Below are 119509 nucleotides of genomic sequence, written 5' to 3' on the forward strand. Positions count from 1 at the left end.
TCTTAAAATAATTGATATGCAAATCACAATGCATTGGGGCGTTTGTTGAGTAAGAACCAAACATTCGCATGGTACCTTTAACGACAGCTACTTTCAAACAATTTTTATTCTGAAAAAGTGAGAGAGTGTTCGACACACTATTCATTTAAATTTATTATAGATTTTATAGATATTATCGGGTAAAATTGAGGTACCACGCATTGAAAGTCCATCTGACCATGCAGGCTGGGTAAATAACCTTTAGAGACCGAGCGTATTGGGTCCAATCTCAAGCGCATTAACTATAGGATGGATTGTACCTGAACATGCGATACGTCTCAAAGGATCACCCAAGGCGTCGCCATGCCTCTCCACTTGCGGCACAGAGGGAAAAGAGGATGTTGATGGTCCTCATGTACCTCAAGCACGGCGTACCGACTCCTTGTATCTGCCTCACAATGGAAAACCTCTTTTCTTTCATTAGATAAGGGAGCGAGCAACCTTAAAAGGAAGGTAGTCGTATTTCCTTACCCAACTTCTTTTGAAGATTTGACACACACTCTCAAACAAACTCTCACCCGCAAAACTACTATCTTCCTAATCTTTTTTCTCCATATACCACCAGTTTTCTCCTACTTTGAGTTCTAACTTAGCATCAGTGCTAGATTTATGTGTTCTAGCAACAAAAATTTGGAGACGAACACATATCTGGTTTACATTAAAAAATCAGTATCAACAATAGATAAGATAGGAAAATCCGGAAAGGTGAAAGTTTCATCTTCTCATAATCAAATATCTTTGGGTACACTCGGTAATCAAAATTTGAGAAAAAAATCAATTTTTACCATAAATTTTCAATTCCATCAAATTTGACAAAAAAAACAAGACAGACAGAGAATGAAATGGTGTGGGTTCATCATGTTCCTCTGATAATTGGAATTACACCACACAACAGAAATGTGCCAAATATAAAGACTGCAGTGTATGGTGGAAAAATAACATTGAATAATTCTTTATTCCAAAATCCAAATGTGAGGTTCACGTCTGCCAGTTGTCATTCAACTCGCTCCACACAATCCATACCTTCACCAAATTTTTCCAAGTACGTAAATTTAAAATATCTTAACTTTATTAGACATTTGTTTCCGTTGGATTTGTAAGGTAATTGCAAATAAAGTCTCATATTGGCTAGGGAAGGGAATGATCATAGTTAGTTATATAAGAGAGGACAATTATCTCCATTGCTGTGAGACCCTTTTGAGTGATACCAAAAGCAAAGTCGTGAGGGTTATGTCCAAAGCGGACAATATCATACCATTATAGGGATATTCGGGATATCGTTGTCCTTAACAGTTTCTAATTCAGAGGTCTGCGAGTGCAAAATTGAGAGTTAGGTGTTTAATTTGAAAACAATGATTTGATGATACAAGACAATCAACAATGTTTGATTTCATTTTCAATTAATATCTTTATCAGACTAAACATTTTATGGGTATATCAAAAGAAAAAAAAAAAAAAACTCGAATGTTAAGATATCTACAAAATATTAAATTTACCGAAAGCTATCAAAATTTAAGTTTTTTAGTTGATCAAATAATTTAACATGATATATTGAAGCACGAGGTCTAGTTTTTTTTTTTTTTTTTTGTCATAACTTTTCTTTTTGTCCTTAGTTTCTATTATTATGTCGAAGGATGTCAATTATTTAACAAAGGAATCACTTGGCTTTGAATATATCAGTTAATCCACATATATCATTATGTATTGAAGTTATACAAGCTTGTTGAGATGTGTAATGTGGTGGAGCAAAATTGATGCTATATACTAGCCAGGACTAAAATGAAATTTTTTTTTTAAGTTTTTCATACAGATTAGAAATGGTTCTTTTTAAGAAATTCAAAGATTTAAGATAAATATTTTTAAAGTTAAAAAATAATAAGTTTGAATGGATAGAAAATTAAAATGAGATTTAAATTTTTTTTCTTTGCAAAAGCAATTGCAGATGGATCAATTCAAACTTAAAATTAATTCCTTAAACCAACTGATATATTTTTATTCATATTTCATAGGGTAAATTGTACAACCACCTTAAAATAGAGTAGGATGATTGTTGCAATTACACCCCTAAACTTTTAAGGGTTTAAATTTTACAATTAAAAATTTAAGGATATAATTACAACAATCATCGTCCTTTTTTTTGTGCAATTTTTCCTATTTCGTACCTACCAAAAATATAGTGTTTACATTTTGGTTCGGCCGGTCAAGGTTTCTGAATAGTCCATGAAAACATGTTTTGTTCGCACATAACTATTTCTGTTTTAATTCCTATTTTAGAAAATTTGCTTATAATTTCTTTAATATAATTTCAACTTTTTTTAAAAACAAATTTAATTTCTTTGTCAAATTTTAAAATTAAAATTTAATTTTTAGAAATTATTTTTTAAATTTTAAACTTTAAATTTTTAAGAAGTTTTAAAAAAGTGGACGTAAAATAACAAAATATGTACATGAGTGAAAGAATTGTTTACCCACTTAATTTTTAAAAATAAAATAATAAAATAGTTATCAAACATATTATAAGTCTCAAATTTAATATGGATATGGATAGTAATTTCTCAACCCAACCTTCTCTTTGTTTTTCTTTTTATTAAAAAAATTTCAATATTAATGAATAGTTAAAAAAGCACTTTATTTATCCTTATTTTTTTTTTCCTTGAGAATGGAAGTTAGAAACATAGTCTTTCTTGGTGATAACCTTCCTTCGACCAATATCATCAAAGTTATATAATTAAAGTTAAAATTATATTTTTTATCGTTAAGGTTTGGATTTGGTTTTTATTTAGTCTCTGAATTTAAAAATCATTATTTTTTATTTAGTCTCTGAATTTAAAAATCATTATTTTTTGTCACTAATTAGATTTAAATTTAATTTATATTCGGTCCTTTAAGTTAAAAAAACGACATATTTAGTCTCTGAAGTTTGAATTTAGTTTTTAAATGGTTTATGAGATTTGAGTTTAGTTTCTAATTTATCTGAAAGTTAAGTCAACCATTAGTTGACCTGACAAAATAATGATATGGCAGTTAATATACGTTAACTAGATTTTGCTACTTAGACAAAGGATAATGAAAAATGTTCTTAGATAAACTAATGGTCAACTTAACTCTGGGACCAATTAGCAACCAAATTAAAACTTCAAAAACCAACTAAAAACTAAATTCAAACTTCAATGACCAAACATGTCGCTTTTGAAATTTTAAACACTGAACTGAAACTAAATTTAAATTTCAAGAACAAAAGACATGGTTTTTTTCAAGAACAAACATGTCGTTGTTGATGAGAGGTGTATGCCAAATAACGTTGAGTTACGCTCACTTTAACAATCAATATCAATAAATTTAAAGAAAGGTAATCTAAACTCTACATAAATTCACCTATCAAATATATCTTAACATCACATGTTTGCCTTACAAAACTATTATATTTATAAATATTTATTGTACTATGTATTAATATAATAAAACTATTTGCCATTTATTACAATTCTCCGTTACTTTTCGTGGTTAATAAATTATAAGGGAAAAGAACCTATCATCTAATTAGAAAACTATTCATTTAATCAAACAAATTTTGAATATGGATGGAAAAGTAACGTTTGAATCTCTCTGTTAAAAAAAAAAAAAAACTCTGTGAAAAAAGAAAATTAAAATTTTAATATGCAAGAGAAAATAAAACATAAAAAAAAAATGGAAAGAAAGAATTTTTATCTTATCTGCATCAGATGATTTGAAGCCACTCAATTTCCCACGTGCCAAAACTCAACAGTGGCTTCCAGAAAAGAATTTATGGTACTAACGTATATACTTTAAACCAAACTTATTCCAAATATATATCCACCTTCAAATTATTTCCAAGAATAATGTTTGAAAAATTATTGAAGAGATGACCTAGGTCACCTTCTAGTTTCCGAGTTTTGTTTGTTTTGTTTTTTTTAAATTCTGGCAAGAGACGACGTGTGGCTTAATGGTACAAAGTTACCACTTTGGTACAATGGTGGTTACCCTACTTTTTAATCTAGAAGTCATTGAGTTCAGGTTTCCATTATATCACTTTTTCTTTTTTTTAGTGCAAATATTGTATTGAAATTATCTTTTCTTTTAAATAAATTTAAATAAATATTAACTATTAAAATTTATTTCATCTTCTAAAATAAAATAATAGCTACTTAAAAAAATATATTATTGAAACAAGTGCTAATTCTAAAAGAAAAAATAATTACGATTAAAGATATATTATTTAAAAAATATTTTAGAATAAAAGATAGATTTTATTTTAACATTAAACTAAATAATTGAATTATATTAATGTATTAATTATAGTACTTAGTTGAAACACCTAATTATATCTTTCTTAATAATATGTTGTTTTAGTAATTATTCTATTTTTTAGAATGAGCAGTTATTTTATGTTAGAAGAGAATATAAATTTTAATAGGTAACATTTGTACTTAAAAAAGAAAAGACAATTTGATATAATGGAAATTTTAACCCAGAACCTCCAAATTAAAAAGTATACTAACCACCACGGTACCAAGGTGATACTTTTATTACATTTAGGCATATCTCGTTTCTTAAAGGGACAACATGCCAAAATTAAAAAAAAAAACACACATGGCACTAGCAAGGCACCATGCAACTCGAAAACTGTAAAGTAGCATAGGTCGTCTATCTTCCAAGCATTATTTTTTAAAATGGTTTGGAGGTTGATATATTTTTGGAATCAGTTTGAATTAAAGCATTATTAAAAAAAATTCCCTAACGCATAGACTCGCAACTTTTTCATTGGAGATATATGTTAATTATAACTAAGTTATGTTCGTTTTGGTGATAGAGTCCATTCTATTTATTTATAGTATAAACAGATGAGAATACGATACTTACGTAGGGTATAAATAACCATCAACATGTCGACATTTTTCTTTAATTTAAATATTTTTTTTTGACTTTTTATTTATATAACATTTCTAAAAATATTTGTCGATATTTAATCCGTATTTAGTTCCATAGAGAATTTCATAGAATTGAGACCACATTTAAAACACTGTAGGGGAGAAATAGAATTGCGGAAAAGTGGACTCACACCGGAGACCAATATTTGATCAATATTTTAAACGTTAAATCTTTTTTTATTTCCTTTCTTCTTTATTTTCTTATTATTTTTCTAATTAGTTCAACGTTAGAAAAAAAGTACTAAATTGCGAAACTCTTTTTTTTTTTCATTTCAAACTTTCAGCTCCGTTATTTTGAACACTCAATCGCAGCAAACTATCTTTGACCATAGTCACCACTTACGTGTTACCCACGACCTTTTTTTCTTCCAAAAAATAAATAAACATATAGCTTTAAAAATTGAGTCATTCTGCTATTTTTTTTAAGTTTTCTGTCACATCAAATGGGAGGCAAAATTTTCTCTCTTAAACCACTCAAATCAAAATTACCCCCGATTTTATAATTATTTTATTTTTTCCTTTTAATTTGGAAAACTGCTAAAATCTGATTTGATGATTATTTTTGGTTTTTATTTTTTATTTTTAAAAATTATATATATATATTTTTTGGTATATGTGAAGGTAGGAATTCGAACTCATGACCTTTTGATTAGAGTTAGATGTCTTAACTATTTGAGTTAGGCTGGATTGACTGTTTGTTTGCATATAATTCTCTTAGTATATTTTCACATTTCTAAAAATAATCACATTTTCATTTTTTACCAAATCCTGAAAACAAAAACAAGTTTTTTGAAAACTTTTTTTTTCTTGCCTTTGTCCCAAAAATTCCTAAAAGAAAATTTAAAATTAAAAACAAAATCTCTTAGAAAAGGCTATTTCTGATCTCTACCTTAACATCTGTTAAGGAACTCAAATAAAAATAATAAAAGCTCTACCACATGATCTTTATGCGTAAAAGTATCTCTGTTTCAACACTCATCTCTCTAATTAAAATATGTACTCCTTTTTTCGATACACTTCATTTTCTAAACCCTTTCAGAAATTGAAATGACAATCATTAGTATAAAAATTAATCGAAATGACATAAATCGAAATGGAAATGTTATTTCTTTAATGTTTTTATCAAAAATTTTCTAGAATTAGAATTTGAATTCATTGAATGTTATTTACTAAAACTGTATCATATTAGAATTGGAATCAGAAATATAACAATTACTAATATACTCATTTCTTCTTCCTAACTCATTACAAATACATCATTACAAATACATTACTGTGCCAATATATTTTTTAATTACAATAATAATAAAAATTATTTTATTTTATTACTATATTATTGGTAGTAAATATTTTTTATTATAATAATTTATTTAATATTAATAAATAATGAATTACTAAAATACTTTTTTTTATTAGAATACCATCATTTAATATAAAATTTTATTATTATAATATTTAATAATAATGAATTCTATTTTTAAAAATCTACTATGTTAATTAATATAACAAAAAAGTAAATAATTAAAAGTTAGATATAAATTTAAACTACTAAAAAGGGTATACATTTGTATTAGAAAAAAAATATTCGACGTATGAATAAAAAAAAAGAAATAATATAAAAGTGTAAAAAGATTAATTCAAAAAAGTTATGGATCTCATTGATAGATGAAAAAGGATAATTATAATAAAAATGTGGGACTAAAGAATAAAGAATGAGAATGGAATTGATGAGACAATAACGAGGTTACCCTTTTAAAAGAATAAGATTACCAAATTTGAGATGGGTCTTATCATTTGATTTTATTCTAACAAATTTGCTAAAACATGGAATGAAAAAGTTGATTCACACTCCTTGATTCCCGTCTCCTAAGTAAACATGACCTAAAAAAATTCTCTCTATCACAACTCTCTCTCAATTAAACTTTATATTAAAATTAATTTAAATGATAAAATTTATTATAATTAATTACATTTCGCACAAACATTTTAAAATTAGGTTATTTAAATTATGAAAACGTGTGCGATACAAGATTAAAAAAATCTTTAGAAAATAAAATTATATTCACAAATAAATAATCATGTTAAACTTTTTATTTGGTATTCAAGCTTTAATTAAAACAAATATTGCATACGTACACAAATATGTATTATTATTAAAATATTAATCTATTTTATGAAACTAATTAATAACTCATTTGAAAAGTAAAATGTACCATTAAGATATCAACTTCCTTTGTTTGAAAAAAAAACATCAACTTTATCGGGAGTTGATGTCTCAAATCTCACTCTTTTAATTATAATGCTATATTCCAAACAAATTTATGATTTGAAAACAACAATTAAAAAAAGATGTTAGGATTGAATGTAAAAATAAAAAAATATTAAAAAATCAAAAAAAAATCCATGAAAATTATAATAGGTAAAGTAAGATATGTGATTTGTTAACTGCTATGTCATGTAAATTTTTTATTAGCTAATTTTAACATTTACCAACACAATGACATCTTAGAGTGTTGACACCGTGGCAAGAGGTTTGAGAATCGTCGCCCAGGGGTTCCATGTTCAACCCTCCTATATCGAGTAAAAAAAAATCACCAAACACAAGGGTTAATATGTTGTATAAAAAAAAGGGTTAATAAAAGCTCTGACTTCTTAAAAAACCAAGCCAGGAGAAAATGAGGACTGATGTCAGGTCCAAAGAAAAGGGACCATCCTCCTCTAGTAGCAGAACAGAGTATCGTAGGACGGAGAGCGGCCCTACCCGGAGCCGACCTTATGAATGGTACACTCCAACCACCATCCCCATCTCCGAGATACTCACGAACATCGAGGAAAGCGGGATGGAAAAACTCCTCAAGCGACCTGAGAAGCTCTGAGGAGACCCAGAAAAGCGCAACAAAGATAAGTATTGTCGTTTTCATCGCGATCACGGCCACAATACGACAAGTTGCTGGGAGTTGAAGCGCCAGATTGAAGACCTCATTCAAGACGGCTACTTCAAAAATTTCGTGGGCAAACCGAGGTCTAACTCGGTCGAAAAGAAGGAGGAAAGGAAGCGTTCAAGAACATCGCCTCGACGAGAGGACCGACCTGCGGTCATCAATACTATCTTCGGAGGTCCAAGCGGGGGCCAGTCTGGAAACAAGAGAAAGGAGCTAGCTCGCGGGGCCAGACGCGAGGTATGCATTATCAGGGAGCAGAAGCCCACTTGCTCCATCACTTTTGGCTACGCCGACCTGGAGGGGGTCCACTTGCCTCACAACGATGCACTGGTGATCGCCCCTCTGATTGATCACGTCCTGGTCCGAAGCGTGTTGATCGATGGAGGCGCGTCTGCCAACATCCTGTCCCTCCCAACATATCTAGCATTGGGATGGACCAGGTCACAATTGAAGAGGAGTCCAACACCTTTGGTTGGATTCTCTGGAGAATCAGTCTCCCCAGAAGGGTGCATTGACCTACCGGTAACTATCGGACAAGATGCTACCCAAGTAACACATATGGCCGAGTTCGTGGTAATCGACGGCAAGTCGGCCTACAATGCTATCTTCGGGAGACCCATCATTCATTCATTCCGGGCCGTCCCGTCCACATTGCATCAAGTATTGAAGTACTCAACCTCGAATGGGGTGGGCATGGTCCGAAGTGAGCAAAAAACCTCACGGGAGTGTTATGCATCCGCGCTCAAGGGGTCGACGGTATGCGCCCTGGAAGAACAAACCAATCGTGGAAAGTTGCAGGAGTCAGAGGCCGACCTGCCAAAGGAAGGCAAAAAGCAGTTCTCCCCGCCAACAGAAGAGCTCGAGCTTGTTCCTTTACTTAGCCTCGAAAAAAAAAGTAAGCATAGAAACCAAGCTGGGGGCCACTGAAAGGGAAGAACTGATCAACTTCCTCAGGTCTAACTCGGACGTCTTCGCGTGGTCTCACGAGGATATGCCTGGTATCGACCCGAAGATCATGGTACATCGCCTCAACATAGACCCATCATTCCGACCTGTAAAGCAAAAAAGAAGACCTGTAAATAAAGAGATGAGCGATGTAATTGTTGAGAAAGTAAACAAACTCTTAAAAGCTGAATATATACGAGAAATTCTGTAGCCTGAGTGGCTCTCTAACGTTGTATTAGTTAAAAAATCCAACGGAAAGTGGAGGATGTGCGTGGACTTTACAAATTTAAATAAGGCATGCCCAAAAGACTGTTTCCCCCTTCCAAGGATCGACCAGCTCGTGGATGCAACAGCCGGGCACGCGGATACAACCAAATTAAAATGCATTTGTCAGACTAAGATCACAACGCGTTCATAACAGACCAAGGTCTGTACTGCTACAAGGTGATGCCTTTTGGACTAAAGAATGCAGGTGCGACCTACCAAAGGATGGTGAACAAAATGTTCGCCAAGCAGATCGGTCGGAATATGGAAGTGTATGTGGACAACATGCTTGTCAAGAGCAAGCAGTCAAAGTCGCATCTTTCCGATCTGACCGAAGCCATTAGAGTGCTACGCAAGTACCAAATGAAGCTCAATCCGACCAAGTGCGCCTTCGGAGTCTCCTCGGGAAAATTCCTTGGTTTTATGGTAAATAACCGTGGGATTGAGGCTAACCCAGAGAAGATAAAGGTCGTGCTCGAGATGGAGGCACCCAAGACTCTAAAACAGCTTCAGTGCCTCAATGGCAGGATCGCAGCCTTGAATAGGTTCGTGTCAAGATCGACGGACAAGTGTCTTTCGTTCTTCAAAGTTCTTAGGAAGAAGGGACCGTTTGAATGGACGGAAGAGTGTGAGCAAGCGCTAGGGCAGTTAAAAGACTATCTCTACTCGGCACCTCTACTCGCAAAGCCATTACCAGGGGAAAAACTCCATTTGTACCTAGCGGTATCTGCTAGCGCCGTCAGCTCGGCACTGATCAAGCAGGAGGGTGCGAGTCAAAACCCCGTTTATTACACCAGTAAGGCCATGACCGAGGCTGAGACCAGATATCCCCAAATGGAGAAGCTGGCCCTCGCTTTAGTCACCTCAGCCCGAAGACTTAGGTCGTACTTTCAGGCGCACACTGTTAGTGTACTTACAAATTTACCCCTCAAGAACATCTTCCTTAAGCCTGAAACTTCAGGACGTCTGATGAAGTGGGCATTGGAATTAAGCGAGTACGACATCCAATTCGAGCCCAGAACTGCATTAAAAGGGCAAGCAGTGGCCGATTTTATCGCAGAGCTCACTCCACCACCTCCTTCAGCCAAGTCCGACCTCCCGTGGACGATCTACGTTGATGGATCTTCCAACGAGAGGGGGTGCGGGGCAGGAATCCTCTTGCTCGCACCAGGAGGTGAGCGATTCGAGTATGCTCTTCGATTCAACTTTCGGACGTCAAATAATGAGGCCGAGTATGAAGCACTCCTAGCAGGCCTGCGCGTTGCCAAATGACTGGGGGCCAATCACATTAAAATTTTTAGTGACTCCCAGCTGGTTGTAAATCATGTCAAAGATGAGTACCATGCGAAGGACCCCCGAATGGAAAAATATCTAAGCAAGGTCAAATCGCACCTCGCCCAGTTCGGGACTTACGAGGTGAGTCAAGTTCCAAGATCTGAGAACTCTAATGCAGACGCCTTAGCCAAGTTGGCATCAGCATACGAGACCGACCTGGCTAGATCGGTCCCGGTCGAAATCCTGGACACTCCTTCAATCTTGGAGCCAGATGTAATGGAGGTTGATTCCCCATCACTCACTTGGATGGACCCAATCGTGGAGTTCATCAAAGGAAACTCACCGCAAGATCCGAAGGAGCAAAAGAAGATGGTGCGAAGAGCAGCTCGGTTCACACTCCGAGAAGGAATGTTGTATCGACGCGGCTTCTCCCTGCCTCTCCTCAAATGTGTGAGTCCCGAAGAAGGCCTTTACATTCTTAGGGAGGTTCATGAAGGGGTGTGTGGAAACCACTTTGGCGCCAGGTCGTTGTCGGCCAAGGTGGTTCGACAAGGGTACTATTGGCCCAGTGTCGAGCAGGATGTAAAGCAGTTTGTGAGAGCTTGCGACAACTGCCAGCGTTTCGCAAACATTATCCATCAACCTCCCGAACTGCTCACCCCCATCTCGGCCCCATGACCATTTGCGCAATGGGGGGTGGACATCATAGGCCCTTTTCCTCTGGGCAAAGGACAAACAAAGTTCGTCGTTGTCGCTGTGGACTACTTCACTAAGTGGGCTGAAGCCGAGGCACTATCCCACATGACAGAGTCCAGAATCACGTCGTTCGTATGGACAAACGTTGTGTGCCGCTTTGGCATACCCAATGCTATTGTGACGGACAACGAAAAACAGTTTAACAATGCAAAGTTCAAGGATTTTTGCAGAAAACTTGGTATAAGCCACCTCAGTTCGTCCCCTGCGCATCCAAAAGCGAATGGACAAGTTGAAGCAGTAAACAAGATCATAAAGCGATGGCTTAAGCTAAGGTTGGACTCCAGAAAGGGAAGATGGGCCGAGGAGCTACCTGAGGTTCTGTGGTCATATCGAACCACCCCAAGGGAGTCAACTGGCGAAACTCCGTTCTCGCTAGCCTTTGGTTCCGAAGTTGTTGTACCAGTCGAGATCGGCATACCAACAGACAGGGTAGAGCAGTACGAGCCAACGAGGAACGAGGAAGAGCTACTCCTTAACCTGGACTTATTGGAAGGGAAAAGGGAAATGGCTCAGCTGCGCTTAGCAGAGTATCAGAACAGAATGTCATGACATTACAATGCCCGAGTGCGACCTCGAAGATTCCAAGTCGGACATTTGGTCTTGAGGAAAATTCAAAGTCATGTCGGCACCCTTGACCCAAGTTGGGAGGGACCATTCGAAGTAAAAGGTATAGTCCGACCTGGAGGGAAAAGTGCTTGCGCATCCATGGAACGCAGAGCACCTGAAGCGCTATTACCCCTGAAATGTCAAAATAGTCCCAAAAGGGGCTTGTAAAAATTTTCAAGGGGGCGGAACTCTCAATAAATGGGGTTATTTAATTTCATAACTCCGAATTCGATTAGAAATTAAATGGGGGTCACGAACTCTCGCAAGGCTTAAAATCGGCAACCTCAGAACCCACGGGTTCGAGATGCGATGTCAAAATCATTTACAATCCAAAATTCAATCCTTTGAACGCTTAAGTTAAAGGTGCGATGTCAAAGGTTCAAAAAATTCAATCCTCTAAACCTACGGGTTCGAGGTGCGATGTGAAAAGAGTTATCTCACAAGCCTTTAAACTTACAAAAGTTATGGGTTAGAAATGCGAGATGAATTTATTCATTTGTAAATTTCAAGTTGCAAAATTAAAAAAACCTAAAAGAAATAACAGAAGAACAGACAGAATTGGAGCAATGGAAGTTTCATTGATTAAAAAGGACAGAGCCAAGGCTTATATACCTTGCAGCTCTGCCCAAAAACTTGCAAGAAAAAATATATATAAACATAGAAGGAAAGAGAGCATCAGCTACTTCCGAGGTGGGAGGACAGCTCTCCCTAGGAGCCTAGAAGATTAACCTCCTGGGATCCGTTCTGCTGGGAAGGAACCTCCTCTTGCGTCGTGCCGATCTCATTGGGCTCTTGGCTAGGAGCATCCTCTTCTTCTACGTCGGAGTAGTCAGAGTTCAGCTCCCTGACGTACTTGTCCACCAGCGATTGGGGGCCAGGAGTCCCATTAGGCCCAGAAGCCCACTTCTCAGAATATTTCTTCTTGAGATCGCTGAGGTCGATCTGAAGGTGGGACATGTCGGCAGCAATGCCCTTCATCAGGAACTTGAAGCCGGCGTCACTGAAATCCTTGGCAAACCCATCAAAGTCTGGGTGTTGCCTGAACGCCTCCTCCAGCAGAGATCCATTGGTTAGGCGCTCCTTCAGGTCCTTAAGCTCGGTCGTGAGGCGCCCTATTGAGGCATTCTTCTCCTCAAGGACCTGAGCGAGATCGTCCTTCTCCTTCAAGAGTTGGAATTTCTCCTTCTCCAGCCCCTTGGTAATCGCATGGGCTGCTCGGAGGTGGGCCTTGTGCTTTTCACCCTCCTTCTTCAAAAACTCGGCCTTGGCATCCACCTCGGCCCTTAAGATACCCACCTCGCCTTGGGCCTTTAGCAGTTCGCCCTTAAGCATGGTGGCAGCCTCTAAGGCAGCAGAGGAGTTCTCCCTCTCCTTTGCTGCCAAAGCCTCCCTTCCATCCAGCTTAGCCTTGACCATAAGAGCTGAGTGAATGGAAGCGACAAACGCCTGCGAAAGTCAAGGAACGCAATGGTTAGATCAAGCTGTGAATCGAGAAAAGAAAAGATAATAGTAAAAAGCGATGCAAAGCAGATTTTACCTCGGCAGCGTTGTCAATGGTCTTCTGCAGTACGGACCCAGGATCACTCACGAACTTGGATGCTCTCCTCAGGCAGCGGTCCAAGCACGTGGCCGAGATGCGGGACACCTGGTCCTTCACTCCGGAGCTTGACGGTTCCATCCTGAACCGCATTCGCACGTCGGATGTTCCCCCCATCCTAGTTGTGGGGTCATCCACCAGATCGGCATGGCTCGCGGGCAGAGTCCCACGAGTCCCAGCCTCCGAGAGGGAGGAGGTCTTCTTCTTCTTTCTTCTTCTCCTCAAAGGAGACTCTCCCCTCACCTCGTTCAGGGGAGATACATCAAGCGCCTCGGACTCCTCCCTTCGACGCTTCTCTTCAGATCGACCCCCAAACAAGTCCAGTTCGATCACAGGGGTAGGAACTGCAGAGGGAGGCCCAGAGTTGCCCTGAGCCTCAGTCCGTGGCACCGTAGGCGTCATTGGTTCAGTGCTCGCCACGGTCCTGAGGGCGTGAGCACGGCCCTTGGACTTGCGCTTCACACTTCCGGCGAATCTGCACACCATTTATTGGCAAAATTGAGATCGAGATCGAACGCGACTTACCAAGCTCGGAGTTTGGCCTTGAAGCTTCGATTGGTCGAACTAGAGGGTTGTAGTCAAGAAGCCCCGATTCCAGGAGAAGCTTGTCGGTGACCAGGGTTCCGATCTTCCTTCCCTTAGGAAAGTTCTCCTTGTAAAACTTGAGGGTGTCGAAGGTGGCTTGATCGAGCTCGGGAATCGGCTTGATCGACACTGCACAAAGTAAACAAAGAAGTTCGAGTTAGATGCGAATATTAAAAAGCTGAAAGAAAAAAGAAAAACAAGAAAGACTTCATACCTAGGTTCCCAAACCTAGCAGGCACATCAAAGAAGGTACGACCTGACTCGTCCTTTGCCAGCCACTCACCCGAGGCAAAGAACCACTTTCCTACCCATCCCTTGATGGAGGTCGGCCCTCTGACTATACTGCCCGCGCTTTTCCTCGCGCACATATAGTACCGACCAGGTTTTTTGGCTATCCTCTTAGCCTCAAAACACCCAAGGAGCTGATCAACACTTAGCAGCTCGGCCTCGTCTTCATCCCGAGCTCGCATCCAAAAAAGAATGGCTAAAGCAAAAATGACACCCCACCCATTGGTGGCCACTTGAGCAGGGGCCAGTCCAGTTCGGTTTAAGAACTCCTGGGCAAAGGGGTGAAAAGGAAGTCTGAGGCCGTACTCAAACATTTTCAAATTAAGAGTGACCCATCCCTCTGGGGGATTGTCAGCTCTTTCCCCTTCCTCCGGAATCCTAAGGAGGATGTCGGTCGAAATGTTAAACCCCCTACGAAGGGGTCCAAGATAATACTCGGGCATCCTAGAAGGGTACTCCAGACACTAGCCCGAGGTAGAGGTGTCACTATCCTCTCCATCATCTGAGAACCTAAAGTTCTCTATTTCTTCAAGCTCGGACTCTAACCTACGAGCTAAGACCTCCTCAGAGTCACTTGGTTTGGGGGGCGAGCTACTTATCGTCCGACCTACACTACCCAGGCTATCGCTACTAGAGGGGGAAGACAAGAAAACTACCATGTTTGAAAGAAGAGTAAAGAGAAGGGAGAAACGACTGACCTAGAGAAAGGGTTCGAGCTGGTTTCAGATCGAACTCCAGAAATTCAGGGAACGTAGGGTTTGACCTGAAGCTTCGGGACTATTTATAGTTGATCGAAAAAACCTCCGCGTCGTACACGTGTAATTAACGAGCGGCTGGGATCTTCTCGGGATGCGCAACGGCGAAACGCTTGAGTGCTCCGACAACCTGGCAGGTCGAAACATATTCCGCAACGGTCATATTCCCTCTGCACATGGAAAGTCGCCACGTGTCCGAAATAGATTTGAATGAACTTCTCTGCCAGGTCGAGATCGAACCTGACAGAGAGGGGGCCACTGTTTGGGGGTAAACACACCCGGGACACGTGGAGGACCTTTATTTGTGTTTAAAGAAACCGAATGAAAAAAGATTGCCTAGGTCCACCTCGGCCCTACCGAGGAGACCAAGTTTGCCCACTGTAAAAGACTAAGTGTGGGCACCAAAGTTTGACCTGACTAGGGTCCGAACTGCTCGGAACCCGACAGGCCCGATATGAGAAAAAGACATGTAACCGCCGGTCGTGTGTATTGTCGGATCCACTACCTATAAATAGAGGAGTTCATTTCACGCTCAGGTATCGAATCTCACCTCGAACTAAATAAGGAGTCCGATCTATACTGACTTGAGCGTCGGAGTGCTTACCCTCTTGTGCAGGTCCATTCTAGTGTTCAGATCGGAACCGGAGACCGGGTTCGAGCTCGATTCGTGAAGAACCGTTGTGCAGATTCCTGCATAAACAATGACAATAAGAAATAAATTTATAATTGTGGTTATTCAACCAAATAATTATTGCTGCAAAGTAATTAACTTGTAAGATACAAATAATTTATTAATAATTATGACAATAAGAAATAAATTTATATTTCTGATTATTCAACCAAAAAATTATTGCTATGCAAAATAATTAACTCGTAAGTTAAAAATAAGTTTATTTCTTAATTAAATTTAATGAATTTTATGGAAAATTATGATTTGTTCAAATGTCACGTTTGTAATTAATGCCAAACACAAGGGTTAATATGGTTTTAAAATATTTTTAAATAAGAAGCAAATTTATAATTAAATATGTTATAGTATATGTTTTTAATAATCTAACATTTGGTTTTTTTTTTTTATTTAGTTACATTGTCTTAACCTTTTTAATTTGGTCTCTTATATTTCAACATTTTTTAAGCTGGGTTCTCCGACTGGGAATGTTAAAATTCACTACATTGGATAATATACTTTGGTAGAATTTTAGAGAATGCAAATATTACAATACTTACTATTTGGTGTTCAAAATATTACAATTTTAACATTTGGTGTTTTTTTTTTTCAATTTAATTATATTATTTTAAAATTTTCAATTTGATCTCTTATATTTTTAATATTTTAGTTAGTCTCTCACGATTCGGGAAATATTAAAATTGACCACCTGAGATAATATACCTAATGAATTGGTAGAACTTCAGATAATAAAAATATTACAATACTTACTAAATTGGAAGAAATTTAGAGTATACAAATATTATAATACTTTAAGTGAATTGGCGGAAATTTAGAGAAGAAAAAATATCACTTAGTAGAAAATTTGAAATTTCTACTCACTTCTTAGGATTTTGGAGGAGGAAAAAGAAACTTTCCTCTCTAAATTTCTATCGTTTTTTTCAGTACAACATGTGGGGGTAGATGATCGAAGTCACAACCTCTTGATTGAAGATATATATCAATTACTACTGAGTTATATTCACTTTGACTTAAATTTCTACCGATTGGTGAAATTTGTTGACTACTAACGTCTAGTAAATTAGCGATTAGCCTATTTTAACATCCACCAAACAACAAGAGACTAAATTTAAAAACCGTAAAACATAAAATACTAAATTGAGACTTTTTAAACCATAGAGATTAGATTTAAAAAACACTCAAACATGTTGAACTAAAACCTAATTAGTCATAAAAGTATATTTGTGTTTTTTTAGAAGACGTATATTTGTGTTTTTAAAAATTAAATTAAATTATAACAATATATAAAACTAATATTAATTAATTTTTTAAAAAATAATTCAGTTGAATAATATTTCACCCAAATTTATTCACCATAAAAATATTTTAAACGTTAAAAGAAACACCCGTATATTTGCACAAGGTAAAATACTAATTTCTATTAAGGGTTTTTATGAGACCCCCTCACCTAAAATATGAAGTTTTCTTTCATTAGAACCAATATTTTGTATAATATATTAAAGTCAACTCAAACCTAATTTGGTAGATAAAGTACTTAATCTCATCTCAAATATGGATAATTAAATTCTCATCTTGCAATTACTGAACCAAGAGAAAAAAGAGTAGGGTTCTCTTGGGGAGGATGCATTACAGAGAGAAGATATTTTTAGTAACTTTTAAGCATTAAGTTAATTGCAATTCAAATGCAGGTTTATTTTTGTAGATGTTAATGAGTAGAATTGTAACAATCACGAGAAGATATTTATAATTGGCATAACTCGATAGTAATTAATATGCACTCTTTATTTTAAAAAATAAAGGTGGAGGTTCGATTTTTCTCAGATTGTTGTAAAAAAAAAAAGAAAAAAGGATACTAATAATAATTAGAAAAAGATACTTATAATAATTAATGATCCCACTAAATGCTAACACAATTTGACCAACCTTTATTAATTATATAGGATATTTTTCTTTCTCCTCAATCGCTTTAATTAAAACAAGACCAAATAATAAGTTACTCCAGCATATCCCTCTTGTATATTTCCCATGTGGTTAATTGACAACCGTACCTAATTCTTATGACTTTGATTTAATTGCTAAAACCATTTGATACTATTAAATATTAAATATAAATAGGAAGAAAATATTCGAACACAAAACTTTGTGTTCTAATATTATATTAAACAACAGGAACAAAATTACCTGTAAATTCAAAAACTTAAAATTAATAAATTTGATAAATTTAATTTATTTATTGGATATTTTACCACATAGCAATAGAGAGATTTATTTTCATCCAATGATATTCCTTAAGTGTCAAAGTTTGTCGGGACACTTTTGCAACTCCAACACACATCCTACCTCCACTCCACTATATAAGATGGCGGTAAGCTGGACGCCCCATCTCATCTCATAACCAAATTTAGCAGAGAACAAAATAATCTTTGCCTTATTTCTTTCATAGTTTTCTTCAAAATTTCTTCTCTATCAGCCATTAATGTCGGAAACAAGGTCTCCAGCGCTTCACTTTGCCGCCTTGGTTTCTTCTTCCTTCAGCCTCTCCAAAAATTCCGCTGTATTTTTATTGAACCTTTGCCTGTCGTTTTTCGTTTTTCTCTTCTGGTGATTAATTATTAAATGTCATCAAAATGTGACCTTGGTTTTTGCAGGACGATTTAATGGGCAGTGCTCTGAATTCTTGTGACGTGAGGGCTGATCTGGAGCATCTACTACCCATCACTGAAATTGGAGAAGATCCCAGCTTGGAAACTTTGGACTTGGTTGACGCTGCCCAGCGCCTAGGCGTCGACTACCGTTTTCAAACGGAGATAGACCTGATTTTGGAAAGCCACTATGCAATCGCCAATTCTCCTGGTGACGACCTTCACCAAGTTGCTCTTCGCTTTCGACTTCTGCGACAACGTGGTTACTTCGTGTCATCAGGTGTTGCCCCCTCTCATTCGCCTTTATTTTTTTACGGAATTTTATGTTGTCGTGTTTTGTGTGTTTGTTCATTCCTCATGCTTTTCAAGTCTTAAAACTTATTTATTTCATCGTTATATTTTAAAACATTTATAATAAATTATCGTATTTTCAATTTTATATTATAATCTATCTAAATTTAATTCAATTTGTTAAATTCAATGAAAAGAACTAAAAGGTTGGATTTAATGACCGAACCTAACGAGACAACGTTTTAAAAGTTTAAAGCAAATAACTACCGCTGTAGGCAGTTAAAAAAATTACCTTCAAAAGTACCATTTAAAATTTTCTCCCTAATTAATTATTCTTTCTTTTATAAGTGGAAAGAAAACAATAATGTAGAAGTTCGAACACATGACCTCCTACTCTGATATCATGTTGAAGATAAATAAACCATCACTCAACTCAAAAATTTAAATTTGATGAGTTAGATAAATTTAATTAAAAATTCTAATTTCAAGAAAATGAGTAAATCCCTGAGTCAAGTTAATATTATATACAAAAAGTAGTTATTTCTATAATTGTAATATTTAGATGCTTATTGATAAATAGTCGTGATGTTTATAGTTTGATTCGATTCGATTCAATGAACCGCAAAAAATAGCAACCGTGCCAAACCGAACCGTAAATAGAAGGTTCGGTCGGTGCAGTTTGACGGTTTGTGAGGCGGGCAGTAGGGAGAAGGTGCTAACGAACGGTTGTGGCCACGCAATGAAGACTACCAAAGAACAGACGGCGGCTGCTGTGGTGGAGTCGAACTCAGAGGGATGAAACTCATAAACCTTAAAACTAAAAAGAAGACGTAAAAGCCTAAAAAAGGAATGAGAAAATGTTTCAATCTGAAACACAAAGTTTTTAAATAAAAATTAAAAATTAAAAGAAAAAGACGTCAATTAAAACTTAAAATGAAAGTTTTAAAATAAAAGAAAAAAAGTTATCACATCAGTCAATAAAACGAATAATTGAAAACAAGTGGGTGTCACATAAAACACTGCAAAAACCATGCAAAATATGATCCGGTTCGATTTTAAATCTCCAACCCAAATCGAACCGAATATATTCGATTTTAGAACTAAAACAGTCCGAACCGAAAGCCTTTACCGACTAAAGCAAAAAATCTGTTTAGTTCCAATTAACTTCATTGGTTTGATTATAGATGCCTAAGGAGTAGTATCTCCTAGTTGCTTACCATGGTAGATAAGAATTAGAAAAGAATTAGAAGGACACTAATTATAAATAAATATCTAAATATTATTCTTTTTAAATTAGATGCATAAGGTTGATAACTCTATAACTCATCCTACGATAATTTTATTTATTTATTTATTATTATTATTTTTTTTTTTTTGGTACAATTAGATGTGTTCAAAATTTTTATGGACGAGGAGGGAAATTTCAAGCAGGGGCTGGAGCAAGACATCAAGGGGCTAATGAGTTTGTACGAAGCTTCACAATTGTGCATACTCGGAGAAGATATACTCGAGCAAGCTGCAAATTTTAGCGCCCAAATCCTTGAACAATACGTCAAAAACAATCTCAACACTAACCAAGCTCGTGACGTAGCCAAAACTTTGGCAAATCCATTTCACACCAGCTTCTCAAAGTTCATGGTAAAAGATTATTTGGGAACAGAACATCATTCCCAAGCCACAAACAGATGGGCCCACGCTTTTCAACAAGTCGCCAAAATGGATTTCAACGCCGCCCAAAATATGCACCGTCAAGAACTTCTCCAATTTACTCGGTATATAAGTCAATTTCGACGAGAAACATTAATTATGTTTAACGTTGCCAACACTAACAAGAAATTGGTTATGTGCTCGTATTTAGATGGTGGAGAGAGACAGGTCTTGGCAAGGTGATGAAGTTTGCTAGAGACCAACCACTCAAATGGTACGTTTGTTCGTTGGTTTGTCTCATGGGTCCACGTTTCTCGGAGGAAAGAGTTGAACTTTCGAAACCCATTTCTTTCGTTTATCTTATCGATGACATGTTCGACTTATACGGCTCGCTCCATCAACTAACGGTGTTCACAGAGGCAGTTAAAAGGCATGGCCACCCAAAAACTTAAACCAATCTGATTAATTAAGGATAATAATGAGGACTAGTTTATTGAAGAAAGTTTTTTTTTTTTGTTGATGCAGATGGGATGTAGCCACAGCCGAAACATTACCGGAATGTATGAAGATCTGTTTCAAATCACTTTATGAGATGACAAACCAATTGAGTTGTAAGATCCATCAGAAGCATGGTTGGGACCCAATCGACTCCTTGCGAAAATCGGTAATAATCCTATGTTTATGTTTGAAAGATGAAAAATATATATATAAAAAAATCAACTGGACTTTATTGCAAAGCTTATACCCAACATCAATATGTTAAGCTAGCTAGAATGTAGGCAATAGGGGCGGAGTCAGAAGAAGAATTGGCCAATAAATAGAGAAGTGTATATATTATTTCTTCCTCCACACTCTCCCTCCTCTCCTCTTCTACCCTCTCTTCTTGTCTTGGCGAACCACTGCCACCGCCCACAGCCAAAGCCGTCATCGCCATCACTGCCTGCCCCCGAAGCCTCATCCCCATTCTAGATCTCAAAACGTTTAGATTTGGTACTCTTCTCCTTCCTTCCCTTATGCACTCTCTCTCCTTCTCCCTCGTCACATATCGCCATCGTGGCGTTGGAGAAGGGGTCGTGGTGCCAGTTTGTCGGAGAAGGAGAGAGAAAGTATAAGAGAAGGAGGGAGAGTGTTTGAGGAAGAAGAAAGTCACTCCCATTGCCATCTCACAATATTAATAATAAAATATAATATAAAAAATCACAACTCATTCAACAAATAATGGCCACATATCTTTCCGTAGACTAAAAGATAACAATTAGCTTCAACTACCATCATCGACAAAATAGACAAATTAAGAGGTATCAATTATTGGATCTGCTGGACACACAATCACGAAAGTTTTAGAAATTTATTGCACTTTATGAACAAGCTGATGGACTGAAAGATTAAATTTATAATTCATCCTAAAATTCTTAGTTTTCGTTTAATTTCTCCATTTTCTCTAACATTCTTGGAGGGCTTACTGTTTTCTGTAGTGGGCAAAACTTTGCGACGCGTTCCTGTTGGAAGCTGGATGGTTTACCTCTGGAAAATCACCGAGTGCAGAAGAATACTTGAGAAATGGGGTCATCAGTAGTGGAGTTCACGTGGTTTTAGTCCATGTCTTCTTCTTGCTTGGACAAGGAATCAACAAACGAACTGTGCAGCTTTTAGACAGCAACCCAGAAATTATTTCTTCTGCTGCAACAATTTTACGGCTTCAAGATGACTTTGGAAGCGCAAAGGTTTGTACTGAAGTTATATTTGTATGACATATCTCTAGTTCTTTTTAGTTCATCAATTTTGGTCGGATCCTATTTTTAAATTGGAGGTTCATTTTCTATCTTAAACTCTGACAATGAGATGAATAGTCAGGTCTATAAAATTATTAGTATTCTTCATTCAAATTCTCACCATTCAAGCTTTTTTTTTTTTTTTTTAACTCAAAAACAGGATGAGAATCAAGATGGATATGATGGATCATATGTGAATTATTACATGACAGACAATCAAGAGGTTTCTATTGAGAGTACTCGAAAACACATTACCAATTTGATTTCATGTGCGTGGAAGACGCTCAACAGAGAGAGTCTATTGCCCAATAATCCATTTCCTCTCGCGTTTGTTGAGGCTTCTCTGAACATTGCCAGATTTGTCCCGGTTTTATATGGTTATGATGAAAATCAAAACCTTCCCACGCTTGAGAAGCTCGTAAAATCCATGTTATATGAGACTGTGCAGATGTAATTTTTAATAAACTGCAAACGTGATATTTAATGTATTTTAGCAGATGTGATGTAGGTTAATCATCAACATAATAATATTCTTTGTTGATGTATTAGTTGTTTGTGTATGCACTATGATTTGCATGACAAATCCTAAGAATGAAGTAGATTCAAGTTCTACTCTGCTTTCAATTTCTGCAGAACTTGTGTTGAGAATTCATAAATATAAATTAAATTTACCCTACCTTTCAACTTAAATTTTTGGGTGAAATGAGTTTATTCTCCCTTAACAACCGCCAATATTAACCTTCACTGTCAAATTAATTCAAACCATAATCTTAGATAAAACCAATTATCCAATTGATTAACTCAATCTCTTTCCTTCGTTAAAAACTCACTCTTTCTCTTTCGAATTAGTGGGTGCCTCAATTTACCAATTTATTCTCTTTCTTCTCATTTTCCCACGTGACTACTTCTCTTTTTCTTTAAACCAATTCCTCTTTCTTTTCTTATTTAATTTTTGTCCACAAGCTTTCTATCTCCTCACTCCAACAACCTCATCAACTATTATCTTCTTCTTTTGTCAAAAAAAAACTATTATCTTCTCCTTCATTCAACCTATCCAAAAAACTTCTCGTGTGATACTCAAAACATTTCCATTTTCCAGCCACTAAATCCTTTCTAAGAAATCTCCAGAAAATTCACAATCCCAAAAAGTTCCTTAATTAATAAAACCCACAAATTAAAATTACTTGGGATTCTATATTTTAAGAATTCTTGGCTTAAATTTCCATAAACGTCTTACCAAATTCCAACTTCTAAATCTTAGCATGGTTTCAAAATTGCACCCCTTCTCCTTTGCTCAACTCAGCTTCTTCTCTTCCCCTCTGTTTTGCTCAACTCATAATCATTTTCACTGATAGATTATCTTACTAACTCATTACGAATTGACCCAAAAATCAAACTGATTCGGATTGAGTAAAAGTGTCAACTGAACCAAACCGAATTTCAGTTTGAATTTTAACCGGAACTAATAGGGTTTCAGTATTTTTCTCTGTGAACGACCAGTATGTGGTTTGGAACTTGGAAGGAAGTGTACTGGATCTAACTCAAAGCATAGTTAATGGATCCGAGAGGAAGAAAATTTAAACTCCCATTTTAGTTTTTTGTTGATAAAATGGGTTAAAGTTGTAGGATATCCAGTTTGAATATTTTTTATTTTCTTCTTTCGCAGACTATGAGTTGGCTATTTTGACATCAAACAAAACTGACCTGGCTTACATTTTGTCATGTAACGCAAGCTCTTGGAGTGCATTGACAACACAAAATAATGATAATCTAGTGGAAAACAAATTAACTGATAACCACACATCACTTCTTTTTTTCTTTTTGATTTAAAAAAAATGCACCAACATTCCTTTTAATTTTGTTTTGTTTTTTTTAACCAGTACGGAAATGTCACTTATCCGTCACTTTAGACATAACCTCTCATAACTTTTATTGGATTTGTAAGAAAGGGCAAAAAAAAAATCTCACATTGACAAGGGAAGAAAGTGGTCTATATGTTACATAGATAAGGACACATCGGCACGAAACTTTTCGAATGAAACCAAACGCAAAGTTATGAGAGCTATTAAGACAGACAATATCATACCATTATAAAGATACTTGAGATACAAGCCCTTACCATCTCTTAAATTTGTACGCTTTCATAGAGCACATATTTCATAAGCTCCTCGAGAGTTGGAAGATTTTGATTCTCATCGTACCCATATAAAAGAGGAACAAATCTGGCAATATTTTGAGAAGCTTGAATAAATGTCCTTGGAAATTGGTTTGGAGAGAGGCTTTCATGGTTCAGTCTCTTCCATGCATCTGAGATCATGTGCTTAACGCGCTGCCGTGTGCTATCCAGACAAATCTCTGGATTTTCTTTCATGTAACATTCTATGTAGGATCCATCATACCCTTCTTGATTCTCATCCTATATCATAAAAGACATCAAACATTTTACTTTCGTGAAACAAGTACTTAACTTGTGAGTAAGTAAAGTGCATCTGGCTCTGGCCAATGATCTAGCCACTGATAGATTATATGTTGCTCTATCTCTGCTAGCTCTAACTAATCTATTTTCTCTCTATTATTTCAAAGGGGAAATGATGTTTTTGGGTTACCTTTGCACTTCCCAAGTCATCACAAAGTCGTAGAATTGTTGCCGTAGAAGATACGATCCCTGGGTTCGAATCCAAAAGAAGCTCAGTTTGCTTGTTTATTCCTTGGCCTAAAAGAAAGAAAATGTGAGCTAAAACTACGTGTACTCCACAACTGAGTGCTCCATTCCTTAAATATTCTTTGGCACTTGGCAAATTCCCAGAAGCAAACCATTCTGCTTCCACTAGAAATGCATCACAAAGGGTAGCCCACTGCAAAAAATTAATCATCAACCCTTTTAATTAATTTTAATTTAAGCACTTCAACATGGCGATCCTTTAAAGTTTGCACTTTAATTAGATGTGGAAATTAACTGATTTAATTACCGATTTCTGTAAGGAATTAATTGGATTCCAACCATGCTTTTGAAAAAACTTGTTGCTTATTTCATTTGTCGTCTCGTAAAGTTTAATGTAGCAAATCTTCATTGAGTGTGGTAAGTTGTCGATGGCAGCCAAGTCCCATCTGCGTCAGTTATTTATGAGACGAATCAAGAGATGTGGTAGTACGAGAAAATTAAACCAAAATATGTAAAGTACTTTTTGTTTCATACCTTTGGATTGCTTTTGTGAATAGTCTAAGTTGTTCAAGTGATCCGTATAGATCATAAATGTCATCAACTAGGTAGATAAAAGAGAGAGATTTTGCAAGATCAACTCTTTCTTCTGAAAAGATGGGATCTGTTAAGAAGGCTAATGAACAGATATACCATTTAAGTGGTTGATCTCGAGCAAATTCTAATTCTTTTGATAAACCCGTCTGCCCCCACCACCTATAATATGCAAATTATCAAAAATTAGAGTGCATTTTTGTAGAGATTGGTAGAGATTGGTGAACCCAAAAGAGCACATCTTGCAAGGTATGTTAAGAATCCGACATTGTAAAGATAAGAGATTTAGATCGTGGCTCTTTTGACTCATCCATCTTGATCAGATTCTATTTTTTGATCGGATGCTCGGACGTTTTGGACTCTAATACCATATTAATAATCATGTGATTTCATCTCAAAATCAATTGACAATAAGAAGAATAACTCATATCTATTATAAATCTTGTTTAGTCTTTTATCTTTTCAAGGTGGAATCCTTAATAAGATCTAAAAATGAGATTTGAAAACACTAAAGTGCCTTAAGTAGTCCTCTAAGAGTTCATAATTTGTAGTTTTTTAAAATTTTTATTTTTAGGAAATAGAATTAAATTCTAATTTTTAGAATTTACCAAACAGAAATTGACTTATATATTTTTTAAATAAGTGAATCCTTAAAACAAGAGACTAAATATGGATAAGATATCAAAAAATACTTACCGAGAGAGTTGAGATATCTCTTGTTGGTGGATGCTTTGGACTCTGTTGAACTCCAACTTTGCCATTTTTTGGAAGACATAAATCCACTTATTTGTGGCTCGGAGGTGATAATCTTCGAATCCAAAGTAGTTTTTGACCAAAAAATTTGCCAAACTTTTATGGAAGGGGTTGGCCAAGGTATTGCTGATCACATGGTTGGCCCAATGATCATCAAGATTCCCAATACTTATCTTCAACATATGGCCACTAAGATTTCCAATTTTCTCTAGTTTGTCTTCTTGAGGCAGGCATAATTGGGAAGCTTCATATAAGGCCGTGAGGCCCTCGATATCTTCCCTAACCTCTTTGCCTAAATGACCCTCTTTATCCATGAAACTTTCAAACACGTCTGCCAAAAAAAAAGAAAAAGAAAATAAAAAAAGGTTTTGTAATTATATGATAAGACTGAGAATGGACACATGATCATTATTGGGGGAGACTATGATGAGTGATTGATCAAGAATTTTATGTCCACAAATACACGTAAATATAATGGAAAAACATCCATTTTTAGCCTAAACTTTGTTACATGTATCAATTTCCAATTATCATGTGGTGGGCTAAATCCGTTCAAAGGAACTACAGTAAACGTATTTGGCAACCAAATGTATAGGAGGGTTGGACATTAGTTTGCTTTTTAATCTATATACTATATATAATTTAACCAAAGTTCAAAGAGGACACGTGTCTTTAGTCACTCTTAAGAATGAATAAACAATCACTTAATCCAAAAGTTTAAGCTAATAGGTTGAGTAAATTTAATTCATAGTACAGGATCTCCCGCTCTAATACCATCTTAGGATGAATAAACCAACCCTAAACCCAAAATCTTAAACTAATGGGTTGGATAAATTTAATTGATATATATGGATTCTCAACGGTTCCTTTCGTGAATCTACCCCAAATCTGAGATATTTTGCTCAAAAGAATAATTGTTGGAAGTGTACAAGCGTAGCTATCTAGATGGTAACATCTCTCTTGGTATAAAAATTTTTCGGTAAAACAAAAAAAACTATGTGTAGACTCAAAATATACATATTCATACTATTATAAAAAAAAAAAATTAAAGGCATGTTAAGAAGTGACTCATCACTTTTGGCATTTTCTAAAATTACTTATATATCTTTATAAAATATTATTATTTCAATGGGAAGTGATTTTGATAATATAACGAAAGATCACTTGCTAAAATAACTTTCTAAATATGGGATGATATTTGACAACAAATAATATATAGGATAATACATGGCTCTTTAACTGTGTCCTTATTATACAATTCATTCTATTTATAAAAAAAAGAATTATTTATTTTTGTATTTATCTCTCTTAATTGTCAAATATTTAAGGATGGTGAAGATACGATTACGATTCCTCCCGACGTATAAACAGCAAAGTATTTTTATAATGTATATATATATGTCGAAATCACTCTCAAACACATCGTAAAATTAAAGTTGAATCACCTGCGGATACGAAGTGACCGTGCTGTCTCAAGAGGCGAAAGCAAAGAGCGACCTCATGAAGACCGCTTCTAGGAGCAAGAGGATGATTTACGATTGTGTATTGGGTTTGTAGAATTGCTTCAATCTCCTCTCGGAAGCAGTGGTCAATCCCAAGGCGCTGTATTGCATCAATCATGTTCAATCTCTCCAAGGGATCAATTTCTGCTGTTTCACTTATCAAATGCCTGAGAGTCTTCATTTCACGTCCATATTCAATGCTCATTTTGTCCTACCAACAAGTCATACAAAAAACACATAAAATAATTAGCACAATTGCAATACGTTTTATTTCGAAAGAGATGAATGTTCAAATCAATTCACAAGGAGAAGAATAGTTCAGATCTATTATAAACTTTTGTTAGTCTTTTGAAAAATGGGGAACAAACAATAATGCAGGGGTACCTTCTGCTCTAATATCAGGTTAATATTCATGAGAATTCATCTCAAGACCAATTGATAATGAGAGAAGTAACGTATGTCTATTATAAACCTAAAGATTCTTTTTCTTTTCAATGTAGACACATCCAGGCATTTTCTTTAAATATTTTTGTTTGTTTCTGGTTGTGTTATTATTGCAAAAATAGCAAATTTCGCTTAAATAATTATAAATCTGCCGCAATAGTAAAATATAAAAGAGGTAAATATAAAAACTAGTTCATTAGCTACTGACCTACTTCTATCAAACATAAAACTATTATTTATGAGCGCACTGCCTGTCCGATAGAGTTAACCATATATCACATTTTGACTACATTTTTACAGCCTCACTATTATATTAGGAACATGATTTTAATACCACTCGTTAAACAGTACAACTGACCTCTTCACATTTCAATAATCTTAAAATATTGTCCATTTTGAATGTAAATTCTAGTCATTTTACTTTTGGTTTTAAAAAAAATCTCCTAATAATCAAAATGTTTAGGATTTTGTGGAACTTTGGATGGTATTCCCAACCCATTCTAAATTCTAAAGACACCCGCAACAAAAACAAAGAAATGAAAGAGACAAAATAAAAAGAGAGGAGAAAGCAAAGTGATAACTGAGGCATACAGTTAAATGGGTGGATTCTGAATCTGCAGGTATAGAAGTTGGAAGGAGGGAATGATTTAGAGGAATGGTCCATTTCTGAAACGGAGGATTGTGATGTGGGCTCGAGACTTTAGCCACTTGAGGGCTAAGTGGTGAACCCTTCTGCATGGAAGCCATTGGAGATGGGTGGAAAGAGGAAGAAGACGAAGAAGAAAATTGAGGTCGAATTTGAACAATCAGCTGTGCTGCTGCTGCCATGGTGGATGAAGAAACACAACTTGAATGGCTCAGATAATTTTAGTACGAAGCAACAGAGGAAAATTGCTGGTTATCGGATGATTGGTCCCAATAAAGCGCTCCAATTTATAATAGTTTTTCGTGATGTGACGTGAGCTATCGTTTTTCCTAGAGTGACCCTCACCATGTGGTTACGTTCAATTCTAGAATATGTTATGAGTTACTGCCGACCAAAGTTTAAAATGTGATGAACAATTATTTAAGTTACTAAATAAAACTTTAATTGTAGTGTCAAACTGAACATAGTTTAATAATTGATATATACTTCCGATTAAAAAATTATGAGTTTAATTTCCATCTCCTCATGTTGTGTTGGAAACATTGATAAGCTCTCACTAAAATTCACTCTAAATCTCACCGACTTTGAAGAGAAAAAATTTGTTCTCTTATGAAACTCAAGAACACACTAGAGAAAATATTATTCTCTTTTCTTTCTTGATTGGAATATTTCAATTTGCTTCTTCTTTCTTTCTTGGTTGCAAATGAGAAAAGTGATGCCTTCATATAACATCTAAGAGACACCTCTAAAAAGATACAAATATATGGACACATGTATACATACTATTTATGTACCTCAATACATTAACTTATCTGAACCTAACAATTTATGTATCTATAAATTCAGGTATGTGTCTAGAAATTGAATTAGCTTAAATTATAACATCCCCTTGAGTTAGACTTCCATATAACTCCAAGCTTCTCCTTCATTTTCAAGAACAAGTATGTCTTCAAAATACTTTTTGTAAATATATCTGCAACTTGATCTTGTGTCTTGCAATGTTTGATGCATACTTTTCCATCTTTGATCAATTCTCTAATGAAATGGTATTTGAAATATGGATTTCCATGATTCCCATGTCGAGGACATCCTACGTTGACATTTTTACCTCTTCATTATTTTTCATATATTTTCTTAATCTTATCAAATTTCTTTAGTTCTATTTGTAATTTAATAGTTTAAATAAATTAACATATTCATTGACTAATAAGCAATTAATTATATTTATGTATGTACATGTAAAGTAAACTTCAATTAAATTATATAATATCTTCATTTACTTTTAATAGTCGGAATGAATTATTATGAATAATATCAATTGTCTTAAACACATAATTTTAAAGCAACATTTTTTTAACCATCAACTTACTTTTGATATTTTTCTTTTTTAACCCTCAACTCACCTTTTGATATTTTTTCTTCTTAAAAGAATATGATTTGATAATATAATAAATGAATTTTACCCCATATAACATTAATTATATAATTGTAACTTTTAAAAATATCAAAGTTGAAAATGAAATTTATATTCAATATTAATTACTTTTTAAAAAGTTTTATATTAATATGAATTGTACCTAATAACATACAAAAATTAATATATATACAAAATTAATATAAAAAAAAACTTAAAATATTAAATTACTTGTAAGAACATCTATCATATAAATGCAAATTATATTAGATTAATGATAAATTATATGAATATTCGGAAGGATATTTTTGGAACATGATATAAATTTAGACATTCCAATAAATCCTGCAAAACAAATGTGACTATTCAAATATTCATATATTTCCTACGAAAGAAACATGGTCATTTGAAGATGTCGGACTTCGTTAAAACTCAATAGTTTTCGTACTTGATTTCCATTTTTCTAATAGTCATCATGTCAAATTCAGGACAGAGTGCAAAAAGGAACATAATTGTGAGAATGAGAATACGATATGGATGAACATGATGAGATGCCTTCAACACAAGGTTGAAAAAAGAGGACGAAATCACTTTACTAGTTTGTCTAATTGCAGTGAAGACAACCCCACTAAGCCAAATGTACGTAATTATTTGTGGTACTATACATATGTCATATAAAAAAAATGGGACAATTTTGAGAGTTATTGTAAAGAAAAAAACAGAAAAAAAACATGAAAAGACAGAATTGGTGGTTTTTGTAGGGGAAATGGAAAAGAACGTGGAAGACAAATTAATCTCATTGTTGCAAAGAAAATGGGGAATAAAGTGGAAGATGCTTTGACAATGAATACTATTTGTCTATTCCTAAGAAGAGTTAATTTACTACTAGTTCCACCGGTCATACTACTATAAATCATTTTTTGCTTTCAAGTCACTAATATGACAGATTATAAAGATCATGTGAATGTGATTTAAAGAGGTGGAAAGTTACTTGTCACAACGTCATACAAAAGATTATGAGAATTTTAATATATCTTAGATCGGTGGAAAATAAATTCTTCTAAATACAAGATTCTTAGCAAGGTTTTGCACAATATTTTTTAGCAATTTCAGTGTCTACTGTAGCTTTTGAGTCTACATTTAATACTAGTGGAAAATTTACTAAACATTCTAATGCTCTTAGTGTTGATCTTCGATCAGGATTTAATTTCTCTCATTGATGAATGTTTGGAACTTCTTGCAAAATTACATATATTTTTTATTTTCTAATTTCTAATTTCTATTTCTAATGTTTATAAATTAACTCTAACAACTTCTTTTTCATTTGTTTAGGTTTCAGAAAATGTATAGAGGAAGCAGCCTACCTCATGGACAAGAATGATTCTACTATATAGTTGACTTAATACTTATAGATTTTATTGAAACTTTATAGTATATTGTGTTGTAACTTGTGAGCCGTGACTTTGCTGATTTTATTGTTGACTTTTAGTCTTTGACTTTCATTTTGTTGCTGATACTTGATAATTGACTTTAATTTATGATTTTTTTAACAATATGTTATTATATCATCATCTATATTTTGTTGTTATTTATTTGATGTGTTGAGTATTTACTGAATTGACTGATGTCAATTTAATTATAGTTCTAAAATATTATTGGAAAAACATTATTATTAGTGTCTCCTAATAGTTTTAAGAAAATCAACCATTGGCTACGGTTAAATTTCATTAGATTTCATTTAATATTAATGTTGAATGTTTTATTTTCACTTTTAAAATACTAAACGAATAAGATAAGGTAGAGAAAAATAAAAACAAAACGGAAAGGATAAAAAAAAAAAAAAAAGCATCTAGACCCGCAACCCGACCTGAACAATCGCTCCAAAGTATCTGCGCACGCACACGGTTTAACAGCCACGCTGAATCGATGAAACCGGTTTAATATAGTTTGTAGCGGTCGGCTCAATTTCCTTAATTCCTTCGTTATTTTTCTTGTTCGATTTGAGTTTGGCCATTGAATCGAGCCGAACGTTTACAACCCTGAATAAAATAATATTTTTATTTATGTTTTGGAAAAAATTGGAAACAGAAAAAAAAAATATTATTTCGTTGTTTTTAAAATTTCTAAACAATTTTGAAAATATTTCTTAAAATTGAGAAATAATAAAAAAAATTAGTTGACAAATATTTATATTTTGCAAAAAGATTAAAATAAAAAACAATAAACAAGAATGTATCAACTTGCCTAAATTTTCGATCAAATACTTTGAGTCTATGTATATCAAATTTCAATTTATTCACTCTTCGGTCCTAAAATTTAGAAGTAATGATATTTTCTTACCTAGAGTTTTGAGATTTTAACTTCCGCTATATACATGTATAATCTTTGAGGTATAATTTGATTTCTATTAGTCTCTCACTTTGAGTTGATTATTAGTTAATTTAAAGGAAAAATAGTAGTTACCATACTTACCTGAATTATTAATTTTATATCAGAGACTAAATAAAAACAAAATCCAAACTTAAGAACTTGGTCGGTTTCAAAACTTCAAAAACTAAATAGAAATCAATTTGGACCAAAACTGTGATTTTCTAGGAAAAAAGAAAATAAAACATGCAGAAATGCTCGTGTGAATCACATTCCAGCACTGCCGACCAACATCTATACCTCAAAATTGGAGTTTCCGCCGACTTTAGGACCATACTCACATGTAATAATACGATGATAGATACTTGTCTATTTTAGATTTTAAGGTTACATAATTTTGTTTTTTAATTGGGTCCACGAAATACTTCATCTCCTTTATGTACTCAAAATTTTTCCAATTTTTACTCTATTCACACTGTCAACCTTTTTTCTTTCCTCTAAATTATTTATCAATATTTACTGGATACCATCTAAACTAAAAGAGTAGCTCACTTATATTATAAACCATTACTTGGTTTCTTATCTTTTCAATGTAAAATCTTTAATATGCTCTCTTAGGATGGTACCTCTTTTTAGGTTTACTAATCTTTGGGTCGATCTCATCTTTTGATCGGATACTCGTTTGAGCTTTGGAACTTTGATACCATACTAATATACATGATTTTCATCTCAAAATCAATTGACTATGAAAGAAGTATCTCATGTCTATTATAAACTTTTGTTAGGTTCCTTATCTTGTGAGATTTAAAAAAATAATAATAATAATTTATTTTAGCACGTTTTTACTTTATCCGACATTGTTTCTTTCGTTTTTTTTTTCCGTCTGATATATTGTTTCCTACCTGTTGTTTTGATCCACCATTAAAATCAAATTTGTAGTAGTACACTTATGGTCGACATCAGGATGATATAACAATACAAACGCACTTATAGTTATAGTAGTGACTATTTTCCTTTCGTTTTCCCTTTTTCTTGTATAGAGCAGTACTTGAAACTTTATTGAAAGTTTTCTTGGATTTCAAAAGACCTCCCTTCTACTTTTTCCTTCTGCTGTTTTATACCATAGCTTATTTTGAATTTAGCATGTATTATTTTTATTATGAGGTAGAAAGGACATGTCACGCATCATAAGATCAACTAATTGGGTCAGGAAACTAACTCTCGGCACCGCCAAGTGCATCGACAATAGGGTCAATCACTCCTAAAGATGATCTCATACAAGATGGACAGCCAGTGGATAGGCCACTGACACCCTATACACAAACTACTAGGTACCACCATGGACCACGACAAGAAAATTGAGTATTTTCAAAGGTCACAACCTTTGAAAACGTATAAAATAAACCTTCGATAAATCATTTTGTGAAGGTTTACTCAACTTTTAAAAAGTGCTAAAATAGGTCACGTCGAAAAAGTTTGTTCAAAGATTTTGTTAACCTTCAAAAATTCATATTTTTCAAAAATTATAAGTCTTAGATAATTGTTAAATTAGTTGTCAATAATAAGTTGGTTTTAGTTACCCTTTCCAAAGGTTTTTATTATTTTTCAAATAATCTTATTTTCGTCCCTTTTTAAACCTTTAAAAAAAATTTATTCACATGTGTAAATCCTTAAAAAAAAAAATCAAGTATAATAATAGCATTTGAAATTAATATTAACTTGAAAAAAAAACTAAATTACTTTTTTTTGGTCGACCACATAGGACGTCGCCAACAGTGGAAGACAGAGGATGTTGGTGGTCCTTGCAAACCCTCGACACGATAGACCTCCCCATGAACGCCCAATGGAGACCTCCTCCTCACACCATCTCCATCTCTATGAAAAGTAATTTAATTTTTCTAAAAAGAATGATTAATATTGATTTCAAATGCTATTGATTTCTACTTGATTTTTTCAAAGAATTTACAAATAACCTTAAAAGAACTTTTTTTAAAGTTTAAAAATGGTTGAAAATAAGATTATGATCTTTAAAAATAATAAACACCTCCGAGAAAGTAATTGAAACCACCCGATTATATAGCTAATCTAAAAATTATCAAAAGACTTGAAGGTTAACTAAACCTTTAAAAAAACTTTTTCGACGGGACCTATTTCGACACTTATTGAACAAAATTCAATCATCTAGACAGGTCGTAGATATTCTTCCTTAAACTACAAATTTCTGTCTGATCCTTCAACTTTAAGATTGGTAAATGAGATCCACTTATATCTCATCAACTTTCAGAATTGATTAGGACCCTAAAACAATAGTTTAATGATTATTGAAATGTTTACCTTTAACCATTCTTTACAAAAATGATTTGATTGAGAATATTTAATAAATTAAAAATAAAATTGATTCTTTGAAAAAAAAAAATAAGGACCAAAGTTAGTGTATTTTGCTCATGAAAATATTTGCAAGCATGGAACTCGTTTCTTGTATCACATTTTTTTGAATTGATCAATTCAAAAAATGCAGATGGAACTTGGATGCTATTGAGACCTTACCTCATAATTCTTACTGGTTTTTTAAAGAGATGTATTAAGAATATATGTGGACCTCATTCAATTTTTGAACTAATAAAAAAATATGTAATATAAATCAATATTTTATTTTCCCTGATGTTAATTTATCAAGAACTTAACTTTTATGGGTTTTCCTTGGAGGGCCAAAAAAATATTCAGAAAATGTGGAGGGGAGGAGTTCAAATCCCATGGTGACCACCTTACTTAGAATTTAATGGATTGACCCGAGCACTCACGTAATAATTCTTGAGCTATACTCGAATTTGCATGTAGAAAAAATCTACTCACTAATGAATGCTTTAAATTATTCTTTAAATTATTGACGATGAAAAGTGTGAATCAATAAAATTATAGGGGAAAAAATCCAAAATACTTACTTTAACTTTCATTTATTTACCGCATGTTAAATGCACATGATGAATGATTAAATAAATTTTTCCAAAATTTGTATGATCAATGATTAAATAAAGTTTTCAAAAATTCACAAATTTTTAACAAAGATTAAATTTGACTATCGTCTTTCCTTTAAATTGTCTTCAATGTCATACTAGACGTTTCTTTAATAATTCATTGACATACATGATTTTGTTTTTCATTTTTACTATTTTTAAACAAAATTCTTGACATATTATATGCAACACATTCAATTTTAAGGTAAAAGTTGCAACATTATTTATCAATACTAAAATCATAAATTTAAAACAAAGTAAAAATCTATAAATCTAAACTTTAATTGTGATTAAGTTGGAAGTTGGGGTTGGATGCTATTCATTCAGTAAGTGCACACTCCCTCCAAAACATTGGAAGTTGGAAACACATTTAATTATTTCCAGTGTCACCCAAAATGTTTGTATAAATGTCTCCAAAAGAATGCAATGGAAAGTGGTCATTTCGAGGATGTTGGATACATAATATTAATTCACTTACACTAATCGCATACTTAAATGGTTAATCTCATATTACTTGGTCCTATGCCTTGTTTTGTGCTGCAATGGCACGAGCTTCTACAATTGTTGAAAATCAAGGCAACCCTTTATTTCCAAAACATAATAAAATCCTTACATATTTCTCCTGGCTATAATAAATTAATGAGAATAATTTGAATTCTTCTATCTCCCTCATATGTCACAACTTACAAATTAATTGATCTAAGGGATGCTTTGTATCAGAACACACATTTTGATCCTTCTCTTCCACTATTATGGCCTTTGGATTGATGGCTTTCAGATCTTCTCTTGCCTGCATTTCCATTAGCGGAGCAGGCAGAAGGAGAGTCTCTTAGAACTTTATTGATCATTGAGTGACAGAACAAGTCTATGGATGTGGAGCTGTATTGCTTGGAAAACAGAGATTTGGCTGCTCTTCTACAATGAAATTTTGGGTTTTGTGCCAAATGCTTCAAAGCTTCAGCTGATAGCTTACTGTAGTTCAGTGCAGAACAGATTCTGATCTTTTCAACTTCACATAATTCTTCATGAACCTGTCAAAAAATTTGGAAGGGGGCTTAGATTGCCTGTGAAATTTTGAACATTTCGTTCAAGTTAATGGAAATTAAATTACCTGGAAGTACATATCAATTGCTAGATAAAGTTTGTCGTGAGATTCTCTTCTTGAATGTGGCAATGCCATGGCTAATGCACAAAACTTGGAGGGCTTAAGATGTGAATCTGGTGCCACTTCCATTAAATAAGAATCCATTAATCTAGCAACTTTCTCAAATTTACAAAGCTGGGAAAGGCAAATTTTAGATTCAGCCTGGAAGAAGAACTTTAAAAGCCTAAGAACCAAATTCACATCATACACATAATCCTTTCCACATGGAGCAGGAACAAGCAAATGGCTCACTGTCAATTGATCCAACTGTGAACCCATCAAAATCTCTAGTTTTAGTTTAGATTTTCTTCTGACCTTCAAGCTCAGAGCTGCATGATATATGCCAAACAAGCCCTCTCCAGAAAACAAGCTCCGGTGATCATGAAAACAGAGCAAATCAATAACACGTTCTGTGATTCTCTTCTGCTCAGCTGGTTCAGAATGGCAAGATCTTGATCTTCTATAGTAGAAAAGAAACCTGCAGATTATCTTGTGGTCAAGATTCCGAGAAACCATCATTTTGGTTAGTTTCTGGATCATGTCAATGTTGAAGAAAACCAAATCTTGAAACCACCAAGTTGTTCGACTGAAACTGTCATGGCTTCTTGTATCATAGGAATAATGAAAACTAGAGCTTGTAGAAGAAGATGTACATGTACTCTCATAGCTAGTAAAACCAAGCCTGCCTATGATGGAATCCAAGAGTTTTTTAACCAAAAATGAATCCTTTCTGATTGGAAGACAAATTTGGCATTGTTTCAAGGCTAGCAGGAGCTCAGACCAGCTCCAAAAGTTCAGTCCTTGGATGGATTTTTTGGTTTCAGCTATTAATTGGGTCTGTGCAGAGTCACCAGGACCTTCCAGCTCCAAGAAAATGGCTGCAGAGTGGAGAAGGACTACATTGGATGGGGTGATTTCAACTCTTCCTCCATTGTAGCAAAACCTTGCAATTTGTTCAAAGCCTTCCGAACCTCCGGGAAAGCCATGTAATACAACTTTCAGACCCCTTGTTACACCTGCAGTTGCTCTTATTAACTTCCTTAGCCTGCCTGAGCAAGAAAGAATGACTCTCTGCAAATTTTAATTGCAAGAGACTGTTGTTAGAAATTATCAGTAAATGTTTGTTGGGTGAAAACAGACCAACGTAAGACAGTGGTAAACGGATGACAGAGGAATAAGAAGAGAACAGATACTTCAACATAGATAAGTACTATAGCTTCAGAGTAATCATGGAGAACTTTTGAGGAAGAAGTTCTTTTACTTTTTTACTTTATTGGAAACAGAAATGGAGGGGAATCACAAAAAACTATTATAATTTATGTACCTTGTCCACCATAAAAGTTGCTTCACCAATGACATCTACTTCAAGATCACAACACACTCCCATTGTTCAAAAGAACATGAAACATAAAAACCCATATGAGCTCATCCAACTTCAGAAGAGTCTGTATTCCGAAAGAGAGAAACGATGGGAATCTTCAAGAGTTGGCATGCAGGACAAGGAAAGTGGAAAGTGGAAAGTGGATAGAAAAATGGTGGGAAGGGTTCTCTTTGAATCTCCTGCTACTACTTACAGAAAAAGTTCAGGGCAGATCAACTTTAAAGTTCTTTTTGGTGCTTCTTACAACATAAACCAAATTTAAATGACCGATTTAAGACAGCCGAGCTTGAACTGAGTGACTAAGATTGGTTCTATAACTTCCATGAAGGTTCTGAGAGAAATGTTGGGTGTGTCAAACACTAGTACCAAAGACAGAGCTTAAAAGTTGGAAGTTCAGAACCCAAGAAGCTGAGGAGAACTGGTAGAAAAGAGCCAATGAGACGTTTCTTAGCAAATGTACATTGACCTAATTAGTTAGTGCGGCCTTTTTCCGGTACTCAAGCCACCAATTTGTGCATGAGTGGTTAGGCCCTTTGAGTGGGTGATGGATCCCACAAGCTTGAAAGTTGAAATTGCCAAGTCCTTTTAGTGGAAGCCAGAATAAAGATGCTGCAAAAGGATGCTTTCAGTTTCTCGGTTGCCATTTTGATAACTACAATATAATGATTGCACTACCATTCGTGCTCATGAGAGCTTGAATACAGAGTCGAAAAGAGTTGGTATTTTTTGGTAGAATTTATGAATTCAAGTATAATAATGATAGTTATTTAACGTAAATGAGAAATTCACCTTTACTTGTTGTTAATAAGAACCGTTGGCTATGACATGGATACGATTATAACAGAGGAAGAAAACTTGTTTTTACGCAAAGTAAATTCATTGTTAACAATCATTTTACAGTAGTGTGAAATAAACATTCTTCAAAAGGGAGAGAGAGAGACGACTAAACTTGGAATGTCTTTGCCATGAAACTCAATGTCAATACAATCATTTTCACCATATAGCAATGCCAAACAACAAACTAAAAGTTTCAACTTCTTTTCGCTTATTGTTTTTGTTCCTTCCCATTTCTCCTTTCTTTTTTCTTTTTCTATTACCCGACTCAGAACGGTTGCTAACTTAATAACCATTAATTTGAGGCCTAGAGGACGGACCCATTAGCCGTGAAAAAGGCATCTGAGGCCGGCCAGGAAGGTTTCTTTGACTGGGAACCCTATCGGCTACGTTCGAATCTGAAACTGATCTAGAGAAGGCTTGAGCCAGCTCAAGTGCTGAAGCAACTTTCCCATATCGCATGCCACCACCATTTGAGGAGGCAGCTTTCGGCTGCTCGGCAGGCTTGCGCCAAGTCTCTGGTGAAGGTGGCCGCTCGACCTGCTGTTGTCTTTCAGTTTCTCCTCTGTTCTTCCTTCGGTTTTCACGTAAATTCCTCCTTTGCATCTCTGGATCTGCCCTGGTATCCTTCCTCTCACCTTCCTTACTAATCCTTCGATCAAAAGGTGGATTCTCCGTTTTCCCAGTCTGATGCACAGGAACAGGGGGTCCTTGAACCCTTTCGGTCCTTGAAAAATTTTCGTCAATCCTTCCAACAACAAAAAATAAAGCAAAAACAGTTATTTTTCATATACGATAACAATGAAGAGCTTTCACTCCTTTTTTTTTTTCCTTTTTTTTTTTTGGTGGAAGGGGGTGGGGTTGCGTGGGAGAGAGAGGGGGCAAAGGGAAGGACAGAGGGGAGAGAAATGAATAATAAATTCAAAGACAGGTTCAATACCTTTCGGAATTTTGGACAAGGTCGTGGTTGTTAATTGTGGTATTTTCAAGCCCTCGTTCCTTCAGAACCTGAGGAAAGGGTAAATCTTATCATTTAACAGGAAGATATGGCAATTAGAATTGGCAAATAAAGAGGGGGGCGTCGGTAAAACTATTTATTTGAAGGCCTACAAAGAACGGGACACTAGACTAGTTTAGTAATTAATTGGACTGCTGTAGTTGAGAAACAAAAGAAGGAAAAATTTAAATCAATAACAGCACCGAACCGTCAGAATGACAAGTAGTTGACACACAAAAACTAGAGTTTTAACTCACCTGTTCCCGAGGGCGAGCACCACCAAACACAGCAATCCTGCATAAGGTACACACATACCTTCTATAAGCAACGTAAGTACCACCAAAAGAATCCCCCAATATTTATTTTAACACAAAACCCAATTTACACCAAAAGTTTGGAAAAGGGGAAGCAGACAATGAACACATAAAAAAGATAAACTATTCCCCTCTAGGCAAGTGCAGGAACATTAAGTGTTCTGGTCCATACCAACAGTTGGATATTACGCGAGCTAGTTTTTCTGGATTGGATAGTTTACATATTTAATATTCAAATGTACCATTCAGAAGTGAAGCCACTGGCTAAGCAAAAAAAAAAAAAAAGTGTTCACAACTTGTTTACTACTTCAGTTTTACAGGAAGTCCACAGAAACATATAACGGGCGTTTGGCTCGCAGATTATGTTTATTCTCTATCAGGGAAATCCCAGGTCAGGATCAATTAAGAATTGAGTGAAGAAAGGAGATCCTAAATGAAAGTTCTATGACCTCAAGAATATAACAAGAGGTCGAATTTCAAACATTTTATTCAAGTATACTCATTTCATTTAGTAGGTGCCAATCTTCTCCAACTTGATAGCCCCATTATGCTTTGTTGCCCAAACTAGAAATATCACAGATAAATAAACCAGGTAAGGGGCCCACAGAATTTGAAAATTTTACCTTCTGTTTTATACTATGAAGGTAGTATTACCATCACGTTCAACAATTAAAATGGGGTTAAAAGATTTCAATGATAACAAAACAGAAGATGACTCACAGATCCACTGTATAGCACCGAGGAATACACTTAATATGACCTTTTTTATCCAAATCCTTGATTCATAAAGTTGTAAACCATTATCCAAACATGAGAAAATTAAAATTGTATATTCTCACTTGTGCCAATATGCATAAACTAGCAAGCTAATTGATATATTTAAGTTTTCCAGATAAGATGTGTCTTCACACATCAATGAAATTGGGAAATGCATATATAAAAATGAAAAGCCAAATTGGGAAATGGGGTTTTTCAGCATAAAGATTCCACAAAAACTCATGAAACAAACAATAACAATTATTATGAAAGAAAAAAGATAACTTTTGCATTTCATATATTTGGCTTGTTTGTATTATTTACCGGGGTGTCCAGACAGCAGCAAAAGACTATGAGATGTACGCAAAAATAAAACTGAACTAATAATTTCCTGTTATTTCATCAATATTCATCTTTAAAATGAATAGGATGTAGAAGTCGCAAATAAAGTAGAACATCGTAAAAAATTGCAGTTCGTGTTACCAACCTGTCTCTCCGAGTATTTCCTTCTGAATGTTCGACGGGTTGTGACCGGGGCTTCAAATTCAATTTTGGACGCTCAATTCCATCCTTCCCGCTCTCAGAGCCAGCTGAACTAGGTTTCACAGAATTTGAATTTCCATACATTTCATTCACATTTTCAGCAGAAACAGCATCGGGAATCATCTGGTATTCCAATATTCAACCGTATAACAAGGATCAGACAATGAACTGTAAAATCTGAAGGAAACTGAATGGAATCATAAATGAATTGTTAGTACCTGCGTATGATCCACAATGTTGGGCTCCGAACCTGCCAATGGCTTTGTTCTTGGAAGTAATTTCAACTTTGGTCGTTCTGATACTAATGAACTCACGGGATGATGCAAATCAGATCCACGTCCACCAGCCATTTGATTAGGACCAGAATTCTGAATTGTAGCAGCATCCACTTTTAAAGATCTCTCTTTTACGTGATATTTCGGGATTACAACCCTATCGTGCTCAGATAAATCTTGTCTATGTACCTCAGTTCCATCATCTATGCCAAGTTCTCTATCTGCAAGCTTAGCTAATGAAGCGTCGCGATAATCCCTACCATACGATGCATCCACCCTGTCAAAGGAACCACCATAACCCTTTGACTGCATTCTAACATCTGGTTCAGAAGATGCGACAGCGATCACATCAGTTTGATAATGGACGGACTGTTTTGACTGCCACCTCCCTGAAGATACCTTTTCAAGCGCACTAGCATGAGCAAGTTTTGAGACAGCACTCGGTCCATCCCACGTAGAATGTGAATGTTCGTTAACCCCGGAAACCACCTCCTTCCTTGCTTGCCACGCATTTGGATGAACCCCAGAATAAACCATCCCGCTGCCTCCACCTGAATTCTGAGAAGTAACCCCTGAGTGGAGCCCCTCACCGACTCTCCCTGCGTATGAATTTACCGCAGCAGGAGTTGGAAACTGCGACATCGGAGCCAACCTCTGCCTCCCACTTGGTTCATATTCAGGCTTCAGCTCTGTACGGCTCGGCAGGACCCTAATGCTTTCATCACTGATGGTTCGACGTGGGGGAGTTATACCGCCAAGGGGTTTCCTTTCATCCTCGTCGAAATTCCGGCCAATGTGTGCAGCAGGAGCGAGAAATGGAGTTTTGTCATCAAAATGCCTGGTTGCCGGAGATGAATGCGGCCTGGACCGGTGGTCCGACCTGTTCATGGGGTTCCCCCACGATGTAGGGCGATCGAAACTAGTCCGATCTGAAGGTCTAACCGTTCTTCAAAAAAGAGAAGAAAATAAATAAATTAGCCAATTGCACATGCAGATCTAGTTTCGCATCAATAAATCGAAAAAAACGTGGTAAATTATTGCATGAACAGGGGGATCAAGGAGGTTATATAACTCGGATCTAGCTCTTCAAATCAAATTCGCATAGAAAAGTAAAAACACAGTCTATACCACAAAATCGAATGATTACCAGCTCTGCATAAAAAATAAAATAAAAAATAAAAAGTAATAACGGGTTGAAAACCGATGAAACAAAAATAAATTTGGAGGTTGATGGAGACATACACCCCAGGAGCAGATGGAAGAGGAAGATCAGTGGGGATAGAGCCGCCGTGGAAGTCCTTGAGCGTCATAGTATTGCCACTCACTTTCTTCTTCGACATGGTTCCGAATCGAACCCTAATTTCTTCTCGTTTTCTTCCTGTTGTCCTCAGAGATTTAAGTAGCAGAAATAACGGAGAAGAAAGAAAAGAGGAGAAGAGAAACCCCGCAAATCGCTAGAGATGAATGGGTGTTATTGCACTAATTTTGCGTATCCCTCTGGTGATTGAACTGCAGGCAGGGCTTCCTTCTTCTCTTCTGACTGCTCGCTCGCGGACCAGAGAGGATCGCCTTCTTCTCTCTCTTGTCGTACGATTGGTCAAGTTCTTGTGACTCGCCGCCTCATACTCACTTTTGGACCGCCCGATGTTACAATCGGCCCATCACTTATCTTATATACCCACCCCACGGCCCAACTTTCTGTGGCTCAGATTCTTGCCCAAGGCCCAAACATTCGAACAAAAATTGCCCCATCAAAATAAATCATTTCAGAATTCTCCATTTCGTTATATTCAAATTCAAATTCAAGGGTATAAATGTAATTACAATAAAGCCTATCAAGTTAGTTTATGAAAATTCATTCTCGTTACCAACTATGAGTTAAATTATTGAGTTAGACGTCTCGAATTGGCAATAAAGATATATTATAACTCCTATCAAGATCGAAAGTTTAAATCTCTATACCCATATCTGTTGCATTAGAAAAAACTATTGAGTTCTATTTCTTTTTTGAATGGGTATTAAGTTATTGATATACTTTTAAAAAATGAGTATACGTGTCGGGGTAATTAACTTAGCTTTCTTTTTAAGTCAAATTATAGTATTAGTCTTGGAGTAGGGTTGAGTTCTTATAATATTAAAATTATCATTATGTTATCTTCCATTTTAATAAAGCTTACCAGACATCTATGATAATAGTTATAAATAACAGAAATGGTTGTAGCGGTTTAATGGGTTAAATAGTTGAAAAAATGTGAATATATATCATAACATTGCTTATATTGAAAGGTAAAAAGATAATAATAACAATAAGAATAATAATACAGCTAAACTTGGAGGGTTTGAGCCAACCAAAAACGAATGTTAATAGTTATGAACCTATTTGATAACGTTACTGTTTTTTTTTCTCGTTCAATTTTATTAAGAAATCTAAGCATTGGACAATTATATATATATATTTCTTGGAGGTATAGAAATTTTGGAAACAACTTGTTTTTGCTTTTTACTCCCGTTTCGAATTTATGCCAAAACATAAATAAAAATATAATTCTATCCTTATTAAATCTATAAATGTTAGGGTCATGTAATTCTATTTTTCTTTATTAAAAATGAAAAAATATAAACGATAAACTGGAACATTTATGAAACGAGTCCTATGTTCCCCATCTATGAACAAATATAAACTATATGGGGATTGCGAAGAAATACCTCCAAGCGCACTTATTTAAAAATATTTTCTTATTATCCCAGCTTCTTTTTCCAAGAATATCCACACACAATTTCAATCAAATGGTGATCTATAATTTTATTGAAATTAAGTATTAAAATGGTAACATCATTCCAATATGTCATTTTATACAACCAGTGGAGCCCTTTCATTTATTAAAGAAAAGCGAAGTACAGTTTAGAGTTCTGAATCCAAAAATAAAATAAAATAAAAAGATGCATTGCAGTCAAGAGCATCAAAACACACTGCAACAGTGTTGAAGTTGACATACAGAACCCAACACAAATCTGTGGAGTTGAAACAGCAGCTTTAAATCTGAAAGTAGGAGGAACCAAGAATAGAAGAGTGATTTTTACCCAGGTTGCGGCCCCGGAGGCACTCCAGATCCATGACTTGAGAGTGATCCACAAAGAGATTCACCTAAATACAGAGCATACAAGAATCCGTTGTCACTCATTGATTAAAGGATACCAAATGCAACGGTAGGAAGATAATTTTTTTGTACCTTCGGGCCGTATTGTTTGATAAACCACTCCGAGGTTCTGGGATTCGATGCTTCAAACATTGTTTTCTCTAGACCAAGACGTCCGATGATCTTGGCAATGATGTCTGCTCGGAGAGTCTCGGCGTGTTTACTGACATCATCTGCATCAATCATTATCATGTCCGCCCCAGCTTCTAGGCATCTCTCAGCCTTTCTGATCAAAAGATCAACATCTTCTACAAGTTCTGCAAGTTATAGTGATAAAGAGCTCAATGTTTACAAGTAATAACCATAGAGATCATTCGTTTTCAGTGAAAGTTAAACTAGTTGAACTACCTTTTGAGGTTCAGAGAGTCTATCAACATCAACAAAGAGACTATGTTTTAAGCAAGTGATCTTCATTGCATCTATGGCACCGTGTTCACCTCTATTTTCAATTTCAGTAATCAAAACAAGACCATGGATTTGACATTCTTCGTATTCATTATCAATATATTTAAGGTTATGATCCGGAGTCAATTTTATGATTGAATGTAAAAGAACAATACAACTAGAGCAATAGTTTTGAACCTCAGTTCCATCCGTAATAAATTGAAAGCATAGATAGAATCACCATATCAGTAGTAATGCAGTAGGATCAGAGACAACTTGATGAAAACCATGAAAAACAATTGGAAGCCCTTCTTTGTAAGTCATCATTATCAAACTCACCTAATGAAACTAGAAGTGCAGATTGCACAACAGGGCAGGCCACAAAAGAAAGACAAGATGGCTAATCATTTTTTCATGCCATTAGGTGATTAAACTTACTTTTACAGCCAAAATTTTGAAGATTGAATAGGTGAATGTGTAGGTCTCGTTGTGTTCAATGTATTTTCTTTTTTAAGTATGTTTTGCATTGGAGTGATCATCTTGCAAATGACAAATTTAGAAAAATCAAGATGTTTACCCGACCGGTTTTTTGAAATCCAACAATTAGTCCTAGAGCATACCAGAAGATCGAGGTCTTGGAACAATATAAGCTCCAAATGCTGGATTGCCACTGATGGGGATGTCAGACTTATTGAACTTCACTGCAAATTGAGGCTTAGCCCTAAGGCCACCGTTCTTTATCAAACGCACGTATCGCAGAATAGTTTCTTCAGGAACTTCAAGCGATCCCACATTGAGCTCGACAGTGTCAAATCCCAAGAGCTTACATTCCTAGAGACATCATACTCCTACTTATCACTCCAGCTTCTATCATAGAATAAAAACGACATGATTATGGCATTCCTCTTATTCTCACCTCCACATACTCATTGAAACCCGATGGACCTTTGCGAAGCAAGTGCTCCGCCCAGTCACCTGTACTGACATAGATGTCGTGTTTATGAGCCATTTCAGTCACCTTTTTAACAAAATCCCTCGACAACAGGCTGTGGGAACCGCCGGAGAACTTTATCCCATCGACGAATTGACCCATGGACTCAAAAATGTCCTGCAGAACACCAATTGCCGCAATCATATTACAAAACACGTCGATCAATATGTCGAAATCATTTCAGAACCGCCTATCGAAAACCCATAACACAAATTGACATATCGATGCTAAAATCTTTGTTCGTTCGAGTTTAAGTCCAACCCTAAAGCGTGGAATGATAGGAAATGAAAAAGAAGGTACCAACCTGAATAACATTTTGGCTGGAGAGAGTGTAATGGGGGCCTCTCATCTCGGTTACTCCAAATCGCCGAGGCTTCTCTGGTCGATCTTCGTCCTCGTCGAAGCTTTTCCACCAATAAGCTGACATGTTCTCCAATGCAGTGATCAATGGAGGCTGAATCAGAATCAAAGACTCGGAGAATTCCACCCTTCGAGTACTGATTGCCGCTTCGCAGCTTCCCTCTGAAAAATTCGGACATTTTTAGACTTTTTCCATCTGGCTCCCGACTGGAATGTTTCAGGAACTTTGAGTTCTTTCTAGAAATATTTTCTTCTTTTCCTTTACTGCCCCTCCATCGTCCAACTTCACACGTGTCTTGAGTTATCGTTAAATAATTATTCCCTAACCAATTTTATAATAGAAATATAAGATAAAAATAAAATTTTCAATATATAATATATAAAAATAAATATAACAAAAACACCAAACAATAATTAAAATTTTCAAATTTTGTTTGAATAATAAAAAAAAGCATCCTTATGTTAAATATTATGAATGGGAGATTTGAACCTCTAAATTGAATATATATATTAAGTCTTGCTCGATTTAGCCTCTACTTTTTTAAAGTAGTATTAATTTGCTAGATATTTGAATTTTATAATAATTTGGAATTTTACAAAATTTAATAAATAATACACTCATTATTTTATTTAACAAAAATATACGAAATCATTTCTTGAAGATGGGATCCTTCACTATTATTTATTGAATTGAAAAAAACGTTCATAATTTAAATCCACTTATTCAAATTCTTTTTTTTTTTTAAGGAAAACTTATTCAAATTCTTAAACTTCAAATAATTATTTGTACTAAGAAAATTTTAAAATAATTATATCAATTATTTAATTGAATTAATCTAATCACGTAAAGTATAATTAATTCTTAACTTATTTAAATGAAGTCAGTCATAAATTTTACATTTTCTGATTTCTGATTTCTCTCGGATTTCTTTTCGGAGCTCTGGTTTTTCAGGACATGAAAAGAAGAAGATGCTTACGGTTACAATCTGGCGCCGCCGATTTAAAAGAATCCGGAAACGTTTGAAAATTTCCTCGGATTCTCTGCGTTTCTTGACGACCATGAAAAGCATCTGCATCAAAATAAAAAGAACGAATAAGGAGAACTGTAGAAAGGAAAGAAGCTTTCCTGTAAAATTCGTCATGGTAGATGATTCCTTTCATATATGTATGTAATGTTGCAAGCCTGGTTTTCCTTTATCCCATCTTCCCTCCCTCCAATTCAGAGCTCCCAAACCTTTTTCTCTCAATTCCAAATCTTGGGGAGAGCTCTGAATCTGCAGCAGAAATGGCGCAAAACTATGGCTTTCTGGTCTGTATCTTGGTCATGGTAATGGACGCTGTTGCTGGGATACTTGGAATTCGAGCGGAAAAGGCTCAGAATCGGGTATTGCTGAAGTAAAGTGTAAAGAAATCGTCATCTATGGCTTGCTGAATACGCTTATCTTAATATGCATATTAACTGTTCGACAGATTTCCTCTTCCAGGTGGTACTACAATCGGTGAGCGTATGGGTGTATGAATGCAGCAGAAAGCCGAGAGATGATGCTTTTAGCCAGGGACTGGCCGGTACAATTCTGCTTGGCCTTGCTCATGCCATTGCTAAAGTACTTGGTAGGTGCATTTGCATTCGGTCTAAGCAACATTTTCAAGAATCATCTGCTAACAAGCGATTGGGATTGCACTTCATGATTCTCTCATGGTAAGTTTCTGCAACACTCAACTCAATCAATCCTCTCGTAGCCTTTCGAGCATTGTCATTTCAGATTTAGCGAAAAATAGTTTTTTTCTAGTTTAAGCCTGCTGAGTAATTCAATTCAGTTTTAAGTAATCTTGAGTGATCTTTGAAATAAAACCCAAAATTGATGGAGGTGATTTTGGGTGAAAAATTAGGATTACATTGGCTATTGGGTTCTCAATGTTGATGGCGGGGACGGTGGACAATTCCAACTGGAAGAACTCTTGCGAGATATCAAGCCGTGGCCTATTCTTGGCAGGTGGGATTGTGTGTTTCTTTCATGGGCTCTGTACTGTCGCTTATTATGTTTCTGCAACAGCAGCTAAGAGAGAAGAACAGAGGAAACGCAATGAAAATGTTTCTTCTCCACATGTTTAACCCAGCTGACAGCCGCTGCCTGTAATGACAATATTAGTCTCTAATTTATTAGTTATTTAAAGAAATTTTGAGTCCACAGCTTAGTTCACATTGAAAACATCTCTATTGTTTTCTTCTCTCACACCAACGTAGTAACACTAAGTACGCCTTTTCCATTATTCTTTTTGGGTTTGGAACTTCTGTTTAGTACAGAATCCGTAGAGAATGCATTGGTTAAATGTGCACCGAATCACGTTCAAACCCAATTGGTAGAGAACATAAAACATATGAAGTCTTAAAATGCTTGCGGCAAGAACTTTTTGTTCTGTATCTGATTATGCATTGGAGAGTGCTTAAAGAAGACTGAAATAGTATAAGATAATCTCACAATTCCACCCACAGGAAGATTGGGCGAGACTAGTAAACCCAGTTAACGATTGAGAAATCATTACACAATTGGTAATGGACTAGAGACAATTTCACCATGATCTATAGATCCAAGTGAATTTCTTCTTAGTTTGATTGTTATGATCATGCTTTGGGTTTATTTCTTAGACTAAGCATCTAATTGTGGCTTCAACTTAGGAAAATATATTTTCTAACTATCACTGCATTGGTATTAATGTATTCCAAATGTAACTAGTCCATATGGTAGGGCAACTGACCAAAATAAGCAATGCAATAAGAAGTTGAAAAGAGATGAGTTGAGGGTTGAAACCAAATTTCCGTTGATTATAACATTGGTTCAAACTGGAGGGTCTCGCATATGATCTTCACAAATAATCTTACATCACAGTAACAGAAAACGCTCCTCCTTCTAACCGAGCTTGGCCAGGACATCGTTGAGGGTAGACACGGTCTGAGCATAATACTTCTCTGCTTCTGAGCTGCTCTTAATCTTTGCTGCATAGTCCAACTGCAAGTTTCCAATTGACCACAGAAAAAGCAAACGTCAGGAACAAGAACAGTAGATAACACTCACCTTGTTGATGAAATAACACTCACCTTGTTGATGTCTTGGAAGAGCTTTCCCGTGAGGCTCTTAAGTTCTTCCTTCTCTCCCTTGGGCTTGGCAGAAATGATTGTCTTGAGATCATACCGGAGATACCCCGCCCTGAGACGGAGGTCGTCTCGAACGAACGGCCAAGCCTTCTTGTCTATCGACCCCTTTACATTAATGATGTCCTTGGCTGACTCCTTCGCCCTTGCCACCGCCAACTCTGGACTTTGTGGCTGCAGAAAGAACCTGTCTTTCAGTGGCAGGTCCAGGTCTCTTGGCTCATCCGAGTTAAGAGTCCCAGCTGCCAAATTCATCATTCCAATCATCAAATCAAGAACAGAAATAAGATAGATAGATATAAGTATTTGAATTGAATTCAATATATAATATGGTCACTTACGGAGTCCGCCGGAAGGAGGGGGCGGGGGGCCGACCTTGATGGGCTTAGCTTCAGCAAGAACGGCTTGAACAAAAGAGCCGGAGGCGAGACCGGCGGCGACCAGGCAGAGAACGGCCCTACGGCTGGTCTCTGGCTCTGCAGCCACTTGCTGGGCCCTGATACTCAACCCAGAGCGGGGGACGGAGGCCCTGCTGCTGCCGGCTACACTCAAGCGGCTACAGCCACTGATTTGAAGGCTACCCTCCAACACAGCCTGAGAGCAACCACACAGCCCTGCCATTGATGCCATAGCTACGATTTTTGCAATCGGTTTTCCAAGTTAAAGGCTTTTTCTAGTGGGAAATCGAGAATTATATTATTGCTGCAGAGTTTATGCTGAGATCTCTATTTGTTTATGTGACGCAGAGGGACGGGGGCGCCCACCTTATCTCCCCATTTTCTACTTGGATAACTTGGATATGGTTTCAACCAATTGCATTTCAACACGTGTTAAGTGATTCTTCTTCATTGGACAAGTTGGATAGGTTCCAGCGTGGGCTACTAGAAGTTCGCCACGTGGAGACGTTGCGAGATCATGATATTTCTAACCTCCCGTAGTTGTCTCCGGTTTCATCTCCTCGGTGTGTTACTATGGCCACCCATACATGATTGATTTCCAAACTAATCTTATTGTTTTTTAGATACATTTCTGAATTAGTCCCAACAAAGTAGTAATTAATTTAAACTTTTTCAATTTTAATCACTAATTGTAATAAAGTGTCGCTCTCTATAATTGGACAATAGATCTTCTTTTATTTAGAATATTACATCATACATGCATGGTAGAAATTTGAAAAGTACTTTATAGTGTAGGGAGAAATGATTTAACCAATTAATTACTTTGGTTGATAATTTAAAGAGACACTATTGCTATCATAGATTGATATTTTTTTAATCAAACTTATTGTGCTAAATTACAAAATTGTTACTTGCAATTTGATCATAATTTTAATTTGGTTTTTATAATTTTAAGTGGCAATTTAGTCTTTATGAACTCGGTTTAGCTTTAATTTAGTCCAAATGATTTTAAAAGTTTCAATTTAATTCTTATGACTTAGCAAGACTTCATAAATCATGGACTAAATTAACAAAAAATATATATATTGGCTAAGCAAAAAAACGGGAGGAGATATATAAAAATTTAAAGTGAGTAAATTACAATTTTGAACAACGCGTTGGATTTTTAATCAAACCATAAAGATTAAAATTGAAACTTTTAATATCACTGGTATTTTAGTACGTGCTTACATTCAATTTTCATTCCAAATTATATAGATGTGGGAGTATGTAGGAATGTAAAAACTTACTTTCATGTAACTCAAAAACTATATATAAATTAAATAAGATTTTTGTAGTTTTAATCTAAAATTTCCCCTTTAATTCTTATAATTAAAAGATTATACCTAAAAAGTTACCATTCAAAAATTTTCTCCTCCTGTGAAAATTTATGATTCCATCTTTGCGGACAATAAAAGAGTAAAGGCCTTGGTTATTTTTCATTTAACATTTACGGAGGAAAGGACCAATTTTCTCCTCCTGTGAAAATTTATGATTCCATCTTTGCGGACAATAAAAGAGTAAAGGCCTTGGTTATTTTTCATTTAACATTTACGGAGGAAAGGACCTCAGACCTTAAAATAAAGAAAATATAAGAAAGTTGCAGCACGAAAAGAAAGTAGTAGGATCACTCGTCTAGGAGGTCGGATTAAGCCACTTTGGCCAAGAGATCATCATCCACGGGGGCCACAAGGACGAGCTCGTCCAACTTCTTCACCCCGGCATAGACGACTTCTTCAAAGGCTACAGTGCCATCAGGGGAGATCGTCCACGACTTAACATAGGCGTGCTTGAGCTGGAATGACAACGGGGCGGGGCGGGACCGGCAGGGCCATCCCCATCCTCGCCCCCGAAAATTTGGGGGCGAGGACTCCCCGATCAAGAACCGCCCCCATTATAAATTATTTTTTTTATTTTTTTAATTAATTTTTGTTATTACTAGGATTAAAAGTGAACAAAAATGCTAAATGAGATATAATCTAGAGTTTTTTAAATAAAAATTTATAAAATTAATATATATTAATATTATTATATAAAAAATAGAAAAAATAATAAAATATTAAACGGGGAGGGGTCGGAGATGAGGACGGGACGATGAATCTTCCCCCGTTAGGGACCCTGATTGGGATCCCCTGTCAAACCGGGATTCCACGATTCGATCGGGTTGGATACCTGCGGGGATGGGATCCCGCGGGTATTTTTACCATACCTGTGCTTGAGGGAGATAATGAAGTAATAGATATGCACCTAATTAAAAAATATATAGATACCTCTCACCAATGCTTAAATGGGATGATATTCAACTACATCAAATTTATAAATAAAAAAATAAAAAATCTAGAGAGAAAGAAGGGTAAAGAAAAAAAAAAGGAAGTAAAAAATATTCGTTTTATAGTGGTAGGAAATGAAAGAATTATAAATTTTATTAGGTTCTAAAACCTCTTGTATTAACAAAATAAATATAATTAAGAGTAATAATTATTGAGTTAATTTTGGTAAGTTAAAACAAAAACTTCCATATTACATTTTATTATTAATACAATTTAATAGTTATTGAAAATTGATTGCGACTCACATGCTCTATAAATTTAACAAAATTTAAAATTTGTTAGAGAAACAAAATTGTCTAAAAATAATTTTCAAAATAAAATTTTGATTAAAATTATAATTTAAAAAGTCATGTATTTAAAAACTAAATTTTTATATATTTAAAAGATTGAGAAGGTATCTAAAAAGTTTTTTGTTTTGACTTTAATACGTCATTAATTATTTAATATAGCCAAAGCGAGCACAACTAAACAGTAATTGACATATATTTCTAATCACGAAGTTGTGAGTTTGATCCCAACACCTATATGTTGTATAAAAAAAGTTATTTAATAAAGTTTTAGTTTTTTTTAACAAGTCAATAAATGATGTTATTTGTGAGGGTGTTCACGGAGGAAGTAGAAAGCATTTTTTTTAAAGATAAAATACTTCATTAAAGAGAGGAAAGGTCCTTACTGGCAATACAAGCCAGCCAAGTAGGGATAGAAAGATCCCAACTCCGCTCTCTTGAGACATAGAAGCTTGACACGCAAGGAAATGAGCGCAGAAATTGGCCTCCTTATCTACCTTTACAAAATCGATTACACCACAAGAGACTTTTAAAGATTGTATTTCATCAACAACCCACTCGATTTTAGATGGATCGGTATCTTCTCCTCTCAAAAGCTTCACAACTTCCATCGAATTTGATTCCACTCTAATAAGAAAGGTTACAAGGGAATCGAATCCGATTACATTGGTTGGTGAGTTAGCTTTTATGAGTCGCTTTCATATAAATGAAATATAAAGTTTAGGTATTATACAGAAAATAAAAGTTAAAATTATCTAAAAAATATTTATTCCACCTGTATACTTTTATATAAAAATATATATAAAAGGCTAAATTAAAATTCTTAAAACTACACCAACCAAATTCAAACTATAGCCCAATTTTGTATTTAACCAAATTATTATAATGCTGTAACATTTCCATGTTGGATTTGACTATCTCAATGTAATGAAATAAACCACAGAGAATATGACAGTGACAACCATTTCTGGACTCCAACGGTATATATATTATATATCTATTTTAGGAAACGGTATATTATATTATATTATTTAATGAAACAACTTTACAATTAATTTAAATGGAAAGTATATTATATCACACTTATTAAAGGTAGAGAATGATTGTATTTGTTGGGCTGATGAAGCAGAATGGCCCAATATGAAAGAGCCCGGCCCAAAGTAACGTATCTATTGTGGAGCGCGTGTTCCCATGCCGCCAATTCAAATTTCAAAATCTTTTATGCCCTTTTTCCCCTCTTCGACCCGGCCACCCGAGAGAGACAAGAAACAGATCTCAACGTTCCATTTTCTCTTCATCCCAAACTCCAGAGCTACTCAACTGTTCATCTTTGGAATTTCCGGCGTCAATCGATATCTTCCGCCATCGGCCGGGAACAACCATTCAGGACTTTATCGGAGTTTGATCCATTCTGGATTTGAAGAAATATGGCATCTCGAAACCAGAATAGGCCCCCTCGCAGTCCAGCTGTAAGTCGACTCTACTCTATGTTCTTGTTCTATTTTTTTAGGATTGCAAGAAAATGAGTAAATCGAACTTCATTTCTGCACCAGTGTCTTGTAATCAAGGGTTTGTTAATTATTTGTATCATTTTTATCGCTGAACTAAGAACTAAGAGCAAGTTGGAATCAGTGGTTCCAAGGGAAACGTTCTGAATTTTTTCCTTCATGCGGTGTTTAGGTTTAAAGCTATTTCTTCTTTGGAGTTCAAAATGGTTGAGTTTTAAAGCCCTAGAATTTGATTTTGTACTGTATTACTCACGTCATGACCACTTTTTGAAACAAACATCTAGAAAAAGGATGTTCCAGACGATATTCCCTTTGACAAACGGAGGAAGATTGGAGCTGGAAGAACATTAGGGCCTGCAGCTGGTGCCCGCGGAAGACAGCCGTTTTTAGATGTTAACAGTAGGCAGGGGGTTTCTGCTAGTGATGCGTGTAGCATCGATGACTCTGAATGCGGCCCCATTGAGTTCACAAAAGAAGAGATTGATGCGTTGTTAAACGAGAAGTTAAAAGGGAAGAAATTTGATTTGAAGGTTGGATGACTAAATTATCTATGAGCAGTTTTTTTAATAATTAAACTTTCTTTTTGCGTCTTCTTGTCTTGAGTTGCTTTGTTTATGCTGTAATAAGACTTTTCCTGGCATCCATTTGTTAGGGGAAAGTTGATCAAATAACTGATCATAATAAGAGGCTCAAGCTTTGCATCAAATGGTTCCAACAAGTCGAGGAAAGTCATCTTCTTGATGAGGAAAGACTTCGAACTGCTCTAGAATCTGCTGAGAAAAAATGCTCTGACATAGGTAATTCTTCCGTGTTGATTTTCACAGGTTTCTGCTGCTGCCAAGTTTGATATACATTTTGTAAGATATTTACAAAGAGGAATGCTATATCATATTGTTCCATCTGTGTTTTCCAGAGTTGGAAATGAAAGAAAGAGTGGACGAGTTCTCTTCCACTATTTCAGTGCTAAGGAATAATGTCGCGTCTTTGGAAGAGAAATGTGCAAAAGAAGAATCTGATAAGTTGGTAGGTTTATAGATTGTTCATGCTTATTGGTTTTTTGTGTGCCGATAGATCCTTAATTTTTCCCTTCTATCTTTTTTCTCTCTTTGTTGTGTTGCCGTACATTTAGGATGCAATTGAGTGCCACAGAAGAGAGAAAGATGCCCGACTTGCAGCCGAGACTTCACAAGTTTCTCTTTCAGGCGACCTCGAGAAAGCTCTCCAAGAGAAATTAGCTGCTGAGAAGAGGGTATTATAGCTTGTATTGGAATTTAAGTGTCTTTTCATTAGTATATGTTTACAAGAATGGATATTTGCTTAGTTGATTTTTGTTGTAGTTTGATTTATGCTAATTCCGATCCTCACTCTTTGAAAATGTCAAAATATACAGCTTGCTTCTAATGAAGATTTATATAAAAGAGCTCAGGAGTACAATATTAGTCTTCAACAGTATAATAGTAAACTCCAAGCTGATCTTGATACGACTAGTGAGTCACTCAAACGAGTAGGGATGGAGAAAATGACAGTTGTGGAGAATTTAAGCACGTTAAGGGGCCACAACAAGACACTGCAGGAACAACTAAGATCTTTGAAAGTAAGATGATTCATAATCTTTGAGCAGGATAACTGTTTATTTTTTCCATGTCTTCTCCTTTTACTCTTCGAATCGGCTTGACAAGAAATTGAAGAACTTCAACGTTTGCAGGAATGGGATTTTCTTTGTCACATTGAAATTACTTGGTTGTTTCTTTTATCTGCTTACTCGTTCAGAATGTTATATGTATATGTATTCACTGATTTTTATTGGTGATAAAGCAAGTTATAAAGTTTTTTTTGTCCTTTTTCCCATAACACGGCACAAGTAATGTGGGTGCAACCTATATCCTAGTGAAGAAATTCATGCCTGTGTGCAGCTCTTTAAATTGTCTAATTTTGTATTTTGCTGCAACAATTTACACTGTCAAGAAAACAAGTGGCAGTTGCTATATATTACATGGCTGATAGAATCATGTTTTTGGTTATCTCATATAGGCTTCATTAGAGGAGGCAGTGAAACAAAAAGATACATTGACAAATGACATTAAGTGTCTTCGTGAAGAGCTACAACAAGTGAGAAATGATCGTGACCGTCTAACCAATCAGGTGCTGGCCTTGACCGCCGAAGTGGAGAAACTTAAAGAGGTCAGCGGTAAATCGTGTATTGAGTTGGATAGCCTGACAGTAAAATCAAATGCCTTAGAGGTAAATGCCATGCTTATGTTTACTCATTGAAGTTCCTGGCATCTAAAACTTTTTAGTCAATGAACTCTTTTCTTTTCCTTTCAGGAGACATGCTCTTCACAAAGGGAGCAAATACGCACGCTTGATCACCAACTAACAGCTGCAAATGAAAAATTGAAAGTAGGTGATATTTGTTCATGAATTGCTTGTTATACTGTTTTTATGGAGCAGACGTTGCCAGTCTGAATAAAATGTTTTCTTCTAATCCATAAACAATATCTTTTCTTCCACATAGATGGCAGATTTATCTGCTTTCCAAACTAGGTCAGAATATGAAGAACAGAAAAGGTATATTAGTGACTTACAAAGCCGCCTGGCAGATGCAGAGCTGCAAATTACAGAGGGAGAGAAGTTAAGAAAAAAACTTCACAACACAATACTGGTAACGTTCATGTGCTCGGTTCTTTTGGCTTTAGGTTATTAGGTGGTTGGCTTTAAATTTATTTTATTGTCTCAATGATTAGGAATTAAAAGGGAATATTCGTGTATTCTGCCGAGTACGTCCCTTGCTACCAGATGATGGTGTGGGAGCAGAAACCACGGTTATCTCCTATCCAACATCAACAGAAGCTCTTGGCCGTGGTATTGATTTGTCACAGAGTGGTATGAAGAAATTCGTGTTGTTTTGTCAATTAATTAGAATTGAACTTTTGTATATTTGAAATCAACGCATGATGTATTTCCCTTTAATCCGAGTTAACTAGAGGCTAATCATTTATTCAATGCAATTATGTTGTCAACAGGGCAGAAATATCCCTTCACGTTTGACAAAGTGTTTAATCATGAGGCTTCTCAACAGGATGTTTTTGTTGAAATATCCCAGCTGGTGCAGAGTGCCCTTGATGGCTACAAGGTAACGTTGCTTCTCTTGTTTTTGCGATTCCTTGTGAGTAGAGTGCTTCAGACTACAATGATGCATGGGTTGTTCCACCACTCGTTCCATTTTAGTTCTTCCCCCCCATATTTTTTCTAACACAAATTGCTAAGTTCATTAAAATTTAAACAAGTTAATTGAGATTCAGTCTTTTCTTTTCCTTGGGCATCTGGTTTTCCTCCGTATTTCCTGTTAGATGATGTACCACTTTTGGTGCCTTGTTTGAAATTTACCGACCCGATATTTGTCAGGTATGTATATTTGCCTATGGTCAAACCGGATCTGGCAAAACCTATACAATGATGGGAAGACCCGAAGCTTCAGAGCAAAAAGGGTTGATACCACGTTCTCTTGAACAGATATTTCAAGTTAGTCAGTCCCTTCAAGCTCAGGGTTGGAAATACAAAATGCAGGTAAACCAAAACAACTTATTTTAATCATCAGTGTTTACTTTTAATTCTAGAACCTTTATGTAATCCATTCTAAATGCTTGTTGTAGGTTTCCATGTTAGAAATATACAACGAAACCATCCGTGATTTGCTGTCAACACATCGATCAATTGGTTCTGACACAACAAGGACAGAAAATGGTGTTCTTGGTAAACAGTACACCATCAAACATGATGCAAACGGGAACACGCATGTTTCAGATCTCACCATCGTCGATGTCTGCAGTATTAGAGAGATCTCTTCACTCCTACAGCAGGCTGCCCATAGCAGGTGCATCGCTTTGAAAATGACATCTTAGAACACTGAATTTCTTTACCCTTGTAGTTTATGCGCCAAGTTGACGATAGGGTGGACAACAAAACTAAATTTGAATTGTGTTTGATTCTCAGGTCCGTAGGCAGGACCCAAATGAACGAGCAGTCATCAAGAAGTCATTTTGTATTTACACTGCGTATATCAGGCGTAAATGAGGCAGGTTTCCTTGCACAATCATGCATGCATAGTTTATTTGTAACGTTTTTATAGTATGTATATCAGCTGAAATTTTCTTTCACTTTCCCAGAGCACTGAACAACAAGTTCAGGGGGTTTTAAATCTCATCGATCTTGCTGGAAGTGAACGGCTTTCCAGGAGTGGGGCAACTGGGGATCGGTTGAAGGAAACACAGGTTCTCTTTCTCTTCCCTAGGCTCACATTCTCACACACAAATTCATGCTAACTTGCATTTTGATGCGTTTTCTCTGCGATAATTCTGCTAACTTGCATTTTTCGTGACTATCATCAGGCTATAAACAAAAGTTTGTCCTGTTTGAGTGATGTTATATTTGCCTTGGGTAAGAAGGAAGACCACGTCCCGTTTAGGAACTCCAAGCTTACGTATCTTCTCCAGGCATGTGATTTCTCTAATTCTATTTTAGCTTTTGTTACCTCTAACTTTGCATCTGTGTCTCCATCTGTGTCTCCATAATTTTCCATCTCCATTTACCATGTGACTAACGGGGTTTGTTTTCAAATGCATAATACAGCCATGTTTAGGCGGAGACTCAAAAACTTTGATGTTTGTCAATATCTCCCCTGATTCAACATCTGTGAATGAGTCGCTTTGCTCCCTTCGGTTTGCCGCCAGAGTCAATGCCTGTGAAATTGGCATCCCGAGGCGACAAACAACCATGCGACCTGCAGATTCTCGCTTGAGTTATGGCTAAAATTGGGCTGTGTACACTCGCACACAATAAATCTTATTTGTTTCACAGGGGGTTGTAGTAGTATTACTGAGTGTTGTAGATGTTTTGTTGGGATCAACTTTACTAATCTGTATTAATATCAGAGTTAGAAGTCAGGCTGTGCCCTTTTTAACATGATTTTTCATTTCTCTGTACAACAGTTTATGATTTTATGAACCTCAACATAAATATTTCTCATATTTCTAATTTCAATCCATGAAGTTGAGGCTGGAATTTTGTTGCCTCTCCAACACTATCTCACCATTCCTCGTCAGTCAATTACTGCTGCACTATTAAAGAGCAGTTTATTGAGCTACATGTTTTTAGTAAAATTTTTTGGATGAATTTCAGTCGCTTCTAAATATAACTTCGACTCTGTGTAGCTTATATGATGATGAGTCCTTTCTAAATCTTTTGGCTGAAAAAATGCTAATAAAGTTAAAAAAAGAAAAAGAAAATTTTGAATTTTCAATATCATAGTTTGAATTTACAACAACTAGAATTGAAAGAGAATAACACAAAATTGGTTATGAAACTTATTCTCAATAAAAAGATAATTCGAATTCACACCTAAATTCACAATGGACAGGTAAAAATTACATAAAAAAGAGTTTATTTTTGTATTAAAAAAACATAAAAAAGACCTTTCCTATTTTCTAATTAATTTCATTTCTATTGTATTTTATAAATGTATTTCGAAAACTACGTTGTCTTGAAAAGTAGAACAAGGAAAAAAAAACCTCGATTCACTCAAGTTAGAGTCATAGTATAACCTTGGGGGAAGCCACAGGCGACGTGAATACAAAATTTGTTCTTATATATAATTCTGCAATAATGCGATGAAACGGAGGGAAAAAAAAACTGTTAAAACTGTACAGAAAAGGACAAGCTTTTTGTCGAAAGAACGAAAAAGAAATTCAGATGAGATCAGAAGACGATGCAAATTGCAAGGGCAAGCATGCCTTCTGATACTATTTCGAAGATTGTATGTGAAGCCAGCGAAGAATCAAATCAAACAATTGGATAAGAAGAAATTAAGAGGTGGGGTCCGATTCTGAGCCAGAAAATATCTGTAGTCTTTATCTCTTCTAATCAAGCATGGAATTATTGCGATTTCATCGAAAAACCCGTTATCGATCGCTGAAGGAGTCGAAAATATTCGAGTAGGAGATGGAGCGACGACAGATGAGGGTTGTGAATATTGAATCCTTGGAATCGTGGAACTCCTACTTGACCCAACCCACTCATCAGGATTCTCTCGTATGTTTCCTTCTTCAAGCTCATTTCCGTGCTAAAATTTGCTTTCCATCGATGTTTGCTCTAGAGATTTTTTTCAATATTCTTCGAATGTGTTGTTCATTTGCGAATATATTTGATGGATGCTTTTCTGGTTTCCGTTTGCGCTCTCAATTCAAATTCATCAAACTAAAAAATGTTTGATATGAATGATTACGATATTCCAGATGGGTTGCCTGTATGTGCAGCCCCCATTGAAGTTTTCTCCTGCAAAAGTAATTTTACCCTCTTGTTCGTATTGAAATTGAGGAATAGTTCAGATTGGGTGAAATTGGTTATAAGGTATAATGAAAGATTTGCTTTATTTTGATGGGAAATTTGGTTTCTAGTTCGTTCTCATCAACAAATATAAGTTCCAAGTTTTCATTTGTCTGTTTGATTTTTTGTAGATTGTCGTGCACTTCACTGCTTCTTGGTGCATGCCTTCAGTAGCTATGAATCCATTCTTTGAAGAACTGGCTTTTAACTACCCAGATGTTCTGTTTCTCACAGTCGATGTTGATGAAGTTAAGGTAACAAGACTAATTCCAATCTCCAAAACCACGATAAGTGTGTATTGCAACTTTTGAAGAATTTGGCACATTATGCTGAAAAACAGATGCTGTTGTTACCCATGTCTAGGAACTTATCCGCTTTACAGACTCCTCATGCTTTCAATTTACTTCTCTAAGTGACGCAAACTACAAATCGTTGTCATCATAAGATCATTGTGTTAAGCAACCAACGAGGTAGGAGGTCATTTGTGGTTGCAAATGTTTATGGTAAAATTTCTGAGTTCTTAAGAACGGAGATGGGTTGTCATCAAACTGGATGAAATTATTTCTGAAATTTTTCTGAACCGTGGATTTGAGGAGAAACAGTTGCACATGTTAGCAAACCAAGAGATGAGGCATTAGTCAGACTAGACCAGAAAGTTCTCTGTTTTTTAGTTTCCAGTCCCTAGATTCTGAGTGTTTAATAGCACCTTTATAACATAGGGTTTATAAGGTAGATAAGCAAGCAGTTGGGCTTGTTAGCCTTTGATGTAAACCAAATGAGAGAGACTTTTATGGATTGAAAAAACTACCCAACAAATGAAGACCGCAGCCCCTTTTATAGAAGAGGGCTAAAGATATTTAACAAGAATTAACTAATAACAGCCAACCAACTAACTAAAAACAGTCAACCAACTAACTAATAACAACTAACCAACTAACTTCAACCTTTAACTAATAACTAGTAAAACTAATGGGTTGGTAATTACATCAACCATACCCATTTCAACAACATCTACTCTGAATACTGTTGATAATCATCAAAGTCTTAAAAAAGAGAATCATATTATATAAGTAATGGATGGTACGACAAATTATCGTCCCTGACCGACAGCAGAGAGATTATTTTTGGCTTGAATTTTTTATGCTAGGACGTGGCTGCTAAACTGGAGATAAAGGCAATGCCAACTTTCTTGCTGATGAAGAATGGGATTCAGATTGACAAGCTTGTGGGTGCAAATCCTGAAGAGACAAGGAAACGGATAGATGCATATGTTGAGACCATACATGCTGCTTAATGTAATAACATCTTTATGGTGTTGTCTGTAATATATATATATATATATATATATATATATATGGCTGTGGTTTTGGCATCTACTGAAAGACAAGTTGCAAGACTGGCTCTTGTTTATGTGGTTTCAGTCTCTCAGATCATGTAAATTCAAGTTTTAAAACTGTTCTTCATTCTCTGTTTAATTTTGTTTCATTTTCTATGCAAATGGATTCTGGTTTTTGGTGTCAGGTTATTTGAGAATCTTAAAAATACATTACAGATTTAACCATAGTTAAGTTATTGAAGTCCGTGAAAGACTCAGAGAGAATAGGTTGGCCCGACGCTCACAGATGTAAACAAATATATATAGATTTCTGTATGGGTTGTTGAGTACACACGAGAAGAGTGTTTGATGTAATTTTTTTAGTACATTAAATGTGGAGATGGAGAATTAAACCTCGGTTTGAATGCCTTAACCGTATGCTCATGTTGGCGTGTTAGTTGTGAATTTGGTGTGGGAGTTGGAATCTATTCGAACGGTTTAAAATCCAAAGTTAGAAAGCGAATAGGGGAGGGTGGGCCTTAACATGGGATGCATCACAAATATTGCAAATCGCAGTCTTTACTTTTTCTTGTGGTGGTAGCGGTAGTGGACCAGTTGCAGTATTTGATTCGTCTCCGATTTTCCCTTCCCATTCTTTTCCCTTATTCCCCTTTTCATCTCTACAGATTTGCCATCGCTTCCTTTCACCATCTCCGCCATTCAACCAAACCAATTCCAATTCCTTCTTCCGCAATGCATATATTCTAGCATTCGCCACGGAACACGGCGCTTCGTCGCGCCCTGTAATCTAAAATACTTGTACCCGGATTTCGAATTCCGGAAATTCATCAGAGATGGGCTCGCCTGAAGATACGGATTGGGTTTTCGATTACGGTGTTATAGAGGACATTCCTGTCCCCGGCGGTGACCTCCCCTCGCTTGATCCTCCTGCTTTCACTTTGCCTTCTCGTGATTTTACTCCCTCCTTCAGGTTCTTGTTCTTTGCCCCTTGTTAGTTTTCTAATAGTTAACGAATCAAGCTGCATTTATCTTTTTTTGAATTTCTTTTTGGTTGTGTATCTGGGGACTGTAAGTTGTTGAAATGAACGGGTTGAGTTGTGCTTGTGTTTTGGCCAGGCAATTCAAACCGTGTAGTTGTTTCATCGAGCAAAATACTTGATTTTCTTTATCAGGATGTCATATTTGACATTTTCACCTGTAAGACGACAGTGGTCTCTGCTGAGGTTCATAATGTTTAATAGAGTTTGAACTTTGAGGCATCACCGTATAGGTTTTTCTCATGTGGGAACTCTGTGTTCTAATTACTATTGTGAGAGTGTATTAAATAAGTTATTTTAAACATAGCCATCAGTTTAAGTTTTTAGATCTATTAACAAGTGAACATGGCATCAAGAGTAAGAAACTCTTGAATTCTTACTTCTTCAACGTCTCTTTCTTCTCTGTTTTATGTTAATAGTTTGTGCTCGTGGATTATATCAATATAATTTTTTAGATTTACTAGCAATTTAGCATATGCTATAAGAGTTGGAGGTTTTGATTCAAATTTCTGCCAAATTATTTTCTCTCAATTTCATATTGACAATAATCCATGTGTTAGACTTTATGCTAATATTAGAGCCTATCCATGAGGAGAATCTTGGAACGTATTAATGATTTTATATATCGCAACCAATGACTTAAAGCTTTACTCTGTTTCTCTGTTCTTTTATGTGACAGAGATGATACATTTTATTCAGGAACTCATTCTTCTTTTGTTAGAGTTTCAGGACAGACTTTGAGGAACCACATAGAAAGCCAGATGATATAAATGAAACGGGGTCCAGGAAAAGGTAAGCAGTTGTTGAGTTACACCTTGAATTATTTTAAGTTACAATATCTGCAGTATGAGGAGGATTAGCATCGTTCATTATGTTAAACTTCTAAAGATTTAGAACTCAAATTTAGCGTATTAGATATGCCCTTAACAGAGCATGGAAATTTTCTTACTGTTGACAGGATGAGCTCTGGAGGGTCCAAAGCACATAAAGAGAAACTGCGGAGGGATAGGCTAAATGACAGGCATTAAATAATGCTCTAAATTTTGTTACATTCATCATTTTCTCGTTCCCGTCTCCGCTCCTCCCCCCACCTCATATTTTCTCTTTGCTCATTAAAGGTTTCTGGAACTGAATTCCATCGTCAATCATGGAAGGCCTCCCAAAATTGACAAGTCTACTCTTTTGGGTGATGCAGTTCGGATGATCATACAGTTACGGGACGAGGCTCAGAAGCTGAAGGAGTCTAATGAAACTTTTTTGGTGAAGATTAATGAAATCAAGGTGCATCTGGCTTGTCTATCATTATTAAGTTTCTAATTCCTACATTGGTTTTTTAAATAATGTGGTTTGCATTGTACTTGTGATGTTTGGTTCGATCTTCCATTGATATTTGAGTTATTTTCTGAGTAAAGCTTTCTTTGTGTAGGCTGAAAAGAATGAACTTCGAGATGAGAAACTGAGGCTGAAAGAAGCAAAAGACAACCTCGAACAAAAAATGAAGGCGTTCAATCCTCAACCAGCTTTCCTGCCTCACCCTCCTGCAATTCCCGCTGCATTTTCTGCCACAAACCAGGCCGTTGGGGGCAAGTTGGTACCTGTGATTGGATATCCTGGAGTATCCATGTGGCAGTTTATGCCTCCGGGTGCCATCGATACCTCGCAAGACCACATTCTCCGGCCGCCAGTCGCCTAAGTTGGCCAATTTCTTCCATTCACCGGCTTTGCTTGAGACATGAGGCTTCCTACGTTGATTTTGCTGAAGACTGATCCAGTTTTGTTGTCTGTTAAGTTTTCAAGATTGGATTGGTTGAGTATCTGTTTTGTGGGAGAAGTTCCTGCTGGTCAAAATCAATGATGGTCTAGTGAGAAAACAGTATTCACCAATTCTGGTAATCTTACCTCATTCTTCTTCTTCAGTGAAAGGGATCTCGTTATTGTCTTTTTATGAAGGAAATCTCTCTTTTATAAAAGAACAAATATACTCTCCAGTGGTCAAATCTGGCGGGCATGCCATGCATGAGATGAACTTCTTCTATGTCCTTCATGACGAACAATGGAAGAAGTTTGGTTTTTGCCTTTCAGAACGAACTGAGAAATGAAAAAGAGAAGGGAGAGAGATAGTAGATAAAGAAAAGAGAAGGGAGAGAGATAGTAGATAAAGAAAAGAGATGGATAAAAAAGAGCCACTTGGTTGAATGTTGAAATTCCTATTGACCTATTTCTGTTGTGTGTTAAGTTTCCAGATTGAATTGACTGAGTGTCGAAATTGCTATTGACATGCCCATAAACTGATATTTAAGTTCGAATTATGCCTAAGCAATTTTAAAGATGAGGAAAGATTCAAATTTTTGTGTAAAAGCATTCTCCTTTACTTTCATAGTAATTCTCTGTAATCACAAGAACTTACAAAGCCCGCATCATAAAGAAAAATTGTTTCAACAAGGTGATTTAAATCCCATAGGATTTCCAGCAGTGTAGTCCCTTAAAACATTAAGGGCACCGAATGTGGTCATCAAAACAGTACTCAAAGCCATCACTATACTAACTGAGAAGATGATGAGAGACGCCCTTCCATAGTCGCGAATTGCCTTCTGCACCACCACCAACCCGAGCATAGAGGCGACGAAGCAGATGAGGGCGAATCCGACTGCAACTTCAGCATGCTCCATCCCCAGCAGCAAATACTGGCAAGCTGACATAGTAGCCGAGAAGAATACCATGAAAGAGCAAGTTGCAGCAGTTACCTGTGTTCAGATTCTGTACATATGAGCAGAATGGGCAGATGGTAATAAAAGCAGTGATGAGTTGAAAAGATAAAAGGACTTGCCTCAGGAACTATTCCAACTTGAAGAAGGAAAGGGCTTATAAGCATCCCACCACCAATTCCAAACATGCCACCCAAAATCCCAGCTAAAAGTGCCATTAATGGGAATATCAGTTTCTTTGATGGTTCAACTGCCGGCCGTTCTTCTTCCAATTCCTTTACAATAAACAGAAGACAACATTAGTTTTTTCCTTTTGGAACATCTGACAACATTAAATATGCTGTGGCAACCAAATATGAGAGAACTAGTAGTTTCTTTCTTTGTACCTTCTGGGGGGAGTTTTCGGGTTGAGGGCTATTCTGTTTGTGAAGGATCCAGAGAGTGAAACCAATGGCCACAGGAACTTGGAGCGAAGAGAGAATCCAGTAAGCCGTTCCACATGTTTCTATTGGTATAAGACTCTGCACAAACAAGAAGTTACATACGCCAGTTCTGTTTTTTTACACACAGACTTGACTTTGCAAGAACAAAAACAAAATCGGTGTACTGAATTCTAGAGTTATTTCTTAAGTATTTTTTTTTTTTTTTTTTTTGACAATTGGGAGTTGGAGCTTTGCTCCCCGTACCCAAGAGCACCCAACCCGCCTCAAAGCTCATACTCGGGAGACATCCAGTAATTTTAGTATTAAGCTCACTAGAAATTCGAACTTGAGACCTCTAAACCAATATAACTAAGAGATCCTGAGCCTTTAGAAATACTTTTCTTAAATATTCTAAGAAATCACTTAAAGAATCTATAGAAAAGTCATCTCAAATTCACTTTAAATATTAGTAGGACAACTAAAGGTATGTGGTAGCGGTTTTTCTTAAAGCCAATGTATCAAATAAGATCCGAGAATATGAAGTTTGTGGATGGAATCAAAAGCTACCAAGAGGAGTCCATGGGACCAAGGGAGTGGCAGAGGTATAATATGCCCCAGGAAAAAATTGGTCCCATGACTAAGTCAAAATAGCAAATTATTAATTCACAGCTTGGCATTATGAAGTCAAGAATCATGTCACCATAAAAGAATCATATTTAATTTCACCATGTCAGACAAATTTGGAAGTCCATTTTCTATAGTGAAAAAGGGGAGGGTTTTCTTATCTCTTTCAAGAGTCATTGAAAAGTCATCTAATATTTTGCTTTATGAAGATATGCTATAAACAATTAAATTATTATGATTATATCCGCACAGATCAACATCAATATGACACTTTATCATTAACATACTATTAAATGAATATACAACTATTTTGTATCAAATTGTCACATCCACATTTCACAGTACATGGAGGCTTAGTTTAAAGTTAATGGTGTTATTCAATATATACTCTTAACAACAATCAAGAACATATCAAGATAACTTCTATATATATACTTTTTATAAACATCAAACACTCTGATATAGAAATTCCCTAATGATGAACAGTTATGATCTAATAAGACACAGAATCAAATGATAAGTAATGTCAAATAGCTTGAATCCTTACCCGTCCATAGCGGTTGCCACGAAGAAGATAGATAAGATAGAAAGAAAACCAGACAAGAATCAAGACCCCCAATTTCATCAAAGGAAGTCTCAATTTTCGATTCTCTTGTGTGTCGATCAGAGGATCATCTAAAGCCTTTGCTCCATGTTCGTCCCCTGTTCCATCTTCCAACTTCTCACACCCATTACTCCTCAGCACTTGTGTTTCCAGTTTCCAATACAGCATCCCACTTTTGCAAGTTTTCAAGGTCGACCAAGCTAGAAAAATGGCAAACAGAATAGTAATCACCCATTCAGGAAACGCAAGGTTGCAGATAACTCCAATACTAACTCCTAACAACATGCAGGGTTGAGTCAGAAGCGCAATATCGAAATTAATCAAATTCTTGCCCCCGGACTTGGATTTTTTGGAGCAGAAACTGCTAAACACATTCGCAACCGACCCTCCGGTGACCATAAAAGCCGAGAGGCTAGAGGCTGTTTTGAGGTCCGCGCCGGCCACAATGGTCAAAATAGGTATATAAAGCCCCCCGCCGCCAATCCCGCCTGCGCTGGATAGAGAGGCGGCGATGAAGGACAGAACTCCGGCAACTAAAACGGGAGGCGAAATCAGAAGGTGGGTCTGATCATGGTGGAATCGAGCTTGGTGGGTGGTTAGCCATTGTTGGGTTGTGTTGAGAAATCGGTCGATCGCTGTGAAATCCGAGAAGGGTTTGGTTTGAAAAGCTTGAGAAACATTAATGGCGAGCGATAGGACCAAAAAGGCAATGGCAAGTTGTTGCGTATTGTTCTTCATTGTGTTGCAGCCAATTGTGAGAAGATCAGTATATTAAGGGCGCTTTATATATAAAGACAAAGACGGGCGGAACTCCAGAGTGTTCCTCGCAATTTCCTGCACAGAGACGAAAGAACAAAGAAGAAAGATTGAATGGAATATTGGAAGTTGGAGGATTAGAGAAGCAGTGTGTAGCCCATTTTAAAGGTAGCTTTCGGGCTTTATATATAAGAGAAAAAAAATAAAAAATCTTCTCATCCTTCTAAGAAACGGATTAGGAAATCTTTCTCGAGCATATGAGGGTTCCCTGATTAGATTAGATAATTAACTGTTTGTCAGTTTGAAAGAGATTTTGAACAATTTGAACATGTTTTTGTCTAGATTTATATTTGCAAGTTTATATTTTATTATTATTATTATTATTTACTTCATATTTGCAAGTTTATATTAAGTTTAGAGAAAAGTTGAGAATATCAATATATTTTATAACAACTAATATTTAAAAGGAAAATGATAGTGGACAAAAAAAAAATCTTTTATGTATTTCAAAATATTTCATTTATTTTTAAATTTTGTAAAATATAGTTCAAATTTTAACTTATATCAGATGTATATCACATATATATCATTTAGGTAAAGTTGTTATTTGTTTAAAATAAAAATACTATATTTGAAAAAAATAAAAGTAATAATAGATCTTAGAAACTTAAATCAATTAGATTTTATAATTGATTTAATTCAAAAAAATAATAAATTAATTATATAAACATAAAATAATAATCATTTGAATTTAAATTTAAAATAAATATAAATAATAATTAAATTTTTGACAAACTCAGCTTTCTTAAATCCAAGCTAACTTTTCCGAAATTGAAACTATACACCCTAATTAGGCAATGAGAGTTTATGCGTATGATAAATGGAATCTTGTGTGCATCTCGAAGGATTAATATTTTTTTTATTAAATCTTATCTGACACGTTTAAAGTCCTTTAATTGATCTTGTTTTAGAGTATATTTTATGGAAAAAAGTAATGATTGTTTTTACGTAATTAAAAACAAAGCAATGATTGATGTGAATTATTTGAATAATTCATTTACATTTTTTTTAATAAAAGGAGGTGATTAAATTTTTAAAAGAATTATATTTAATGAATAGATCATTTAATTTATGTCTAGGATATAAATTACATCAAATTAGAAAAGAAAAATAAAAAAAATGCATTCCCTGCAGTCCATGATAAACTGATTTTTTCTTTTTTGATAAAAGAAAACACAGAAAAGAAATACAAATTAAACATTAGGGAGTTGTAAAAGAAGAAGGTTGAACAACCACGATAGCATATCTCCGTCTTCTCCACGCTTCCAAAGGACAAAATCTTCTCCATCTTTGGCTCTCTTTGCAATCTCATGAGCCATCAGATTCAAATCTCTCGATGCATGTTGGATCGACACAGTATTTGCAGTCAAAACCAACTGAACGCCATCTTTAATGACCCATTAATATATCTGTATTCTAAAAAAATATAACCATTTTTCAGTATAAGTTGTATTAACATGCACGCGGGACAAAGATTTGTATTAAATTTGTAATAATTAATCCGAACATTACTCAATTGATTAAAATATTATAACTTCGTCCAAAAACAGGCGCATAAATATATATATTTTTAAGAAAATACAAGATGACATGTCACCTTCCACTAGCCTCACAATCTTCCTGCCAATTTGGCCGTTTTTGCTTGTTCGCGTGATTAGATGATCTGTTTCACCACAAAAATTGGATCCACAGAAAACCAATTAGCAATTTCTTTGATCTCTCCCACTCAATTTTTGCTATATTCGTATATTGCGACGTTTGTGTTTAGTTTTAGTTTAGGTCTGGGTCCATTTAATTCTCCACTACCAACTCTCCTAATTCTTCTAATTTCTGTGGCCAAATCTTGGACTACCTTTAAATTAATTATGTGATCTATGTTCCATTCTTGGTATAGTTAAACAGGTTAAAATATATATCATAGATTAAAAAATTAAAATATACAAAAGTTCCTATAGCCCAGGTTGATTTGGTGAAAGAAAGGAAAATTGGAAATAGAAATAGAAAGAAGAATGTGATTATGATTATATGAAACTTAGGTTGGAACTAAAAAAGAGAAAAAGAAGCCTAAATAGTAAATTCCCATTTGAAGTGGATGAAAAAGTGGGGCAGTAGTGTACACAGTGTCTGTGGTGGTGGAAATGGAAAGCCATCTCAGCCACGTGATTCTCCACTGCATAATAATACACGTGTCCAATCCAAACTCTGTCTCTCTCTCTAGTTTCTTTTTGTTGTCTTCTTTTTCCCTTCAATTAGCATCATGCAAATTGCAAACTTTATTTTCAGACCTTGTCCACAAGTAAAAGTAACAGTGGAATGGAATTCATCTCTAATAGCACAAATTGGTATCTTAGGTTTTGATACCCATCCTACACATCATTATAGCCAACGAGTAATGAACAAAAAAACCAAGTAAAATTAGCTTTTCCTTACCAACATTGAAAAGCCTTTCGCTTTTAGTTTCACCCAAAAAGTCTCGTACTAATATAGATATTATTTCCATATTTATATATCCATGATCTTCATCTTATTTAATCAATACGAAACTTTGACTGTATTTCCAACTATTACTTTATATGGAAAGTGGAGTGAGCAGTAAAGTTTGTAGCATTCGTCCACCACCGCGTGAAAAAGGGTTACATTTTTTCCACCTCACTCAAAAGAATGTATATTTTATTGTTTGATGATCATGATATGCATTTTTTCTGGGATCGCAGTGCATTATTTAATAATTCTTTTCTTGTGATCTTATCTTAATCTGAAACTCGATTTTGCATTGTGATTATTTTACTGAAAGAAAATGGCTATCCAGTTGGAGCACAAGAACAACTCATCCTATATATCTTTCATCTTTTTTTTTTTTTTTTTGGATTCGTTAGATAAAATCAAATCCCATTAATTCAATGACAAAACATTCCAACAAGGATACAGTAATTTTCTCAAACAAAAAAAAAAAAAGGATACAGTAATAAATATCTCACATCCATATGTACATGAATATCCATTTGGCACTGTCTAAATAATAACTTCAAATAATATTAATCATATTGTCTCACTCCTCAATGTTTATTATTTTTCCATCACTTCTATTCATTAAAATATGTATATTTAAATTGTTCTTTCTCGATTGGCCTTTTCTCTGATGTGTTTATATTCCCTTTTCAATACATTACTTAATTAGAGAACTTTAACTTTACCTATACTCGTTGAAATTATTACTTTATCTTAATCCTATCCACTTAAGATTTTTTTTTATTTAATACAATTTGCATGGCAACTACCTCAAATTTTCACAATACTATATCTTTTTTTAGTTCTCAAATTGTAATAAATACGGCTCTATTTCATTACTTTTTATTTTCTGTTTTTTAAATAAAATAAACTCATTTCTTTTCCTATTCATTGTTTATTTATTATTATTTTGAAGTCTTAACCAAATTCTAGAAGTCAATTTTTTTCTTTCAAGATATCTCCTTTTATCTTTTTAAAGTACTTATGTTATTATTTTAAAAAGAGATTACAAAATAATGAAAGGGACATACTTTAAAAAAACCATCAAAGCAAAAATATTATCAATCAAGATTGTATGAGATAATTAACCATCTTAGAGTAAATTTGGCATTAGCAAATAACTATAGTTTATATATATATATATATATATATATATATGCATATTACTATACTAGGGAGTAACAAGGGATAGGCCACAGCCAGACATATTGTAGTTTTTTTTAAATGTATTTGTTTGACTATAATTTTTAGCATATGAAGAGAATGACATCATTTGATAACAAATTAAATTTGAATTTTTGAAGAAGAGAGTTAGGAATATGTCCTTGTAATCCACTGACATACCTACCAAGCTGAATGGCTATATAGATCCTAAGAAAAAAATTATAAAAAGAAGATAAAATAAAATTTAGTACACTAGTTCAATTTGACATTTTATTATCATTATTATTTTACATTAATGTGATCAATATGAGATATTATTGTGAATTGGATGTCACGTGTACTTTATTGTTTTTTCCTCGTCTTTCTATGCAATATTTATCTACATCATAACGACAAAAGTGATATCTTTGAATGTCCGAGCTAGTTTATATCGACTAATTACGGAACAACTACTTAATCCTACTAGATTTGGTTGCAAAGGAATTACTTAGGAGATTAATTCTTAGATAGGTTGGCCATCATCAATATTAAACTCATTTCTCCTAAACCTTTTGATTTACCTTGCTCATTTGGACCCATAAATCAACTCATGATGGTTGATTTAGTGAGTTAACCTTGTAATAATTTTGAAATTTCATTTTTAATTTAGCAACTTCTTTCCTCGTGAAATTTAGAATCCCACCCAGATGTAAAATTAACCAAATTTGAAATCAAATTAATTGTTTTTAATACATTTTCAAAATCGGGAGAAATTATTAAAGGAGGTCGTCACAATTTAGTTGACAATTTTAGATCATTAAATTTATGAGGGAGAAATCACAAGAATATCTCGAATCCGTATCCAACATTAATTAAAGGACTTGAAGATTTTGGAATATGTATCCAACTTATTAAGTGCAGCAATATTGAGGCGACTTGATTTAATAATTTTTCCCTCAACCATCTTACTTTTTTAATTGTAGGAACTATTTTCTCTCTTCAACTTTCTTTTTTTGGTTGTTGACTTGTTTGAAAGTTTTATATATTTTCTTAGTTAAATATGTCAATTATGTGTGTTGGAGATGATTTTTCATCCGCCACCGACATGCTCAATAATGATGAGTCAACATAATGACTCATACATGAACAAACGATAGCTTGGACCTTCGAAGAGGTCGAGGTGAACTACCAGAAACAGTGAGATCCATGCTTCATGCCAAGCTAACCATAGTCTCATTTGTCGACCATATGAGATATCAATCAAGCCGCAGACTTCAGTCATTTGAGTTGTCAGTCTAATCAATCTATGTTAATTTCTACAGGCGCAAACTCTAACTGAATCCATGACAACAGGTTGCGATTCTCGGGGCTATTAGAACCTTTGGAAGCCTTGTTGGAGGTCATGTCGGAAACCCAACCTATAAATAGAGACCTCCCGCCTCATTTTTAGGTATATGCAAAACTATATTCTCTTGAGTATAGATCGGCCAACTACTAACTTGAGTGTCGGAGTGCGAACTCTGTTTTGCATATCCTTTACTTACACTCACTTTAGCTTGTTAAGAAAGTCAGTTCGTCACTACCGACCTTCGTAAACTTAATCAATTTCTTGATCAAACAAAACATTAATGTTATACTTTGTTGTCACTTAGAAGACATTTTCTTAATATATGTACAAATGAGACAATGTCATGTATATGTTGGGCTTGTAAGGAGTGCAAACAAAGTTCTACATTGGTTATGGAAATGAATGATCATAGACATATAAGAGGGGACAATTATCTCCATTAATATGAGGTCTTTTGGATGGAATCAAAAGCAAAGTCGTGGGAGCTTAACACTATATATATTTTGAATATAACAACACTCTAGGTGGAGATTCAAACTTGGATAAGTGTTTTAACCCGCTGCCAAAAAAAAAAAAAAATAAACAGGGAGAAAGGTTAGTTCTTGACACCTACATATTCATAAATATACAGTTCATTATCTCTGTAAGAATAAAAAGACCAAGTGGAGAAAGAAAAGGGAATACACCAAAAATAATTGCCTGTCCCTTTCTACTTCTTTTCCATGGTGTGATATTAAAGCTTATCCATTTGATATCATTCTGTAATTAAACCCATCATTATTTATTCTACTCTCACCTCATCTCCTTGCCCTGAAATGATTACATGGATTATAGCAAAAAGGAGAAAAAAAAAATGAAAACTTGATTAGAAATGGCCTGTCTTCCTTTTTACTATGATATTTCTTTACCCTACTCAAAAGTTTAGGTAGATTATCATAAAAGTGATTATTATTATGTCTAATTCGTTAAATTACTATGCTCATATTCTCGTCCAACATCATCAATATTAATTGGGGAGGAAATAATCAAAGACCTCGTGCTATGGTATTTGGTATTATGTATACTTTTGAATTATCTAAATTTAATCTTTTATTCATGCTTAGGGATGAGATGTGTTTTGCTTCAGAAAATAAAAAAGAATGAATGAGATGTGTTTGATTTTTTCTTATGGCAGGATAATTCTAAGTTATGAATCAAACCCTGTAAGCAGGGCTGTAAAATTGAAATGGAAACGTGTGTTTAGTTTCAGTTCTCTTTTTATCAGTCAACGAAAATCTAAAGCAATTGAGCTTATTGATCTTGCCTCCTGAAAAAATGTAGAGGCCACCATCGTTTGCCAAAATTGGGATGAAATTGGAGTTGACTTTTAAGCAAGTTGCTTTTTAATTATTATCAATCCCAGCCATCAGAGAAATGCAGTTGACTTTTGTGCACAAAGAACAACTGAGAAAATAAAAAAGGCCATGACTTTATTGTTGTTATGAGTGTTCTTAAGCAGGTACTAAAGCTTCAACTCCATTTCAAATTCAAGCCAGCTCCCACTCCTTTAAAGAACAAATTTTTACCATCCGAATGAAATGGAAGCATTCAAATTCATATCAATGTTGTTTCTGTTTGCAACTCTACTGTTAATAATATTTGGCTCTTGCTTTTGCTGCGCTGATATCAACATGGATTCTGACAAACAGTGTTCGAAATCCGATAGCTCCACAGCTGAGAACAATTTCCAGACTAATCTGAAGAACCTTCTGGATTCTCTCACCCAAAATGGGCCTCTTCTAAATGGCTTCTACACCACCTCCGCCGGAGACAGATCCGACCAAATCTTCGGTCTTGTACAATGTAGAGGCGACATTTCTCCAGACAACTGTGGTAGCTGCATCAAGAACTCCTCTGATTTTGCCCTGTCTTATTGCCCTGAAAGCAGAGAGGTTGTGCTGTGGTTTACATGGTGTTTTCTTCGGTATTCCACTGAAAACTTCATTGGGGTTTTGGGTCTAACTTCTGTGGCACTTTCAAATGACACCAATTATGATGACCCATCTGTGGTTTCAAATGGGCTCTCTCTGATGAGTGGTTTGGCTTCCTCTGCCCCAAATCAGCGCCTGATGTTTCAAACTGCTGTGTTGAATGCTGGGCAGAGAGGGAAGAGATATGGGATGGCTCAGTGTACTAGAGATATCAGTGCGAGTGATTGTGCTCAGTGCCTCAACTCTCAACTAGAAACCTTCAGGACAACCATTGGAAGTAAGAAAGATTGGGAAATATATGGATTCAATTGCTTTATGTGGTATCATGATCATCAGTTTTACTTCAACTACAGTGTTTCAACTAGTGCAGGTGAGTTCAGAGTTTGTTCTTCATGGCTTTTTCTTGCTTTGGATTGGCAAGTACGCAATTTTTAAAGCATTTCTTTTGCAATGCAGGTGGAAGATGCCTTTTTTCTGAAGGTGGCAGAACAGTTTGCATATCAATTACAGTGCTGATGCTTTTGATGATTCTCTAGCAGCTGAAAGTTGGCACATTTTTTTCTCTACTCCTTGGCTTGGTCTTTGTTCTTTTGCATTCTTCATTATAGATCCTACTTGTATTTAACTTGTAAAGCTAACCAAAGTCAGAAGTTTCTTTCATTTCTTTTGGTCATTTTCTGTCTTTCTGGATTGGTCTTGGCTACTGCGTTCCATTGTTTTGGTTATTGAAATCGATGTAAACATTCTGTTTATCTTTGTAAATTGGTGAGAAGATGCTTAGTTTTTTGGTTCTCAGCTACTGCCCAAAAGAGACATTCTGCATTTTAGGAATAATGTTGAACTTCTGAAATCTCGTCGTGATGTTTATGTTATACTTGGCTACAATGCAGGAAGTTCAGTACCAACTCTTAGCACTTATATATAGGTAAAGAGGTTTCAAATTTTCACACACTCAAGCTCACAAAATTAATGAGTACACAGTCGAGTAATCGATGCTTCATTCATCGACTCTTGGAAAAAGTTGCTTCCATATCCATCTCATTTGATCTCAATCACATGAGAATTAGACCTGCCTTGTGAAGAAACGTCGGATTGGGGGCTCTTGTTCTTGAGGTCAGCTGGTGGAGAAAGTATTGGGAGAATGACAGAGTCACCACCACTAAGCATGAGAAGTACAGTTTCCATAGTTGGTCTGTCAGCTGAATTTTCTTGAGCACAAAGCAACCCAATGTTGATGCATTTCTTCATTTCACAACTTGAGCCACCTCTGATAATGGGATCTACAACATTTAAGGGTGTTCCTGCACTCCAGTTTTTCCATGCCTACGCCAATTCATTGCAATGAGCACAAGTTTTTAGGTCACTGAGAGTGTAACTGAATGATATGTTTATACTTACATAGCTTAAGAGATCATCTGGATTCTCCCCCTGCTGAAAAGAATTGTTTTTTTCGCCGCTCACGATCTCCAAAACTAGTATACCGAAACTAAACACATCCGACTTGACAGAAAATTTTCCATGCATCGCATATTCAGGAGCCATGTATCCACTGGATTCAAACATTTACAAGATTAACTAGACAGTCAGAGAAGTTAATAGAGGATTCATTTTCAATTCATACTTACTTTGTGCCAACAATTCTACCCATATCTTCTTGTGTTTGATCTTGTTGAAACAACTTTGCCATGCCGAAATCTGAGATTTTAGGATTCATTTCTGTATCTAGTAAAATGTTAATAGCTTTGAGATCTCGATGGATAATTCTAACTTGAGAATCTTCGTGAAGATAAACAAGGCCCCGAGCAATGCCTCCAATGATTTTGTAGCGCATTGACCAGTCCAAACTTGGACGTTTAAATGGATCTAAACATAAAAACAGCAAGTTTTATCAATAAGGACATAATATAGAAATGTCTCAAGATACCTAAACAAAACAGAGCTTTGAAGAATGCAGAGACGGAGGAAAACAAACATACCAAATATGAATTTATCAAGACTTGAGTTCTGCACAAACTCATACACCAGAAGCCTTTCTTTTTCATCGAGGCAGAAACCGAGAAACCGAACTAAATTCCGATGTTGAAGTTTAGCCACTAACAGGACTTCATTCTTGAACTCACTTTCTCCTTGCATGGAGCTCTGGGACTGTCTTTTCACTGCTATATCTTGTCCATTGACAAGCCTCCCCTGTTAAAAGAATTAACGATACACAAATGATGAGTCACCTAACTTAAAGAGACTTTCCATTCAAATATGAAATCCATTACAAATAACAAGTTCTTTCATTCTCACAACCTTGTAAACAGCTCCAAATCCACCTCGTCCAATAATATTTGCATCTGAAAAGTCATCTGTTGCAGCTCTTATAGTACTGATATCAAATACCGAAGTCTCCAGATCTGCAGTGTCATCATCCACTACTACACCTGTAGAACAAGTCAATAGGTAAAATGAAGTGCTTAATTATATCCTTTTGGAAAAAAGCTAGCTTTTCTTAAATGAACAAATGGGTTCTTACTTTCAACTCCATTATTCCTTCTTCTTGCTCTCAAAATGATGAAGATGTTGACCAATAGAACCATTACTATAACCACAACAACAATCGGCAGAACTATGATGAGGACAGTCTTTGATGTCTTAGACTTGTTTCCTGCAGAATCAGATGAACATAAAGCTGAAGTACTGATATAACAAACAAGCTTACCAATAACTTTTCATGTTTGTTAGAAAAGAGAAAAACCTTCCGCATTGGCGGTTGGATCTGGTGAAGCAGAGGGAGGTGAGAGTGGCAAAAGCGGCGGTGGCGGCGGCGGCGGCAACGGCGATGGGAAGGCTCTTGTAACTGCGGTGGAGTCAAAGAAACTATAAACCTCATACCTAATATTACAATTGGGTCTAAGAATTCTGACCCCGACCTTCCCCAAACACCAAGCTTGAACAAGCCCAGCAGCAGTTTGCAAGCAATCGCTGCACTGCGAATATGACATATCCGGCGTGCACTGAACCGTCGCATATAAATTCCCAGAATCTCGAGTCGTGACATTCCCCGCCGCAAACTTCAGCCGCGAGCCCCCCGCCGCAGCATCCCTCGACAGTTCCGCCAGCATGGTCTGCACCACCTGATTGAACTGCTGCAGGTCCGCCGCGTCTTGAATATTCCGCAGCCAGAAAGTGGGATCATTTTGAACAACCCCAAAAATTCTCCGATCCGAATACCGCAACATACAGTTCGGGTACCATATCACCGCTTCCTTTTGAGTGGGACAACTTGGTGGAAGATTTGAAACAGAGTCCGTGAGGCAACTGCGGCAGGCGGCGGGCTTGAGGTCCCCTCTGCAGAGCGCGATGGCATTGACTCTGTGGGGGCTTTTGCCGTAGGAGATGTTGAGGAAGCCGTGGTCGAGGCGGTTGTCGGTCGGAAGAGAGGAGAGGAGGCGCCGGAGATTGGATTTGTAGGTGCTGTTGGCTGTGTAATTGCCACTGCCGGAACAAGAGTATTTGAAACTCTGCTGAGCAACTGCAGGGCAGATTATGATGATGATGATGATGATGAGGGTCACCGGCAAATTACTGAGAACTCCTGACCAGAACATGATTGCTGCCATTGTCAACATTAAGGATTGGGTTATATAACGAAAAGAGAAACAAAAAACTGAAACTTTCTATTGTTGACCATTATGTTCTTCTTTGTGTCTGTTCTCGGGGTTGGAATTGGCAAGTGGGAGGAGAAATTTTGGTCAATTTAAACGCCGATTGTTTCTCTTTTAAAAAATGGAAGTTTTTGATGAATAAAATGCGGCATCTAAGAACTTGAAAGAATCTCGTGGTGTCTAGAAGAATATGGCAATGGAACATGCGGCTTCGGTGTTTGAATTATGTTTATTATGCAAATTATAGGAATATTTAGTTGAATAAATATATCATATACTTGAATTGTTATGGTACATCCATGGAAAATAGATCAAATCTTGAGGTATGTTGACCTCAAATTTGTCAAAATTTTTGGTCCAATTTCAGAGATGACAAATGTATGTAAACGTTTTCCAATTAAAAATGTAATATTTTTTTATAATTTCAAGAGTAGATCATTGTTATTAATTATTAAATTCTACTCGATAATAATTGAACTCTGAATATATTTGCATCAATTTGATTAACTACATATATATATTTTTTGAGTTCAACAAATTCTCAATTTATCAAAAATTTTGTCAAGGAGTTTTTTTTTTTTTTTTTTTTTTCTTCGTTGTAGTACATGTCAAGGATTTAGTAAATTATACAGAAAGCTGCATTCAAAAGCAGGTGTGTACCAGATTTTGCAAATTAAAGTAAACTAAAAAGTGATTTCATTTAAATTAATAACAAAAATCAATTTGATCAAACATCTTAGAATGTTAAAATTCTTCTCAACTCACTTCTAGTTTTGACCCTTCCAAAATCAAAATCCCAAATGGAACCTTGATTATAATGAACAAAGTCAAATACTTGTATTCATATTCTACTCACTACATTCCAAAATATGATTCAACATTTTATTAAACAAGATTTGATTTGATTTAATAAACACTTGAAGTTATTCTCTAGGGTATTAATTAATATGAGATAAACATTTCAAACTGAACTGACATATACAATTCATCTTTCAACGTTAATGAAAGGAACAATGGAAGTTTCTAAAATTGGAACTCCCAAAACAGAGTTACCTTCAAATCTGGTTTAATCCCAACTCTGTGATCTGTGAAGTTTGTTTAATGTCCATAAAGAAAGAAGGGTGAGATGGTGTTGGGAGATCAGCCAAGTCACTGTTAAGCATAACAAGTACAGAAGCCATGGATGGCCTCTCACAAACTTTTTCTTGAATGCAAAGTAACCCAATTTGGATGCATATTGCCACTTCATTTCTCATCCCACTTTGAATTTTAATGGAAGGATCCACAATATTCAATGCTCTTCCCTCCCTCCAATTTCTCCATGCCTATACATACAACAACTCAATTCATGTTACTCAAACTCCAAATGACATTATTTTAGGGAGGAAAGGAAAAAAAAAAGAAAAAGATATACTTACGTAGCTTATAAGATGATCTTCTATATTCTCATTACTACCCATGTGATTACTTTTTCCTGTCACAATTTCTAAAACTAAAACGCCAAAACTAAAGACGTCTGATTTTGCTGAGAGATGGCCATGTTTTACATATTCTGGAGCCATATATCCACTGAGATATTTCAAGTATTATCAAGAATTAGTAGTAGGAGACTTAACATGCATGTTAACAAAGAATACTTTATTTATATAATATTAATAACACTTGTACTTACTAGGTACCGATTATTGTACTTGTATTTCCTCGTGTTTGTTCTGATAAGAATAATCTTGCCGTGCCAAAATCTGAAATTTTAGCATTCATCTCCGCGTCTAATAAAATGTTACTAGCTTTTAGGTCTCGATGAATAATTTTGATTCGGGAGTCTTCGTGGAGGTAAATGAGCCCTCGAGTAATGCCTTTTATAATTTTGTAGCGTTTTGCCCAATCCAAACATAGACGCTTGACAGGATCTACATATTTTAATGATTAGTATATGAAGATATGGTTAAATAAAGAGTTGAGCTAAAGAGAAAAAAGAAAAAGTACTTAACATAGTAATCAATAATCATACCGAAGATGATCTTTTCAAGGCTTCCATTCTGCAAAAACTCATAAATGAGAAGCTTTTCATTTTCTTTGGAGCAGAAACCCAAAAGCTTAACTAAATTCCGATGGTGAAGCTTAGCTACCAAAACGACTTCGTTTTTAAACTCCACATCTCCCTGCCTTGAAATCTGAGACAGCCGTTTCACCGCTGCGGTTCGTCCGTTGGGAAGCTTCCCCTGTTCATGGAATCACAAACACAAAGGCAAATTAAAAAGGAAATCGCTCAAATTCTTCACCAGCTAATTATAAAACAAAATTAATTTTCTGATTACCTTGTAAACAGCTCCAAACCCACCTTCCCCAAGTCTATTTGCATCCGAAAATCCATCGGTTGCGATTCTAATGATATCGAAATCAAACTGCAAAAACCCCACAGTCGGGATTTCTTCCTCGGATCCACCTGTGGGTTCAAATTTAACATAATTAATGGTGGGTTCGTGGTTTTGCTTATTACTACCATTAATTCTGGATTGAAATTTGAAACTTCATTTCTTCCTCCACAAGCTCAAGGATATTTTAATGGAAAACCCCATCATAATTAGCTTACGTTTAGTTCCATCAATTTCTGGCCTTCTTCTCATAAACATGCAGATAATGATCATCAGCACAGCAACAACTACAACAAGACCAGTTGGCACTGCGACGGCGATGGAAGTCACAGATTTGTTATTTGTATTTCCTGAAAGGGAAAAAAACAGAGTAGGTTAGTGAGGCATTTAGCTTATTGGTTTTTGAATCAGAAAGCGGCAGTCGTACCATCTGTGGTTCTGTTAAGTAGAAGAGGGGGCGGAGGTGGTTGTGACAACGGCGGTGGCGGTGGCGGCGACGACGGCGGTGATTGAAGGAGAGGGTAGCTCTCGTATCGAAAATGACAACTGGGTCTAAGAACTCTACCCCCTTTCTTTCCATCACAGCACTCTCGAATTAGAGGCAGAGCCCCGACCAAGCACTCGTTGCACTGCCGGCGAGACAAATCCGGCGTGCACTGCGCCAACCCATAAATGGTCGGAAATCTGGGAACAGTCGCGTTCCCGATTGCGAATTTGACACGGGAGTCACCGGCGGTGGCTTCACCTATGAGATCCACAATCAGATTCCTCGCCGCCTGGGTGAACCCTTCCCCATCCGACGCATTATTTACGTTCCACAAATACTGACGCGGCAGAATTTCCATGGAGCCGAAGATGGGGCGGTCGGAGTAACGGAGCATACAGTTGTCGTACCATCCGATCGCCTCGTTCTGGGTCGGACACCGGAGGGGGAGAAGATCTCTGGAGTAGTTGAGGCATCTCCGGCAAGCCTCCGGCGAAATATCTCCTCTGCACAGTCCGATTACGTTTGCTCTGTTTTCGTGGCCGTAAGAGAAGTTGTAGAAGCCATAGTCAATTTGATGGTCGGTGGTGAGGGTGGATAGGAGGTGGTCGAGATTGGCTCTGTAGGCGGCGGCGGTGTTGTTATTACTTCCGTTGACGCAGAAATGGGCTAAGAATCTTGGCTGGGCAAATGCCAGTGGATGTGCGATCAGTGTTAAGAAGAAGAAACTGAGAGAGGTTGGAGAAGGCATTGCAAATTGTTGCTGCAGAATCATCTTCCCTTGTTCTGCTCTGCCCTTTCAAATTGTGAGGCCGGACTCCATTGGTTCAAGGAAATGGAAGAGGATGGTAACAAATAGTATAAATTAGTCAATATTAGGTTATTAAGTCATTTTTGTTAATTAAAAAAAAAAGTACTTACAGTACTTGGATGAAATAAACGATATATATCTTATGAATTAATTAGTCAATATCAGGTTATTAAGTCACTTTTTTTAATTCAAAACACATTAATTATTTTCAAAGAGTCAGATTAAATGTGTCGAGAAAATTTACAAACAAAAGGGACCATATGAATTTTAAGTTGATTTTATCTTGTCGAATAGTAGTATAAAAATTTAAGCCTTCAATTAAAGAAATGAATGTATCATTTAGCGTTTAGCTAGAGTTATGTTAATGATTTTAAGTTTGATTTAAACTTTGAAAAAAAATGTTCAGCAAGTTAAAAGACAAATTTAACTATAAAACTTGAATATTATTAAATTGAACGCAATCACTCAAATTTATACCTTTGGCCAGTTCTTTGTTTTCCTTTTCTCTTCAAGATTCATAAGTTAGTTGTGTGTGTTTAGTTGGATTTAGACGTGCTACTTTTATAAGTATGTGTCTATATATATATATGATACTTAGTTTGAACATATTGATTGTATTTGGTAAAACTAAATATTGTTTATGATTCAATAGTTTGATAGATCCACCGCTAAACACACATAAATAACAATGGAACTTTTCCTTCAAAATTTGATATTTATTGTTATGGGTAGAATCGGAGAGTGAGGCATTGACCCCTCCCTAGTCTTCACGTGGAATCTAGGCCCAATATGAAGTCGATAGGCAAAGTGAGAAGACCACGTGATCGTGGACGGACATTTCAACTCGTCCTTTCGAACAACATCTAAAGCATACTTCCTCCCATATTATTCTCTTATAAATAGAATAGTCAAACTCTTTCTAAAGAGCACTACATCAGTGTTGAGTTAGGACGTGCAGATACCTCCATGTGAACGATCCAGCCGTCCTAGCTTATCTTCGAAAGCCTCCTCGGCCAATTGTCTTGCCACGTTTCCTGGTTTGATATTCAGCATCAATGATGAAAATGAGTGCCCCGTAGGAAACGCTGCTTGGTTGGCCAGTCGTTTCATAATTCATTTCCACTTTGGAGTCATTTGTGATTTTTCTGAAAAGTCTAGTAAACAAATCGTGTGGCTGCCTTTGAACTACGAAGATCGATTGGAAGTTGAAACCACTGCAACTTCACACGCCATTTTCAAACCGTGCGTGACTTTCACTCCTCGCAGACCAATTGATATTTTGTTTTGACGGGAGACCAATTGATTTTTATAACTTATAATATGGTGTGGAAACAGAATATATAAAAAATAAAATAATAGAATAAAAAAGACTTCACTTTTTCGCACCTGCTTTGGTGTTTATTTGTCCATGCTTTTCTTTCCATCACTAGTTTATATTTTTTCATATATAGGATATCTGATATTAAGTTTTCTTTCTTAAAAGTTCTATATGATTGGCCAAATAATTGATATATATCTCCAATCAAGAAATTGTGAGTTCGATCTCGAGAAGTAGAGGAGATCACATGAGTATTAAGACAGGTTTTTGAACTTTGATTTAAAATAGGTAATATCACGTCATCTTAGAAATAGAGAAAAACGATCCTTGTCCTAGTAAATAATATTAAAGTTGTGATCAAATCTTTAGATTTCAAATAAAAATGTAGATATAGGAACAATCTCTTTGAATGAAGACAGAATAATGATGAATTGAGGAGAGATTAAGTCACATTTGTTTGAGGCAACCATGGGTTGGATTTAAGATTTTAATGCCTATTAAAAATTGTGAAAGTTAAAAGTCTTGTAAATATTTATTAATTTTACTTAGGTTAACCCATCATACAACTTGTTTTTACATCAATTCCAAGTCTGCATATATAAATTAAAACTAACGAGGATAAAGTTCAGTAATTGACATGTCATTGGAATTTTGAGTTGAGTTGTGCTCGAATTGCCCAGACTTTTGAGAGTAAGTACTATTGATGAAGAAAGCAGGTTGAGAAGGCCTTGGAAGTGTGATGGAGCCGCTGTTAAGCATAAGAAATACACTAGTCATTGTTGGCCTCTCTTCTAAATTTTCTTGAACGCATAGCAGTCCAATATGAAAGCATGTGGCCATTTCTATTATTGAACCATTTTTTAAACAAGGATCTATAATATCTAGAGCAGTTCCCTTTTGCCAATTTCTCCATGCCTACAAGAGCAACACTTGATTGAGTATTCAGATCCATGGACAATAAAGACGTTAAAATTTCTCCAATAGTGAAAAAAAAGAAAAAGAAAAAGAATTATAGTACTTACATAGCTTACAAGGCCTTCTACAATCTCATTGTCAGTTTGAGCTCGACTATTTTTTTGTCCAGTCACAATCTCCAAAATTAGAACACCAAAACTAAAGACATCTGACTTGGTTGAGAAATGACCTTTCAATACATACTCTGGAGCCATGTATCCACTTCATTCAATATTAATATAAAAAATGAATTAGTAAACACCCCACAACATAAAATGTAGCATGTAGTTGGTTCTAGTACTTACTAAGTTCCAATGATTCTTCTTGTATCTCCTTGTGTTTGGTTGTATACAAACAATTTTGCTGTACCAAAATCAGAAATTTTAGCATTCATCTCTGCATCTAACAAAATATTACTAGCTTTGAGGTCTCGATGAATAATTTTAAGTTGAGAATCTTCGTGAAGGTAAACAAGTCCTCGAGCAATCCCTTTGATGATATTGTACCGAGTTTTCCAATCTAAACTCTCACGCTTCATAGGATCTACACATGTATACTCGAAACAAATTAGGATAATTCATAGAAATTCTTCTCAACATTTCAAGATACCCTAAATGAAATAAAGAGTTGAAGTTGGACAAACAGAGAGAACTAAGCAGAGAAAAGGCTTACCAAATAGGAATTTCTCAAGACTCGAGTTCTCAACAAGCTCATATATGAGAAGCTTTTCATTCTTCTTGAAGCAGAAACCCAAGAGTTGAACTAAATTCCGATGCTGAAGCTTAGCCACCAACAAGATTTCATTCTTAAATTCATCATCTCCTTGAGTGGATCCTTCAAACAGTCGTTTCACAGCTATATCTTGTCCATCAGGAAGCCGACCCTGTGAATTACATCACAAAATGAAATGGGTATTTCACAAAACGCAAACTTTCCAAATTCTCAATCATCTTGTTAAACTGCGCATCACCTTATAAACAGCTCCAAAGCCACCTTTCCCAAGTTGATTTGCATCAGAGAACCCATCCGTTGCGATTCTAATGGTGTCAAAATCGAACTGCAAAGACTCTACATTTGTACTTCCGTCTCCAGGCAGATCTGTAAGTTATTAAAACAAACAACGGTGAGTCCTCTAGCAACGAAAGTGGCGTTAAAAAGGAGTGTTTTAATCCTCTTACTTTTTGCTGCATAGTTTCTTAACTTTCTTGTCCTTAGGAAGGCGCGGATGCTGATTATTAGCACTACAGCAGCTGCAACAGCAACCACAATAACAGGCACAATTATGATGACGACTGTTCGAGATGCGTTTCCTGGAAAAAAACAGGGCACTCTGTTTTCAGCGATGATCAGAAATAGAAAGAAATTTCTGTGCATCCACTTAATTACCTTTTGCAGGCGTATTAGACAGATAAGGAGGCAGCGTTGGCAGCGACGGCGGTGCTTCCTGAAAGAATTTGTACCTCTCAAATCTAAAATTACAACTGGGTCTGCCAATTCTGCCCCCTTCCCTCCCGCCACAACACAGTCCAATTTGTGAAACAGCACCAAGCAAGCAGTTGCTGCAATCTTGGTCAGACAAATCAGGGGTGCACTGCACAGCCCCGTAAATGACTGGGAAATTGGCAACCGCGGTGCTTCCGGTGGCGAACTTTCGGCGAGAATCACCCGAGGCAGCCGTGGGGGTGAGTTGTTGAAGCAAAATTGCGGCCACCTGAGTGAACCGGTCGGGGTCCGAAGCGTTGTTGGCATTCCAGGCGTAGAAAGCAGGGGAAGGCTCCATGAAGCCGAACAAGGAGCGGTCGGAGTAGCGGAGCATACAGTCGTCGTACCATCCAATGGCCTCAATCTGGTTGGGGCAGAGCCTTGTGAGAAGGGTTATGGAGTCGTTGAGGCATCTGCGGCAGGCGTCTGGCATTATGTCTCCTCTGCAGAGGCCTATGGCATTGGCTTTGTGGAGGTGGCCGTAAGAGAAGTTGTAGAAGCCGAAGTCAATTTGGTGGCTGGTGGTGAAGGTGGAGAGGAGATGGTCGAGGTTGGATTTGTAGGTACTGTTAGTGGTGTAGTTGCCATCATTTAAGCAGTAATGAAATTGAAAATCTGGCTGAGCGATTGCCAAGCGGGGGTGGGAAATGGGTATGAAGAAGAAGAAGATGAAACTGAAGCAAAGGGAACAGAGGAATCTTGTGGAAACCATTGCTGCTGCTGCTGCGAGATTCGTTGAATTTTCATTGCTATTTGAGCATTTAATACTTTGAAGATAGGCTGCTCTTTAGACTTGGAAAAAAAGTGTGGTGATTGAAAAGAAACCAATGGCTGGAAATTTTTTTCTTAGGTTGATTTGGGAACAACATCTTGTCTTGTTTCACGAGTGAGGATAAATTGAGGCTTTCTTATATTCAACTATGAAGTTATTTTTAAAGTTTATAATCCAATCTAAATTGTATGAGTTGAGTTGATCAATTTCTTTCACCACCATGCGCTCTGCTAACAAATAGTTTGTTTTGCAATTAATTTTTTTTGTGAGATAAATTTGTCTATTTTAAGTGATTAACTCGGTTAAACTTTTAATTTCCATCATCTTACAAGATACTTAATGCTTTATTTCTATTAATTGGAATCATTTCAACAAATGATAATATGTGAATATATTTTTATCAATAGCAAAAATAAACATAACTAATTCTAATAGCAAACAAGTACTAATTAGCAACAAAATAGGCAAGAAGTAAATAGTAGAAAAATGAACCAGAAGAATGGAGGAAAAGAATGAAGAAACCTATAATTTTCGCCAAAATTATGGAGTTAAAATTTTTTTGTTTCATATTATACCTAAAGCTAATCTTTCTTTATTTTAGTTTAAGCTGTTAATGAGATGAGAATTTTAAGTAGATAAAATTAAGAGTTTTACGACTAAAACTTTATCAATAACGATTTTTTTAACAGGTTAAGTCATACTAAGTTTAATAACTTTGAAAAGTATTTTTATTTAGTTAAATATTTTTTACTAGACTTTAGTTTATATAAAATCTTTAGTTTATTGGGATGTGATTTTAACCGGTAAATTTCCATTTTGTTTAGTGACGTGATAAAAAAATATTGCTTTTTTTTAAGGAGAAAAAAAACTTTATTAATCATTCGAATTCATGAGTGATTTTTTTTTTCCTTTCCGTAACTACAAATATTTATGCGAATATTAAGATCATCAAGTAATTTTATTGACAATTACAATTAATTATATATTGACTATTCATATAAATTTATTTTATTATACTTTACACCAAATAACCGTAACAATAGAAATTCAAATATTCATATTTTAAAATTATTAGTGACAGAAATACACCCAAACACAAACTTAACCCATTTTGTGCCATTAATAAGGACAATAGAAATGCATCGTGGCAATTAGCTATATTCTCATTTTTTTGCTTTTCAACAAAAATAACGCCTTAAGACTGCACTTAAATCTATGTTTTTTTTTTAACGACAATTAGGACTCGTTTGATAACGTTCTTATTTCTTATTTCTATTTCTTTATTTTTAATGAAGAAAAATATATGACAAATTCCAACTTCTAAGAATTCAAGTATGATAAAACAGTCTTTTTTATTTATGTTTTGGAACAAATTGGAAATGGAAACAAAAAATGAGAAACTTGGTTGTTTCCAAAATTCCTATAGAGTATTCTCATAAAAGGAGAAACAATAAACAAAGTTAGTTGTAAAATATTTAGATTTCTTAAGAAAATTGGAAACGAGAAACGAGAAACGGGAACGTTACCAAGCGTTTAGATTCTTACCTCATTAGAAGAGAGTATCGTGTAATAGAATTCATCCACCATATCACAAATAACTTTTTATGGTGGATTCATATTAGTACTTATTAATATTTTGAAGGCCTACTATGAGTGGAATTAAAATTAAATTTATTAATCACTCCAGAGTTTTTCTCAAATCACTTGTATTTCATTTTAGGGAAAAATATACTTTTGGTCCTTCAGATTTAGAGTGAGTGTTTATTTGATCCTAAAATTTCAAAATGAACATTTTTTATCATGAAGTTTAGATTTGGGGTCTATGTGGTCCTTAAAGTTTTAAAATAGACATTTTTAATCTTTAAAGTTTAAGAAATAGTTCTAAATGGTCTCTAATTTGGCTAATGTTAAGATGACTTAGTACTTGAATTGTATATTAATTTAATAATATATTTATGAGTTATTGGACTTTTCTTATTTCTCTTTTTCTTTCTTTCTTTTTTTTTTTTATCAAATTATATCCCCTTGCAACTTCTTCTTCTTCCTCCCCTTCTCCAGCACCTCCCTTCTCCCGTGAATCTCACCATTGGGGCTCGCCAACTTCCGACGACCTTTGCCGACCACAAAGATCGTAAGCTCCAATTATTCATAAATGGCTAGGGCATTAACCTTCGCCAACCTCGGGCATAAGCTCCGCGGTCTAGGGATAAGATCAGCGCCTGAATCCCAAATTCCCTTCCCCATCAGCCTTAAGTGACAGATAAAGCTGCTGAGCCACCGTATTTTGGCACTCCTTCAAGCATATTTCCAGATCTTCACAAAGTGGTTTAGAAAGAACCCTGCAGGTTCGAAACTCTCTTCAATATCCTGCTCCTATACAAATCCGGACCCGCTTTCCAGCAATTTCGAGAACAGACCCACATCCAGACCCGCTTTGTGGGCCTAAATCATCCCCTCCACCAGCCCTAGCATGGTCGAGGCAAATCTGCTAAACAGAAGATCGTTGGAAGTTGACGGGCTGGTAGTGAGTTTTTCACCAGAGGAGAGGAGGAAGAAGAAGGCGAGAAGGGAGATAATTTTTTCGTTAAAAAAAAGGGAGAATTCCAATCCCTCGTAAATATATTATTAAATTAATATATTTTACTCAGTAAGCAATTAAAATGTCACGTCATTTTAACATTAGTCAAATTAGAGATTATTTAGAATTATTTATTAAACTTCAAGGATTAAAAATGTCTATTTTAAAACTTTAGGGACCACATAGACACCAAATCTAACTTCAGCAGCAAAAGTGTTCATTTTGAAACTAGAGGGACCACATAAACACTCTCAGAACCTGTAAAAAAAGTATATTTTTTCCTTCATTTTATTATCAAATATGAAAACAGATGGATCTCAAAATTTTTGTTTTCACCATATTCAAGATACTTTTTAAATAATTATAAGTAATAATAGTTAGTTTTTTAATTGCCACCTACTAAAAAATAAATTTAGTTTTTTAATTAATTTATTTAGAACTTAATTGTTGAATTGTTGGTATGTTGGCAAATTCTGAAAATTTTCCCACTATTTTACGTGTGAACGAAAGTGATTAAGTTTGGAATTATGCATTGACTAGAGAAGAATACTGAAGTTTAGGCTATAAATAAAATAAATACAAGATTAACTGCGTAATTATTCTAAAAAACAAAAAAAAAAGTACTAACTCGGTAATAAAATATTACAGCGCAATTATTAAGTGGAATATGAGTGGAGAAATAGAAAATAGAAATTATTTAGCCAAATAACGCCTCTTCTACGCACGTGAGAATTAAACTTACAGTAAACAGCCTGCAATAATGCCAATCACCGTCGCCATTGTCGCTCTCCCTTTTCCTGTCCCAACGAAACAATACAACTTTTGCTTAAATTTATGTGGTAATTATAATAAAAAAAAGATAATAAAATGTCAAAGCGAGCGTAGTTCAACGGTAATTAATATATATTTCTAAATAAGAGAGAAAAAAAACCAACCATTCATTGCTCAAGACTGTACAGCCATTTTGTTTGAATGATAGTTAGGTGCAAAGTCATTAAATTTTTATAAAGTAAAAAAGATAAGTTGAAAAATAAAATAATAACTTTTCTATTTGAAAAAGCTTTCAAATTTTGAGGGTGGGCAACATACTACATACATTAGCAACCAAATATTGTTTTTTTTTTGTTATTAATTTTCTATTTAAGAAAAATTAAACTTGTAAACATTATTTTTCCTCGTGTATTTATTTGTTTTGACCTCTTAATATTTTTAAGTCAAAATTTAAAAATTTAAAAAATAAAATTTGATTAAGAATTGATTTATTATTATTTTTTAATTTGAAAGGATTATCCAGCCTTAATTTCGTTATATTAGCTTTGATCGGGAAGAATCAATATCTAACCTGAAAGCAGTGGAGGAGCCGCCGTGGAGGGTGGCGGTGCGGAAGGGGAGGAGGACAATATAGGGATTGCGCTGTTAATGGGGAGCCGCCGTTTATGACCGTAACTAAAGTGTTACTGCGGTTACTGTTAATGGGGTTGGACTAATCTAGAATTTACTTCCAACAAATTTAGATATCATGGAATCATCAAATTGCGGGCTAACTCAACTTAGAAAAAATTTAGAACTGTTTGGTAAATATAGGGATTGATGTGTAATTTTGAAAATTTGAGAGATGACATAGAAATAAATATAGGAGTTGAATGGAACAAATTGAGTAAGTCCAGCTGTAGTGTGGATAAAAGAGAAAGTTGTGGCCTAACTAGAAGACTTGGTAGGGACAGGAGGCAGTCAATGGCCAAGTCAATCTCCTGGTCTCATTTATCCAATTTTTCCAATTATCAGATGGAAAAATAAAGAATAGAAAAGTCATCAAATCTTGGTCTTTAGCCCTTCGAACATTAATTTCACAAACAGAGACAAAGAAAGAAAAGTCGTAAAGCAATGTAAAGGGAAATGATGCAGAAAACTGGAAGAATTGTACAAACATATAAATGAACCACGCAGAAAATTAAACCTTTGTCACCTACTCCTCAACTTGTCCTATTCACACTCACAAGTCACAACCCCCTTCATTTCATATATTTTAGATATTTTTTTCAATTTACTATATTTTGTTTTTAACATTTTTCAATATTATTATTTCTATTAACAAGATATGTTATTTAATGAGTTGACAAGAGTTTAAAGGATGAATTGTGTCACCAAAGAGAAGAACGCTTCTAATTTATCTTAAGAATGAAATTTCGGCATTTTCTCTCTTTACTAGTCAATTTTAATACTCACAAATAGAAAAGAGTATAATTGAAATTGTAAAAATATAAAAAGCTAAATTAAAGTATTTTTTTTAGTCTCTCATTAATTCAATTACATGCTTAATAATAATGTTTATTAATTTGTAGCTTTTTCAAGGAAGAAGAAAGTGTGTAATTTAAGTCTTTAAAATATAATTTAAGATTTTTGATAAAATACAATTGATCATTGATCAGTATAATTAAAAAAATAAAAATATGTTTTAAATATGAAATTTTAAGAGGCTATCCATATGTTAGGAGCAATTGGATAAGTATAATTACATGAACGAGAAGAACCTAAATTGATAGTCTTCTCTTAAAATTAAAATTTTGTTTCTTCAAGTTGGGATATATACTAACAATCTCTGTGTTCTGTAACTTTCCAAAAATAACTTCCAATGCTTAGAAATATACTTACAAAAGTATAAAATCTTAAATCCCTTTTCTTATCTAAAATGCGTCAAGATTTTCAATGTATTTTAAAATAAGTAAAGCAAAACCACAATGAACAACCACCTTCAAAATTCCATTAAATTACTTAATTAATTGTGGAGGCATCATTAAGCCCGGGAATTCAAAAAACAATGATAATTAAGCATCACTTCCGCGAGAATAAAAAAGACATTAAAATCTTAATTATCAAAGTTCCACTGATCTGCATATTGAGTTCAACAATATAAAAATATAAACTTTAAACTTACAAGAATTTTCCATCATTATAATCATTAAATGGAAGTCATATCATTTATGGATGCGAACAAGACACACACACACGATACACCCTATCGTGGATGCAATTCAGATATAGATGTTTCATTAGCAGACCATTGGATAGACTTACTCATAGATTGATCACTATCTATTATAATACCATGGTCTTTAGTGCGCATGAAGAATGCCGGCTCTTCAGGTAATGGCAAGGTAACAGAATAACTATTCAACATAAGAACAATGGATGTCATGGAAGGCCGAGATCCAGGATCCTCTTGAACACATAGTAGAGCAATATGAATGCATCTAAGAACCTCATTTCTTGAGTAGTTGTCTCTCAAACTCGGATCCAATAGTTCTAATGGTATCCCTTCCTTCCATAGTTTCCAAGCCTGACAGAAAAAAAAAAAAAGTTAAAGAGTTTAACTCTATAACACATCATTTGATAAGAATGGAAAACTTTCATCCTCAACTTACATAGGTCAAAATGTCTTCAGCAAGATCCGACAAGTAAAATGTGTTGTTTTTCTTGCCACTTAAGATCTCCAAAACTAAGACTCCAAAGCTATACACATCAGATTTTATAGAGAAGTTTCCGTGCATTGCATATTCGGGAGACATGTAACCACTAGAAACACAGGCATAGTCAAATAATGGCAATTCAAGTCCGTGGGCACGAGGAATTAAAAGTTAGTGGTACAAGTTCAATAACACAACCGTTGAGAATAAATGACATAGCTAGGAAGCTTTAGAGTTGAAAGAAAACTTACTAGGTACCAACAATCCGACTTGTATTTCCTTGAGTTTGATCCACTTGAAAAATTCTCCCCATACCAAAATCTGAAATTTTTGGATTCATATCTCCATCTAACAAAATGTTACTGACTTTAAGATCACGATGAATAATTCGAAGGCGAGAATCTTCATGTAGATATAAGATTCCTCGAGCAATCCCATGGATGATCTTATACCGTTTCAACCAATCCAACTCTCTCTGCCCCTCAGGATCTGAACATTTTAGACAACCAAGTTATAAAAACGAGGAAAGAAATCAAACAAGCTGGAATATGAAGCGAAAGTATAAAAAGACAATGAGCAAACAACAAACCAAAAAGGAAGTAATCAAGGCTTTTGTTGGGAATATATTCATAGATGAGAATCTTTTCTTCACCCTCCAAGCAGAATCCCAAAAGCCTCACTAGATTTCTATGTTGAAGCTTAGCAACCAACATAACCTCATTCTTGAACTCTTCGGAACCTTGCAAAGATCCTCTTGATAGTCTTTTCACTGCTATCTCTTGTCCATTCTCAAGCCTTCCCTGAAATAACATGACCCATAAATCACGAGCAATCCTACAAATTACTATGAAATTTGCTAATTTTACCAAAAAAAAAAAAAGATGTTAAGTAATTGTTTGGTACCTTGTAGACTGCCCCGAATCCACCTTCACCCAACCTGTTTTCCTCTGAGAATTTGTTAGTAGCAGCATCGATTGTATTGAAATCGAATTGCAGAGATTCCACAGTGGTCATCTCATTAACAACTGGACAAATTATACCAAAACTTGGCATCATATTTTCAGAAATCCATCTACTTGAATTCCAAAATTAGACAATCAAAAAACAACAAATACCACTATCTTCCTTTGCAGCACTATGTCTCTTCTTTGCTCTTCGGCGCAGGAAACACCACCCCAGAACGAAAAGCAGGATGGAGACAGTAATTGGAGCCACGATGGCTACAATTAGCACAATCGAGGATCTGTGCTCCCCTGTTTTTTACAAATTGAAGTCTTCAGTAATTGCTAGGGAAAGAAAAGTACAATGGGAGAGGGGAAATAACCTGGTGGAGGAGGTGGCGGTGGCGGTGGTGTTGTGGAATTGGGAGGGGGAGTTGCCGGAGGCGGCGGCGGATTCGCCCTCGTGAGGTCGTAAAACGAGTAAATTTCGTAACGAACGTAGCAGCTGGGGTACAAAACTCTCCCACCTTGTTTATTAGAGCAACAACCCGGAATAGCACCGACAGCTTGTCTTAAGCAATCTTCGCAATTGGAATTCGACAAGTCGCCGGTACACTGCGCTAACGTGTAAAGTGTACGTTCCGATGTGAAATTTGCCTGCTGAGTTGCAAACAATTCACCCACGGCAGTGGCGTTGGCCGCCCGAGCCGCGGTTGCCCTCAATGTGGACATCACTAGTTGGTTAAAGCCAGCCTTATCTGCGTCAATATCGGCCGTGTTAAGTAATGTCAGATCTGGGTCTGTGGACACGGCGGAGAAGAAAGATTGGTCGGAATAGCGGAATATGCAGTCGTCGTCCCAAACCACAGCGGCTTTTCTGAGAGGACAGAACTGCTGGGCTACGTTTCTGGCGGTGGAGGCCACGCAATTTTTGCAGGTGGTGTTGGTGACGTCGCCGCGGCACTGGAAGAGGCCGTAGACGGTGTCGTTTGGGGTCCGGCCGACGGAAGTGTTGAAGAATCCGTTAATTCCGGGGGCGTTGGCGGAGAGATTTGAGAAGAGAAGATTGAGGCTGGACTGGTAGGTGCTGTTCTGGGTGAAATTGGCCGGTAAGCAACTCCGATATGGGTATGGAACTGGGGTCTGAGCGTTTCCATGGATAATCAATACCAAACTGAGGAGGAAGATGAAACTAACAGAATTCAGCATTTTTGAGTGACCATTAATTGGGAGAGTCGGGTCTGTTTTTTCATGCCATGAACATCTTCAAGGTTTGGGGATGAACTAACAAAATTTTGGGGGAAAATGAAAATGAAGAAAGGAGACTAATAATCTGATGAGGACAATTTTAAATTATAATGCAATGAGGAGACGTCAGATACAGGGGAAAACAGAGTAAAGTCGGTGTCAGCTGTGTATTAAATCGGGAGAACGACGGACGAGAACTCCACAACCCGGTTTTTTTTTTTGGCTAAATATTTCAATTGGTCTCGGTTATACGTCATTTCTATTTGATCCTTAATATTTTTTGTTTAATTTCATTTTTACTCTCAATTTATTAAAAATTCACCGTTAAGTTTCTTGGTAAAAAAAATTATCAGGAGTGTATCATTAAATTATTATTTTATTAATATGTTTAGATATCTATGATGCAAAATGAGTTTGCTTAATAAGAGACTATATATCCACGTTTCCAAATTTATTAATACACAAGAATTAAATGTTGTGTCAAGTTTTAACAAAATTTTATCATTATTTATTGAACAATTTTATTGAGGATTTTTAATATATTAGGAGTAGAATTGAACATTTTGACAAATTAGAATTATTTAAAAGATAAGGATCATTTGATTTATTTAGTATTTTTTTCTCATAAACTATAAAGTCACGTGAAGGAAGGGATATAAATAGATGAGTTGATGAATGTATAATTTGAGGCCAACGATATTACCTAAATTCACCATTAACTTCGAACATTCAATTTCGTTAAAATAAACTCTAAATGAAAATGATTGGTAAAATTAATATTGATTAGGTTAAAATCAAAATGTAAAATAGTATGCCAACTATTTCACAAATCAAATACAATACAATCACCAAAATACTTAAATGCCACAAACCACAAAAGTATTCAAATATAACAACAAAATAAAAAAGCTAAAGAAGCATTCAAAATCCAGTGAAAAAGGGAAAAAAAAAAAACATTAATGCATGCCTATATAAATAATATTATTTTTGTACGAAAATACTTACCAATAGTTATAAACTATATTGTAGGTAAAATTACCAGATTTACATAAAGTACGATTAAGGGAGTGACATGAGTCAAGTCATTTGACCAAAATTTTCAGATTAGATTATTTAACACCAGCTGATTGTATCCAATTGAGTCGGTTCACCCAAATCAATTCAAGGAGAGACTTCAGGTACATGGTACTTTAACGGTTTAAATATTAGAGTAGGGCGAATTTAGCACTACATCAATACGCAAATTTCTTTGTGTTCAGCGTTGCAGCCTCAAGCCTCAACAAATCCAAATAAATACAAAATTACGATGAAATTAGAATTTTTAAACTACAAATAAATACAAACGTAAAAGAAATAAAAATTTTCCCACTTATTTTCTTCATCTCATGTGATCGTAGAAGAGTACTCAAACAGTAAAAAGTAGACCGTAGAAGTCAACCACGACGAAAAGTTGAGAAAGACAAAAAAGAAAATAAAAAGAAAAAAGAAAAAAGTGGGGTCAGTTGTCAGTGTCAGTGTCAGCCATCAGACAGGTTTGAAAATTAAAACAATATTAGAAATAAGACTTTAGGAACTGGAAACTGGAAAATGGACGGGAGTGGCGCAATTTGATTTTCCAAATCATTTTTGATTGGGCACTCAACCCACGTGTCTCTTAAACTTCACCCGTGCTCCTCAATCCTTTCTCATTCAAATTCTGATTATTCTTCTTAATTAATTTTCTAAAGTTTTGTTTAACGAACTCAATTTAGAACATACGCCATTATTGACTACATAGCTCCAACATTTGTTATCTTATATTATATAAAAAAATAATAAAAATAATAGGTTCAATTCTGGATTTTGCTATTTAATTCCTGTACTTAATTTCTGTCATCTATTCTGCAACAATATTTAGTTTTATGTTTCCAACATTTTATTAATTTAATCCTATAATTTTAAAGAGTTTCAATTAAATCTATATATTTTAAATTATATTTATCTTTAATATCAACAATTTTTTTATATATAAAAAAATGATACTAATTCTAACATTATGAGGCTTAACGCGTTTGAACTAATTAAAAACAAATTGTCAGGTAATGAGTTATATAAGATTTGATAATCTTTTTTAAAAAAGTTAACATTTTCTATCTTGAATTTTCACCTACTAGGTTAAACTACGTATAATTTACCCTATTTAAATTTATTTTGATAAAGCAACATTCAAAGTTTGTGGATTAAAAATTCGTCACATCTCATATATGCTCATTTACTAAATGCAATAAAAGTTAACTACTATAATGTAACCGTCAATGCAAGTCAATGGTAATTAACCTAAAGATTGTGAGTTCGATCTTCCACCTCACATTTGTACTAAAAAAACTATAATTTAACCATATTTAAAAAGTAAAACAGGAGAGCTTCTAGATGTGTAGCTAAATTAGCTCTACTTGGGCAAATGTTGTTTATTGAATTAGCTTTACATTTAATTGTAAAAATTAAATAATACATGAAATACAAACTTGTCGAATCTTTCAATCGATGAGAACAGATCAGACTATCGATTAATTGATTTGAAATAACACGTTCATTTCTGCCGGATTTTAGTTCGTCCATCGGGGTCAATTTGCTCACAATATTCAAAAGACCCATCAACGATGCTTCGTCTCATGTCTCAAAATCTTATACCTAACCATTGAATCCACCATACTCCATGAATCGTTCTCATTAGCATTTGCAGCCATCACAACCTCTTTTGTACAAGTGTTATTGTGGCTGAGACAAAATTTCGAGAGTACCCTCGATCCGACACTTGTCGTACTTGCAATCAAAGATTATATATTAAACCATACCAGACTTACTTATTGAAGGTGCAAACTTACTTTATGTCGAGGGTGCAACTCAATTATGAATATTTTATTAACAGACCACTAGACTGACCTACTCGTACATTGATAACTGTCTTTTACAATAATATTCTCTATATTTCGTATGAAGAATATCGGCTCATCAGGCAAAGGTAAAGGAACAGAATAACTATTCAACATAAGAACAATAGATGCCATAGAAGGTCTCTGACTAGGATCCTCTTGCACACATAGTAAAGCTATTTGTATGCATCTAAGCACTTCATTTTGTAAGTAGTTGTCTCCCAAACTCGAGTCTAGTAGTTCTAATGGCATTCCATCCTTCCATAGTTTCCAAGCCTGACAAAAAAAAAAGGATTTAAGAGTTAATTTAATTGCTAAGGGCAAGAATTTTAAAGCTTCATCCTCGACTTACGTAGGTCAAGACGTCTTCGGCAAGACTCGACAGATAAAAGGTGTTGTTTTTCTTGCTGCTTATAATCTCCAACACTAAAACTCCAAAGCTATAGACATCAGATTTTGTGGAGAAGTTTCCGTGCATTGCGTATTCAGGAGACATGTAACCACTGAAACGCCAATATTATGAATAATGACCATTCAAGTTTTAAGTCACGAAAATTAAAAATTAGCGGTATTTATTCTAATTACACAGCCATTGGACCTAAATGATTTCAACCATCACTTTCATTTCAACAATTACATACTCAGATGGAAGGAAAACTCACTAGGTACCAGCAATTCGCATTGTATTTCCTTGATTTTGATCCACTTGAATAATTCTCGCCAAACCAAAGTCTGAAATTTTCGGATTCATATCTCCATCCAACAAAACGTTGCTAGCTTTAAGATCGCGATGAATAATTCGAAGTCGAGAATCTTCATGTAGATATAAAATTCCTCGAGCAATCCCATTAATAATCTTATATCGATTCGACCAATCCAACTCTTTTTGTCTCTCAGGGTCTACACTCAAAATAGGAAGATGGGAATCAAACAAACTCTAAAAGTATGAAGTAAATGAATAAAGGTAGAAAGAAAGACAATCTGTGAAGTGAACAAACCAAATAGGAAATAGTCGAGGCTTTTGTTGGGAATATATTCATAGATAAGTATCTTTTCAACACCCTCCAAGCAGAATCCCAACAGCCTCACTAGATTCCTATGTTGAAGCTTTGCAAGCAATATGACCTCATTCTTGAACTCTTCAGAACCTTGCAAAGATCTTCTTGATAATCTTTTCACTGCTATGTCCTGTCCATTATCAAGCCTTCCCTGAAATACCAAACTCTAAATTAGTAGCAGTCTTAGAAATGAAATCTGCTAATTTTACGTATACCAAGAAAAGATTCAAAGTAGTTGTTCAGGGTACCTTGTAGACTGCACCAAATCCACCTTCCCCCAACCTGTTCTCCGCTGAGAATTTGTGAGTAGCAGCATCGATTGTATTGAAGTCAAATTGCAGAGATTCCATAGTGGTGATCTCCTTAACAACTGCACAAATTAAACCCAAAATTGGCTTCATGTTTTCAGTAATCAGTCTACTTGAATTCCATGAGATTCAAGAACAACAAATACCACTATCTTCCTTAACAGCAGGTTTTCTCTTCTTTCCTCTTTGGCGCAGTAAACAGAAACACCACCCCAGAACGGAAAGCAGAATGGAGGCAGTAATTGCTCCCACGGCGGCTACAATTATGAGAGTGGAGGAGCTGATTTCCCCTGTTTTTTACAAAAATTCAGGTCTTTAGCATTTTCTTCCCTGTATTTGTAGATAAAACGAGTGGAATGGTTAAAGGGCTCCCCTTGCTCGTGGGAGGAAATGAACAAACTACCGCTCGATCCAAAAGTTTAAATCGATTAAATTTCAAAGGACCGACAAAGAAAACGTGAGATGTATAACCTGAGGGAGGAAAAGCACGAGGAGAAGGTAGTGGTGGAGTCTTGGAAGCGAGCGGGGGAATTGGAGGAGGTTTTTTCCTGGTGAGTTTGTAAAACGGGTAAATTTCGTAACGAACGTAACAGCTGGGGAACAAGATTCTGCCACCTTGTTTATCAGTGCAACAAACGGGAATATTACTGATGGCCCGCCCTAAGCACTCTCGGCAATTGGAAATGGACAAATCGCCGGTGCACTGTGCCAACGTGTAAAGCGTTTGATTTGACGTGAAATTGGCCTTTTGAGTTGCGCACATATCATCCACAGAGGAGGCGTTGGCGGCCCGAGCCGTGGTTGCCCTCAACGTGTCCATCACAAGGCCGTTGAAGCGAGCCCTGTGGGCGCCTATGTCTAACATGTTGAGCAATATCTGACTGGGCTCAGTGGGCAGGACGGAGAAGAAATATTGGTCGGAATAGCGTAATATGCAGCCGTCGTACCAAATCTCGGCGCGTTTCTTGAAGGAGCAGTAGCGATTGGCTGTGTCTCTGGTGGCTGTGGCCACGCAGGCGCCGCAGTTGTCGTTGCCCACGTCTTCCCAGCACTGGAAGAGGCCGTAAACGGTGTCGTTTGGCGTTCGCCCCACGGAAGTGCTGTAGAATATTTTGTGGGGGGCGATGTCGGAGAAATCTGAGAAGAGGACGTTCAGGCTGGAATGATAGGCGCTGTTCCGGACGAAATCTGCGCCCACGCATCTGTGATATTGGTATTCCACTGGATTCTGAGCGCTAATGTAACTAAGGAGGAAGAGGAATCTAACAAATTTTAGGACCTCCAGGATTGCACTTTTTGTTACCGCCATTTGGAGTCCGTCTAGTAACGTTTCTTGTTTTTTATTTTTGGTTTCTAAACGACCAATAAAATCAAATTTTTTGTTGTTCTAATTTTCTTTTTCTTCCTCCAAACATAATTGAAAAACATTATTTAAGACAAAAACTTTGAATATCCCATCTAAAAAATTTAACTTTGGAGAAAAACAAAAAAATTATTATCAAACAAAGAAAGATCAATAAACAAGAACAATTTAAAAATGCAGCTCTATTTTGTTAATATAAAAAAAAACTAGAAATAATTATAAAAAGCAGTTCTGATCCTATTTGTTAAAAAAGAAAAAGACAGAAACCAAAAACCAACAACAAAGAAACGTTACCAAACGGGCCTTGAATCGAATGAGTCGAATTTGCCTGAGATTTGACAAATGAAGAGAAAGAGAGGAGTTATGAAGAAAGGGAGTGAAGGACAATTTTGTTTGGAAAAATAGAGAACCAAAATTGGTCCTTCCCAGACCTACAGATTGCCATGGAAGAATAAGTTGTGAGGAAACTGAAACAGGGTTTCTCGGAATGCTCCAGCCTGTGCCTCCTTTCAAGAAATTCATCCTCACAACTTTTCTATCCTGACTGTCTCAGGAATAAAGGTGTTTAAATTATAAATTTAGTTCTTAATTTTCTTTGCGTCAAACACTTTTTTTTTGTTTTATTTTAAAAGATGTTTACCACTTTTTTTTTTTAATTTTGTCTTTAATTTTTAATTTTAAAATTTTGTATTTAATGAATTAAAACTTGAAAGTTTGTTTACTACACTTGTTTAATTTTATACAACAAGTGGGTATAGGATAGGAAGATTTGAACTTATAAACTTTTAGTCAGATAAAGATGTCAAAACTAAATTCATATTGGTAGTTTATGTTTATAATTTAATCGAGAAAGATTTGAAATCTTTAATAAACTATTTAATATAGATTTAAAATATGTTTTGACGTAAAACTACCAATTACATTATTTTAAAGTTTATTTATTAAAAATATTAGTGAGATGTATTTAGCAATAGAAATAGAAATTGAGGGGGTAACGATAAACTAAATTTAAATGTCAAGCGAAGCTTCCGAATTTGTAGGAAAATATGTAACCCTTTTATCTCCAAGCCTCAAATCCAGCTTCGTGCTCCCAGAGCCAACACATTACACAACCTCCTCTGAATCTGTGCTCTTGTAACTGTATTTCGTTGGCATATCACAACAAAAACCTGCCTGCAGATTAATCACTACCTATTACAGTTCATTGTTTGTATCTTTAAACCAACAAAAAAAATTAAATAACAAAATAACTATTTCAACGTAAGAATAATAGATGTGGGTCAACTATTATGATCCCTCACGTTAGGGGACCGTCACTTTTGGTTTCACCTTAACCAATCTGGGACAAGCCCACCTTGTAATCCCAACAATCCTCTAGTGGAAAAATCTGAGATATATGCAATTTCTAATTTTAATTTTAGGATATTGAAACCAAATTTAGAGATTAGACCTGCTTTATTTGGGAGAGATAATTAAATATATTAGAGTTCTTGCATGTTAATTATTGGGAAGAATAATTGAAAATTAATTAGTTTGATTGTATAGATTTAATAAGGTTAAGTAAGAACTTAGATGCTTTTTCTCCCTTTATTTTATTTTGTCATTTTAGACTATTTTATATTATTTTAAATTGTCTATTTAAATAAAATCAGTCCATTACGATGGTTAAGAGACGGTTTTTAATTATCCCAATAAAACCAGCCTTTTTATTATCATCTATGTTAAAATTTGGTTATCACCATTTGATCAGGAGTGGCATAGCCATAAATTTTCTTACATTGAGGCAAAATTTTATGAGCTATCTTTGTTTATATATATTAATTTTCCAATTCTTAAAATTGGAGAGAGAGGTGATCAGTGGAAACTAGAGTATCTTAAACATTTTATAAATGTTTTTTAAATTACGGCGAGGTAAAAGAGTATATTTTGATCTGCCACTAGTTCTACATAACTTGTCTTTTTACCATCATAAAAGAACATGCTTAAAGATAAGATTTTTCGTTTGGTAATATTCTCGTTTATTATTTCTAATTTTATTGAGAAATTTAAACAATTGATAACTATTCATATTTATTGTTTCTAATTTATTTTAGAAACATTCTCAAAATTATAGAAAATTTTTTGAAACAAAAAAAAAGTTTCTTGTTCTCCTGCTACTAACAAAATCAATAGTTTACTTATTTTTTTCAATTAAAAAAATTGAATAACAACGAACAGTTACAAATCATGCAATTGAACTTTTTTTTATTGATAAAGAGAAAACGAAAAACAAACAATTGAAACGCCTAAAATTTTCTCTTAAGAAAAGAAAGAATATTAAGTTTAATATTAATACATACATACATATATATATAAAAATCAGTGGTAAGTGTCAAAATAATTTTTTATAATAATGTAAAGATTAAAATAAAATATTTCAAATTATAAAGAATAAAAATAAAAATTTATATATTAAAATACTAGGAATAGGATCTAGAATTCTAATTTTACTAATATGTCTCCGTATCTCTTCATAAGCATATATTAAAAAAAAATCTATCTTCAATTGGGTATATTAACCAAATTGTAAAATATTTTTTAAATGTTTGAGTTCTAAGTTGAAAATTATTTTTCAATTCTTAAACAGTCATTTAAAATTTTTTTTGAGTTAAAAAACACATTTGATCCCTATATTTTTGTTAAAGTAATGATTTAGTCCCTAAAGTTTTAAAAGTAACGACGCAATCCCTCTACTTTTAAATTTGTTATAATTTAGTTCTTGTCATTAAAAATTAGGTTATAATTTAACAAAAATATGATGTGGTGGGCAACTAAGATATATGTCTGTAAATTAAATGGCCACCTAAACATAATAATGGTTGGGTTCAACTTTCAAGCTTGGATCAGTTTGGGTTAGGAACTAAAGAAAAAAAGCAACAAAAATTGAAATCTCCTCCTCCAACTCGACGACAAAATCTCTATTCTCAATTTATACCATATTTTCCCACTTCTCCAAGATTGAATTTTCGCAGCTTGAAAAACATGACTTTGACAGTCTCTGCGTAAAATCATCACCTCCATTTTTTAAAACTTGAGCTCTGAAAATACCCTTCTTGTAGAAAGAAACAAACCCCATTTTGCTAAAATTTGTTTTATCCACTCATTTGTCACTTGCAATTTCCATTAACGGCAATGTCTGCCGCCACAACCCAACGCCTGCGAACTTGACGGAGGTCTTCATCTCTTTTGCCCAAATTGATTCATCCATAATTTCAAGAAAATCCACTGCCTGACGACGGCCGCGAAACCTTACTCCGGTTAGGTTATCAAAATTCGGACGAAGCCCTACGTCCGTGAGCCGCCTCCATCGCCCCCATATTCTTTATCAATACCTGCTGCACCACAATATTTCCCCAGCGGTGTTCAGCGGAGTTTCCCGAGCTCTTACAGCAATGGACACTATCTTTGAGTGGAAGAATGATATTTAATCAAGTTTGAACCGACCCTTAAAAGTTGAACCGACCCATTATTATGCTTAGGCGGCCATTTAATTTATACTGCTGCCATGTCATATTTCTATTAAATTTTAATCTAATTTTTAACTGTAAGAACTAAAATGTAATCGATTTAAAATCGTTACTTTAATGAAAATATAGGACAAATGTATTTTTTAACTGAACTTTTTCTTTATAAATTTAGAATATTTTAAAGGTACAGTAGTGAAAGGAAGTAAAACAAAAGAAAAAAAAATTCAGCAGACAGCAATGAACAACAATCTGCAAAACTCCATCCAAATAATTGATCAACTGTGGAGGCATCATTAAGCCAGAGAATTCAAAGAATAATCCAGAATCATTATTTCTAGAATAAAAAAGCCATTCAAATCTTAATATCAAACTCCTTTAATTTTGTTTTTTTAATCTTAATATCAAACTTTCGAAACCTATATACCCGTTCAACTCAATACATCTTTTAAACTTGATTAAGATACTAAAATATCCACTAAATCTTTGTCCCACATATTTATTAAACTAAAAAGAAAACATATTTTAAACAGCAAAACAGACCACATGGCATACGTCCTTGCCTAAGGAGATAAAAGACACCAAATATATCTCATTTGAGGTTCAAAGGTTTAATTCTCCGCCTTACATTTGTTGTATAAAACTAAGCTAATTTAAATAATTCATTACAATCATTAAGCATAAGTCGCTTATGATATCAATAAACATACTTCATTGTGGGTGCAACTCAGTTATAGACATCTTATTGACAGACCACTGATCAGACGTATTCACAAGTTGATCATTGTCTATCACAATGTTATGGTCTCTACTACGCATGAAGAATGTTGGATCTTCAGGCACAGGTAAAGTAACAGAATAACTATTCAACATAAGAACAATGGATGCCATAGAAGGTCTACGACTAGGATCCTCCTGAACACAGAGTAAGGCAATATGAATGCATCTTAACATCTCTTTTTTTGAGTGATGGTCTCTCAAACTCGAGTCCAATAGTTCTAATGGTGTTCCATCTTTCCAGAGTTTCCAAGCCTGAGAAAAATGGGAAGGGATTTATGAGTCAACTTTGTAGTGCATTATTTGCAAGGTTTAATCCAATTGATAAGGACAGAATTGAAAATCTTCATCATTGACTTACATAGGTCAAGATGTCTTCTGCAAGACCTGATAGATAAAAGGTGTTGTTTTTCTTGCCACTTATTATTTCCAACACCAAAACTCCGAAACTATATACATCAGATTTCATAGAGAAATTTCCGTGCATTGCATATTCTGGAGACATGTAGCCGCTAAAATACAGGCATCATATAAGAATGAAAATTGTAAGTCATAGATATAAACAACTAAAAGTTAACAGTATTGCCAAGAACTAGTTGAGATTTAACCAAATGACTATTAACGTAGTAATTGAGCATAAATCACTTCAACAACACAATACAATTCAATGGATTTTCTTGTACTATTTTTGTGTTGGAAGCTTTAAAATTGAAATTGAAAGGATTAACTTACAAGGTACCAGCAATTCTATTAGTATTTCTTTGAGTCTCATCAATTCGGATAATCCTTGCCATACCAAAGTCTGAAACCTTTGGATTCATTTCCTCATCTAACAAGATGTTACTGACTTTAAGATCACGATGAATAATTCGAAGGCGAGAATCTTCATGTAGATATAAGATTCCTCGAGCAATCCCATGGATGATCTTATACCGTTTCAACCAATCCAATTCTCTTTGTCCCTCAGGATCTGAACATTTTAGAGAATCAAATTATAAAACCGAGGAAAGAAATCCAACAAACAGGAATATGAAGCGAAAGTATAAAAAGATAATGATCAAACAACAAACCAAATAGGAAGTAATCAAGGCTTTTGTTGGGAATATATTCATAGATGAGAATCTTTTCTTCACCCTCCAAGCAGAATCCCAAAAGCCGCACTAGATTTCTGTGTTGAAGCTTAGCAACCAACATAACCTCATTCTTGAACTCTTCAGAGCCTTGCAAAGATCCTCTTGATAGTCTTTTCACTGCTATCTCTTGTCCATTTTCAAGCCTTCCCTGAAATCACATAACCCATAAATCACAAGTAATCCTATAAATTACTATGAAGTTTGCTAATTTTACCAAAAAAAGAGAGGTTAAGTAGTTGTTCAGGGTACCTTGTAGACTACACCAAATCCACCTTCACCCAACCTGTTTTCCTCTGAGAATTTGTTAGTAGCAGCATCGATTGTATTGAAATCAAATTGCAGAGTTTCAACTGTGCTAATCTCATTAACAGCTGCAAAAATTACATGCAAATATGTTTCTAATTATCTTCAGAAATCAATATATTCTGGAATTTGAGAAGTATTATTAAAAGAACAACATATACCACTATCTTCGTTTACAGCAGTGTATTTCTTCTTTTCTCTTCGGAGCAGGAAACACCAGCCCAGAACCAAAATCAATATGGAGGTAGGAACTGGAACCACGATGGCTACAATTATCAGCGTGGAGAATCTGGTGTCCCCTGTTCAACAAATAAACGTGTGTTCAGCATCTTATTAATTATGGCTGGAAAAGAGTTGAAGGAGAAAGATAACCTGTGGGAGTTGTGGAAGTGGGCGGGGGAGGCGGTACTGGATTGGTGATGGTGAGCTGGTAAAAGGGGTAAACTTCGTAACGAACATAACAGCTTGGAAACAAAACTCTGCCACCTTCTTTATTAAAGCAACAACGGGGAATTTCCCTGGCGGCTCGTGTTAAGCATTCTTGACAATTGGAATTTGACAAATCACCGGTGCACTGTGCCAATGTGTAGAGTGTTGTATTTGAGGTGAAAGTTGCTTGGTTTGTTGCAAACATTACTCCGGGCGAGGCAGCGGCCCGAGCCACGGTGGCGGCCAACGTGGAGGCCACTAGTTGGTTGAAGCGAGTGGTGTCGACGCCTATATCAGCTGGATTATCCAACTGGAAACTTGGCTCTCGGGACACCAAGGAAAAGAAAATTTGGTCGGAATAACGCAACACGCAGTCGTCAAGCCAAACCACAACGCCTTTACTCAGGGGACAGTACTGATGGGCTATGTTTCTGGAAGCTTCTATTACGCAGTTCCGGCAGGTGGCGTTGGTGGCGTCGCCACCACACTGAAACAGACCGTAGACGGCGTCTGGCGTTCGGCCGGCGGAGGAGTTGAAGAATCCGTTTCTTCCGGGGGCGTTGGTGGAGAGATTTGAAAGGAGAACATTAAGGTTGGACTCGTAGGTGCTATTTTGGGTGAAATTGGCGCCGAAGCAACGGTGAGGATCACCCTGAGCGTGTCCACGGATGCCCAAACTGAGGACAAGCACGAAAATGGCAACTGGAACATTCAACATGTCTCCAACAATTAGTTGTTCAATTCAATGGATGTTTCGCAAAATATCATTTTTAATTCAACTCAGTAAGCAGGCTCTTTCTAATTTATAATTCTTTTGCAAAGCGACGAGACACGCTTTTAAATTGTATTCATCCACACCCACAACCACAGGCTACGAAAATTCTGGATTGCACCATCTATTTCTTCCACTCCATAAATACATATATATTTTATATATACCTAAACATCACACCCTAAAAAAATATAAATTGTGTGATTTAAATTTTATGAGATACTGGGGGTGATGTTTAAGCTTTCGAGATTTGTTTGTTTTGATATTTAAGACTTATGAATTTTAGTTAGTTCATTTGGACAAAAATAAAAGAAAATTGCGATGGCTAGCAAAATTCTTTTTATTTATTTCAAATATGTCACATAAATTTTTACTTACATCAATGGTATATCAAATATTCATATCATTGTCATATGTATATCACATATATATTATACAGACATTCATATCAGTAGTATATCAAATATATATCACATATATACATCAGTAGTTAAATATATTACAAATATACTACATATATATCATTTGGATAAAATTATCATTTTAAAATTCAACCTCCACTTCTTCTAGTAACAGATTTAAAAGAAAAATTAAATGGAGTTTCTATTTTGTTAATACATTAGATCGTACTAGTTTTATTTTTATTGAAAATTATTAAAGAATTTAGGCATTTAAATAGAGAATGGCACTGTGAAATATGGCGCGGACAAGTTTAGAAGTCGAGATAAGTAGGGACAACGTCACGTTTAAACCAATAAGTAGCTTTTAAAAAATTTCAAAATTTTGACTTTGCTTAACTTTTATTCACTTTATATTTTTATTTATTTTCTCTAAAAATTATATTTTAAATCTTGTGTTTATCTCTAAATTTTTTTCTACTATAATTTTTCTTTCCATCTAATTTTTTTTCTTTAACATATTTTTCCATTCAATTTTACTTTTTTCTTCTAAAATTTTTCTCTTTTTTGTTCTACTTTTCTTTCACTAATTTTTTTTAATATTTTTATTTATCTTTCTAAAATTTATCTTCCAAAAATTTATTTACATCTTTCTAAACTTGTATTTTCATGTCTTTACATTAGGGATGACAAAAATATCTTAAAGGTGGGTCTCACTCCAAGAATAAGAAATGCATGTTTCGACCCCGTTCCCGATTCCATTTTTTTAATAATTAATATATATTTATTATACTTTTTATTTTTTAAATTCTAATAATAATTAAAATTAATTATAAACTAATAATTTTTCTCGAGAACATCTCTCGGACCAAAAAACGAGATAGAGATGGGAATAAAATTTTTCACAAACATACCACGATGAGGGAGAGCATTCTCACTCTCACCCACTTGTAATCTCTATTCTACCTAGAATTTTATCTCTCTACATGTATTTTCAATTTTCTTACTTGGAAACTCAAAAATGGTTACCAAACATGTGGTTAAAACAAAAAATAGTTATCATTTTTGTTCCTTTAAAAATAGAAAGCCAAAAATAAAAAACACAAATATAATTTACTTTTTATTTTTGATGGGCAACTCAAATTCAAACCACGTGTCGGATTGTGAGCGGTGCCTGTCAATCCTTCCGCATTCAAATTCTTACTATTCTTCCTGATTAATTTTCTAAATTTTTATAGTTCAAAACTTGGAATCCTCCCCTACATTTTTTTTTGTTAGGTTATATTATAAAAAATAAAAAAATAAAAGTAATAAAACAAAAAAGTTTCATTTTGGATTTTGCTATTCAATTCCAATACCTAACCTCTATCTTCGTTTTAGACAATTCAAACCTCCTCAATTTTGTAACAATGATCTTTAGTTAAATTGCATAATCAGTCCTTATATTTTCAACATTTTATAAATTTAATCTTAAAGTTTCTATTAAAATATTTATATTTTAAATTACCTGTATCTTTAATATCAACATGTTTTTTTATTAAAAAAATAACATAGGAGTGAAAGATTCTAACATTTAATATAAAGAAGGTTGCTAATATGTTAACAAATTAAGAAACATAACAAAGACTAATCTATGCAAGAAATGAATCTATACTGACTTGTGTTGTGTCTTGTGCAGGAAGAATAAAGAAACAACGTTCTTTTGTTCTGGGAGTGCAAGGTAATGAAACCGCTTAGAAATACCTTTTTAAATCCTAATTTATGTCTTTTTGTTATTGACAGGAAAAGTTGGAACATCTTGGACTATTAGGATTTGATGCTGGACAATGCAACCATGGAAGAACTGGTGGTGCTTATGTTATGTTCCTGGGTGATTTGGACGCATAGGAACAATGTGATTTTCAATTGGGAGTTTCCGAGAGTTCACAAGTTCTGCTTAACAATGGAAGGAAAATTATTTTATAAAATAATACAAGAATGAAGTCGCAAACGAGTAGCACAAACACAAGATGTATTATCAGCTCAGCTCCAGCTCCAAGGAAAAGGTGGAACCCCCCACCTCGTCGTGCATGGACTTTGAGTGCCGATGCGGCTTGGTCGAAAAAGGGTTTGGGTTGAGTGATGCGAAATTGGGATGGTGTTATTATCCTTATGGACAATCAGTTTGTCGGCGCCCAAAAAAGTGTGAAGATGCTTGGAGGCTGGGTGTCATGGTCATGCTCGGGGCCTGTTGGCTGGCCGCATGCCTATAACAACCTCTTTCCACGTATTTTTATGTCATGTATTTAGTTTTACTTGTTATTTTCTTTTCTTTGTACTATTGGTAGCGAGTGACTCCTCGCCACTTTGCACGTTCATGCCTGTCATAGCAATTATGCCTTAGAATGTACTATAGGGGTACACCTAGTCATCCTCCCTATATTGCGTTGTATTCTTGTCTTGCCCCTAATCTATTCTCTTGTATTCAAGCTTACAACAACTTTCCAAAATGCTTTCAAACGTTTTCCAAAACCGTTTTCTCGTGAACGGGGGTGGAGGTTGCGACATATAGCCTTTGTGCCACCGGCTATTCGATTTCGTATTGGCTGACTTGCTAGAGGGTGGAAGCAAGTGCCGCACAATCGCTTTCTGAGTCCCGTTAAAGTGCGATTGTGACACTGCGCCATATTGGAGGGAATGCGAAATTTGCTTGGGGGGGGGGGGGGGGGGCGGCTTATCCAATCCAAATAGAGTCTGATTCGGTTGAAGTGGTGAAATTGCTGCAAAAGGGGAGAAGATGATCTCACTAAAATTGTATGGATTATTGACAAAATCTAGGGCTTGAAGACTTCTTGTGGTGTTTTATGTTTTAGCAAGGTGGATAGAGATGGCAATTTTTATGCTCACTCTCTCACGCGTAAGGCTCTTGAGGTTGAGGAAAGTAATTGTTGGGAGTTCGATATTCTAGAGTGGCCGACTATCTTAGCCTTTCAAAATTGTTGTACTATTTCTCAATAAAGTGTTGTCTTTTCTAAAAAAAAATAATAATAATAATAAAATATTAAGATAAGCATCAATTGACAGAATGTATATTTCATGAGATGATATCATCTCACAACCATTTGAACTAATTAAAATCAAATAAAATTTTGAGAGTACTTCCAATGTCATTCTTACCACCGAGGATTATATTAAATCAATACCAGACTTATTTCAACGAGGGTCCAACTTAGTTATGAATATTTTATTGATGGATCATTGGGCTGACCTACTTATACATTTGATCATTGTTATTATCTGTATTTCAATTATAGATATTTTATTAGTAGACCATTGGACTAACCTATTTAAACATTAATCACTGTTATTATCTGTATTTCGTATGAAGGATGTTGGTTCATCGGGCAAAGGTAAAAGAAATGCATAACTATTCAATATAAAAACAGGTGAATGTTAGAGAAGGTCTAGAACTAGGATCCTCTTGCAAATGTAGTAAAGCTATATGGACGTATCTAAGCAGCTCATTTTTTAAGTAGTTGTCTCCCAAACTCAAGTTCAATAGTTCTAATGGTATTTCATCCCTCCATAGTCTCCATGACTGACAAGAAAAAAAAAAGGATTTGAGAGTTAAAAGTTTTGTAATACATCATTTGCTAGGTTCAATTTAATTGATAAGATAAAGAATTGAAAAGCTTCACTATTGACTTATGGGGTCAATGATGTCTCTGTAAAGACACGACATATAAAATGTGTTGTTTTTTTAATTACTGTTTATAATCTCCAACAACACTAGGACTCTAAAGTTATATACATCTTATTTTGTAAAGAAATTTTCGTACATTGCATATTCAAGAGACATGTAACCGCTAAAGAGCAAGAATTATTAATAATCAACATTCGAGTTTTAAGTTAGAAAATTAAAATGAGCCATATTTATTATAAATGATCTAAGTATGAAGTAAATGAATAAAGGTAGAAAGAAAAGTAATGTGTGATGTAGTGAACAAACCAAAAAGGAAATATTCGAGGCTTTTGTTGGGAATGTATTCAGAGATAAGTATCTTTCTTCACCCTCCAAGCAGAATCCCAAAAGCCTGAGTAGATTTCTATGTTGAAGCTTAGCAACCAACGTAACCTCATTCTCAACTCTTCGAGAATGAGAGGTTATGCACAGTGCTAATCTCACTAACAACGGCACAAATTAAAGTTTAAACCATACCCCACAAATTATGTCCAAACTTGGCATCTCATTTTTCAGATATCAATCTAACTTGAATTTCAGAGCTAGTGTTGGAAAGAATAACGTACACCATCATCTCCCTTTACAGTAGTGTACCTCTTCTTTGCGCTTTGGCGTAGGAAACACCAGCCCACGAAAATCAGAATGGAGACAGTATTGTGATGGCAACAAGTGCTTGCTTTTATCCAAAAGCTACAACACACCCAAACAAACACAAATCACATTGTGGAATATACCTCGCATACGTCGACCACTATTGAACGACCCTTTATTTCATCCCCTCGAACAAAATTTCATCATTCCTATCAATGATAGGATAACACTACTACAAAACTGACCTTCCATGGCAATTAAAAACTGTTACAAATTTATACGAAATTTGAAAACTAGCGTTTTTTCCTGTCAAAATCGCGCATTTACCATTTCGTAACAATTTTTTACTGTCATTAAATCGAAGTCGTGACAGTTAAAAACTGTCATAAAATTTTAAAAATCTGAAAAGTAGCGTTTTTTCCCTCCAAAAACGCCCCCCCACAATTTGTGACCCTTTTCCTCTTCTCTCAACTTTTTAACTGTTCATAACTGTCATGGAATGCCAGTTTTGTAGTAGTGTTATCCCTCCTCTTTGAGCCGACCACTATTGAACTTTTATCTTCCCCTTGAACAAAGTTACTTTCCTATCAATCTAGCCAATTGAACAGGATAAAGGATTATCATCCAAAATGCCTTTTTTTTTTCTTTTTTTTTTCAGATTGCATAGATTTCACGAATGTAGCTAGTTTAGTCAATAACTCTTGAATGCCACTTAAAAATAATGGACATTGCATATATACAATAATATGATATTGTCTATTTTTTAATATGAATTTTTATGATTTTTCTTTTCGTTTTAACTAAAAGATATCATATCAATTAAGATAACTGTCTTCATCATCATATACCGTAGAGTTATTCCCTCCTTAATCAAATGTGAGACCTAATATAGACAGGTTATTATCTCTTGAAGTAATGTTTAAAAATAAAAAGTTAATCACCCAGTCATGTGATCTTTCTGATTTCAAAGGTCAAGAGAGAGGAAAAGACAAATTGAGTTTTGGAGGAAAAGACAAAATTACACTTTTTAGTATGTTTTATTGTTTAAATATAAATATTAACTCAGTGCTTTATTCTTAAGAAAATACTTAGGTTTATAAGTACTTACCGCATTGAATATTTGAGTATTTGAAAAGAGATAAACATGTAAAAATTGAGTTTTTATTTTCTTAAATAATGAGTTATCAAATCTTCACGTGGTTATTACAGTGATAGGTCCTTATTGATAAGGATCCACGAGTATTTTCCTTCCTTTTATAGTTAAAAATGTTTGCTTGATTATTTGTTTTTTGATTGATGTTAGTGTTAAAAGATTTATAAAATTTTAAATTATCTGTATATTAGGTAAAAAAAACAATATATATAAAATTGTTTGTTTTCTTTTAATAAAAACAAGGTAAAATATACTTTTTGTCTTTGAAATTTAAATCTAGTCTCATCTTGATCCTTAAAAGTGTCAAAAGTGATATGTTTGGTCTCAGAAGTTTAAATTTAGTTTATAATTGGTCCCTAAAATTTTAATTTAGATTTTAATTGGTCTTTTAAGTTAAGTTAATGTTAGTTGATAACTTAATGACATTCTTAATCCTCTTTTGTCTAAGTAGCAAAGTCCCATCCACTTACTTTAATTGTCACATCATCATTCCATTAGGTCAACTACTAGTTCACTCAATCGATTAGAAACCAAACTCAAACCTCAGATTCCAATTAAAAATTAAATTCAAATGACCAAATATGTTACGTTTAAAACTTAAATTTAAATCTTAAGGACAAAAAAATGATTGGTTTAATTTTAAACTCTAAGTACCAAATAAAAGCTAAATCCAAAACATTAGGGACTATTTACCCTAAAAATATTAACTAAACTATATAGGTATGAAACCACTCATTGACTTGTGGTTTTGTAATTGTTTCATAATCTACCCATTCAATTAAATAGGGTCTCCTTTTTCTTCTCAAACAAATGTGGGGATCCAACTTTGAACCTTATGAAAGGGAATATTGTCTTATTTAGCTCAATACATGCATTTTTAAACTATAAAAGATCTAATAATTCATTACCACCATTAAATATAAGTCATTTATTGATTACAACATAAGTTCAACTCAACAATAAATTATTTTAACTCCTCTTAAGGTTAGGAGTTCAAGTCCTCGTACCACACATTTGTTTTAAAAAATAGTAATTTATTGATACCAAACATGCTGACACTTCATTGTGGATGCAACTTAGTCATGGATGTTTTATTGGATCCTTATTCATCGTTGTCTATTATAATGTCATGGTCTCTAATTGCGCAAGAAGAATGGTGGGTTTTTAGGTAAAGGAAAAGTAACAGAATAACTCTTCAACATAAGAACAATAGATGTCATGGAGGGTCTGTAACTAGGATCTTTCTGAACACAAAGTAGAGCAATATGGATGCATCTAAGCACCTTACTTCTTGAGCAACTATCTCTCAAACTTGGGTCGTCCAATAGTTCTAAGGGTGTTTTGTCCTTCCATAGTTTCCAAGCGTAACCAAAAAAGAGAGAGGTTTGAGAGTTCAATTTTGTAATGCATCATTTTCTAAATTAATTATATCATCACGGCAGAAACTGAAAATTTTCATCTTTGACTTACATAGGTCAAGATATCTTCGGCAAGACCTGACACGTAAAATGTGCTATTTTTCTTGCGGCTTATAATCTCCAACACTAATACTCCAAAGCTATATACATCAGATTTCATAGAAAAATTTCCTTGCATGGCATATTCCAGAGACATGTAACCGCTAAAACACAAGCAACCAAATACATATAAGGAACTAAAAAATGAGCAGAATTAGGGAAGAAGAGCTGAGATTTAACCAAATGACTCTATTAACAACAATTAATTGAGCATAAATGACTACAAAAACACAACAATTAATCATTTCCCTTGCAGCATTTGTGTACTAAAAGAGGAAGCTTTAGAACTGAAGGATATAACTTACTAAGTACCAACGATTCTACTTGTATTTCCCCTGAGTCTGGTCAACTTGGATAATTTTTGCAATTCCAAAATCTGAAATCTTTGGATTCATATCTTCATCTAATAAGATGTTACTAGCTTTTAGATCACGATGAATGATTCGAAGTCGGGAATCTTCATGTAGATATAACATTCCTCGAGCAATCCCGATGATAATCTTATATCGCCCCAACCAATCTAACACTCTCTGTCCCTCGGTATCTGCACATTTTAGACAATAATAATGTTCTAAATATTGGTCGGAATAGCGTAATATGCAGCCGTCGTACCAAATCTCGGCGCGTTTCTTGAAGGAGCAGTAGCGATTGGCTGTGTCTCTGGTGGCTGTGGCCACGCAGGCGCCGCAGTTGTCGTTGCCCACGTCTTCCCAGCACTGGAAGAGGCCGTAAACGGTGTCGTTTGGCGTTCGCCCCACGGAAGTGCTGTAGAATATTTTGTGGGGGGCGATGTCGGAGAAATCTGAGAAGAGGACGTTCAGGCTGGAATGATAGGCGCTGTTCCGGACGAAATCTGCGCCCACGCATCTGTGATATTGGTATTCCACTGGATTCTGAGCGCTAATGTAACTAAGGAGGAAGAGGAATCTAACAAATTTTAGGACCTCCAGGATTGCACTTTTTGTTACCGCCATTTGGAGTCCGTCTAGTAACGTTTCTTGTTTTTTATTTTTGGTTTCTAAACGACCAATAAAATCAAATTTTTTGTTGTTCTAATTTTCTTTTTCTTCCTCCAAACATAATTGAAAAACATTATTTTAAGACAAAAACTTTGAATATCCCATCTAAAAAATTTAACTTTGGAGAAAAACAAAAAAAATTATTATCAAACAAGAAAGATCAATAAACAAGAACAATTTAAAAATGCAGCTCTATTTTGTTAATATAAAAAAAAAAACTAGAAATAATTATAAAAAGCAGTTCTGATCCTATTTGTTAAAAAAGAAAAAGACAAAAACCAAAAACCAACAACAAAGAAACGTTACCAAACGGGCCTTGAATCGAATGAGTCGAATTTGCCTGAGATTTGACAAATGAAGAGAAAGAGAGGAATTATGAAGAAAGGGAGTGAAGGACAATTTTGTTTGGAAAAATAGAGAACCAAAATTGGTCCTTCCCAGACCTACAGATTGCCATGGAAGAATAAGTTGTGAGGAAACTGAAACAGGGTTTCTCGGAATGCTCCAGCCTGTGCCTCCTTTCAAGAAATTCATCCTCACAACTTTTCTATCCTGACTGTCTCAGGAATAAAGGTGTTTAAATTATAAATTTAGTTCTTAACTCTATGTTCTGCGTCAAACAGAATTTGAGTTTTATTTTAAAAGGTGTTTAGTACTTTTTTTTAATTTTCAATTTTGTGTTTAATTTTTAGATTTAGATTTTAGATTTAATAAATTTACGAATTTATTAAATACAACATTGAAAAATGTCTTATAAAACACAAAATTTTAATTTTATAATTCAATAATCTATTTGAATAAATTTAAAATATGTTTTTGACATAAAACTAGATTATTTTAAAATTTATTGATTAAAAATATGAGTGAGATGTATTTAGGAATAGAAATTGAGGGGGAACGATAAAACTATATTTAAATGTCAAGCGAAGCTTCCGAATATGAAGGAAAATATGTGCACCCAGAGCCAACACAACCTCCTCTGTTTCTGTGCTCTTGTAACTATATTTTGTTGGCATATCACAGCAAAAACCTACCTGTTATAATCCATTGTTTGTACCACCATGAACAATGTTGGTCTCTTTAAACCAACCAAAATTAAATAACAAAATAATTAACTATTCAACATTAAGAATAATAATAGATGTGGGTCAACCATTAGGATCCCTCACATTACACGACAACGGTACTTCAAGATTTCTAAGTATTTCCACAATGGTATAATGTTGTCACTTTGAACACAATCCTCAAGTTTTGCTTTTGATTTCATAAAAAACGTCTCATATCAGTACAAATAATTGTCCTCATCAATATACCATGGATCTTTATCTTCTTTAATCAGGTGAGACTTTGTTTGCACACCTTGCAACCCCAACAATTCTCCCCTTGAACAAAAATAAGTGTTATTTGTATCTTGTCCCAAGTAGTCATTCATTCATCCGTTCCTTAACACGAGAGTCGGATTTGTGACTTCCAACCAACAACAAGAGTTTGCTTTCCATCCACCACGTCTAGAGCATTGCTATACAGATCTCATATTGTGGGAACTTTAGATGTCAACCAGTACACCCTTACCTTTCGTGGAACAAAGATACCTCTTCTCGTATTAGAGGAACCAAACTAATAGGTTTACTTCCTATCAATCTCCACAATTTGATAAATCGTCTTGCTCGCTTTCGAGCACTTTTTGTTCGATTTGAGAATTCATCCACAATTTTCGTAATAACTATAAGGCTCACCAATCACTCTTTTTCAGCATCCGAGGATTTCTCTCATACAACTAAGTTTTTTACTAGGCTATGATACCACTTTTTAAGGAGCTAACTTTAGTTCGATATGTACCAAATCTAAAACGAAATTTAATATCGTCCCTTGGAATCTTTGATAACGCTGGATATATATGTGCAAATTATAGAATGTTTGTCAAGGTGAATATTTGTTATGTTTTTTTATAGGTAATTTGAAGTAGTTTGGTTTACTTCATATTGAACACCTGGATGTTTAAGTGTTGCTAAATAAGCTCAAGACTTCTATCTAACTCATGCATCTCAATTTCTTTAGAGGCTCTCGATTTGGGTTCATTTATTCCGGTTATAACCCGCGAATTTGTTAGCCACCTTTGTACTAGTTTGTTACAGGCAGTGAGTGGTTGACTGCTCTATAATTGAGGGAAGTTTTTTCTTCCTCTCTGGGAGAATTTCATTCACTATTTGAGAGTGTAAGAGTGGGATGGTTTTTTGGGGTTTTTCTATTTTCATTATCGGCAGAGAATTCTCCACATGAGTTTAGTGTTGAAGTAGAGATTTGGCTTTCCGAGATCTCGTCAAATGTGCACCAATCCTCTAAATACAAAAAGGGGATCGACGGATCAACGTGACCTGCAAGACAGATTGAAACTAGGACCGATGTGGCTTTTACCACACAGGCTCCGATGTTTAAGTTAGTATCAGAAGTCGAGTGCAGAGAATAGGATGTTCAGGCGTACCTTCTAGGATTTGGTTCATCTCTTACTTATAATCGTCCAATCCTAATCCCCTCATATTTGCCCTAGTCGAACCTTAAATCTCCAGGCCCGTTACTTCGTTGTCAGTTTCAGGTCGAATTAAGAATCAAGACAAGTTAATACGGGTGTAACTGCAAAACGGTCGGATGGACCGTTATAGTTCTCGGCTGGGGGGTTGAGAACTGCTCGGCGTCGAGAAGGTCTCAGCGTCGAGGTTTGGTTGGCGTCAAGCACTGCTCAGCGTCGAGAACTGGTCGGCCGGGGTCGGCCCCCTTTCTTGGCTTGTGCTTTCTTCTCGGGTTCCTTTCGACCTCCCGTCGCTTGATCTCTTCTCTTTTTATCTCCCCATAACATTTAGTTTCCCGGCCTTGTAACTTCATGATACATGATTTATAACATTTAGTTTCCCAGCCTTGTAACTTCATGATACATGATTTGTTAGGCTTAATTTAATCTTGAGCTAGAACTGAAAAGTTTCATCCTTGACCTACAAAAGTCAAGATGTCTTTGGTACTTTCTACCTTTTGTTTATAATAATAATATTCTAAACAAAAGTTTAGTTGGAAATATAAATAGGCCATAAATGATGGGTGGTCAAGGTATGTTGTTAGGTTAAGAATCCTAGTTTTCAATCTTTACCTCATTGTGATGTAATATTTGAAAGTAAAATTAATTTAAAAAAGAAAAAGGAAAACGTCGCCGGTCGTGTCATTTGTCTAATGCCAAGAAAGAGGAACAGAAATAAAAAACTTTCGTCA

At 35.2% G+C, this 119509-nt stretch overlaps 17 protein-coding genes, 1 long non-coding RNA gene and 2 pseudogenes across 22 annotated transcripts; 6 read left to right on the plus strand and 14 right to left on the minus strand.

Annotated features, from left to right (window-relative positions):
• Window positions 1-18075: 18075 nt before the first annotated feature.
• LOC111010876 ((3S,6E)-nerolidol synthase 1) lies at window positions 18076-22653 on the plus strand. Its single transcript, XM_022284454.2, has 7 exons — window positions 18076-18243; window positions 18338-18611; window positions 20010-20394; window positions 20481-20699; window positions 20795-20933; window positions 21745-21993; window positions 22202-22653. The coding sequence occupies exons 1-7, from the start codon at window positions 18166-18168 to the stop codon at window positions 22493-22495; spliced, it is 1638 nt and encodes a 545-aa protein (XP_022140146.1). The 5' UTR covers window positions 18076-18165; the 3' UTR covers window positions 22496-22653.
• Window positions 22654-23986: 1333 nt separating this feature from the next.
• On the minus strand, window positions 23987-28905 carry LOC111010875 ((3S,6E)-nerolidol synthase 1). The gene is made up of 7 exons (XM_022284453.2): window positions 28585-28905; window positions 27493-27760; window positions 25991-26378; window positions 25238-25456; window positions 25011-25149; window positions 24648-24896; window positions 23987-24457 (listed from the first exon to the last, which is right to left on the minus strand). Exons 1-7 carry the CDS (start codon window positions 28819-28821, stop codon window positions 24167-24169), a joined length of 1791 nt encoding a protein of 596 aa, XP_022140145.1. The 5' UTR covers window positions 28822-28905; the 3' UTR covers window positions 23987-24166.
• A 6851-nt stretch (window positions 28906-35756) lies between these two features.
• LOC111010716 (BTB/POZ domain-containing protein At3g22104) lies at window positions 35757-38443 on the minus strand. Its single transcript, XM_022284227.2, has 3 exons — window positions 37903-38443; window positions 36546-37649; window positions 35757-36465 (listed from the first exon to the last, which is right to left on the minus strand). The coding sequence occupies exons 1-3, from the start codon at window positions 37963-37965 to the stop codon at window positions 36151-36153; spliced, it is 1482 nt and encodes a 493-aa protein (XP_022139919.1). The 5' UTR covers window positions 37966-38443; the 3' UTR covers window positions 35757-36150.
• Window positions 38444-38897: 454 nt separating this feature from the next.
• LOC111010715 (eukaryotic translation initiation factor-like protein) lies at window positions 38898-43311 on the minus strand. Of its 2 annotated transcripts, none has more exons than XM_022284226.2 (6): window positions 42921-43311; window positions 41622-42615; window positions 41348-41526; window positions 40048-40084; window positions 39734-39801; window positions 38898-39541 (listed from the first exon to the last, which is right to left on the minus strand). In XM_022284226.2, the coding sequence occupies exons 1-6, from the start codon at window positions 43016-43018 to the stop codon at window positions 39079-39081; spliced, it is 1839 nt and encodes a 612-aa protein (XP_022139918.1). In that variant the 5' UTR covers window positions 43019-43311; the 3' UTR covers window positions 38898-39078. The 2 variants fall into 2 exon arrangements, with proteins under 2 accessions (XP_022139918.1, XP_022139917.1); XM_022284225.2 differs by having other exon boundaries at window positions 41622-42624; window positions 42921-43309.
• Window positions 43312-44527: 1216 nt separating this feature from the next.
• Window positions 44528-47771, minus strand: HSA32 (Aldolase-type TIM barrel family protein). Of its 2 annotated transcripts, none has more exons than XM_088121688.1 (6): window positions 47588-47771; window positions 46555-46772; window positions 46176-46367; window positions 45880-46090; window positions 44909-45132; window positions 44528-44823 (listed from the first exon to the last, which is right to left on the minus strand). In XM_088121688.1, the coding sequence occupies exons 1-6, from the start codon at window positions 47769-47771 to the stop codon at window positions 44713-44715; spliced, it is 1140 nt and encodes a 379-aa protein (XP_087977814.1). In that variant the 3' UTR covers window positions 44528-44712. The 2 variants fall into 2 exon arrangements, with proteins under 2 accessions (XP_087977814.1, XP_022139990.1); XM_022284298.2 differs by having other exon boundaries at window positions 46555-46932; window positions 47588-47727.
• On the plus strand, window positions 47758-48743 carry LOC111010766 (protein DESIGUAL 2). The gene is made up of 3 exons (XM_022284301.2): window positions 47758-47994; window positions 48095-48309; window positions 48501-48743. The coding sequence occupies exons 1-3, from the start codon at window positions 47758-47760 to the stop codon at window positions 48721-48723; spliced, it is 675 nt and encodes a 224-aa protein (XP_022139993.1). The 3' UTR covers window positions 48724-48743.
• Window positions 48744-49406: 663 nt separating this feature from the next.
• LOC111010765 (oxygen-evolving enhancer protein 3, chloroplastic) lies at window positions 49407-50469 on the minus strand. Its single transcript, XM_022284299.2, has 3 exons — window positions 50103-50469; window positions 49708-50003; window positions 49407-49618 (listed from the first exon to the last, which is right to left on the minus strand). The coding sequence occupies exons 1-3, from the start codon at window positions 50389-50391 to the stop codon at window positions 49520-49522; spliced, it is 684 nt and encodes a 227-aa protein (XP_022139991.1). The 5' UTR covers window positions 50392-50469; the 3' UTR covers window positions 49407-49519.
• Window positions 50470-54034: 3565 nt separating this feature from the next.
• On the plus strand, window positions 54035-59401 carry ATK1 (kinesin 1). Its single transcript, XM_022284495.2, has 17 exons — window positions 54035-54284; window positions 54608-54853; window positions 54976-55120; window positions 55237-55346; window positions 55453-55572; window positions 55714-55917; window positions 56355-56564; window positions 56649-56723; window positions 56839-56985; window positions 57068-57206; window positions 57347-57456; window positions 57729-57890; window positions 57977-58197; window positions 58317-58398; window positions 58490-58594; window positions 58712-58816; window positions 58953-59401. Exons 1-17 carry the CDS (start codon window positions 54243-54245, stop codon window positions 59130-59132), a joined length of 2403 nt encoding a protein of 800 aa, XP_022140187.1. The 5' UTR covers window positions 54035-54242; the 3' UTR covers window positions 59133-59401.
• A 630-nt stretch (window positions 59402-60031) lies between these two features.
• Window positions 60032-62224, plus strand: CXXS1 (thioredoxin family protein CXXS1). The gene is made up of 3 exons (XM_022284145.2): window positions 60032-60410; window positions 60836-60958; window positions 61852-62224. The coding sequence occupies exons 1-3, from the start codon at window positions 60321-60323 to the stop codon at window positions 61996-61998; spliced, it is 360 nt and encodes a 119-aa protein (XP_022139837.1). The 5' UTR covers window positions 60032-60320; the 3' UTR covers window positions 61999-62224.
• A 152-nt stretch (window positions 62225-62376) lies between these two features.
• Window positions 62377-65218, plus strand: LOC111010650 (transcription factor ILR3). Its single transcript, XM_022284144.2, has 5 exons — window positions 62377-63010; window positions 63807-63869; window positions 64036-64098; window positions 64196-64358; window positions 64504-65218. The coding sequence occupies exons 1-5, from the start codon at window positions 62874-62876 to the stop codon at window positions 64768-64770; spliced, it is 693 nt and encodes a 230-aa protein (XP_022139836.1). The 5' UTR covers window positions 62377-62873; the 3' UTR covers window positions 64771-65218.
• A 195-nt stretch (window positions 65219-65413) lies between these two features.
• LOC111010649 (sulfite exporter TauE/SafE family protein 5) lies at window positions 65414-68460 on the minus strand. Of its 2 annotated transcripts, none has more exons than XM_022284143.2 (4): window positions 67376-68455; window positions 66169-66303; window positions 65905-66057; window positions 65414-65821 (listed from the first exon to the last, which is right to left on the minus strand). In XM_022284143.2, the coding sequence occupies exons 1-4, from the start codon at window positions 68168-68170 to the stop codon at window positions 65513-65515; spliced, it is 1392 nt and encodes a 463-aa protein (XP_022139835.1). In that variant the 5' UTR covers window positions 68171-68455; the 3' UTR covers window positions 65414-65512. The 2 variants fall into 2 exon arrangements, with proteins under 2 accessions (XP_022139835.1, XP_087977656.1); XM_088121530.1 differs by having other exon boundaries at window positions 65661-65834; window positions 67376-68460.
• Window positions 68461-74715: 6255 nt separating this feature from the next.
• On the plus strand, window positions 74716-75883 carry LOC111010819 (antimicrobial ginkbilobin-2-like protein). The gene is made up of 2 exons (XM_022284387.2): window positions 74716-75587; window positions 75674-75883. Exons 1-2 carry the CDS (start codon window positions 74825-74827, stop codon window positions 75751-75753), a joined length of 843 nt encoding a protein of 280 aa, XP_022140079.1. The 5' UTR covers window positions 74716-74824; the 3' UTR covers window positions 75754-75883.
• Window positions 75884-76078: 195 nt separating this feature from the next.
• On the minus strand, window positions 76079-80060 carry LOC111010817 (cysteine-rich receptor-like protein kinase 15). Its single transcript, XM_022284384.2, has 8 exons — window positions 79921-80060; window positions 77958-78815; window positions 77736-77867; window positions 77513-77643; window positions 77194-77404; window positions 76843-77080; window positions 76616-76766; window positions 76079-76540 (listed from the first exon to the last, which is right to left on the minus strand). The coding sequence occupies exons 2-8, from the start codon at window positions 78808-78810 to the stop codon at window positions 76256-76258; spliced, it is 2001 nt and encodes a 666-aa protein (XP_022140076.1). The 5' UTR covers window positions 78811-78815; window positions 79921-80060; the 3' UTR covers window positions 76079-76255.
• Window positions 79547-82577, minus strand: LOC111010818 (cysteine-rich receptor-like protein kinase 26). Its single transcript, XM_022284385.2, has 7 exons — window positions 81670-82577; window positions 81461-81592; window positions 81186-81313; window positions 80879-81089; window positions 80540-80777; window positions 80286-80436; window positions 79547-80192 (listed from the first exon to the last, which is right to left on the minus strand). The coding sequence occupies exons 1-7, from the start codon at window positions 82499-82501 to the stop codon at window positions 79923-79925; spliced, it is 1962 nt and encodes a 653-aa protein (XP_022140077.1). The 5' UTR covers window positions 82502-82577; the 3' UTR covers window positions 79547-79922.
• A 1782-nt stretch (window positions 82578-84359) lies between these two features.
• On the minus strand, window positions 84360-87207 carry LOC111010732 (cysteine-rich receptor-like protein kinase 29). Its single transcript, XM_022284250.2, has 7 exons — window positions 86196-87207; window positions 85988-86119; window positions 85780-85907; window positions 85482-85692; window positions 85115-85352; window positions 84878-85031; window positions 84360-84770 (listed from the first exon to the last, which is right to left on the minus strand). The coding sequence occupies exons 1-7, from the start codon at window positions 87001-87003 to the stop codon at window positions 84465-84467; spliced, it is 1977 nt and encodes a 658-aa protein (XP_022139942.1). The 5' UTR covers window positions 87004-87207; the 3' UTR covers window positions 84360-84464.
• A 3071-nt stretch (window positions 87208-90278) lies between these two features.
• On the minus strand, window positions 90279-91626 carry LOC148212543 (uncharacterized). Its single transcript, XR_015789703.1, has 2 exons — window positions 90984-91626; window positions 90279-90438 (listed from the first exon to the last, which is right to left on the minus strand). It is a non-coding gene; the product is annotated as an uncharacterized LOC148212543 (long non-coding RNA).
• Window positions 91627-92499: 873 nt separating this feature from the next.
• Window positions 92500-95424, minus strand: LOC111010730 (cysteine-rich receptor-like protein kinase 10). Its single transcript, XM_022284249.2, has 7 exons — window positions 94430-95424; window positions 94221-94358; window positions 94009-94130; window positions 93695-93905; window positions 93357-93594; window positions 93064-93214; window positions 92500-92978 (listed from the first exon to the last, which is right to left on the minus strand). The coding sequence occupies exons 1-7, from the start codon at window positions 95253-95255 to the stop codon at window positions 92658-92660; spliced, it is 2007 nt and encodes a 668-aa protein (XP_022139941.1). The 5' UTR covers window positions 95256-95424; the 3' UTR covers window positions 92500-92657.
• Window positions 95425-98137: 2713 nt separating this feature from the next.
• On the minus strand, window positions 98138-100881 carry LOC111010886 (cysteine-rich receptor-like protein kinase 15; annotated as a pseudogene). Its single transcript, XR_015789963.1, has 7 exons — window positions 100044-100881; window positions 99719-99862; window positions 99513-99634; window positions 99205-99415; window positions 98869-99106; window positions 98559-98709; window positions 98138-98482 (listed from the first exon to the last, which is right to left on the minus strand). The product of XR_015789963.1 is annotated as a cysteine-rich receptor-like protein kinase 15 (transcript).
• Window positions 100882-104912: 4031 nt separating this feature from the next.
• On the minus strand, window positions 104913-107892 carry LOC111010733 (cysteine-rich receptor-like protein kinase 25). Its single transcript, XM_022284251.2, has 7 exons — window positions 107024-107892; window positions 106813-106950; window positions 106598-106719; window positions 106286-106496; window positions 105948-106185; window positions 105577-105727; window positions 104913-105470 (listed from the first exon to the last, which is right to left on the minus strand). Exons 1-7 carry the CDS (start codon window positions 107796-107798, stop codon window positions 105150-105152), a joined length of 1956 nt encoding a protein of 651 aa, XP_022139943.1. The 5' UTR covers window positions 107799-107892; the 3' UTR covers window positions 104913-105149.
• Window positions 107893-114851: 6959 nt separating this feature from the next.
• LOC111010884 (cysteine-rich receptor-like protein kinase 10 pseudogene) lies at window positions 114852-116206 on the minus strand (annotated as a pseudogene).
• Window positions 116207-119509: the final 3303 nt, after the last annotated feature.

The sequence above is a fragment of the Momordica charantia genome (assembly GCF_013281855.1).
Source record: "Momordica charantia cultivar OHB3-1 chromosome 3 unlocalized genomic scaffold, Mcharantia_2.0 BLBB01000003.1, whole genome shotgun sequence".
Classification (NCBI taxonomy): Eukaryota; Viridiplantae; Streptophyta; class Magnoliopsida; order Cucurbitales; family Cucurbitaceae; genus Momordica; species Momordica charantia.

Bases quoted from the DNA above. Each gene is read 5' to 3' on its own strand.
- LOC111010876 (XM_022284454.2), top strand. From the start codon at position 18,166: ATGTCGGAAACAAGGTCTCCAGCGCTTCACTTTGCCGCCTTGGTTTCT. The intron at 18,612-20,009 runs GTGTTGCCCCCT...TGGTACAATTAG, and splicing joins TGGTTACTTCGTGTCATCAG to ATGTGTTCAAAATTTTTATG. The intron at 21,994-22,201 runs GTTTGTACTGAA...ACTCAAAAACAG, and splicing joins ATGACTTTGGAAGCGCAAAG to GATGAGAATCAAGATGGATA.
- LOC111010875 (XM_022284453.2), bottom strand. From the start codon at position 28,821: ATGGCAGCAGCAGCACAGCTGATTGTTCAAATTCGACCTCAATTTTCT. The intron at 25,457-25,990 runs GTAAGTATTTTT...TGCATATTATAG, and splicing joins GAGATATCTCAACTCTCTCG to GTGGTGGGGGCAGACGGGTT. The intron at 25,150-25,237 runs GTATGAAACAAA...TAACTGACGCAG, and splicing joins TTCACAAAAGCAATCCAAAG to ATGGGACTTGGCTGCCATCG.
- LOC111010716 (XM_022284227.2), bottom strand. From the start codon at position 37,965: ATGGGAGTGTGTTGTGATCTTGAAGTAGATGTCATTGGTGAAGCAACT. The intron at 37,650-37,902 runs GTACATAAATTA...TAAAATTTGCAG, and splicing joins CAACTTTTATGGTGGACAAG to AGAGTCATTCTTTCTTGCTC. The intron at 36,466-36,545 runs GTAATTTAATTT...ATTTTTTGACAG, and splicing joins CAATTGATATGTACTTCCAG to GTTCATGAAGAATTATGTGA.
- LOC111010715 (XM_022284225.2), bottom strand. From the start codon at position 43,018: ATGTCGAAGAAGAAAGTGAGTGGCAATACTATGACGCTCAAGGACTTC. The intron at 41,527-41,621 runs GTACTAACAATT...TTGGAATACCAG, and splicing joins ACATTGTGGATCATACGCAG to ATGATTCCCGATGCTGTTTC. The intron at 39,542-39,733 runs GTATTGAACCTG...TGTTGTTGGAAG, and splicing joins CTTGTCCAAAATTCCGAAAG to GATTGACGAAAATTTTTCAA.
- LOC111010766 (XM_022284301.2), top strand. From the start codon at position 47,758: ATGATTCCTTTCATATATGTATGTAATGTTGCAAGCCTGGTTTTCCTT. The intron at 47,995-48,094 runs GTATTGCTGAAG...TTCCTCTTCCAG, and splicing joins CGGAAAAGGCTCAGAATCGG to GTGGTACTACAATCGGTGAG. The intron at 48,310-48,500 runs GTAAGTTTCTGC...GTGAAAAATTAG, and splicing joins CACTTCATGATTCTCTCATG to GATTACATTGGCTATTGGGT.
- HSA32 (XM_088121688.1), bottom strand. From the start codon at position 47,771: ATGAAAGGAATCATCTACCATGACGAATTTTACAGGAAAGCTTCTTTC. The intron at 46,091-46,175 runs GTGAGAATAAGA...TGATGTCTCTAG, and splicing joins GTTTCAATGAGTATGTGGAG to GAATGTAAGCTCTTGGGATT. The intron at 44,824-44,908 runs GTACAAAAAAAT...CTCTGTATTTAG, and splicing joins TCAAACAATACGGCCCGAAG to GTGAATCTCTTTGTGGATCA.
- LOC111010765 (XM_022284299.2), bottom strand. From the start codon at position 50,391: ATGGCATCAATGGCAGGGCTGTGTGGTTGCTCTCAGGCTGTGTTGGAG. The intron at 50,004-50,102 runs GTAAGTGACCAT...TGAATTTGGCAG, and splicing joins CCCTCCTTCCGGCGGACTCC to CTGGGACTCTTAACTCGGAT. The intron at 49,619-49,707 runs GTGAGTGTTATT...GGAAACTTGCAG, and splicing joins TCTTCCAAGACATCAACAAG to TTGGACTATGCAGCAAAGAT.
- ATK1 (XM_022284495.2), top strand. From the start codon at position 54,243: ATGGCATCTCGAAACCAGAATAGGCCCCCTCGCAGTCCAGCT. The intron at 55,121-55,236 runs GTAATTCTTCCG...TGTGTTTTCCAG, and splicing joins GAAAAAATGCTCTGACATAG to AGTTGGAAATGAAAGAAAGA. The intron at 57,207-57,346 runs GTATGAAGAAAT...TGTTGTCAACAG, and splicing joins TATTGATTTGTCACAGAGTG to GGCAGAAATATCCCTTCACG.
- CXXS1 (XM_022284145.2), top strand. From the start codon at position 60,321: ATGGAGCGACGACAGATGAGGGTTGTGAATATTGAATCCTTGGAATCG. The intron at 60,411-60,835 runs GTATGTTTCCTT...GATTTTTTGTAG, and splicing joins CCACTCATCAGGATTCTCTC to ATTGTCGTGCACTTCACTGC. The intron at 60,959-61,851 runs GTAACAAGACTA...TTTTTATGCTAG, and splicing joins TCGATGTTGATGAAGTTAAG to GACGTGGCTGCTAAACTGGA.
- LOC111010650 (XM_022284144.2), top strand. From the start codon at position 62,874: ATGGGCTCGCCTGAAGATACGGATTGGGTTTTCGATTACGGTGTTATA. The intron at 63,011-63,806 runs GTTCTTGTTCTT...TTAGAGTTTCAG, and splicing joins GATTTTACTCCCTCCTTCAG to GACAGACTTTGAGGAACCAC. The intron at 63,870-64,035 runs GTAAGCAGTTGT...TACTGTTGACAG, and splicing joins GAAACGGGGTCCAGGAAAAG to GATGAGCTCTGGAGGGTCCA.
- LOC111010649 (XM_022284143.2), bottom strand. From the start codon at position 68,170: ATGAAGAACAATACGCAACAACTTGCCATTGCCTTTTTGGTCCTATCG. The intron at 66,058-66,168 runs GTACAAAGAAAG...TTTATTGTAAAG, and splicing joins CCGAAAACTCCCCCCAGAAG to GAATTGGAAGAAGAACGGCC. The intron at 65,822-65,904 runs GCAAGTCCTTTT...ATCTGAACACAG, and splicing joins AAGTTGGAATAGTTCCTGAG to GTAACTGCTGCAACTTGCTC.
- LOC111010819 (XM_022284387.2), top strand. From the start codon at position 74,825: ATGGAAGCATTCAAATTCATATCAATGTTGTTTCTGTTTGCAACTCTA. The intron at 75,588-75,673 runs GTGAGTTCAGAG...TTTGCAATGCAG, and splicing joins CAGTGTTTCAACTAGTGCAG to GTGGAAGATGCCTTTTTTCT.
- LOC111010817 (XM_022284384.2), bottom strand. From the start codon at position 78,810: ATGTTCTGGTCAGGAGTTCTCAGTAATTTGCCGGTGACCCTCATCATC. The intron at 77,405-77,512 runs GTTGTGAGAATG...TTCTTTTAACAG, and splicing joins GATTTGGAGCTGTTTACAAG to GGGAGGCTTGTCAATGGACA. The intron at 76,767-76,842 runs GTAAGTATGAAT...GTTTGAATCCAG, and splicing joins GGTAGAATTGTTGGCACAAA to TGGATACATGGCTCCTGAAT.
- LOC111010818 (XM_022284385.2), bottom strand. From the start codon at position 82,501: ATGATTCTGCAGCAACAATTTGCAATGCCTTCTCCAACCTCTCTCAGT. The intron at 81,593-81,669 runs GTACGACTGCCG...TTTCCCTTTCAG, and splicing joins ACTTAACAGAACCACAGATG to GAAATACAAATAACAAATCT. The intron at 80,437-80,539 runs GTAAGTACAAGT...GAAATATCTCAG, and splicing joins AGTACAATAATCGGTACCTA to TGGATATATGGCTCCAGAAT.
- LOC111010732 (XM_022284250.2), bottom strand. From the start codon at position 87,003: ATGGTTTCCACAAGATTCCTCTGTTCCCTTTGCTTCAGTTTCATCTTC. The intron at 86,120-86,195 runs GTAATTAAGTGG...GTTTTTTTCCAG, and splicing joins GTCTAATACGCCTGCAAAAG to GAAACGCATCTCGAACAGTC. The intron at 84,771-84,877 runs GTAAGTACTATA...TTGCTCTTGTAG, and splicing joins TAGAAGGCCTTGTAAGCTAT to GCATGGAGAAATTGGCAAAA.
- LOC111010730 (XM_022284249.2), bottom strand. From the start codon at position 95,255: ATGCTGAATTCTGTTAGTTTCATCTTCCTCCTCAGTTTGGTATTGATT. The intron at 94,359-94,429 runs GTTATTTCCCCT...TGTAAAAAACAG, and splicing joins ACCGCCACCTCCTCCACCAG to GGGAGCACAGATCCTCGATT. The intron at 93,215-93,356 runs GTAAGTTTTCTT...CTGTGTTTCTAG, and splicing joins AGTCGGATTGTTGGTACCTA to TGGTTACATGTCTCCCGAAT.
- LOC111010733 (XM_022284251.2), bottom strand. From the start codon at position 107,798: ATGTTGAATGTTCCAGTTGCCATTTTCGTGCTTGTCCTCAGTTTGGGC. The intron at 106,951-107,023 runs GTTATCTTTCTC...TTTGTTGAACAG, and splicing joins CACTTCCACAACTCCCACAG to GGGACACCAGATTCTCCACG. The intron at 105,471-105,576 runs GTAAGTCAATGA...CATTTTTCTCAG, and splicing joins CAGAAGACATCTTGACCTAT to GCTTGGAAACTCTGGAAAGA.